The sequence below is a fragment of the Micrasema longulum genome, unplaced genomic scaffold (assembly GCF_059751315.1).
Source record: "Micrasema longulum isolate JH-2025_06_02 unplaced genomic scaffold, ASM5975131v1 h1tg002064l, whole genome shotgun sequence".
In the NCBI taxonomy this organism is placed as follows: domain Eukaryota; kingdom Metazoa; phylum Arthropoda; class Insecta; order Trichoptera; family Brachycentridae; genus Micrasema; species Micrasema longulum.
Window position 1 is genome coordinate 1 of NW_028279231.1, and position 122,266 is coordinate 122,266.

At 32.5% G+C, this 122,266-nt stretch overlaps 1 protein-coding gene and 1 long non-coding RNA gene across 2 annotated transcripts; both read right to left on the bottom strand.

Annotated features, from left to right (window-relative positions):
* Positions 1-2,411: 2,411 nt before the first annotated feature.
* Positions 2,412-88,840, bottom strand: LOC148273136 (uncharacterized). Its single transcript, XR_015824683.1, has 3 exons — positions 88,714-88,840; positions 63,528-63,588; positions 2,412-2,524 (listed from the first exon to the last, which is right to left on the bottom strand). It is a non-coding gene; the product is annotated as an uncharacterized LOC148273136 (long non-coding RNA).
* Positions 88,841-102,824: 13,984 nt separating this feature from the next.
* LOC148273137 (retinol dehydrogenase 14-like) lies at positions 102,825-118,088 on the bottom strand. Its single transcript, XM_088239081.1, has 4 exons — positions 117,858-118,088; positions 114,631-114,867; positions 109,025-109,097; positions 102,825-105,417 (listed from the first exon to the last, which is right to left on the bottom strand). The coding sequence occupies exons 1-4, from the start codon at positions 118,085-118,087 to the stop codon at positions 105,247-105,249; spliced, it is 711 nt and encodes a 236-aa protein (XP_088095207.1). The 5' UTR covers position 118,088; the 3' UTR covers positions 102,825-105,246.
* Positions 118,089-122,266: the final 4,178 nt, after the last annotated feature.

Here is a 122,266-nt window from a genome sequence, read left to right on the forward strand (position 1 = left end):
TCTGAATGGCTTGATTTACCTGAATGACTTTATTTGTAAATGACTCCCTAGGGAGGAAATCCAGCCGTCTGAAACATTCGGACATACTCAAAACTTATTGAACAAATAATTCCTTTAGCACACCCCGAATAAAAAATATTTTATACCCACGGGAGTTAACTCAGGTCTAAAAGGGTTTATATCAAAATTTAAAATGACATTGCAACTGGCCTATAATTTTCATCGGCTGGTTTATGTTTCCCACATTACAACTGTGTTTTAAACATTTAGTATTCTGTCTATGTTTGAATATGCATTGTTCATCAATTCATCCACCAGTTAGTTTTTTTTAAGTTAAATAGCTGATACCTTTTTGACGCGGGTGAGATCGTCTGACTTAATTATTTCACCTATGTACGTACTAGGCACGCGTGCTGAATTTTTATAGATCTTCTTGGACCAGTTGGTTTAATCAAAAATATTTAAAGTATGCCCAAATGTTTTAAAGAAACTTTTCTTCAAAAAACCTCTTAGGGTTTACGATAAAGTAATGATTTGTGGAGTTTTCTGACATTTAGGAATACATAAATTCTAAAGGTTAAAACCAAAATTATTTTGTAAGAGCTGAATAATCTATTTTTGAAAGGAATTAACTTCAAAATGTCAGCAATGAAAATCCCTCCTCACATCGAAACCGTTTTAAAGACCGAAGGTATTCTCATCGGTTTCGCTATTGTGTACCAACTGTGTATCAACTTTTTGTCAATACTATATTATTTATTTATCAAGGAAATCATATAGTCTTTATATAAAACAAGGTACAAAAGAACAATTAAAACAAGTAAGACCAATAACAGATTTCACACTAATTTATTACGTATGCAGGAGGAGAGGGGAAAAAATTGAATTCTAAAAAAGTTAAAAATATGAATAATTAAATAAATTTACATAAAAGGGATAAGACGTTTTTGGACTGATATTTTTAAAATTCTGTTGCTTGTTATTTGTATATGTGTGTATTTGAATTGTTTTTCACCATAATCATCATTCTTTTTTCGCACCTAACGGTGCAAAGGGCACTACATTATATTTACAAATATTTTAATTTGAGGACTATTTTCAACGAGTTGTAAATAACTCACGATAAGAACATGGGAATCAAGTTAGGATAGAGTGGGATTCGAACCACGGACCTTTGGCCGTGAGTCCGAGACACTAGCCACGGGACCACAACCCGATTCATATGTAAATATGTTAATATATATTTTAATTTACTGTTTTCTCCATGTCAATTATCATGGCCTTAGAACGGGCACAGCCTAAAAAGATTTTGATTATTTTACATAAACACAATAATTTTAATTTATTTTTAAATTAAAATTTTTAATTTTTGTGTTCTCACCGGGAATCGAACCCGGAACCATCCGTGCGTGAGTCAAGTTTCTTGACCACTACTCCACGGAGGCCACCAATGTTTTGAGTATGTCCAAATGCTTGCAGACTTGCTGGTTTTTCTCCCTAGAGAGTTGTGCATATTTAATTTGTTGCAACAGAGAGGAAAACATTTTTAAAAAGGGAATATGGGAGTCTAGGCAGGGCTTATGACCTGTCATTGGCTAGTTTAAGTGATCACTTAACATACTGTGTAAAATTCACAATTCTGCCTATGTTTGAACATCCACATTTCGTCAACTCTTCCGTCTGTTGACTTTTGTGAAGTAAAAGAGCTGAAGCTTTGGACATACTAAAAAAAATTGTTGAATTAACTAACCGGTAAAGGAAGCAGTATAAAAATTGGAAAATTGTTTTCAGGCGTTGCCTGGTAGGTGAATTGGTTCAGCCGGATGAATCTCACCTGCGTGATAAAGGTTTCAGCTCTTTTACTTCACAAACGTCAACAGATGGAAGAGTTGAGGAAATGTGGATGTTCAAACATAGGCAGATTGGTGAATGTTACACAGTGTGTAAAGTGGCCACTTAAACCAGCCAATGACAGGTCATAAGTCCTATAAATGTCTAGACTCCCATATTCCCTTCCCAAAAATGTTTTCCCTCTTTGTTGTAACAAATTTAACAATAATAATTTATTAGAAATGAAATGTTAACGTTTTAAACTATATCTAATTATAAAAGAAATTTACGTTTTGTGTAAAGACTATTTTATTTATTTATTATTAATGTAATATTTCAAAGTTTATTTTATTAATTCTGATTTTGATTTATTTTTACTATTGTTATCTTCGGTGTTAGAAAGTTAAAGTCTACTTAACACAATTTCAAGATAAATATATTTTATAAAACCTTTTACAAAACAAATCAAGGTACGAATAACTCGCAATTATAAAAATAAATCAAAACAGATAATTAAAAAAAAAAAAAAATTATGAATATATTATGCAAAAAGTATCTCAATTGAAATGAAGAATGACTCACCGACAAACTCGGCTAGGAGTGCTCTCCACATGACGTTGTTTTTGGCTGTCAATTCTGTTGATTCCCAATTTCTCCTGGAACTTCCCCATCTTCACAACTTGCACAGATTACCCTGAAAGAAATAAAAACCAAAAATTAAAAATTTGAATCAAATCCAAAGTTAAAGTAATTATTTTATTAATTTTAAGCGAGCAGCTTTAAATCTGATATGCTTAAATCTATTTTAGCGTAAGTTAGTAGTTAGCGCATTTTAACTTTTCAGAAACAAATCTGGTCCGTTTTTTGACCCATTGAAACTACACACTGAGATCAGATCTTGTGGCAGCTTATTCCAATCATTTACGACCCTATTGCTCATAAAATGCTTCCGTGGATTTAGAATAAATTTCGTTTTCTCCAGCCTGAGACTGTGGCATCAAAAGACGAGTATCTTGTTTAAATTTTAGATCATGGGATCTAAATTAGGCAGCTATGGTTACTGCTGAGTATCTCCATTGGGTCACCCCTTTCTCGCCGTTTCTGCAGCGTTGTGAAACCGAGAGTTTCCAGTCTCTCCGCGTATGGAAGCCGCCTTTAGGCTCGGCGACAACTTTGCAGCTCGTCTTTGGACGCTTTCCACCAAGTTGATAATAATAATAATAATGTTTGGATAATTATATGGCGCCATTTTTGTAAAAATCACCTCAAGGGCGCTGTACGGTAAATAAATATCCCAGCACGTCTTGCAGCTACAGAGCGCCATGGACGGTTGGAATCTAGTTCCTCGTCTCCAATTATGATATATTACAGTTATGATATATAGGAGCTAGATAACAGCACGTCTTGCAGCTACAGAGCGCATGGACAGTAAGAAATCTAGCCCCTATTTACATTTTATTTTCAAACATTTAATTTGACAATGAAGTTTTGGGTTTAAGTGATATTTTAAAAAAAACGAAATTAAAAGCAAATTTCTAAAAATAGAAGTTAGATTACAACAAGTCTTGCAGCTACTGAGCGCATGGAGGTTGAAATTTTAGACCCCATTTACTAAATTTAGATATTTGATAGTTGATAACATTTACATAATATGATAAAAATAAAATGATATCTAGCATCACAAAAAGTATTGCAGCTACAAAACGCATCGACAAATGAATTTCAACAATATAAAAATGATTTTAAAAAGTTAACAATAAAAAATAATAAAAAACACAATAATAATACATACATTGAGCAAAGAACTAGTAAGTATGGCAATTAAGTGAACATGTAACAGCACAAAAAGTAAAATGTAAAAAACTAAACAAAGATAGCATCCCTTAACTTATTATTAAAGTTAAAATTATGATGTACGAAGCCTATGTCAAAAGTAAATTGCTACCTACCCTCCCCCTCCCTTTTCCCTCCTTTTCCGATTGTTAATCCTTTTGAAATATTAGCTTCATAAGTCATTAACCTCGGTGGTGGCGTAGTGAAGCATGTGTCTAACCTGCATGTCGATTTTATATTTTTGCAAATCTACTATGGTGAAGGTGTGTAGTGGTATTTGCATGTTGGTGTAGTGTTGTTGTCCTGACGAAGAGACGGGTTACGTCTCGAAAACCGGTGGACAGATAAGTCGGTGAGTGGTTTTATACAAATTTTATTAACATAATAATTAAAATGCTGGACCACAAAGTAAATGCTTTGAATATTAATAATAGTCTTCTTTGTTTATTCTTAAATGTAAAAACATTTAAAAAAAGTATATTTGTTAAGTGTCCTCGGCACGGGTAACCCCAGTGAGGTCACATTATTTGATTATTGTTTATAGTTTGTAAGAGTAAAATATGAATAAATAAATAAATAAAAAAGTTGCTTTTAATGCGCGATTAAAAAAAAATGGCGTTTTAAGGTGTAAAACCGTGTGATTTCTTACTTTTTATCAAATTACAACTAATGATTCATTACATTGTGTTCAGACAATCTACAGACCGCTCATGATAACCCAAAAAAGCATACAAAAAATAATATTTATATGTCCTCCTTCCTGTTCATCGGATTTATTGTTTAAAGAGGCCAAAGTATTTTCAGTTAGACAAATCTATTATAAGTCATGTCTGATCAACTTTTGGACCACATGTAGTAAACAAAGAACACAACAGGAAATAATAACAAGATATTCCTCTAAAGTAAATTACTACGTACCAAAAAGTAAAACAACTTTGGCTAAGAGACGTTTCTCTGTGGTAGGTCCAAGAATTTTTAATTTACTAGATCAGGTAACAAAGAAATCTGAGTCATTTTCGAAATTCAAATCTGGTTTGAGTAACTGGTTCGCTCGAACGGGAATTGATTTCTGCGATCAAATGTGGACTAACTGGTAAATGATTAATATGTATTTACAAATGTAAAATGTAATAATGTAAAAAGCATCAATGATGTGTATAAGCCTAATATATATGTAAGTATAAAATTTAGACATTCATAAAGGAATGAAGCAGGGATGTGTTATGTCACCATGGCTGTTCAACGTGTATATCGATAAATGCATGAAAGGACCTGAAAGGCTTAAGAATGGGAGCAAAAATGGGTGATTTAAAAGTCAATTGTCTTTTGTATGCTGACGATGCTGTACTCCTTGCTAATAACAAAGAGGAACTGCAATTCTTGGTAACAAATTTCTACGATGTATGCAAGAGAAGCGATTTGCTGATGAATGTCGATAAATCGAATGTGATGGTTTTTGAAAGAAATGAAAGTATGACTAAACGTGAAATCACTGTGAATGGAGTTATACTAAAACAAGTAGAGGAATTTCTGTATCTGGGAAGTATGTTCACTAGGGATGGAATGACTGAGAAAGATATTGAAAGGAGGGTGAGTGCCGGGAACAGAGTGAACGGTGCACTTAAATCGACCTTGGCAAATAAATGCTTGTCACAAGAGGCAAAATTGGCAGTTCACAGCGGAGTCCTGGTCCCATCCCTGATGTATGGAAGCGAAGTATGGACTTGGAAAAACAGGGATGAAAGTAGGCTGAATGCTGTCGAAAAGCGATCTCTCAGGCGAATGTGTGGTAAAACTATGTACGATAGATGCACAAATGTTAAGATCCGTACATTATGTAAGGCTGAGACAAGCATTATCGACAAAATCAAGAAAGGAGCTCTGCGCCGGTTTGGACATGTAGAACGTAGGACATGTAGGACAGCGAGAGAACGGCTAAGAATATTTACAATGCGAATGTTGATGGATGCAGAAATAGAGGAAGACCGAGAAAGACATGGCATGACCAAATCCAACAAATATTTAAAGATGGACATGTCAAAAGTCGGAATAATCGGCGCGCGTGCATGAGAAGATTTATGAATGTAGAGGAAGCGAGATCTGTATGCAAAGATAGAGTGTTGTGGCGTTCTATCCTCTCTGCCTACCCTTACGGGGAAACGGCGTGATGGTTTGTTTGTTTGTTTGTATAAAATATAATATAAATATGTATGTGAGAATATATGTGTGTGAATGTATGGTTATGAATGTGCCCCGACTCAACACGGATTTTCCAGCGAGTCGGAGCAAGTTCACAGACATGGGTCGTTCCTGATTGTGTCGCTGTAAACCGTGTCTCTGTCATTAAAAGATGTATGTTTAGTGTAATTAATAAATAAATAAATAAAAATCCCTTTTATGCGTATTTACATGCTTAGAAAACCCGCTTTGGGCAAAATTGTATTAAATTTATGACAGTCCGATTTGCAAGTAAAGTATTGCCATTATAATAAAGACTGGCATAATGTGGTAGCCTACTTGCGCCAAGGTTGTTGCACCAGCCATGTACAAACTTATCAAGGTGTCATCATAATATCGACATTAGATGAATAACAAGTTCTTTCGACTTATGCATGATTTACATATAAATATATATTCTTTTTATATATTTTTTTATTTATTAATAAACAAATTAAAATACAATATTACAACTAAATACTATTTTTTACAATAATCAAATACATATATTTACATATTACAACAGAGATGAAGAACATTTAAGAAAAGGTAATATAGAAGTCTAGGCATCTACGGTAGGGTAAAGGTTTCAGCTCTTTAACTTCACAAACATCAACAGATGAAAGAATTGAAGGAATATAGATGTTCAAATATAGGCAGAATGGTAAATGTTACACATTGTGTAAAGTGGCCAGTTAAACCAGCCATTGACAGGTCATAAGCCCTGTAGATGCCTAGACTTCTATATTACCTTTTCTTAAATGTTCTTCATCTCTGTTGTAATATGTTAATATAAACAGCTCCCCAGGGAGTTGAATCCAGTCCTTGTCTACAAAAATTTGGACAAACTCAAAATATTGTTGATAAATTACCTGGTCCATGAAGAAGTATAGAAATTGAAAAAATAACATTTTCAGGCGTTGCCTAGTATGTAGGTGAAATAATTCAATTATATGAATTTCACCCGCATAAATAAAGGTTTCGGCTCTTTAACTTCATAAACATCAACAGATAAAAGCATTGAAGGAATATAGATGTTCAAATATAGGCAGAATGGTGAATGTTACACAGTGTGTAAAGTGGCCAGTTAAACCAGCCATTGACAGGTCATAAGCCCTCTAGATGCCTAGACTTCTATATTACTTTCTCTTAAATGTTCTTCATCTCTGTTGTAATATATTAATATAAACAACTCCCCAGGGAGTTGAATCCAGTCCTTGTCTACAAAAATTTGGACAAACTCAAAATATTGTTGACATATATTTACATTAACGTTTCCCATTACGTAATTGAAATAAACAATTCTTGTGTACATAATGGGGAGTGACGTCTTACAATAGTTTATTTTATTTGAATCAATAATATTTTTAAAATAACATACATAAATTACAAAAAAGATATTAACGATGTTTTCAATCAGTGTTACGCATAGAAAAATTATGGATGTATTTTTTACTTCTTTCTTAAATATATTGTATTCCTGACTGAACTTTGTATTATCTTTGTTCATTTCATTAAAGAAAAATATTCCTCTGTAAGTATAATGATGTTGTGCAGTAGTTGTTTTTAATTAAGGAATGAAGATATTACCACCTGTTCTAGGTCGCGTACTTACGTTTTGAGACCTAGAACTACTACTATTTATTTTATCTTTATGTATTTGAAGCAAACAATTCTTTTTATATAGCAATTTTATATCTAAAACCTTAATTTTTTTTAATAATTGAACAGTGGGAAAAGTAGACGGTTTCTTCAAAACAACTTTTATAATTAATTTTTGTATTTTTTCAACTGGTAAAATATTGTCTTTAAAAGCACCACCCCATCCGATTATTCCGTACTGTAATATGGATGGGCGAATGCAAAGTAAATTGATTTTAATTTTTCGATGGTTAATATATTCCTTAATCTAATAAATACATATTTAAGTTTTCTCATTGTATTTACAATATTATTTATTTGCTCCTTCCATTTTATATTTTTATCAATTATAATTCCTAAATGACTGAATGTAAGATTGTAGTAAATGGAGATAGTTTGAAACAGGTCGAAGAATTTGTATATCTGGGTAGTATGTTTACTAGAGATGGAAATATGGACAAGGATATTGAAAGGAGGGTTAGTGCCGGTAACAGAGTTAATGGTGCCTTAAAGTCTGTCGTAGGAAATAAGTGTCTATCGCAAGAGGCTAAATTAGCAGTTCATAATGGAGTTCTGGTACCAACCCTAATGTATGGAACCGAAGCATGGAGTTGGAAAAAAAGGGACGAAAGAAGACTGAATGCTGTTGAAATGCGATCCCTCAGGCGAATGTGCGGAAAAACAATGTATGATAGGTGCCCTAATGTCGAAATTAGAGCAGAATGCAAGGCTGAGTTAAGCATTATCGACAAAATTAAGAAAGGTCTTTTGCGATGGTTCGGTCATGTGGAGCGAATGAATGATGAAAGAACGGCTAAAAAGATTTATGATGCGAATGTGTCTGGTTGTAGAAGTCGAGGAAGGCCGAATAAGACATGGCATGATCAAGTACAACAAATTCTTGAAAGTGGTCATGTGAAAAGTCGGAATAATCGACGTGCGTGCATGAGAAGATGTATGAATGTGAAGGAAGCAAAGGAAGTGTGCCAGGACAGAGTGGTGTGGCGTTCTATCCTCTCTGCCTACCCCTCCGGGGAAATGGCGTGATGGTTAGTTAGTTAGTTAGTTATAATTCCTAAATATTTAATGCTATTTTTTTCAGTAACTTGAAGGCAATTATCATTATGAAACTGATATCCTTCATTGCATTTTGTTGTGTGTATTCAAATATTTATAGGAGGTATAATTTGGTGTGTATATTTTTTGTATTGCTGTTGTTTTTCTTAATAAACAAAATAAAATAAAATATTTTTTTTTTTTTTAAATATAGCAATCTTAGCTAAACTGGCAGTGCATAACGGAGTTTTACTCTCGACACGTATGTATGGAAGTGAAACATGGAACTGGCAGAGGACGGATGAAAGCCGAGTGAACGCGGTTGAAATGCAATCTCTTAGACGGATGTGTGGGAAATCAATGTATGACAGGGCTACGAATTATGAAATCATGCGAGAGTGTAAATCTGAGTCAATTATAATTCGGCCGGATGAACCTCACCCACGTGATCAAGGTTTTTAGATCTTTTACTTCGCAAAATTCAACAGATGGATGAGTTGAGGAAGTGTGGATGTTCAAACATGGGTAAAATGGTAAATGTTACACACTGTGTAAAGTAGCCACTTAAACCAGTCAATGACAGGTCATTCGCCCTGTAAATGCCTCGACTTATAATTCATCGATCTACCAGGGTTGCATTCGAGGAGAATGCATTTGCAAAAAAATGGAAAGAAAAAAACTTGTTTTTTGGAAAGAAAAAAAGTTGTTTTTTGGATATAAAAAAAGTTTGTTTTTAAATGTTTACAAACAGCATTTGTTTTTTGTGGATCTCAATCAGATTCTTTCCTTAAATTCCTTATAATTTCTGTCCATTTGTTTCTTTTTATTGGATTTTTGGTAACACTAAAATAATATTAAATTCAATACATTTAAAAAAATCGTATTCCTACATAAGTACACCCCTTTGTTGGTGAGACGACCGGAGTTTGACGTTTGCAAAAAGAATGCCATATTTAAAAAAACATTTTTTTTATGTTTTGGAATTCAACCATAAACAAGTACCTAGGTACCTACTTAAATGAAATATTTTAATATCATCAATTTTAAGTTTTGGAATTTAATCACAAACAAGTAGTTAGGTACCTAGTTATCAATGAAAAGTATTTTTCAAGCTAATAGCAGGGAAGCCAACGTTCGGGCAGGACAACGTCTGACGGGTCCGCTAGTTATCTATATAATATACTATATTATTACTTACAAATAAGAAATTTTTCAAAACTTTTTATCTTATTTAAATTAATCTGTTCAATACTGTTTATAAATTTAATGAATGCAGGCAATATTATATTGCGCCTAGATTATATAATTACTTGTTGATTGAATATGTATGTGAGAAATAGAGGCCCGGGACATAAGCAGAGGCCTTCCAAACATATATAGACTATACAGGGACATTTAATAAGGTTACAAGTCATTAGGTATGGAGACAGTAAAACACTATTTAAATAAAATAATAAATAATATGGCTAAGCAACCTTTAGTAAACATAATATTCGATCAATGAACAGGTGAGAAATGCAACACGCATAGTTCCTAAATTAATTGTAAGATCATAGAATTAACAATAGTCCAGAAACCGCATACGCACATCAAACAGAAGGCGACTCAACTAATCATAAATGAGTAGGTTTAGAATGACCCAAATAGAACAAGATACTTTTGAAAGGCAAGTCCGCGCAGCAAATATCGGTGAAATTATTACCATATACTTCTACTACTACTACTACCATCACGCCATTTCCCCGTAGGGGTAGGCAGAGAGAATGGACCGCCACACACGTCTATCCTGGCATACACTCCTAGCCTCTTCCACATTCATACATCTTGTCATACATGCCCTTCGGTTCTGTCTGCTTTTGACATGACCAGACTTAAGATTTTGGTTTATCTGATCATGCCACGTCTTCCTTGGTCGTCCTCGTCTAACGTTGCCGTTCATTTTTGCCATATATACTTGTTTTACCATTCTCTCGTCGTCCATTCGTTCTACGTGACCAAACCATATCAGAGACCCTTTCTTAATCTTATCAATTATACTTGTCTCAGATTTACACTCTCGCCTGATTTCATCATTCGGAACCCTGTCATACATTGATTTCCCACACATTCGTCTAAGAGATCGCATTTCAACCGCGTTCACTCGGCTTTCATCCTTCCTCTGCCAGTTCCATGTTTCACTTCCATACATAAGTGTTGGGACTAAAACTCCGTTGTGCACTGCCAGTTTAGCTTCGATTGACATATTTTTATTAGAAATTACTGTGCTTAGTGCTCCGTTCATTTTGTTGCCCGCATTCACTCTTCTTTCAACATCTTTTTCTACTCTTCCATCTCTTGAAAACATGCTTCCCAGGTACACAAATTCTTCTTAAAATTGTGTTTTAATTAGACTGCGCAATTTTAACCATAGAATGAAGAATAGTCCAGAAACCGCATACGCACATCAAACAGAAGGCGACTCAACTACTCATAAATGAGTAGGTTTACGTTTTGACCCATTAGTTTCTTTCCAGACGTCGCTCGGTACGCAACTCCTGATTCGAAATTAACCATGCCATGTTTTTTTCAATTTTTAATTTACTTAATTTTTTGTACATAATGTTATTTGTACATTGGCAGACTTATTACCAAATGGCAATTTCTCCCAACCAACCTATAAAATAATAGTTTTAATTTTATAATTCAAGTTTCAAAATATATTCAATAGAACAAAAAATTAAAAAGATAAAGATATATACAAATAGAAATAAACGTATTCAAAACTATTACTCAATGGGAAAAAAGAAAAAAGAGGAAAAAGGAAAGGAGGAGAGATTAAGGAAGAGAAAGGAGATGTTTTTTCAGACGTGATTTAAATAGAGATAATGTAGTAACTAACATCTTTGATGGTGGATGGGAGATGATTCCACAGTCGAGCCGCATGGACACTATATGAGTTAGAGAAGAAAGAGGAATTGTGGATGGGTATTAAGAGAGTGCCTTGAGAATTAGAACAAAGAGGTAAACCATGAACTGATAAGCGTTGAAATTTTTCACGCAGGTATATAGGAGCGTTGTGTGTTTTTGTGTCCTTTTAAAGCGTAGAAATACTGCTAGGATCTTAAAGAAACAGGATGCAATCACATTTCATGTGTAATTATCAAACGAATGTGTTTGTCACAAATGCATTACGTAAAAATTAAATTATTTTTCCATCTGCCAGATTGTTGAAGAAACAAAATGGAAATTTCGTTAGTGTTGCCAGGGTAGTAAAAATGTTTACCCTACTTTGCTCATATAATAAGAGAAATAATGAAAATTGGACCTCGGATTAAACAACGCCGTGGTGGACATTTGACCAACATTATCTTAAAAACATAAAATATTATTTAACATGATATAAAAATATCCGTTTTATGTTAAATAAAATTTGTTTTATATTTGATGTTCAAAGTTTATTAATTCAATTACTTTTATTAAATGACCCTTTACTTATTTACTCTGTTTTGTCAATCAATGTTTCCGAGTGCACAATAAAATGTTTGAAAAATCAAAAAAAATGTTTTTTTACCTTACATTTGTGTTATGGTTATATTCTTCGCGATCTGGCAATATTACTCGGTGACTTCAAGTAAGCGCGGCGAAAGTGTGTCTAAGTAGGGGAATTATTGGATACAGTCCGATGTATTCAAATATGATTGTACGCTTCTTCTGGACTATTCTTAATTCTATGGGTAAGATATTAGAATCACCACTTCGTATCATTCCAACAGAAGCAATATTACCTACTGATGATTGAGCTCCTAATTACGTATGTAGCAGCGGTGAATTGTCTAAATAATCGATTATGCACAGCTTACTATTTTATTAGACTTTGGATAATAACGTTTTATAGTAACCATGTTTATGGGGCAATAAATTATTGCTATTTATTATAAATCACCACAAAAATATTTGTTTATGTTTTAAGCATTATTTTGTGAAATTTCAACAGGGATAGAGAATACTTTAAATAAGGTAATACGGAAGTCTGGGCATTTACACGGCTTATGACCTGTCATTAACTGGTTTAAGTGGCCACTTTACACACTGTGTAACATTCACCATTTTGCCTATGTTTGAACATCCATATTTATTCAACTCTTCCATTTGTTGATTTTAGTGAAGTTAAAGGGCTGAAACCTTTATTGTAGTGAAGAGTCTTTTGTCTACAAACATTTGGACAAAATCAAATATTGTAATGAAACCTACTGGTCCAAGAAGAAGTTTAAAAATTGGAAAATTGTTTTCAGGCGTTGCCTAGTCTGTGAAATAATTCAGCCTGATGAATCTCTTCACTACAATAAAGGTTTCAGATCATTAACTTTACTAAAATCAACAAATGGAAGAGTTGAAGACATATGGATGTTTAAACATAGACAAAATGATGAATGTTACAAAGTGTGTAAAGTGGCCACTTAAACCAGCTAATGACAGGTCATTAGCCCTGTAAATGCCTAGACTTCCATATTCCCTTATTTAAGGTTTTCTCCACCCCTGTTGTAATTATTTAATCTTAATGACTCCCGAGGGATTAAAATCCAGTATTTTGTCTACAAACATTTGGACAAACTCAAATATTGTAATGAATTTTGTAGGTAAACATTTTAACTAATGTTAGTAAATAATATTAAAATATCGAGTAATTTATTAATATTGTTTATAACATATATTACTACGGGGCCACAACCCCATATTTCGGGTTGTGGCCCCGTGGTAGTATTGTGGACTCACGGGCTAAAGGTCCTAGGTTCGAATCCCACTCTACCACAATTTGATATCCATTTTTCCAGCACAAGTTATTTACGACTTTTAGGCAATGGTCTGAAAATTCAAATATTTGAGTAAATAATAGAAACTCAAGTATTTCTTTCTTTTAAAAAAAATAAAATAGTAATAATAATAATCTCTCAGGCGAATGTGTGGTAAAACGATGTATGATAGGTGCACAAATGTCGAGATCCGTGAAGTGTGTAAGGCTGAGACACGCATTATCGACAGAATCAAGAAAGGGGTGCTGCGTTGGTTTGGACATGGAGAGCGAATGGACGGCAAAAGAACGGCTAAAAGGATCTACGATGCGAATGTTGACGGATGCAGAAAACGAGGAAGACCGAGAAAGACATGGCACGATCAAGTCCATTAAATACTTGAAGATGGACATGTCAAAAGTAGGAATAATCGGCGTGCGTGCTTGAGAAGATGTATGAATGTAGAGGAAGCGAGGTCTGTATGCCAAGATGGAGTGTTATGGCGTTCTATCTTCTCTGCCTACCCCTACGGGGAAACAGCGTGATCGTTTGTTTGTTTGTTTTTTTTTTTAAACAAAAAATATCAAAAAGAATCGATGCATAAAAAAATATTTATACAATTATTTTAATTTCGAATTTTTATTATTTATTCCAATATTCAAATCAAGATGTGGCAGAGCGGGTTTAAAACTTCGTGCCATTGACACAATGAGCCATGTTACCACAGGACAACAAAAATACTCTATTTAATACTTTTTTTTGGTATTTATCATAATATATATAAGGTTTATTGACACGAGTATTTTTAAATATTTTAAATTCTTAGAAATTTACTTTTCAGCCAAAACTTGGCTAAAATCCAAGATCAGTGTTTAAATCAAAGCAGGGACATTTATATTTGACAAATATTGAGAAATTTCTCTCTAACAATAATTAATTTCAGCAAACGAAATTTGTTATATACTGTTGATAAAACATATGTTTACAACATGTAAGATATAGTCGTTTTCTGTGTCCTGTAGCTCAATCACAAATAACTATCGACGTGCTTTAGAACATGCTAAGCATTTAAGCGATCACAGTGAACAATAATTAACATTACAATATTTGAGTTTGTCGAAATGTTCGTAGACAAAAGACTGGATTACACCCCCCGGGAGTCATTAAGATTAACAATGAACTGAACTGCATTTATTAACGCTGTTAATAATGAACATGCTTAAGTTATCGCACCATAAGTCAACGCTCGTGTCTGTTTGATTTTTGTTTTCCTCGTAAATAAATACAATTTATTGACAAAAATCGGCGTTTACTATAAAAAATAATACAATATACTGCATTTGTAAAATAGTAAGGATAATCTAATACAAAATAGTAAAAATTAAATTACAATTACTATGGCGACTGCTTTTCTGGACATTTGGCTTGCCAACCACCGCCGCCGGCTAAATGCAATAAAAAGCATGATAAATAATAAATAAATAAATAAAAATAGCAGTTTTGGAATATTTTCCATATTTACACCGGTGAAATTCAAATATGTGATTGCGCAGCAAGATTATGCGTTGCGAAACCTCAATATTTTGACATTTAACACTTTGTATCCCGGAGCCGTATAAACACGTGGGACCGGGACACAACGCGTGGTTATAATTACGTGTTTACACGGCTTCGGGATGCAAAGCACAAAAAAAGAGTGAGACGCTGTATATGTGCGAATATTGCAATGTGGCTCTCCATAACGGCCAATGTTGGCAAACTATCATACAATGACTTATTAAATTGTATCAATTGATTAAAACCAATGTTTTCATAATTATGACACTTTAAGAAACCCTTCACAAAGCATGAAATTGCACAAAAATGGGCCGGGCACACGGTAAATTTTATGTGTATTCGGCCGCTCTCAAAGTGTTAATATGAGGTGTTCACGGATGTTCCATTGTGATCGCGAAAACGATAAACAACCATGGTGAGAAATTGTTATTACGTCGCTTAATTAGCACGCCGATAGTTATTTGCGATTGAGCTACAGGCGAATGAAAAATACAATTCTGTGTGTGAACAGAACCCCGATCGAGTGTTTTTTTTACTCATGGCTTTTCGCATGTAAAAATCAGACTAAAATCGAGTGGAGATAATGCACGACGACCGCTAGGTGACGACACCGCTCTTTAGGGAAACCGTAGCTTTATTGATTTGTGCCCGCTGATTGTTACAAAAAGTCACAGTGTCACTTTTTGTCACCGTGTCAAGTGCTATGGAGATATATGAGAGTGCGCTCACTGTGGCGACATGACAATACGGTGGCAAAAAGTTCCAGCGTGACTGTCACCCACCCCGTACATTGCTATGGGAGTGCGCTCACTAGAAATTTTTTGTCACTGCCGGCAGACGCCTACCAAACAAACGTGTGATGTGAATTTTTCAGTTATATTTAAGATTAACACATTTTAGACAAGATAATATTGAAGTCTAGGAATTTACAGGTTTTATGACATGTCATTAGCTGGTTTAAGTGGCCACTTTACACACTGTAAAACATCCACCATCCTACCCATATTTGAACATCGATATTCCTTCAACCCTTTCATTTGTTGATGTTTGTGAAGTTAAAGAGCTGAAACTTTTATTTATGCGGTCAAGATTTAAGATGGCTGCTTCTCTGCAAGAATATAATGTTGACAACGAATTGTTCATAGAAGACATAGAGAAAATGCCAGCTTTGTTTACAAAAAAATTAAAGGAATTCTCTGATATGTATTTGAAAATGAAATTGTGGAACGAGATTTCCATTTAATTATTTCAAAACTGTTTATTGACATACGAAAATAATTTTAAAACTTGAGAGGATATTGACGTAATTCAGAATACAGGGAGTAAAATGTTCCTTTTAATAATCGTTAATTATATATGGGATGTATCCAGTGGTTTTTCTTTCGTTTAATTTTCCTTCTGCGTAATTCAAGAGCGCAAATCACTGCGACCTCTTCGAAATCTATCGCTAAATGAACATTTTGTCACCAGTAGTGAGGAGTGAGCGCACCCACAGTGACACAACATGACAGTGTCAAAAAGTCAGTCAGCGGTATCTGTTAGTGCGTGTTTTCATCAACCTGTGGCGCCAGTGTCGACCGTTGACGTCACAAATGGTGAAGATACATATATATAACGTACATTATATACGTTTTTTATAGTTTATCTCCCCCATAGGAACCGCGCCCTGCCTTGTTAGTGCGGGGAAATTATGTTCTGGGAAATGGCCGCTGGGTAACCAACGCCCCTAAAACTAGTTTATATTTATTTTATTATTACATTTGGCTTCGTGGCTTTTATTAGAAACAAGTAATAAACATAATGGTTGATTTTGCTAAATAAAAAATTCGAAAAACCCAGTAGAAAAACCAAATAGAAAAATTAAATAGAAAAACCAAATAACTGCCCAGAAAGTCAGAGATAAAAGTACTAAAGGCAATCGCAGGGAAACCCAAAAGAGGCAGAATCTAAAGTCAAGAAGTAACACGGGTTTGCTATACCCAGTGCATAGAAAATAGATTATGGAGAGATTACGTCAATAATTTCATTAATAGACAGCTCCGAAATTCCCAATACTGCCTACAAAATCCCGGCCGTTTGCTGTCTGCCCGGAAGACCACCGAGGAAGGGGAAGAACAGCTGAAATTCAAAGTCTCAGGAGTTAGCTTTTAGCTGATACTAAATTAATCGATCTTAACCGAGACGAAGAAGAAGATTAACCTTTCAAAATTTAATGACATGAAATAAAATAGCGATAAAACAGTACTTGAAAGTAAACAGTGTGTAAAAAGAGCAAAGTAAAATAATGAAATAAACGGCAAAAGAAATGACATTATGGTTAAGTGTGGTTAATTATGACAATGAGACTTAATCATGTGCAAAATCTTTTCAAATTTTTTTATCGGTATTTTTAGTATGTGATATTTCGCTATTGTGAATGGAAAATTGAAAGGGTGTTTGCCAATAAGAACGAAGAGGTAAACTATTGTCGAGGGCAACTAAATATTTGCTAAACGTAAAGCTGTTGGTAAGGCAATGACGCGTACACGTATATTAGTTATACTTCAGTGATTTTTAATGTTAACTTTTTGTTAACTATTTTGAACCGCATTAGACTATCATATTTGGAGAAACTTAGATATAAGGTGTGTCTAAAAGGCGGGCCCGGGAAGAACGAAATAAACTTTCTATAGACCAGCGACAAAACCCATAGATTTCTGTTCAAGAACTATAATTAATATGCCAAAGTTGTCTATAGCCAGCTAACTGCTGGATCACTATCTTACATTAAATTTAATGGTGAGATTCTTAATTATACCCACATATAAAATTCCCGTATAAGAAAATCATCATTGTCGTTCCCTTTCCGCACCTAACGGTGCATAGGGCACTGCATTGGTACACCAATCGCAGTGTATCTTATTTATTTACACACTTCATATAATATATACACACATGGAATTAAGAATAGTCCAGAAGGAGCGTAGAATCATATTTGAATACATCGGACTGTGTCCAATAATTCCCCTACTTAGACACACTTTCGCCGCGCGCGTACTTGAAGTCACCGAGTTATATTGCCAGATCGCGAAGAATATAACCATAACACAAATGTAAGGTAAAAAAAAAAACAATTTGGTAATTTTTCTAAAAAAATTTTGTGCACTCGGAAACATTGATTGACGCAACAGAGTAAATAAGTAAAGGGTCATTTAATAAGAGTAATCGAATTAATGAACTTTGAACTTAAAATATAAAACAAATTTTATTTAACATAAAACGGATATTTTTCTATCATTTTTTTTTTGGTAAAAAGACATATTTGCGTTCTTATAATTTACGCAAATATTTATTTTTGAGGGCCATTTTCAACGAGTTGTAAAAAACTCACTATTAGAAAATGGAAATCAAGTTGGGGTAGAGTGGGATTCGAACCACGGATCTTTGATCCGTGAGTCTGAGACACTAGCCACGTGACCACGACCCGATTCTAAATGTTAAATAATATTTTATGTTTTAAAGATTTTATGATTTTATTTATTATTTTATGTTTTAAGAATTATTTCACCTACATACCAGGCAACGTCTGAAAAATATATATTTTTTTCATTTCTATACTTCTTGGACCAGGTGGATTAATCAACAATATTTTGAGTTTGTCTAAATTTTTGTAAACAAAGACTGGATTAAACTCCCCGGGGAGCTGTTAATATTAACATATTACAACAGAGACGAAGAGCATTTAAGAGAAGGTTAAATAGAAGTGTAGGCACTTACAGGGCTTCTGACTTTTAATTTGTTAAAAAAATTAAGGAACTTCACAAACAAACAAACGATCACGCCGTTTCCATGTAGGAATAGACAAAAAGGATAGAACGCAAATTTACTCTGTATTTGCATGCAAACCTGGCTTCCTTTATTCATACACCTTCTCATGCACGCACGCCGATTATTCCGACTTTTGATTGTCCATACTCAGGTATTTATTGATTTTTATCATGCCATGTCTTTTTCGGTCTTCCTCGTTTTCTGCATCCATCAAAATTCGCATTGTTAATCCTGTTAGGCGTTTTTTCGCGGTTCATTTGTGCCTAACCAACGCAGGACGCCTTTCTTGAATTTGTCGTAATACTTGTTTTACTCAGACTTTTTTTTTTAAAATTCAATTAAAAATTGTACAGCAAACTCGCTGTAAACACGAGCATCTTTATTCATATGTGATGTTGTTTAAAAAATGCATATTTTGTTCAAATTGATCCATTATCTTTGTTGAGAACTTAGTTTCTATACAGTAATAATATATAACTCCGCAATCATAAAAGAATTTGCGCCCAAGATTCTCAGAAATTATTTGGAGGAAAAACTCACGTTCTTAGAAATATGCTGGAATATGGAATTACCAGATTTTTTATTGCGTACTTCAGCTATCAATCAAAGCGGCCATTATTCTATTTTTTTTTTTTTATAAATAACAATATTTTGAGTTTTCCAATTGTTTGTAGATAAAAGACTGGATCACACCCCCTAGGGAGTCATTACGATTTTAAAAATACAACAGAGATGGAGATCATTTTAGAGAAGGAAATATGGATGTTTAAGCATTTACAGGGCTCATGGCCTATCATTAGCTGGGTTAAATGACCACTTTACTCACTGTATAACACTTACAATTTTGCCTATGTTTAAACATCCATGTTTCTTCGATTTTCCATCTGTTTGTTTTTTGTATTATGATTATGGATAACTTATATAGCGCCACTTTCGTAATACAATACCTCAAGGGCGCTTTACGAAGTGATTATATAAAGATATCAATTTAATTTTAACTTTTTAATTTAAGAAAAATAATTAACTTTGTCACCAAATGCTAAGAATTTATTCAAATGATTTAGAGAACAAGTGGGTTTCAAGTTTCTTCCGAAACATCGCTTCCCTCTCACAGTTTCGGACCTCTGCTGGGAGAGCATTCCATGCCGCAGGGCTTGCGACCGCAAATGCGCGTTTGTCGAATTTAGTGCGCTGTTTGCGTAGAGGTATAATAACTTTTCCTTTCGACGTAGATGTAGCTGATCTAAGCGTAAGACGTCTGTCAGCTAGTTTATCTGGAATGCAGAGTTCCCTTGGAAATTCTGGAGCAGAGTTGTGCAGTGACTTATACATAAGCCAACAGAGTTTGTATTTCACCCTCTGCGGAAAACGTAGCCAGTGCAATTCCCGAAGTAGTGGGGTGATATGACTGAACTTAGAGATTCCAAAAATAAGTCTCGCTGCGGCATTCAATACAGCCTGTAGGCGAGTTATTTTATTCATTGGTAGACCTGCGTGGATACCATTACAATAATCGACTCTAGACACTATAAACGGTTTTAGTGAAGTAAAAGAGCTGAAACCTTTACTGTTGCGAAGAGATTTATTTGATCAAATTATTTGACATACTAGGCAACGCCTAAAAATAATTGTCCAATTTTTAAACATCTTCTTGTACCAGTTAAGAGTTTTAAAAACGAATTCGAAATAATGTATTTTGAACTATTCTATACAAACTAATATTTGTTATCTAAGACATCAAACAATCCATTATAACGTCACAAAATGCTTAAATTGTACGGAAATAGCACATACTATGAATTCCGATAAAAATATATGAAATGGATTTAGAATAATTCATTGTATTTTCAAAATCAATATGGATGTTGTGGAGAAAACTTTTTACACGAAATTTTTTTTTTAATACGTCGCTAGGAAAACGCGACATGTTTGACCTTGGTAGTTGTGACGTAAATATTCGTGATAATGTTCTAAAAATTTTCAATGGCCAGGAACAAATATACATGAATCGTGACGTATTAGGGGCGTGGCCAATGGAATGCCCGTTTTGCGGGAATTCAAAATTACAAAATTTAAAAATATTTTTTATGCTAATATTTTTTTACTGGACAGTATTTCATCATCATTATTCCCTCTCCACACCTAATGGTACATAGGGCACTGCATTGGTATACCAATCGCAGTGTATCTTGATCATATGTTTTTTGTTGCATGAAGGTAAGACGATTAGTCTTACGCTTCAGGTACCAGTCCAGGGACTATGAAATATTCGAGCGTGAAAACACCCTTTTAAAAAAATATTTTAAATCAACCATGTCGGGAATCGAACCTGAGACCTCTTGAATGGTAGGTAAACGCGCTGACCATTACACCACGAGGCCGACACCATAGGCCGATATTACTTTAAAAATGTTTTTAAAAAGTGATATTTTTCTATTATCCAGCAATATTACAATTTACGACATTGGCTCTTATAGATCCAAACCACAGAACAAACAATATACGCAATATGCTATAAATTGTAATGGAATTTAATTAAAAAATACAGTTTACAGATATTATATATTCCTATGTAAATTTAAAATGAGAAAAATGTACTGTTCACATTTCAATTACTCTCGTACAAAGATAATGCCTGCATGCTGTCGCTGATTTTATTATTGAATAGATTATTATTTAAGTTTGATATATAACTCGCATTGGCTTTAATAATGTTATTATGTAAATTGCAAATTAAATTAATGTATAATTGTTTGGCCGCATCAGTGTTTACGTCTGCTAAGTAAAATAATTTGGGGCGTTGAGTACATTTAAGGGGTACATGAAAATTAATTAAGCTAAGTAAATTAGGGCAGTCAGTAATGCCATATAAAAGTCACGTACGACTCGTTAAAATTACTCCAAGGGCCCCGATTACAAAAAAAAATTGAGAGGATAGATAAGCGCTGTCAGGGAATTTCGATGAGCAGATATGAGGCCCTCAGTATCAAAGATGGCCAAACGACCCCATGCCTATTTTCGAGAAAATTTCAAAAATCTTTACTATGTATTTATTAAATACATTTATAATTTATTTTGAAGATATATGGGATTTGTATTAAATAAACAAGTTAGATTGTTCTTAGAATTTTGACACGGAACCTATATCTTATATCTTCTATTATATTTGTGATAATTTTACGCCGTTTTTTTACGCCGGTGTCTCTCGGAACGGAACCCCGGCGTAAAACGACGTTTACCTGTATTTAATATGCATTTGGCCGCTATGATACTATTTTTAGCATTTGGCCATCTAATATATATGTATAGTTTATTAGATGTGTATAATAAAAATATGTCGATCGAAGCTAAACTGGCAGTGCACAACGAAGTTTTAGTCCCAACACTTATTGTATGGAAGTGAAACATGGAACTGGCAGAGGAAGGATGAAAGCCGAGTGAACGCGGTTAAAATGCGATCTCTTTGACGAATGTGTGGGAAATCAATTTATGACAGGGTTACGAATGATGAAATCAGGCGAGAGTGTGAAGCTGACACAAGTATAATTGATAAGATTAAGAAAGGGTCTCTGAGATGGTTTGGTCACGTAGAACGAATGGACGACGAAAGAATGGTAAAACAAGTATATATGGCGAAAATGAACGACAACGTTAGACGAGGACGACCAAGGAAGACGTGGCATGATCAGATAAACCAAAATTTTAAGTCTGGTCATGTCAAAAGCAGACAGAACAGAAGGGCATGTATGACAAGATGTATGTATGTGGAAGAGGCTAGGATTGTATGCCAGGATAGACGTGTGTGGCGGTCCATTCTCTCTGCCTACCCCTACGGGGAAATGGCGTGACGGTTGTAGTAGTAGTAGGCCATCTTTCAAACTGAGGGCCTCATATACGAAGATCGTTTTCTGTCACTTTCTCCAAACGCCTCCCTGATACTGTGCGAAAAAGACAACTGCGCGTTGGAACGCTTCGCTGTGCCGTTTTCCGCACCCCAAAACAGAACCGATTTAGTTAAGATTGAGTATCGTAATTTTCTTTTACGATACCTTTTCCGTTTTTCTTATAAATTATTTATCATATTTGTATACGTCCGAAGACGGCAGATGAATTTGTGTACTTTTATGGGTTTTTGGATGGTCCTAGTTCCATAAGGAACATCTCCAATTTCCAAGAACAACAACAAACCATCACGCCGTTTCTCCGTAAGGGTAGGCAGAGAGGAAATAACGCCACATTACTCTATCTTTGCATACAGATCTCGTTTCTTCTACATTTATACATTTACTGTCTTATATTTAACTTAAAGATTCTTCTCATCGTTTCTTTAAATCCCTTAAAATAAATATGTGTATTTTTATGTTTTTCCTTTTTTTTTTAAAATGTTATTACTATTTTATTTTATTTTTACATCTGAGCATGTTTTTCATTCTTTATTTCCATTCTTAATTTTTAATTACTCTTACAAATTTTCTTCATTTTTAATATTATTTCCATTTGTAAATACTCACTACAAACTACAAACCTTAAAATATCTTTTTTTCACTTAAATTTTAATTTTTAAACAACTTTCATTTATGTTTTCTTTTTCCTTCTCTTTTTTATACTTTCATAATTAACCTTACATAAAATTGCTTTTTAATATGGAAACTTCACTGGTCCATCAGAATTAAGTCTAATTGTGTAAAATATTAAACTTTGTAACTGTACTGTATGTTTCCTGAATAAAAGAATATTAAAAAAAAAAATAAAAAATCATCTAATGCACGCGCGCCGATTATTCCGACTTTTGACATGTCCATCTTCAAGTATTTGTTGGATTTGGTCATGCCATGTCTTTCTCGGTCTACCTCTATTTCTGCATCCATCAACATTCGCATTGTAAATATTCTTAGCCGTTCTTTCGCATATAGGCAGAACTTTTCAAATATAGGCAGAATGGTGAATGTTACACAGTGTGTAAAGTGGCCACTTAAACCAGCCATTGACAGGTCATAAGCCCTGTAGATGACTGGACTTCTATATTACCTTCTCTTAAATGTTCTTCATCTCTGTTGTCATATGTTTCTCATTGAAGTTAAATTGCCATTGTAATCGGGGTTTTAGATTAAAATATTTAAGCAAATGAACGCAAATCTATCTTTAAAAGAAACATGAATACACATATATTTTTCAGTAATTTTATGACGAGTAGTGCGGCTCTGTTTAATTTTAGTTACTAGTATAATATATCATGATATAATACAGTGGTTATAATTTAAAATTTGTCACCGTTGGTGATTCTGAGCGCGTGTGTATTATGATACATAATTATATTTTTTACAATAATGCTTTTGTTAATAGGGTGTTGGCTACTTTATTACTTAAAAATAATTAGTTGCGTTTTTAGAAAAATTTCCTGTGCTTTTATCACGCAAAATACCCGAGTAAAAAAATACAAATGAGTTTTTAAAAATATGCAAATTACATCAATGAATGCATTACTCAACAATCAACATTACGTATCATACATTAACAATAATTTTATTTTATTTTATTTGGGAAATCGACAGTTCTACAAACATATTTTTAGCAAACAAACAGATATAGTGTATAAACTCAGAACTAATAACAGATTTCCACATAGTATACAAAGTTAGTAAAGAAAAACATAAAAAACATAAAAATAAACAACGAAACTCTTAAAGATCTAGAACATGTGACTTACCTAGGACTCACAATGGACAGACAATTAAAATGGACTTAACACATAGACGGACTCACTAAAGTAATGGCATCACTACATAGCCTCTTCTACAAAATTAAAGATTATATACCAAGAAAGGAAAAAAATTATGATGTACGAAGCCTATGTCAAAAGTAAATTGAGTTACACGATCGCCTTAATCGACAGATCGACATAACAAGAATACAAAGACAACAAAATAAAATTCTAAAACTAACATACAACCTACCCTACCTGACCTCTACGAATGAACTGTACAAAAAAACACACCAGTTTGACATAAACTACTTGACTAAAATTGAGACCTTAAAAATTGTGCACAAAATAACACTGGGAAACATACAAGACGACGACATAATATTAGTCGAAAATGCTGCCATACACAAATATAACACCAGTCAAAAATACTACATAATGGACTTAAACACTACAACGACCTACCTTACTACTTGAAAACTTTTACTGGAGACAAATTTAAAATCAATCTGAAAAAGCACATGATGACTGAACTAACTAGACTAGACGAGACATAAAATGACTAGACAATATTAAATTTCTAATGCAACCCTAACAAGTTTTTTAAAATTGTAAATAAATAAAAAAATATATATATTACATATCAAATAAATACATACAATTTATACATTTAAAAATGTTATTTTCATGTACTCAATAACCAAATAATTTTTTAATATTTATTTTAAGAACATTAAGTTACTGTAAATTGGGCGGGATTAGGACAAGAATGCTTGAAGAGAGGATAAGGAGGGGAGGGGAGATGTACATATTTATTATTATAATGTCTACTAAGTTACGCATTATGCATTTTTAGTGTTAATTTTAAATCTGACAGACTTATGTTTGTGTAATCTATATTTTAAAATTTTGTTTTGTACATTGAAAAAGTCCTACGAAAAAAAGCATTTTTAACATACGATGTTTATTGTTTTAATAATAATCATGGCTTATTGACAAAAATAACCATTTCTTAATTTATTTATTTAGTTATTTACATACACGCCCAATGGGCATTTTTAAGGACATATTTATCCTTGGAAAATTATTATTAAGGAAAGTAGAAGACACAATGGTATACAGGGTGTTCATTAAACCCGGTCACATCTAAAACTACGATGATCAGTATGAGCAAGAAGACATATTAGCATATTAAAATAAATTTTTAGAACGAATAAAATTGAAAAAAATATTACTTAAAAAAAAGCTAATTGTTTCTGACTTCTGCAAGAGAGAAGCTACGAGGGGTAGGGGGAGTCTGATACGCTAAAAACGCGCGGCCGCGCTCCCCTCGCTTCTCTTCTGAAGAAGTTAGCAACCATTTGTTTTGTTTAGTATTTTATTTTTTTAAAGTTTGCGTGTTCTAAATATGCTTATATGTCTTCTTGCCCATACTGATGATCGTGGTTTCGGATGTGACAGGGTTTAAAGAACACCCTGTATAGTAGACTCGGTGGGGGTGGAAGCGGGAGAGAGGTGTTAATAATTGAATTTGATTCCCAATCTATGCACAACCCTCTTTCCTCTATCGTTCTTGCAACTACATATTATTTATTTTTTTCATCTATTGATAGATTTAACATGCCCCTTAATTTATTTAAAATAAGTCTCATTCTATCTGGCTGCCATACGCTCTCACTTGCTTTTTAATGATGTTCACGCTTTCACACACCTGAACACTTACTCCTACAGATACACACACCCTCACCTCTAGACTTCCTCTCATCCACCCTTTTGTTGTACCAATAAGAAATGGATAGTGGAGGTGGGTTGCGCACGGATCGATGAGTGGATCAAAAAATAGGTAAAATGTGTGTACTGTTTATGAAATTGTTTCGATTGGTTTATGTAAATTGGTTATGTTTTTTATGATTATTTTTGTTTTTTATTGTTTATTACGTTAATGATAATTAGGTTAATTGGATTAATTACGTTTTTTTTATTGTTATTATTATGTTAACTTTGTTAAATAGCTAATCTTAGGCATGTATCACATTTTGTAAAATGTTTCCTTCAGCACGGGACACCCCAGTGAGGGAACATTATTCTGTATTTAATAACAAATAAATAATTTAATATGTATGATTTTAATTTAAAAACTTCGCTGGTCTGTCTTGAACCTTATCTTTATTATTTATTATACAAATAAAACACGAGTGATACTTTAATCCACAAATTTGGAATATCCAGTGACCGGTTTCATCGCTTTCGCGACATCTTCGAGACTGGTATCTTTATTAAAGAGTTAAATGTATTTATATAGAACAGAGGCAAGGATAGATAATTTAAAGTTTTATGTAAGTAAATTCAATAAAGTTATTTTTATCTTAAGGATCATTATCAACAAATTTTCTTTGGGTTAACTAATGGATTCATATAATGCTATTTTAATGAGTTTAAGTATTTTATTTTATTTTTGGTGTCCCATCCTTCGTGAGTGTGGTTTTGTACATAATGATTTCTGAAAAACAAAGGGTAAAAAGTCGTTAGTAAAATTATATTACAATTATACCCATTATACCTCTGTTTTGTATAAATACATTTAACTCTTTAATAAAGATACCAGTCTCGAAGATGTCGCGAAAGCGATGAAACCGGTCACTGAATATTCTAAATTTGTGGATTAAAGTATCACTCGTGTTTTATTTATATAATAAATTACAATGAACTTCCATCAAGAATTTTCACTTACAAACTTAAATATTTTTATCTTTATTACGTCATTAAATCATTGTTGACTGCATGTTTCTGTAAAATAAATAAATATTTGTCTGCTGTGAAAATTCCAGCCGTTAGTAAATAAACAAAATAAATAAAAAACCGTTACAAAACTTTCGCCAAAAGCAATGATTGCAAAAAATTAGTCATTTCGGCTACTGAAAAGGAAGCAGCGGTTTTTAATCAAATCAACCAAACGAGATAAACTAACCGCAGTTTGTTAAATTCCACCATACGACGAAATACGATTTTCATTGTAATTAGGACACTGTAGCAAGTTTAGTAAAAGTCGCCATTTCTGAGAAATCTCAAGGGCAACGTGCGCGGGAAATCTGACAGATAAAATGGCGGGAAATGTGACAGATAAAATGGCGCGAAACTATAAATAAACGTCAGCGCGCTGCGCAATTATATTCGATTCGGAAATATGAAATAAAATGATAATTATATAGTTGTTTTTTTCCCCACCTTCGCACTGTATTTTACATAGAATAATTAACTTTATTTTAAAAATCAATCGGTGAGTCGATTCTAAACATATACAAAGAATGACGAATATTGATTGTCACAGATGGAATGACTTTTTAAAAAGAGAATATTCTGGAAGTTTAAAAGACGTATGACCCATCAATGGTTGGATTTGGATATCACCTAATACAATGTGTAATATTTACCAGTCTGGCTGTGTTAGAACTTTTATATATCGACAACTCTTTCATTTGCTGGTTTTTGGGAAGTAAACGCTCAAACCTTTATCGCTGTCAGCTGTTATTTATTTCACCCCAACTTGAAAAAATCACATTAAAATATTTAGTTCTCACCGGAAATTGAAATCGGAACCTTCCGTGCCTGAGTTAAGCGTCTTAGCCATCACACCACGGAGGTGTTACCTGTTTACGAAAATTTGGACATACTCAAAATATCATCATCATCTCTACCCGCAGCCAGTGGTGAAAAGGGCACTGCATTTGTTATTAAGTCTTAATTCAAAATACATCGAAGTTACGCAAACTTCAATTAAATAGGCGTCCCATATAAATAAAAAAACAATAAAATACAATTTGAAAATTTGGTCTTTCGAGCCGGATTTTAACTGGCGATTTTGTTCTCCCTTTCAAAAGCTTTTAATCTTGTTTATACGTCAAATTAATAGGTGTCCGCACTAACCACTCCTATTAAACTTCTGTCCTACAAAATTTTATTTACGTTAGAGAATTCCTAAAAATAAAGATGATGTAACTGTTGCTCAGGGCTATTCGGTTTTCAAGAGAAGTCTATGACCTATCGTAATCTCACCCACGAATAATAATATCGATATATAACTAGTATTTCATTTCGATAATACGGCATCTTACATTTAAAGAAAATAAAAATAAACGCGTATGCATTTTTTTCGTGTTATTTAGGTCCACTTAAACCAGCCAATGATAAGTCATAAGCCCTGTAAATGCCTAGACTTCCATATACCCTTCTTAAAAATGTTTTCCTTCTCTGTTGCAACAAATTAAATATGCATCCGTGTTGCAATTCGTTAATCTAATGACTCCCAGGGAGGTGAAATAAAGCCGTTTTTCTACAACTATTACAAACTCAAAATATTAAAATAAAAATATGTTTTTCTACGTGTAAATGGTATCATTCGTTTAAGCCTATTGTAAATAAATTATTAAAACTGAATTTTATTTTTTCAATTTCTATACTTCTTTATGGACCAGGTGGATTTATCAACAATATTTTGAGTTTGTCCAAATTTTTTAGACAAGGGCTGGATTCAACTCCCTGGGGAGCTGTAAGTATTAACGTATTACAACAGAGATGAAGAACATTTCATAGAAGGTAATATAGAAGTCAAGGCATCTACAGGGCTTATGACCTGTCAGTGGCTGGTTTAAGTGGCCACTTTACACGCTGTGTAACATTCACCATTATGCCCATATTTTAACATCTTTATCCCTTCAATTCTTTCATCTGTTGATGTTTGTGAAGTTAAAGAGCTGAAACCTTTATTTATGCGGGTGAGATTCGTGTAAAGAATTGTTTTACCTGCATACTCGGTAACGCCTGAAATTTTTTTTTTTTCATTTCCACACTTCTTCATGGACCAGGTTCTATATTACTTTCTCTCAGGGTTCTTCATTTCTGTTGTAATATGTGAATACTAACAGCTCCCCAGGGAGTTAAATCCAGTCCTTGTCTACGAAAATTTAGACAAACTCAAAATATTGTTGATAAATCCACCTGGGTCTTGAAGAAGTACAGAAATTGAAAAAATAAAATAAATTGCCTAGTATGTACGTGAAATAATTCAATTACACGATTTTCACCCGCATAAATAAAGGTTTCAGCTCTTTAACTTCACAAACATCAACAGATGAAAGAATTGAAGGGATATAGATTTTCGAATATGGGCAAAACAATGAATGTTACACAGTGTTTAAAGTGGCCACTTAAACCAGCCAATGACAGGTAGATGCCTATACTTCTATATTACATTCTCTGAAATGTTCTTTATCTCTGTTGTAATATGTTAAGTGAATAAAAGACTGTCCATTAAAAAAATGTTTAACAGTAAATTAAGTTATGTAGATGACATAGGTTGTATTCGTAGACGGCCAAGAGACAGATTAATGTGCAAAATTGAACTCATTTAAGACAAAGAACACATAAAAACAATGAGCAAAAAACGATAACAGGTTTAGTAACTGTATGTTCAACTCAAGACGAACTCGTGATTCGAGTTTAATGGCTCTTTACGGAAAACCCCACAGCGAAATAATTACACACATATGTACATGTCCATTTATGGGGATCGGGGTGTATGGGAAGAATTGGGTGTCATTATTGACAGCCAACTTGAATGGACAAACCATATGGAAAAAATGTGAACAAACTAAGATATCGTTCTATTATTTAAAGATAAGACATGGAAGGGAACATATGAAAAATCTGAAAAATATCTGAATGTAGTAAAGGCATGGCTAGATACTAATTACTTAACTCTTAATAAATCTAAAACTAACATTATTCCTATTCAAATCAGTTCTAGAACCTATTCACAAAATGCTTATAATTGTCTTCAAAGTGCTCATTGTAATTGCCCAATACTAGATAGGACAGACAATGTTCAATTCTTAGGAGTTATTATTGATATAAATTTAAAGTGGAAACAGCAGATTGAAAATATTACTAATAAACTTAAAAGACTAACGTGTATATTCAAAACAATTTGAAATATAATTAATGTACAGGAACTTTTAACGTAAAACGGATACACAAAATAAGAGTACGCATTGTTTTTTATTTGTGTTATTTTACTGTGACAATTATTACTATAATTTATTGATATACATAAAAAAAAACTTATTACTACTACAAGACTTTATTAATAATCTAGTAAAATTATATTCGATTGCATAAATTGCATCTATCTTAAATAAATTTTTATTAAAATTATTTTTATGTAAATTCTAACAAACTGCTTTAACAACATATAATGAAAACTAAATTTTGGTCTTTATAAAAATTTTAAATTTTTCTTTTGTGACTATTGGTGTTCACATATAATTGGCGAAAGATGTTTAGTGTTATTATTTTTTATTTTATAAATTTTATTTATATTGTGATATCTTTTACTGTTTGTGAACTGAAAATAAATAAATAAATCACAGGTCATAAGCCCTGTTTTCTCCTCTCTGTTGCAATAAATTTAAATATGAACAACTCCCTAGGGAGAAAATCCAGCCAGTCTGCAAGCATTTGGACATACTCAAAACATTGTTGAATAAAATAATATGTTCAATACATAATGACACAACATATTATAGTACATCACAGTTTTACTAGGGCTGACTGTTTTCTGCAAAATGTAAATCTTAGGTTGTGCGATCAGCCAGACTTTCAAAATCATTAAAACTGGTCAAATACGTAATTAAATTCATTTTTGTTTTATACAAAAAATGTATTAATTGTTTATCATTTGTCAATGTAAAAAAAACATTCCAACTGTTTTATTGAGTTTTTTTTTCCCATTATAAAAAAAATAAAAATCATTATTTTCACTTTTATAAAGGTCACATTTGACCTCACTGAGGTTACCCGTGCCGAAGAAACTTAACAATATACTTTTTAAAATATTTTTACTTATAAACCATTGCCACCACTCCAAATATAAATATAAATATTAACGAAACGCGCCCAGCGCCCACAATGAGCCAAGAAACTAGCCGATTACTTCAGCTTTTTTTTTCCATACAAATAAGAGTACCATATTTTGAACATCTAAAACCCAGTTGTGGAATTTTTCTCCAAGAGCAAACTTGCAGATTACACAAATTATTTAAAGATTCTCGATTTGGAAAACAGTATTTAAAACATTATTTCTAAAGGACTATTTTTCTTTGAAATGATACTTTTGACATAATATGACTCGCAACACATGTGGCGCTTGACGCGGCCGTTTTTGTTTCTTGTTATTAATTTCTAGAACAAATCGGTTAGTTGACATTTCAATCGTAATGAGAATACCTGATACTGACTGAATTAACTGCGCTATAGTTTATAAACTTTTCTATAAGTTATGTGTTAAATTAATAAATAATATTATAGCTACACAATATATTTTACCACGAAGTTACGTCGTTTGAGTTAATTTCATAGATGAGAGTTGTTGTATCACACAGAACGACAGAAAAAATGGCAATTTATAGTATACTAGCGGACCCGTCAGACGTTGTCCTACCCGAACGTTGGCTGCTATTAGCTTGGAAAAAGACTTCATTGATAAGTAGGTACCTTACTACTTGTTTGTGATTAAATTCCAAAACTTAAAATTGATAATATTTCATTTAAGTAGGTACCTAGGTACTTGTTTATGGTTAAATTCCAAAACAAAAAATAAATATTTTTGCAAACGTCAAACTCCGGTCGTCTTACCAACAAAGGGGTGTACTTATGTAGGAATGCGATTTTTAAAAACATATTGAATTTAATATTATTTTAGTGTTACCAAAAATCCAATAAAAAGAAACAAATGGGTAGAAATTATAAGGAATTTAAGGAAAATATCTGATTGAGATCCACAAAAAACAAATGCTGTTTGTAAACATTCAAAAACAAACTTTTTTATTTATAAAAAAACAACATTTTTCCATTTTTTTGCGAATGCATTCTCATCGAATACAATCCTGGTAGATCGATGAATTAAACATTTATGCTCCTTACTTATTTTTTACACATTTGATTGAAGATTTTATTATCTACGAACAAGCACAAGCAAAGATCTATGTTTCTCTGAAAACCGCACTTATATCGGTTAAGCCGTTTAGGAGGAGTACGGTGACATCAAATGTACAGAGGAATTATATATATAAAGATATCACTCACATTATATTATGTACCTCCTATGTAGGTACAAATATATGATATTTTTTTATAGCTTACCTGTAAATAAAATCACCGTACGCTACTGGTATACAGTTCGGAATACGCGCCCCAGCCCCATACGTATAATTTTGCACTTAGCTGAGAGCATTAACTCCTTTTTTTTATTCTGATTGATTACTTCTGACCGCCTTGCACTGATACAAAACAGGTTACCAAAAGTTTATCTTAAAATCTTCAAGCCATTGTCCGACCAGCGCGCACTGCGTATAACGTCAATTCTACGTTCCGTCATCTATGGCGACTGCTTTTCTAGATATTTGGCTTGCCAACCGCCGGCTAAATGCAACTAATAGCATTATTAATAATAAATAAATAAATAAAAATAGCAGTTTTCGGAATATTTTCCATATTTACACCGGATAAATTCAAATATACGATTGCGCAGCAGGATTATACGTCGCGAAACGTAAATATTTGCACATTTAATCTTGGGTGTTCACGGATGACGCATTGTGATCGCGAATACGAAAAAAAACCATTGTGAGAAATTGTTATTTCGTCGCTTATTAGCACGTCGATAGTTATTTGTGATTGAGCTAAAGGGCTCATTCGTCCTTAGAATCGAATGCGACATCCGCAATTTGGCGAGTGACAGCATTTTTGAACCACCCATACGAGTGAAGTCGATTGAAAACCAGTCGACTTTATCTCGAGTGGCCCAAAGCACTCGACATTGAAATCGAATGAGACATCGAAACTTCAGCTGTCAAACTTCCTTCGCGTAAACCGCTCGCCATTCATGTTTGAATGACGGGAATTTTTATTGCAGTGTAACTTTAAATTTACAACATTGATAAATCTTATGATTTTGGTGTATCAACAGATGGGCAACAATATAACAGTACTTATTTTTAATCGCTTATCAAATGAAGTTTCACTAGAAACATGATTTAAAAATGATTAATCGAAATGCGTATTTCAGAGATATATCAAATGATATGCTTTTATAATCCGTTGAAAGAATATGAAATATTTTTTTTATTTATTCCGGATATTTTTTATAGCGCCATCCAAACGGGTCGAGAGTTTCAAATACCTGTAGCTTAATCACAAATAACTATCTGTTAAAATTAATTAAAATTTATTTCAACAAAGAGGGAAAACATTTTTGAGAAGGGAATATGGAAGTATAGGCATTTACAAAACTTATGACCTGTCATTGGCTGGTTTAAATGGCCATTTTACACACTGTGTAACTTCCCCATTTTGTCTATGCTTGAACATCTGTATTTCTTCAATTCTTCCATCGGTTGATTTTAGTAAAGTTCACAATGAACAATAATGAACATGCTTAAGTTATCGCAGTCATAAGTTTACGCGTGTGTAATCTCTAAGTCAACGCTCGAGTCGGTATATTTTTTATTTTCCTCGTAAATAAATACAGTTCACTGGCGAAAAATCGGCGTTTACTATAAAAAATAATACAATATATTGCATTTGCAAAATAGTAAGGAGTATCTTATACAAAAAAGTGAAAATATAATTACAATTACTATGGCGGCTGCTTTTCTTGACATTTGGCTTGCCAACCGCCGGCTAAATGTAATGAATAGCATGATACATAATAAAAAAATTAATAAAAATAACAGTTTTGGAATATTTTCCATATTTACACTAGTGAAATTCAAATATGTGATTGCGCAGCAGGATTATACGTCGCGAAACGTAAATATTTTGACATTTTATATTAGGTGTTCACGGGTGTTGCATTGTGATCGCGAATACGATAAACAACCACGGTGAGAAATTGTTATCACGTCGCTTTTTAGCACGTCGATAGTTATTTGTGATTGCGCTACAGGTATTTGAAACTATCAAACCTTTCGAAGACTCGGTTTGACAGTCAGGGGATTTTGGGCATCGAGGCATGAGGTGTTTATACCTTGATTACCCAATAAAATATAAGTAGGCCCTCTACAAACCTGGATTTAATTTTAAGTGGCCAAGTTATGCCGAGTTAAGTAGCACTAAGCATATTTGTCATTTGAGTGCGCTTAATTTCGGTTGACACCCGAAAAAGATAAGAAAAAAATGTACGGTAAAAAATAATGTACGTAAGTGTATTTGATTTGTGAATCGCACAAGAGAATGTACCTTCATTTTATCTTATTTACTTAGCCCGATAAAAATACGCTTTTAACGTAAGGCCGATCTTAACTCTTAAAATGCTGTGCTATAAAATTCCTTTACACACGGAGATGTAACAGCGGGTTACCACAAGCAAAAGACGGAATATTCTGATGTTCAGACATTAAAAAAAACAGACACAGTTAAAAAATTACTTTTCCGTAATAACAAACCGACTGATAGAATTAATTCCTTATTTTGTTTTCGTCTCTTTCACACAAACACCGGACTATCGGCGTGATAACAATTTCTCACCGTGGTTGTTTATCGTATTCGCGATCGCAATGTAACATCCGTGAACACCTTATATTAAATGTCAAAATATTTACGCTTCACGACGTATAATCCTGCTGCGCAATCACATATTTGAATTTCACCAGTGTGAATATGGAAAATATTCCAAAACTGCTATTTTTATACATTGCATTTAGCCAGCGGTTGGCAAGCCAAATGTCAAGAAAAGCAGCCGCTATAGTAATTGTAATTTAATTTTCACTTTTTTGCCATAGATACTCCTTACTATTTAGCAAACGCAATATATTGCTATATTTTTTTACATTAAACGCTGATTTTTCGCCAGTGAACTGTATTTATTTACGAGGAAAACAAAAAACAAACCGACACGAGCGTTGACTTAGAGATTACACACGCGTTGACTTATGACTGCGATAACTGCATGTTCATCATTGTTCATTGTGATCGCTCAAATGCTTAGCATGTTTTTAAGCACGTCGATAGTTATTTGCGATGGAGCTACTGGGAGTATATGTTACGGAAAATGGCAGCTTTCAAAAAGGACTTGGAATAGCAGGTGCCACATTCAACAGTATGAAAGCTGTGTGATGATTGGATATTTACTCAGTGAAAACCGAATGCCGCCTATATAACGCCTGCACAACACCTGTTTTTCTCTGCGGAAGCGAATCGTGGCACCTCGCTAGGGCCCACAACAGCGAAATACTAAAAAAAAAAAGAGTTTTGAGAATAGGTGTCTCAGAAGAATCTCGGGTGTGCGGTGGTTTGACTTTGTGCGGAATGAAGTAATAAGAGAACGGACGCAGGGAAATCCAGTGAAAACTGTCACCAAGGGGAGGCGATACGGTTGGCTTGGCCATGTGCTGCGGATGCCTCCTGAGAGCCTCACTACGCTTGCCTACTTTACGAGGCATCAGGTTCTCGACGTCCTAGATAAATTTACCTGGTCCATGAAGAAATATAGAAATTAAAAACAAATTTTCAGGCGTTGCCTAGTATGCAGGTAAAATAATTCAAACAGATGAATCTCACCCGCATAAATAAAGGTTTTACTCGTATTGTGTCCATGTTTACTACAATTTTTTTTTAAAAGTTTTAGTTCTTCGTCTACAATTACATCAGTGGCTAATTTATGAATAAATTTTATGGAGAATTCAGTTATATTTAGTTGCTTAGTTTGTTTGAAGAGTTCTTTAGTTGCTGTTAGATAAGGCAGGTCACATACTAACTTCAAAATTTTATTTTGCTGTCTTTATAGTCTGTTTATGTAATTTTGGTTTCCTGTTCCCCAAAGTTGTTGCATATAATATATTTTAGATATTACATAGGCTTTATATAGAAGAAAAGACTCCATAATGTTACTTTTTTGCCAATTAAATTATTGATGTGAGTTGTGTCTTTTACTTAATGTTACTTTGTAGATAAAATTGAAGATAAATTTTAACTCCCCATCAGAATACGTACCCTGATAAGAAGTATGTACGTATATTTGGATTTCTGATGGCTACATACGTAATATATTATTTGTTTATAAAAGCTATCAATTTAGGGGAGATTACGCGTGTGTCAATGCTTTCACTGTCTTCAAAAAATATTTTTTCTTGACATAAATATTCTAAATACGTAAAATCAAATTCGCTCTTCGGAGAATTTGACTTTCAAGTTACCGACATTTTGAATTGAATCGTTTTTTCACTTTTAATCACCAACAATATTACAATACATAAATAAAAGTTTAAAATACAAGGTGACTAGAACTGAACCCGCCATAGCAAATTTACACATAGGGGAGGTCATTTGCTTATTATTGGATCTTTCTTTCCCTGGCTAAAGTTTTATAGGTTGGGAGATATATAATTTTTTTTACTTCATTGAGATTTTCCCAAAATTTGACCCTTTTTTTTCATTATTTTAGTATTTTTTTATTATTTGTTGGTAGTCATAAACATTTGTGATTAAAATACGTCAAAACATCCCTCAAAATAGGGTTTCAAAATAAGATATTATGCTTAAAAAAATACTTTAAAAAATACTTTACGATAATATTCAACCTGAAATAAAAACCTGCGGTGTTTCGATAATTATTCATTCAACTCGAAGTTAGTTCTTTGGTTCGTCACCACTTTTTTTAAAAAGCGTAATATCTTATTTTTTAACCCTAGTTTGAGAGAAGTTCTGACGTATTTTTTTATTTTTTTCATTTATTTTATTTAGTTCTATGTTAACATAGTCTAATATATATTTATAACACAATATTTACATCTATACTTATTCTAACATTATTTATCACTAGTATACACTTTTTATCCTAATTTATAATATTAACTGTTTCATATGTACATTTTCATTAATTATATTCACTATTTACACTATATTCTACCTAATATTGTTCACATGTATACTTTTTACATTTAATTTTAAATATATTTACATTTATTTCATTTTTATGCTTTCTGGCATTTCTTCAAATAGTTGTATTCCCTTGTACATAAGGCAGTTCTGGGACATTGCTTTTGATTTCTTTTCCAGTCTTATATTTTTAGATCCTCTTGTTGCATAGTTTCTATGAAAGAACTCATTATTTTTTAGTTTATTTTGAAAATATCTCGGAACTATTCCTTTAATAATTTTGTTTATTTCATTAGCAACATTGAATTTGATTCTTTGATCAATTGTCATGATATCTAGAAGTTGAATCATTTTCTTAACTTTGTTCGTCTCCTACATTTTAATCACAAATGTTTGTGACTACGAAAAAATAATTTAAAAAAATACTAAAATAATGAAAAAAAATAAAGGTCTGAATGCTTGAAGGTCAACTTTTGGAAAAACCTCAATAAAGTATATAAATTGACATATCTCCCAAACTATAAAACTTTAACTAAGGAAAGAAAGTCCAATAATTAGCAAATGACCTCCTTTATGTGAAAATTTGCTATGGCAAGTTTAGTTCCAGTCACCCTGTATATTATTGGGTGTTAACATAAGTTGTGTCGTTTTTTCTTCAATTTTAAAAATGAGGACCAAAAGTCAAAAACAATGGTAAACGTCTGTCGAAAGAAAATTTTTGCACTAAAAGTTGTTATGTTTGCTTTTACGTTACACGTATTATTTTATTTGATTACAAGTCTTCAAAATGGAATGTCAAGTAGACGAAAGTCAGCATTTTTGACACCTCTTTCTGTTCTCGTTTAATCGAGAGAATAAAGCTACTAACTTGGCTGTAACTACATTCAGAAGCATTTCTGATCTGTCTTTTCTCGTAATGAAACGGATAGTGGTTTGGCCGGATACCGGATATTTGGCAAGCTCCTAAGCCGGATAGCCGGATAGCCGGATATCCGGTCCATTTTTTAAAATCGCAAATACATGTTAAAATAAAAAAATATTACTCTTGAAAGACTGTGGTAAATAATTCCTTTCCGCGTGGTGATGTAACATCGTATTACTACAAGCAAAAGACGGAATATTCTAAAGGTCAGACATTTAAAGAAAAAAAAAACATGGCTATGTACTTAACAAATTACAACAGGGATGGAGAATACCTTTAATAAGGGAATATGGAAGTTTAGGCATTTACAGGGCTTATGACCTGTCATTGGCTGGTTAAGGTGGCCACTTTACACACTGTGTAACATTCACCATTGTCCCTATGTTTGAACATCCATATTTCTTCAATTCTTCCATTTGTTGATTTTAGTGAAGTTAAAGAGCTAAAACCAATATTGTTGTGAAGAGATTCATCTGAATAAATTATTTCACATACTAGGCAACGCCTGAAAACAATTTTTTTAAATTTTTAAACTTTTTCTTGGACCAGTTGGTTTCATTACAATATTTAAGTTTGTCCAAATGTTCGTAGACAAAAGACTGGATTTCACCCCCTCGGGAGTCATTAAGATTAACAAATTATAACAGAGATGGAAAATACCTTATTGCCCTCCTCCATTGCATACCTCCATACCTGTTGTAATTTGTTAATCTTAATGACTCCCGAGGGGCTGAAATCCAGTATTTTGTCTACGAACATTTGGACAAACTCAAATATTGTAATGGATATATACTGTTTAAAAAATCCTTTTCGTCAATTGTTTAAATAAACATATAATTTAGCCTTGTTATAGCAAAATAAATTAAAAATAATAAATACACCGCTTATCTAACATGCGTGCGTCACCATCAATAAACGACTGTATCTGTCAAACAACACCGGCCCCAGAACAGCGTCTCTGTCTTCCTTGTTATGGGTTCTATCGTCGTGTTTTCTCTTATACAGATTTATTTTTGTATTGGCGGACATTTGTTCTTCGCGCAGTAAGGATAAATATTTTTTGTACTTAAATCCAGCATAGATGATTTTCCAAATGCTTGAGTTTACTGTTTACCATATTGATGTGCCATATATATGTTTTTTAATTTTTTTTTTAAATTTTCTAATCCTATATTTGTGGTACACTCATGTGTCTGTGTCAACTAATTGCTCGTCCCATCTCAACACAGGACTTTTAGTCCCATGGAGTTGGGACTTCTTGTCTCAAATAATACGTCTACGCTCTACGTCGTTCACTATGGCAAAGACACTTAAAATCCTTTACTGTACATTAGTGCGAAGCAACTTAGAATATGCATCACAAATATGGAATCCTATGTACAATGTGCAGATATCACGCATTGAAAATATTCAAAAAAAATTCGTAAAGTTCATGTGTTTCCGGTTGAAACTTGAGTTTAAATCTGACCAGTATATTCATATATGTAAAAAACATCACCTACTGCCTCTGCAAAAACGTCGTGAAATAGCGGATATAATTTGTTTACTTAAAATTGCCTCTGGTTCAATTGACTGTCCTGAACTGCTTTGCAAACTTTCTATCAATGTTCCTTCCAAAGTTTTAAGAAATAACCCTCTTCTTCACATACCTCTTGTTTCATCTAATTATAGGCAAAATTCATATTTATGGCGAACTTTTAATAATTTTAATGTAATTAATAAATCATTTAACATAGATTTATTTGAAAATAATCTTAATAACGTGCGGCGTTTGCTTTCGAAAGAACTCGTAGTATTTTTTTCTTTTCTTTTAAATTTACATTTAATTACTATTCATTTTATGTTCGAGAATCTTTTTTAACTTACTGTGATGCTACTTGTGAAAACCTGTAATTGGCTTATTTGTTATTTGTTTTGTTATATAAATATGATATAATTATAGCTGTTGGTTATCCAAATAAATAAAAATAAAATAAATTAATTAATAATGTACGATAAACTTATGTATGTAAATAAATAAATAGTTGTATAAATTTTACTTTCCAAATCCGGTGTGAAAATGTCCATTTGAAGATAACGAAAAATACAACTTAATCACTTAAAAATAAAAATAATATAAATTATAATAAAAAATAAGAGGGTTATATTGAGTCTTGTTTCGAATGTAGAATAGTAAGACATTACAGCTACACAAGATATAATAAATAAATAAATAAAATGTCTTCGGGCGGTACCTTCGATCAACATTAGATTGTATTATTGACAGTATCGACATTTCAAAACAAATTTATCGAATTGAAAAGACATTTGTCACACGAAATTCTAATATTATTACAGCTGAATACTGTCGGTTGTTCGTCGTGTTAGATATACATTCATAATGAACGTTTAACTCCCTTTTAATAAATATAAATTGGTATGAAACATTGAGTATCAGGTAACAAATGGTTGACGTCACAGCATTATAAAGTAACAATATTTTGAGTTTGTCCAAACGTTGGTACATAAAGACATGGCGCCCCTAAGAGAGAGGGTAATATTATACGTAAATGTTTAAAATAGCAAAGGCAATTTTGTTTTATTCAGAAAAAAACATTTCATACACAATTAAAAAGATCAGTGGTTTTTAAATATCAAACTTAGTTTTAAAAAAAAATTGTATCGTATTATTGTATCGCTACGATTTTTTTTAATTATGTATTTTTTTAATATTTCCGCGCGTGACTTTTTTATATTATGATTTTTTTAGTTTTTTTTTTTATAATATACATAAGAGGTAAAACAGATCAATAAAAAAATAACGAATAATTACATAGCAATGAAATACATATTAATAGTAAAAATAGCAAACAAAAAATCCCACAAAGGCATGGCCTGTTCGTGGGTATACAAGAAATGATTATGATTTTTTTGCTCCTATAATAAATTAAACGTTGCTTCGACGAGTTGCTCTGTTTATTGGGTTGGCATCCCGGAAACTGGAAATCTATCACAACTCTTTCACTGGATGATTAAGAAGAACTTTGTTATGGACTCAGTATTGATGTAGACATTTTTAACTGCACGTTGCATTTATACAGACAATTTCTTCATGGGGTCGATTATTTGGGATAGTTGCTGAATGTGCATCTTGAGTGGTTTATGCTATGTATATGTGCCGCATGTAATGTATATGTGTGTGTATGTTTTATATGTGCGTGCATGTGTGTGCGTGGATGGCTCGGAGTGTACATTCGGTATTTTTATTTATTTTAATTTATTACCTCCATGGAAAACGCAAATGTCAACAATTATTCTTTTCTCACTTGAAATTCTTTTTTTTTTTGTCACATTTAATGTTTATATCTTTTGCATAATTTATGAAAACTTAATTGGTCTTTTTATGTTAAAATTTTTTGTTTTTAATACTTATTATATATGACTGTATGTTTTCTGAATAAAATAAAAAAAATGAAACTTGTGACGTCATTTTAAATAGTTAATTTTTATTTATTTTAGAGAAACTTGGCAGTAAGTAAAATTAGATGCTTTAAATTTTAACGCGTATAACGAATTACTCAAGTTACGGTAGGCGAATGTGTTTTATTTTTTATTTAACTTTTTGTACATAATTTTATTTGCACATTGGCGGGCTTATTGCCAAATGGCAATTTCTTCCAAACAACCAATAAAATAAAAGTTTTATTTTTATATTTCAAGTTACAGAACATATTCAATAGAGAAAAAAAGATTAAAAAGCTAAAAGTATATTAAAATAGAAATAAATGTATTTGTTTATAAATTACCTTAAATCAAAACTATTAATCGATGGGAAAAGGGAAAAAGGAGGAAAGAGGAAAAAGGAAAGGAGGAGTGATTAAGGAAGAGAAAGGAGATGTTTTTTCAGACGTGATTTAAACAGAGATAATGTAGTAACATCTTTGATGGTGGGTGGGAGATGATTCCACAGTCGAGCCGCATGGACACTATATGAGTTAGAGAAGAAAGAGGAATTGTGGATCGGTATTAAGAGAGTGCCTTGAGAATTAGAACGAAGAGGTAAACCATGAACTGATAAGCGTTGAAAATTTTCACGCAGGTATATAGGAGCGTTAGGACTATGAAGTACATTGAACAGAAGTGAGATGGAGTGATAGTCTCTCCGCTGTCTAATTTTGAGCCATTTCAGTTGCCTACGATAATCAGAAATGTGGTCATATTTCCTAAGACCAAAAATGTACCTAATGCATGTATTCTGAAGTCGTTCAAGTTTATCGAGTTGCTCACAGCTTAAATCAGTCATGGAAACATCAGCGCGATCTAGAATGGGTAGTAGTAATGCTTGTACAAGGATGCATTTAGTATTAATGGGTAAGAATTTTTGCAACCTTCTAAGTGAGTGTAGTCTGAAAAATATTTTGCGGCTCAATTCATTAGTATGAGCTCGCCAGCAGAGATGTTCATCCATTTGTACTCCTAGATTTTTTTTTTGTGTGTTGTGTTAACCAATAGGAGGCACAATAATCTCCACTCGAATTATTTTATTCATTTTTTTTTACCAGAATGTGTCTATTTTAGATTCTGGTTCTATTTCACACACTGAATTGAGTAATAAGAACGAAAAATACGCTTACCATGATGGATAATCCAAAAAACACAGTAATTTTTTAAAAAGTTCACTTATGTAAGCTAAAAACCACAAAAAACACCACCAAATTTAATAAACTAATAGATTATGTTATTACACGTTATCTTTTCATTAAACCGAATGATTTTCTACTTCAAACTGACAGAAACGTATTAAAAATTACTTGGCCAATAATTCCCTTTTATATGTAGTAGATAAGAAGCATCGATATGTCAAAAACCAAATAAGATTTTATATTTGATTAATTTTTACTGAAAAATATTAATCTTTGCGATAGGCTGGCACCGGTGGATGATATCAAATTAAAGGAATGTTTACTTATTATACTTCCCCAATCAAAAGTGTAAATATTAACAAATTTGTATTTTTTATTGTTTCGGAATTTACTTTGTGAAAAAACATTTTTAATTTATTTAAAATGAAACACTTTGTAGTCATTGGTAATGGGGGGAATTTCCTAGTCAATAAGACTCAAAACTCTATATTGCTCAACTGTTCGCCCTCTTCTAGAATATGCCTCCGTTGTCTGGTTTCCATTCTATGTCAATCGCATAAATCCGAGTACCTAATAGAAAACTCCAAAATTGATGTAGTTAAGTCTATCAGAGATTTAAGAGTTGTTTTGGACTATAAACTGACATAAAACGAGCATATAGATAATACAGTAAATAAATCACTGAAATTACTTGCCTTCATTAACAGAATATCCTCTGATTTTACTAATGTCCGTACAATCAAAACTCTTTATTGCTCAACTGTTTGCCCTCTTCTAGAATATGCCTCCGTGGTCTGGTCTCCATTCTATGTCAATCGCATAAATCCGAGTACCGAATAGAAAACTTCAAAATTGATGTAGTTAAGTCTATCAGAAATTTAAGAGTTGTTTTGGACTATAAACTGACATAAAACGAGCATATAGATAATACAGTAAATAAATCACTGAAATTACTTGCCTTCATTAACAGAATATCCTCTGATTTTACTAATGTCCGTACAATCAAAACTCTTTATTGCTCAACTGGTTGCCCTCTTCTAGAATATGCCTCCGTGGTCTGGTCTCCATTCTATGTCAATCGCATAAATCACATTGAATCAGTCCAACATCCCTCGCTTCGAAAAGTAGCGTGGATGCTTGGACTAGAAAGAGGTAATTATTCTTATGCTGAAATAGAGTCAATGTTTAATATTTCTAGTCTACAAAAACGTAGAACTAATATTGACTCCATATATATGTTCGGCATACTAAATGGTATAGTCGATGTTCCATCATTACTGGTACAAGTAAAACTCAATATTCCGACTCGTAGGTTGAGAAAAAATTAAGTACTGTTCATCGATCAGCATATACCAAACTATGGCCTTAATTCTCCAATGACCCGTCTTTGTCATATTGTTAACTCGAGACAAGATCTGGACTTTTTTTGTTTCGGTTTACAACGATTTGAACGAGCACTAAATAAATAGTCCAGATCTTGTCTCGATGTCCCTTATGTTTATCAATGCTTCTTTCCTTTTTTTATGTTTTAAACTATTCTTTTATTGTAATATTTAAAACCCTATAAATTGTATACATGAACAATGTTCGTTAATAAATAAATAAATAAGACTCCTCAAGAATGTACGAACTTCCTAAAATCCATAAGGACAAAGTACCAATTAGGCCAGTCGTATTGTACGAGTATGTAAGCGCACCAAATTATGAATTATACAAAAATCTTAATGATTAAATCAACATTTAAAAAAATATTCCAGCCAAAACATGGTATTAGAACACTATTTTGGCATTTTACAAATAAAGTCAAAGATTTATATATCCCATATAATGCCAAAATAGTTTCCTTTGATGTTATAAATTTCTTTACGAATGTCCCTGTAGAAGATGCAAAAAATGTTATTATGTTAAATGTTATTATAAACAGCTCTTACGTGATTCGATATAAGTGATAATCTTGTACAAGAAATGACTAGAATTTAATATGTCTGGAGTTGTCCAGTCTGTGTTGACAGAACTATTTTGAATTCAATGAAAAATTCTACAATCAGCGGGTTGGACTCCCAATGGGTTCACCATTGTCTCCAATCTTAGCGGATATATTTTTAAATGATCTAGAAGATAAGTTATTAAATTCTAGACATCCTCTTATAAAAGCATGTGTATTTAATGGTGCAGATTTGTTGATGACATCTTTTGTGTTTTCTTGGGAACTAATAGGCAGTTGGATTCCTTCCTTACCCCATGTTAATACACTTCACAAAAACATCAAATTTACTTTGGAAAATAATAATAAAGATAATCGCCTTAATTTTCTAGATCTATCTATGAAAATCATTAATAATAAATTGGATTTTAGTATTTACCGTAAACCTACACACATGGACACTGTAATAAATGCACAAATGATTACTAAATTGACTGGTCGACGTTAAAAAAACCAAATTTAAATTCCTAAGAACACAGTTTTACATAAAAGTTTCTAAGCTAAATATGTATGTTGCAATAATAATTCACAATGCATAAGCGGCCCATTTTTTTAAAATATGCAAATATGTATTTACTGTCCGGAACTACTCTACTACAAGAAATGTAATTACTATTAAAAAATAGGAATCAAGTTCTGGTAGAGATTGATTGGACCTATAATTCATAAGTCCTTGCAACTGTTTCTTATGTCGCTAAATCAAATAGGTATGCAAAAATACGAATTTTGTTGATTATTTAAAATGCTAAAAAAACAATATATGGTCGACATCAATTTCGACCACCCATATATAATAAGATTTTACTGTAGATAAAAATATAGTAGATTACTTAAAAATATAAATCATTATTTTTTAAATCTCGGTCCAATCGATTAGATAAAAAAAAGATATTTTTTATCGATACGATATAAATCGTTCGCTTAAAATATTACTTATTAAAGTGTCCGACTACATTTTCCATATAAATGTTTTGTAAAAACATTACTTATCTGTGTCCGGGCGGATTAAATACAGTCCTGTGTGTGCAATAGAACCGGAATCCTGGCCAAGTGCTTTCGACTAGATGGCTACTCTCAGGAAAAATAATTGAATGAGGAATCGAGTGGAGAAAAGTCCGCCTCGTACCGAGTGGTTGGTGCGTTCGCCTACCGGATTTCCCGTCCCGGATTTAATTTCTGGGGTGGTCGATTTGAAATATTGTTTAAAAAGGTGGTTCTACACTACAATATTTCATGTTTTTGGACCTGCACCGGAAGCGAAAGTCTGATCACCTTACTTCATAATAATAATTTCGGTTTCTGCTCCTCTTTACCCAGAACCCTCAGATTAGCCGACAATCCCAGTTGAATGAAATGAGTGGATTATCAGAATATGAAGAAGTCAGATGGAGGAGGTCCTCAGAATAAGAATTTGATGGTGCCTTTAGGAAGCAATGCTCATTTTTCATTAATTAATTTATTTTATTTTTATTATCTGTTATTCTCCTTAAAATTAGTTTTTGAAATTGAAATTGTTATTTGACAACTTTTTTTTAATTTATGATTTTATTTCATTTCATTTTATTTATTAAGTTTGGTATTTTATATCTTTGTTTCTAATTTAGAAAATTTCATTACATATTTTATTTTTGTAATTATTTTTTTTTTATAATATTGTAATATTCTTCTCATAGAATTAAAAATAGTCCAGAATTAGCGTAAAATCATATTTGAATACATCAGACTGTGTCCAATAATTCCCCTACTATACCCCACTTTCGCCGCGCGCATTCGTGATGTCGCCGCGTAATGTTGCACGATGGAAAAAAAATAAATTATTACACAAATATAAGATTAAAAAAAGCAATTTGTTAATTTTTCTAAAATTTTATTGTGCACGTGGAAATATTGATTGACACAACATAAAAGACAAGTAAAGGGTCATTTAATAAGAGTTATTGAATACTTGAACTTTAAACTTAAAATATAAAACATATTTTATTAGACATAAAACGGATATTTTTATATCGTGTTAAATAATATTTGATGTTTTGAAGATAATGTCGGTCAAATGTCCGCCACAGAGTTGTTTAATCCGAGGTCCAATTTGTATTTCTCTTATAAGATGAGCAAAGTAGGGTTAAAAAAATTACTATCCAGGCAATACTAACGAAATTTCAATTTTGTTTCTTCGACAATCTGACAGATAGAAAAACAATTCAATGTTTAAGTAATGCATCTGCTACTTAAACATTCGTTTGCCAATTACACATGAAATGTGATACCACCCTGTTTCTTTAAGATCCTATCAGTATTCTACACTTTTAAAGGACACAACACGGCATAGTTGAATTCAAATCAGGAGTTGCGTACTGAGCGACGTCTACAAAGAAACTGAAGGGTCAAAACGTAAACCTACTAATTGAACATAGTTATGCAAAAAGCATCCAGTCAACAATTTAGAAAAAATGATATATTAGTGTTATCGGACGCAGATATCGATACCATTTTCAAATAGTAATTAATACAGTTTTTTGTATGAAAGCGGTTTGGTTGTTTTCAGCAGAACATAGAATAGACCTTACTGCACCCAAAAACATCAATTTATCATATTTGCTAAATTATGGACTGGCTGCTTTCTGCATAACTACGTTCATTTAAGCCTCTCTTCTAATAATTTATTCATAAGCTGGTTCAAAAATATAAATGTCAATGTTTTCTTTTCCGGGTAAACTTTTTACTGGCTTTCGTATTTATTCTTAATTAAATTATTTAACTTCAATTTAATAATTTCAACTCTAAATCTACTTTTTTTTCTATTTCAAATTTTCCACTTATTCATATTTAAAAACAGAATGTAACTTTCAATTTTAATTTTATTTATTTATAAATTCATCTACACCTTAGATTTCATAATGTATTCTAGATTTAGTATACCCACCCCACGCACAGGCCATGCCTATGTGGGATTTTTTTGTTTTTGTAAAAAAGTGATATATTATACAATACGTGTACAAAAAAATTGTAAAAAAATAAATATTAGTAATTCATTAGCGTGCGATTATTCTGGATAAACAATGCTAATGCTATTGATGCCATCACCAATAGTAAAGTTAGTTACCAGGAAGTAATCTTCCGAATCATATTACCACGGCAATTATCTTAATCCACCCATAATTATTAATCATACATGTCACATTATCCACTATTATTCTGGGAATAATGATTACATTATAAGATTTACAACTTGTTTACAAAAATCCGTAATGTTCAAGTCGTGAGTCATGGAAAAACGTTCATTCATGAATCAGTCAATTATTGAAATGTGTGGTACTGCACTGAAGCCTTCTAGAAAACTATGATTTTATTTATTTACTTATAATGAAGAATGACTAGACAGGTGCCACCGTTTTGTAGCAACAATTCACGGACAGTGTATACTTGTAATGCCGCATTAAATATACTTCATGAACTTGGCAATAGTTATAAACAAATAATAATATAATTACTAAATGTATCAGGCTCGAAAGATCATGAAGGGTTGAATTTAGGCAACATTTCAGTGAATTTATCCGTCTCGAAGGACCCAATGAAAATAAAATATAATAATTAGACCTTTCGTAAATAAATAAATAAATAACAAATAACGGAAAAATTATAAAATTGTTATCAATTATATTTCGCTTTCTTGGTTTTTCTGCCCAAAAGATCAAAGCAAATAAATGCTCTAAGCAATTTGTAATGGTCCATAAATATAATCCAACATTTTTTATAGTCACATTACGTTTTTACTATCAGCTGGTCATTTTATGTACCATTTGATAGTCAAATAAAACAATATTTATCAAAGAAAACAATGTTTACAAAGTCGACGTAACAGCAGATTGATGTTACGAGACATAATAATCGCAGGATAATTAATTTAATTATTGATACTCCATAAATATAGTATTTTTATGTGTGAATATTCCAAATATTTACACGTAGCCTAAAATTTTTACAAAACTTTGTATTTTTTTCGTACGAAAGTGACAAATATTTCGATTTGATTTTATCACTGAATAAGAAAAATTAAAGATCTTTTAAATTTATTCAAAATTGTAAATTCAGTATGGGATTGCCCTGAACTATTATCTCTCATCAACTTCAGGGTGCCTGGAAGAATGACTAGACAGGTGCCACCGTTTTGTGGCAACAATTCACGGACAGTGTATACTTGTAATGGCGTATTAAACAGACTTCATGAACTCGGCAATAGATATTCCCACGTATCGAATATATTTCGTGCAGTGTATTGTTCCTATAGAACAAACCTTTTGAACTTTTTCAAATATGGTGAATGGTAATTATATTTATTTATTTATACATTTCATAATATTTACAATTTTTTGTTCACTTTGCCCAGGTGTGTGAAACAGTACTTTATGATTTTCTTGTTTTATTTTATTATTTAATTTGTTTTTTTACATTTATTGTTTAAACTTTATCCTGAATATGTTGTATTATTTTTAGGTTTATTTTTTTTTATCTATCATGGGTAAAGGAAAATGTTTGTTTTTTTTTATATTAATAATATTAATATTATATTTTTTTGCAAAAGGCAGATTTGCCGTTTATGTTAATAAAATAAAATAAGTAGTTTATCACACATTTTTGAGACATAAGTCCCAACTCCATGGACTAAAAGTCCTGTGTTGAGTTAGGACGAGCAATTAGTTGACACAGACATACGAGTATATCACCACAAATATTATATTGGATCAGAGACCTAATTATAAAGTTGAAAAAATATATATATGGCACATCAATATGGTAAACAGTAAACTCAAACATTCGGAAAATCATCAAGGAGTTTCCCACTCAAATCCCTCCCACTAAGGAAAATCAGTCCGTAACTCCTCTCTTGAAAATAGTTTTTGTCCTTGAGATCTTACTACGCTCCTCCAAAAAATTAAACACTCTCGGTGCTATAAAGGAGAGATGTCTCTGAGCAAAAGTCGTTAAAAAATATATACTATTTCCATATCCACTCCCAGCTGTGCATAAGGCACTGCATTGGAACTACAATAGGGAAATATCACGATTTTTTATCAATTTAAAATTAATAAATTTGTTTTTTATTTCGTTTTTTTTAAATATCCCTTAAACTTTTAACTTAATTGTAAAATAAAAAAATAAAAAAAATGTCAATAGGGGCTAGATTTCTTACTGTCTTTGCGCTCTGTAGCTGCAAGACGTGCTGTAATCTAGCTCCTATGTATCATAATTGTAATATAGCATAATTGGAGACGAGGAACAAGAATCCCAACCGTCCATGCGCTCTGTAGCTGCAAGACGTGCTGGGATATTTATTTGCTGTACAGCGCTCTTGAGGTGATTTTCACAAAAATGGCGGTACATAAATTATCCAAATATATATATATATATATTTATAATAAGGGTCTCTGAAATACTGTATAGTATTTTGTACGTATTGGTAGCATATAAAATATTTTTATCATCACCATTATCGTTCCATGTCCGCTCCCAAAATGGAGCATATGGTGTCCACGAAGATCAGCCTTAAGAAGAAGCTCTAGAAGTTTCGAAAAGGTTCATTCTGACACGGTGTTTGTTCAATCTGCAGTGCCCTGGGCGGGCTCCAGTGATAACCCTCACTTGATTTTGGCTCAGCTTTATCAGGTCAAAAGCAAAACTTTGCCAGTATCCTTTTATCAGCTTCTTCGCATGGCGCTAACCAGGTACTTTTTGCCAGAGCATTACGCTCTTCTTCCTGACCCATGACCTAAGCTCATTACAAGGAGCACATTTAGTCAATAATATATAATTACATTGCAAAAGTACCACTTAATCAGTATAATGTACGTCAGAACAGAGTATATTTTACCGATCCTATATTTAATTTATTGAACTAATTCGCATGTATATCTAAATGGTCGGTGGTCACGACAACATATCTTCTCATTAGAGTCGATCCAATTAGCCTTAATTGTTAGAGTGATCCAGGGTAAAATGTTCGCTGAAATAATAGTGAATTACTATTGCCATTAGACCAATCTCCCGTAGGGGTAGGTGGAGAGGGTGGAACGCCCCACACATCCATCCTAAAGTAATGATTGTAATAATAGCGTTTTCATATACACCAAAACCTCTTTGAACTAAGGGAATATGTTTCACACAGAACCGTGTAAAAAATGTATTCTAAATTCTAATATAAAAATCAATTCGGTATTTCAAACTATGTAAAAATGTTTTCTAAATTTCCTTATATAAAAATCGATTCGGGATTCACACAGAACCGTGTAAAAAGTGTATTCCTTATTTCCTTATATAAAAATCGATTCGGGATTCACACAGAACCGTGTAAAAAGTGTATTCTTTATTTCCTTATATAAAAATCGATTCGGGATTTCAAATCACATATTATAAAATGACATCGAAATACTTTAAAAAATCGCATTTATTGGTTATATTATTCAATTAGGTCGGTACATTATCCTCCGCACCATCGCATTTTTTTTATTTTAAGGAAAAACCCGCTAAGCCTTTATTTAGAGGCTTGTCAGCAGGTGGCATAGAGGGAATATGGAAGGGGGTAATGAAATATACAAATATACACCACAACACCCAGACCAATTGAGAAAAAAATCTTTCTTGGGTTTTTTTTCTAGCAACTGGTGAGAATCGAACCCGCGACGCCATTTTCACAGTTAGCCGTCTAATCTACTGCACCACGGCGTCTGTCATAATAACTTTTTTAGTAAATTATTTTATTGCATAACATTATAATTCCTGTATATAATATAATTCACATAATTACTAAACATCATTTCCTTTTTTTTTAAAGTTTTTTTATTTTATTTTAACAAATAAATAACATACATAATTGTATCATTCTCGCAAAGCTGAGGCTTGTCTGCGGATTAAATTACTTTTTTTTTAATTTATGAAAGGTAAATACATAGTTTAATAATAAATTAAGAATATAATATATTTATGTGCACGCTTAAGTTCCACTTGCTGTTTTTAATAAGTTTTTGCTATTTTTTAAGAATGTATTTAGGTTTTTTCCTCGTGATTTTCAACAGGTATTAAATTAAACAGTTTTTGTACTACACTCCCCATTGCAATAGGCCTTAATTATACATTCCTACCTGTTCTCTTTTTTTAAAGTGTTATTAGAGCAACCCCTAAAATTAAGTTTCAAAATTTCAAAAAATTACAGACATTCTTCACAGAGTAGATAAAAATTACAGGGTGCCCCAGAGAAAATTTTAAAAATCATTATTTACCGTAGTGAATACTCAAGGAAAACTCTCCATGTCAGAATTCTTGTTTGTTGGCAAATCAAGATTTAAGTTTTCGCGCAATTACTAACAAATAGTTTTGCTATTTAGTACACGCTTGGTTTTAAGTTTTTTTTGCTTTACGTATACAAAGGATTATCAACGTATTGTGTTTCTTTCAACCTACCCAAACCGTTCAGTTTGAGAAAATTACAAGTACATGGACATATTCTAGGTAACCTAAATAATTTTAAACAAAATTTGAAACAAAAAATAACTAAAAATCTACCTACCTAATAATAAAAATCTAATCTACCAAACTTTGAAGAGATGAAAGGGGATAGGAAGAAAAGAAGAAGGAGAAGGAACAACTCAAACATTTAGATATTGTCATTTTCAATCTTGATTTAAATGTAAACTAACGTGGGGCGTCTCTTACATAAGTGGGTATATTATTCCACAATCAAGCAGCTACTATTGTGAAAAAGGCCGCAATAAAATTAGAGCGGCAATGGGTTTTAAAAGAGTTCTCTCGTTACCAGAACGAAGAGATAGTCCATGTTGTGATAAAGGTTGGAAGAGTTCTCTCAGACGAACATGCGAAGTGAGATTATTCAAAATATTGTGAAGAATAGTACAAAGATTAATTATTAAAGTAATTTTAAAGAAACCCTTAACATTCAATATGAAAATTCTACATAAATTATTTAAAGTTAATACAGTAGACAATATTTATAAAATAAATTCCCTTATACAAATTTATAAAGAAGAAAAAATAAAAGAATTTGAGGTGAATAAGTCACTCAGATACCAAAATAATATTAAAATCCCTAAATTCCACACAAGTCATGGTCAAAATGGCATTGTCTTCAAAGGTGTCAAAAATCACAATAATCTCCCCAATGAACTAAAATCTATTAAAACTAAAATATCAATAAATAAATTCAAAGTAAATTTGAAGAAATTTTTTGAACGGCATTCTGTTTTCATTAGTATGAATGTATTACTATTTTCTGGTTTTCTTTTTATATCTTATAAGTTTTTATATTTTTTTCATGTACTCATATATTCAAAATTATATAAATTCTAATAAATAAATAACTATAACAGTGTAAGTCACTCTCCGAGCACAAGATTTAGTCTCTTTTTTAGAGAGTTACAGTTATAACATTTACTAGATGTATAAAAGTAGATTTGTATGAAATACATTAATTTTTAGAAAATAAGTGACTGAATGCGAATGTTTCTTCTATGCCTGAGCCAGTGTAGTTGCGTGCGGTATTTGGTTATGAGGTCAGATTAGCGAATATTGAAAATATAACATGTACAAACATTCTGCAATTGTTCCAACATATCGCCGTTAAACGTACCCGAGTTTAGAAAATGGCCGCGTGTGTTTAAATACAAGTACAGTTGATTTTTTTGCATTGTATGTCATTTTGCGTCGTTTCATATTTTTCGCAAATATTGAGCAGCAATCGCATGCTATTAATAGATGCGGTCAATAATACCAAATCATCTGCATAATTAATATTGTTAGCTCAGGCGCCGTTTAAATGACATCCGAATTTGGCTGAATTGAGAAGCACGGCTAGATCATCCATATAAATGAGAATTACCTTAGATTCAAAACTTGTGTTTGATAATAACTTTAAACAACACTTTTGTACGCAGTTATTTGAAGTTTGCATCCGTTGTGTGGAGCCCACAATACATAACAAACATGGAAAGGATTGAAAATGTTCAAAGAAAATTTTTCAAATACCTAGATTATAAAAACAATAAAACCCTTTGTACTTACAGCCAATCTGCCAAACAAAATGGATTTTTTACCCTTGAAAATAGACTCACTATATCTGAATTATGCTATTTACATAAATTATTAAATAATAAAGTAGACTCTTTTACCCTAATCTCCAAAATTAATCTCAATGTCCCCTTTCGCGTGACAAGAAATAAGTATTTATTCCATCTGCCAGTCTGTAGCACTAACTATGCACAACAATCTTTCCTCTATCGTTCATGGTCTAACTATATTTTTTTTTTCATCTATTGATATATTTTACATACCCCTTAATTTATTTAAAAATAAATTAAGACTTATTGTGTCTTGCTGCGATATGATCCCACTTACTATTGAATGATGCACACTCCTGAACACTTACTCCCACAATAATACACACAAACACTCATCTACATTTACTCTCATATAAATACACATAAACACATCCTTTTGTTGTAACACAATTTAATAATATGTGTAATTTTTACTTAGAAACTTTGCTGGTCTGTCTTTAAACTGAACTTTAAAAAAAATGTTATTAAATCATTGTCGACTGTTTGTTTCTTTAAAATAAATAAATAATGTCAAAGACTTTAATTCACTTAAAGTAATAAATATTTTGTATGTAACACTAGTCTACTAACGTAGTCAGTTAGAATATAATTCCACTGTTTGGTCTCCTCAGTATAAATTACACATTAGGAACATAGAGAAAATTCAAAAAAAGTATTTGAGATTCGTAAATTTTAAATTAAATATTCCCTTTTATAACATAAATTACACGTGTCTATTAGACACTTTAAATTTAATTTTATTAGAAGATCGTAGAAAAATAAATGACTTTTTTTAATGTTTAATTTTAAATTCGGAGCTCGATTGTTGTGGACTCCTGAATCTTATTAACTTCAAAATACTGAATCGAGTCACTAGAAGTACGGAGTTGTTTGCAACTACGAGTACATACGTGGATACTAACTATGCACGACACTCTCCGATTCCGCGTTAACATTCCTTAGCCAACAAATTTACTTGTGATATAGAGATTTTTGACAAAACAATTATTCATTTTAAAACGTTTTTTAATGCACAGTTTAAAACTAATTATTTATGTAATGAAACTTTTTTTTTCATACATTTTTTTCTCTGTTTTTGATGTGTATTATTATTATCCTTTCTGAAATTAACGTATCAAATATTTTTGTGTACCATCTTATATATACTTACTGTAAACCAATTTTAATTATTTGTTTTTAACATTAATTTGTTAATATAATTTTTTTATGCGTATTTTTTTTTTTTTCAATTCATTACAATTTGCTTTTTAATTCAATCATTTTTGTTTTATCCATATTTTTTTCTTTTTTACTATGTAAAGTTTCACTTATTATTTTGCAAAGCAGTGTGCTTTTTATTGTTTCTACATGTATACAAAAAGCGTTGTTTATTTTTAAATTTATTACTTACTATGTTTGTACACTTACCTGTATATTTTTTGTAAATGTCCCTTGGGCGTATTGTAAAATTAAATAAATGAATAAATAAAATAAATATTCACATAACTCACATCAAAAAAAAATCATTAAAAATGTTGGGATTTATAGAAGTAAAATGGAATACGGATGAACTTACAATAGGCAAAATGGTGAATGTTACACAGTGTGTAAAGTGGCCACTTAAACCAGCCAATGACAGGTCATAAGCCCTGTAAATGCCTAGACTTCCATATTCCCTTATTTAAGGTACTCTCCATCCCTGTTGTAATATTTTAATCTTAATGACTCCCGAGGGGGTGAAATCCAGTATTTTGTCTACGAACATTTGGACAAACCCAAATATTGTAATGAAACCAACTGGTCCAAGAAAAAGTTGGAAAATTGTTTTCAGGCGTTGCCTAGTATGTGAAATAATTCAGACAGATGAATCTCTTCACGACAATAAAGGTTTCAGGTCCTTAACTTCACTTAAATCAACAAATGGAAGAATTGAAGAAATATGGATGTTAAAACATAGGCAAAATGGTGAATGTTACACAATGTGTAAAGTGGCCACTCAAACCAGCCAATGACAGGTCATAAGCCCTGTAAATGCCTAGACTTCCATATTTCCTTATTTAAGGTACTCTCCATCCCTGCTGTAATTTGTTAATCTTAATGACTCCCGAGGGGGTGAAATCCAGTCTTTAGTCTACGAACATTTGGACAAACTCAAATATTGTAATGAAACCAACTGGTTCAAGAAAAAGTTTAAAAATTTGAAAATTGTTTTCAGGCGTTGCCTAGTATGTGAAATAATTCAGTCAGATGAATCTCTTTACGACAATAAAGGTTTCAGCTCCTTAACTTCACTTAAATCAACAAATGGAAGAATTGAAGAAATATGGATGTTAAAACATAGGCAAAATGGTGAATGTTACACAATGTGTAAAGTGGCCACTTAAACCAGCCAATGACAGGTCATAAGCCCTGTAAATGCCTGTATGTGTATAATGTATTATTTTCATTGTTTGTAAACCAAATAAGTAAACAAATAAAGATAAATTAAAGAGTGCAGGAGACAGACAGCTTCCTTGCCTGACTCCACATTTCAGATAAAATGGCGAAGATGTAGTATCTCCCCATTTTATGACATTTACCTGTTGTGGGTAACACGTGACAAGTTGCCTAGTTATTAATAACACAGGACGGAATTCCTCTCTTTCCCATTTTAAATACATATAACACAATATTTTATGATTTACGAGGTCGAACGCTTTACTCAGATCCTGAAAGGTGACTTAAAAGACAGCCAGTGACATGTCTTGAGCCCTATAAATGTCTTCTTCCTCTTTTTCTTCAGCCTTATTCTCTCCACTGCTGGATGGCGGCCTCTTCCAAACGTCTCCTTTCCTTCCTATCACCCGCTTTCATCATCCACGTTTTACCGGCAATAGAGGCAATGTCGTCGACCCATCATTTCTGTGGCGTTCCAACACTTATTTTGTTTGCCCGTGGTCTCCACTTTTTATTCTGGGTGTCCACCTGCCATCAAGTGTCCTGCCCACTGTCATTTTAATTTCGCTGCACGATCCATGATATCTACGACTCCGGTTCGGCGCCTTATTTCTTCATTTCTTACTCTGTCTCTTAGACATACATTGAGCATCTGTCTTTCCGTGGATCGTTGCGTGCATTTTAATTTCTGGCTACTTTTTTGTGTTATAGACATGGTTTCTAGTCCGCATGTTGTCACCGGCAATATGCACGATTCATATACTATTCTAAACTTCCATATTTCCTTTTGTAAAATGTCCTCCGTCTCTGTTGTGATGTGTTTAGTAACCGACCGAAACAAGATTTTCAGCCGAAACAGAAACTTATTAAAACAAGTTTAAAGTGACTTCTAAACGCCTAAAATTTGACGTTTTTATTGTTAAACCTTTCAAGTTCATTGAACGTGCGCAATGAAAAAAAGGTATAAATTCAATGAGTTAATTTGTTTATTTTTAGCGTTTTTTGGTTCGTTGTTTTATTATACATATTTCTGATTAACATGTAACAGTTCTTTAGTGTACGCTTAAGGAACTTTAACTTGTTAATTTCAAAGGAATTACATAAATACGACAGATCTTAGAAATATGATTTGGTAATTATTTGTTTCAAATAAATGTAAAAGCTTCATGGGCGTGGAAAATAAATTAAACAAAATTTCAAAAATGTGTAAATACGCGGTGCGCCAAAATAAGTTTTCACAATCAAACAAGCCATATTTGAGGCAGTAGGCCTCCTATCGTTTCGCAGTTCAAATATTTATCTAGAATTATTGTTTAGCTTACGTAAAGTGATAGTGACTGTGTATGTATGTTACTGAACTAACGTTGTTGACGGAAGTATTTCGCACTGGAATGGTTTGTATAAACACAATTTTAATTTAGACCATTGTAGATTTAGGTATGGAATCAGCTTGAAAGAATTTCAACTGAAACCGTTATAATCATTCTATATTTCTATTGTAGTATAAAAATTCAACTTTTTTTAATTGGACACAAGTTGTTCAATGAATAGGCGTACAGAATCAAAACCATTTTAAAACTATAGTTCAGTGGCTAAGTAAATTTTACATTGGATTTTGGATATGTTTTCAAAATACTTAATACTATAAGTGATGTCTCATCTCTATTGCAATTAATTTCTACTTTTGTTCCCAACCGTGTCACCAGAAGTCAAAATCTACTATTTATCAAGGCTTCTAAGAGCAACTTATGTTTGTATGCCCCGATGTCCAGAATGTGTAGATTATTCAACAGGGTAGTTTCACAAATTGGGAATACCTCGAGTATAGAGGGAATACCTAAAGTCCGCACCTAGAGTATTCCTCTGTTATCTGGTCTCCGTATTATGATGTTCACATCAAGAATATTGAATCAGTACAACATCAATTTTAGAATGCTCAGGGTAAAACGCCGTCGGACTGTTCTTCATTAACACGTATTCCTGTATTTTCTCCATGGATTATGGCACTATAGTAGTGATTTTTACATGATTTTGATTTGATGTAGATGACCACTATATCACGAGGCAGACATTTCAAAAATACAAAAAATTTAAAAATCAAAGCGCCGATAATACGATACATAAAAATATGTTTTTGGCTTAGTTTAATAGTCTTTTAACAAATAAATAAAAAACTACTGATCTTCATCATTGAAGATAACTGTTAGCTCCCCATTGTAATCGGGGCACTGGGATTATGAAATATTCTCGTGTAAAAAAAATGTATAACTAATAAATAAATATGATGTGCCAACCCAACATTCGATTAATTAGAGTTGCCGATAAAAGGCTCAATTCTGTTTTTTTACTAGCCAATATTACGAGTTCGATAAAAACAAGTTGGTACACACTTAGCAGATAAAATACTAATTCACTCGCTGTCGGTCATAGATAAACATTATACCTACGTGACATGTACACAATGAAAGTAAAGTTGAGCAAGAACACATTATACAGGTTGGTCTGTTTTTTTTTTCCAATTAAAAAGAACAAAAATACACTAAATTAAACAATAATGTATTCTCCTTAGAAGAAACATTCACATTCTATCACTTCTTCACAATATTTTAAATAATCCCACTTCGCCTGTTTATCTGAGAGAGCTCATCCAACCTCTTTCACAACACGGACTATCCCTTCGTTCTAGTAACGAGAGAACCCTTTTAATACCCAGTCATCGCTCTAATTTTCTTTCCTCCTCTTTCACAGTAGTACCCGCTCGATTGTGGAATAATCTACCCACTAATGTTAGATACGCCCCGCCCCTTCTTTATTTACATTTAAGGCAAGATTGAAATGTCACAATCTAAATATTTAAATTGTTCCTTTATCCTTCTTATTTTCTTCCCATCCCCTCTCCTCTCTTCATAGTATAGTGTTAATTTTTTTTTTTGCATATTTTTATTTTTGTTAATCTATGCTTTTAATTTTTGTATAAAATTGTAAGATTCAATATGTCCATGTATTTATAATTTTCTCAAACTGAACGGTTTGGGTAGGTAGGAAGGAATTGCCTTAAGGCAATATGCCCGCCCTTATATGTATATTTATTGTATATGTTTATAAAGTGTCAAATAAATAAATAATAATAATGTATTCTCGTTCATTATTTTACAACTAATTTCTCAATAAAAAAATACAACAGAGATGACGAACATTTTAGAGAAGGGAACATGGAAGTCCAGGCATTTACAGGGCTTATGACCTGTTATTGGCTGGTTTAATTGGCCACTTTATACACTGTGTAACAGAGAAATAAATTGGAGCATGTATAATATACTCGGTTCACTAAGTCCTTAAAATATAGCTTGATTAGAATGACAGCTGTCAAACTTATTTCATTAGTGATGGGAAATTTTAGAGAAATTAACAGATTACTTTTTTTTACCTTACATTTGTGTTATGATTTTTTTTCCCATCAAGCGACATTACCCGGCGACTTCGCGAATGCACGCGGCGAAAGTAAGGCGGAGTGGGGGAATTATTGGACACAGTCCGATGTATTCAAATATGATTCTACGCTCCTTCTGGACTATTCTTAATTCTATGGATATAAACCTCAAATATGTATTCTGACATTGACGAGCGACGTTTTTAGTGAAACTTCATTTGATAATGGATTAAAAATCAGAAGCTATATTATTGCACATTCGTTGATACGCCATCATCATAACATTGATCAGTGTCGTAAATTTTAAGTTAAAATACAACAAATATACCTACTCGTCATTCAAACAAGTTTGACAGCTGAAGTTACGATGTCGCATTCGACTGTCAATGTCGAGTGCTTTGTGGCACTCGAAATAAAGTCGATTGGTTTTCGATCGACTGCATTCGTATGGGTGGTTCAAGAATGCTGTCACTCGTCGAGTTACGGAAGTCGCATACGATTCTAAAGACGAACGAGTCCAGCATAAGGCCCCACATATATCGCCTCTAATGTCTAACATAATATTGTAAATCGTCAGTTCTTGTTCCCTCAAAACTCAAACCGCCATAGTCAAAGAAGAAATCAAGTGTTGGAGATTCCATTTTGTAAAACAACACGTGGACAGAGGCATGCAAATGTCCTTGCCCCTAAACTGTCTAACTCCTACTTCAACTCTTAAAAGACTGTGGTAAATAATATCTTTGCACGCGGCAATGTAACATCCTGTTACCGCTAGTAAATAACGGAATATTCTAAAATTCGGACAATTGAAAACAATAAAAAACATAGAAACAGACTCTTTAATAATTCCTTTTCCATAATTTATGCAAATAAACATATAATGTAGTCCTGTTATTAATAATGGGAATAATTGAATTGAAATAATTGAAATATTCGATTATTAAAAAGATCGATACATTTCGAAATGCTTACAACTAATCGAGTTCACTCGTACTAATCCGAAAAACAATCGAGATATCTCGAGTGAATTCATTCGAAATGGTTTTCCGAGACAATCGAGGCATGAATTCGGACTTGACATTTCGAGACAATCTATTTTTTACCCCCCCACCCAACAGTCAGCTATGTTTTTTTTTGCCGTTTTCTTACATTTTAGGGTAAAAAAAAACGATTTATTCGATGTTTGAATTCGATTATTTGCATGTCTCGAATGCTTGTATTTCGATTATCTAAATATATCGATTATTCCCATTATTAAAATCAAAATAAATTAAAAATCATAAATACGCCGCTCGTGTTACGCGCGCGCGTCCCCTATCACCGTCATCAACCGACTGAATAATAATTCTGTTTAACACAATACCCGCAATATAACAGCGACTCTGTCTTCCTTGTTATGAGTTATATGTTCGTGCTCTCTCTTATACAGATGTGTTGCTGAATTAGTAGACATTCATTCTTCGCGTAGCGAGGATAAATATTTTTTGTATTAACATCCGGCATAGTTTTACACATTTTACTTTCTAAATCCGGTGTAAAAATGACAATTTCAAGATTACAAAAAACACGAGTTCATCATTTAAAAAACTAAGAGAGATTTATCAAGTCTTGTGTCCTATTTCGACTAGTGTGACATCACAGACACACAAGAGTTAAAGACACAACGAAAAATGATCATTTGAGCCTCTCTTTTTCAAAACTTTTTATTTACTTTCGCATTTATTCTTAATTAAATTATTTAACTTTAATTTCATAATATTTGCTCTATTTTTTATTTATTCTACTAATTATTTTCCACTTACTCATATTTATAAAAAAAACTGGAATGTAACTTTCAATTTTTATTTTATATGTTTTATTTTGTTAACATATTACAACAGAAATGAAGAACATTTAAGAGAAGGTAAAATGGAAGTCTAGACATCTACAGGGCTTATGACCCGTCAATGGCTGGTTTAAGTGGCCACTAGTACACACTGTATAACATTCACCATTCTGCCTATATTTGAACATCTATATTCCTTCAATTCTTTCATCTGTTGATGTTTGTGAAGTTGAAGAGCTGAAACCTTTATTTATGCGGGTGAGACTCATCCAATTGAATTATTTCATCTACATACTAGGCAACGCCTGAAAATATTATTTTTTCAATTTCTATACTTCTTCATGGACCAGGTAATTTATCAACAATATTTCACACATAACTAACATCAAAAATAAATCATTAAAAATGTTGGGATTTATACATAGAACGACGAAACCATCTCAAAACCATCAATCTTCTATAGAATTATACAACTCTCTAGTAAAAAGTAAAATGGAATACGGATCAACCATTTGGAATCCACATTACAATAGGCAGAATGGTTAATGTTACACAGTGTGTAAAGTGGCCACTTAAACCAGCCATTGACGAGTCATAAGCCCTGTAGATGCCTAGACTTCCATATTATCTTCTCTTAAATGTTCTTTATCTCTGTTGTAATATGTTAATATAAACAGCTCCCCAGGGAGTTGAATCCAGTCCCTGTCTACAAAAATTTGGACAAACTAAAAATATTATTTTATTATGTGTTTATAAATGCATCTGCACCTTAGATTTCATCCTGTATTCTAGATTCAGTATACCCACCCCACGCACAGGCCATGCCTATGTGGGATTTTTTGTTTTATAAATAAAGTGATATATCGTGTAATAAAAAATGTAACAAATGTAAACAAAAAAATAAAAAAATAAATACAATACACAATCTTGTGAGTACTTTTTATAAGTTATCTTTTATTTTGCCTAAAATCACTCTTAAAATTATTTATTTTTCTTTAGTAGAATCAATAATAAGATATGGTATAAAGTCGTGGGGACATTCGACTAAAACTAATATTAAAATGATCCAGGGTCTACAGTATTCTATGGTAAAGCGAATTGTACCTGCAGAGATTTACGAACAAAGAAGTAATAATGATCTCCTGTACAAAACAATCAAAACTCTGCCTGTTCGAGGACTACTGTGGCTTTGCATCATTTTGGAACAATTTGATAGTAATGCATTCAAGTTTCCTCTCAAACAAAAACATAATACACGCTTCACGTCTAATGATGGCTTGGTAGTACCAAAAGTATGTAATAAATATGGAAATAGAACTCTCAAATATTTGGTACCTAGAATTTTTAATTTATTACCAAAAGAACTTAAATTTAACTCACATTGTAACAAGAGCAAAATAAGAGAGTGGCTACTCGATCAAGAGTTTATATATGAATAGTAGCTTAAGTGTAAGTATTTTAATTTTTCATATATTTTCTTGTATTTAAAAAATAAATTTAAATATTATTATTTGTATAAACATGTTTATTCTGATCTTTCCGGCTGTTAACTTTTATCTGTTTTTCGTTGTTTTTATAAATGTAAATAATATTATTAAGTCAGTATAAATATAATCTTCACCAACAAGCTACAAAAAGTGGCTTGGTGGGATTTTAGTTTTAGTAAAAATATAACAAGTGAATTTTTTTTTTTTTAATTGTAAAAATGTATAATTATGCTATTAAATAATTTTAAAAAAATCAAGAAAAAATTAATAAAAAAAGTTTTTTCAAACATAAACAGAATTATGAATAATCACAGTATGTGAATTAATCACCTTGAAACGCTTTTCAATTTTTAGTTTAAAATAAAAAAGAGTAACATACCTCTATTGAACTGAAGAGATGATTATTGTTGCTGTATTGGCGACAGCAATTTTTTTCGTTTCTGAAACAAAAACTGACATTAAAATAAATTCAAATTAACATATTATAACAGAGATGAAGAACATTTAAATGAACGTAATATAGAAGTCTAGGCATCTACAGGGCTTATGACCTGTCAATGGCTGGTTTAAGTGGCCACTTTACACACTGTGTAACATTCACCATTCTGCCTATATTTGAACGTGCGCTGTTTGCGTAGAGGTATAATAACTTTTCCTTCCGACGTCGATGTAGCTGATCTAAGCGTAAGACGTCCGTCAGCTAGTTCTTTTGGAATGCAGAGTTCCCTTAGATATTCTGGAGCAGAGTTATGCAGTGACTTATACATTAGCCAACAGAGTTTGTATTCCACCCTCTGTGGAAAACGTAGCCAGTGCAATTCCCGAAGTAGTATAAATTGGTTATGTTTTTTATGAATATTTTTGTTTTTTATTGTTTATTATGTAAATTAAAAGTAGGTCAATTGGATTAATTACGTTTTTTTATTGTTATTATTATGTTAACTTTGTTAAATAGCTAATCTTAGGCATGTTTCACATTTTGCAAAATGTTTCCCTCGGCACGGGACACCCCAGTGAGGGACCATATTCTGTATAAAAAAAGAATACAAACAATGTAAAAGTATAAATAAATAAATAAATAAGTTTTTATTCACTTTTATTTATTCAATACAACTAGATTTGTGGAGGCATTTGTACGACTTTTGCTGTGAGACATCTCTCATTTATCGCCCCGAGAGTGTTCAATATTTTGGAAGAGCGTGTTAAGTTCTCGAGGGCAAAAACTATTTTCAAGAGAGGAGTTAAGGACTGGATTCTCCTTAGTGGGAGGGATTTGAGTGGGAAACTCCTTGATGATTTTCCGACTGTTTGAGTTTACTGTTTACCATGTTCATGTGCCATATATCGTGGGCATACAAGAGAAATTGACCAAGTGACAAAATCAATAATGCTCAGGGGGCCATTTTAGTGTTTTTCTAGAGTTCAATTGCTTCTCAAAGATTAGATTTTTCAAGTCGGTGGTTGGTAATTTTACATTACATGAACGGTACTTTCAACTTTATTGTAGAATATAAACTAATTTAAAAACATTATTACTTTTATAAAAAAATGAAATACTTAGTAAATTTTACCTGTAAAATTTATCGTGAAATTTTGCAGATAATCGGTTTGTTTCGTTCATTGAGGGAGGTGGTTTTTTTTTGTGGTACACAGAAAACAAAATAAATGAAAGAGAGCAAAAAATTTAACTGTTACTTGGTCAATTCTTTTTATTTTAAATTTACTAATAAAAGTGACAATGTGGGTTGATCAGTTTTACTTGTCATAAATCTGTGAGCTTCTATCACATATTTTAAAAACTATTTTTTTTGGAGTGTCGGATTGATTTGGCATTTTATCGTCAAGCATTATGCTAATACGATGTTAAAAAGTCAATAATCTCAATTTCTTCATTTTTGCAAATGGTCACTTTTACTTGTATAACCACGATATACAGGGTGTTCATTAAACCCTGTCACATCCGAAACCACGATGATCAGTATGAGCAAGAAGACATATTGGCACATTAAAATATTTTTTTAGAACGAATAAAAGTTTAAAAAATAAAATACCAAAAAAACCAAATGGTTGTTTACTTCTGCATGGGGAGAAACGAGGAGGAGGGAGGGAGAGTCTGATACTGCGCCTCAGTTCTCCCTTGCAGAAGTAAGCAACCATTTATTTTTTTAAATATTCTATTTTTTTTCAATTTCTTTGTTCTAAATATTTTTTTAAATATGCTAATATGTCTTCTTGCCCATACTGATCATCGTGGTTTCGGATGTGACAGGGTTTAGAGAACACCTGTATATATGTATTTTTTTATAAAATTATTTTTAATGTTCTGATCCTATATTTGTGTCGATATACTCACGTTTCTGTGTCAACTAATTGCTAGTCCCATCTCAACACAGGACTTTTAGTCCCATGGAGTTGGGACTTATGTCTCAAATAATGTATAATAAACTTATGTATGTAAATAAATAAATAAATTAACCCTTCCATCAGCAAATTTATATATTTTTTAAACCTACTAGGATTTTATTTTTTCAGTTTTGACGATTCGTATTGGGAACTTTTATAATTGGTAAACATATTATTTATATTCTTATTTTATTATTTATTTATTTGACGGACTTATGCAGTCCATTTTTACGATGGTAAATACAATTTCTTATAATAAATACAGCCACTAATAAAATAAAATACAACTAAATAAAATTAAAGCCAGGAAAAAAAAAACAAAATTACTACCTCAAGACAAGATCCGGTCTATCTTAGTGAATTTTTAAAACTATAAAGACTTACACCAAAAAAGTCCAGATCTTGTCTCGAGTTTACAATACGACACAATCGGGGCATTGGTGCATGCGAGCCATAGTTTGTGCTGTGTTGATCGAGGAACAGCACATTATTATTTCGCAACCGGAGGATCGGAACATCGAATGCCACTTCCAATGTTCCAGTAACGATGGTACATCAATTAAGCCATTCAGCAAATTAAACATAAATATGTTATTTCTACGTTTTTGTAGACTTGAGATTTTTAACATTGACATTGATTACTATGTACCATTCGGTGCGGAAAAGGAATGAAGATGAATGATGATGATCCGGCCGAATAACGAATATTTAAAAAATAACAGAATAGGCCGAATATCATATCGTGGCCAAACGTTAGTGGCATCTCTAGTAAATACAGTGTTTGATACATATATTACTGGATTTTGAAGGTTAGCGAAAGAAATGAGATGCGTTTATTCATTATTCTTATTTAATATATTTATTTGTTCCGTGTCCGGAGATATACAGAATACAGTTGCATGTAAATTAACACCGGACGGAGAGGGCTGCTCGCAAGTAAAACTCTTGAAAAAGAAATTCACGTCACAATAGGTGTTCGGGCCAAAACTAAATTTATCAATATTTCGTTTATAAATACTATATTTTGTAAAGAACGCATTCAAATCACTAACAACTTTGTTCCAAGGATTTGGCGGGTTAAAATAATGCTTTACAAAGAACGCTTTATTGGTTAATTTTGTATACCGACTAGTAATTTTGGATGTTGTTGCTCTGCTTTGCAATATGTTCATTTCTTTCAAAAGTGTCGTACATATATCGTGAATTATTGTTTTATGCCCTTTTAAATGTTTTCTACTGAAGTTGAGATATTTATTTTACTGTGTATACTTTGCACCCTTGTATATTTTATGTAATATTTCAAAGAACCGGGCATTTGTCCTTCACTTAAGTATTAAGATCCTAGTTTAGTTTATTGCTGTTTGTCCTAGGATGTCACATATAATTTAATTTGTTGAGGAAGAGAAATCTTGTAATTGTTTGAAAAGGTCTCAGAAATATTTTGTTTAGAAATACTTGCTTACCGTGTCCCCTCCAGGCCAACTAGACTCTCTGATATTTTCTATATTCGTAAATTTAAAACTAATCATCGGAAACATTCTACAATCCCTCGTATATGTGAAACATTTAACAAAAAATTTAATAGTCTTGATATATTTAACACTCCATACAATATGTACAGAAGAGAATTAATGGGCTTGATTCATGCTCTTCATTCATAATTCGTTTAATCAATAAATCAAATGCAATTTTCCACTCTCACTTTCCTTCAATCATCCTTTACCACTCCTTATCAATTTCCTTCTTTTCCTTTCCACTATCTCCTTGTTTTGTCCATATTTATCTTATTTTAATATATAGTATATTTATTATTTATATAGTTTAAACTTCAAGCCGTCGTCGCTTTATTACAGTATTATTTAGTGAATACATATAATTGGATGGCAGGCCCTACTATGTTTACATTTTATATATATATATTTTTTTAAATATTCATTTAACCTGTACATCTGTTTGTATTCGAAATAAATAAATAAATAAATAAAATATCAGTATTATTGTAGTAGAATGCAATTGAAATAGGTTTTGGAAAGCTTGTGAGAGAGTAACAAGCTTTAGTCTTCATCTTGGAGTCTGCAAGTGCGCTGCTGACGGAAAGTCAGACCGTAGCAGGCGAGGAGTGAACGCATCTTTGAGTGTTACGTGTATTAGGTACATGTGTTTACCTACGTAATCTTTTAAAGAAACTGCGGTTGTCTGTGGCAATAATTATTATTTCTGTGACATTGATTAGTGAGCCTCTAGAGACGATGACGGAAGGTCCTAAGTGACAGGCGAGGCATTCTTGAGTGTTACCATTTACGAGTGTGAGGGTGTGATTGCCCTGTGGTTTTATTTGAGCTGATTTGTTTGTTTAATGACTTTGTGCCCGCTCAACTTTTTCAAACTGTTTTTAATTGTGATTTATGTGACATTGCGGAATTTGAAGAAACTGTGTCGTTTTCCTCGTTCGCATGTCACCCGAGATTGGCGAGACCGTCGAAGCGAGAACCCTGCACCAGCTGGCGTGAACAATAGGGTATTTTCACAAATCGGGAATAACGTTAAAAATACAGGGTGTTCATTAAACCCTGTCACATCCGAAACCACGATGATCAGTACGAGCAACAAGACATATTGGCACATTAAATATTTTTTTTAGAACGAATAAATTTTTTAAAAATAAAATATCAAAAAAAGCAAATGGTTGCTTACTAGGGAAGAAACGAGGAGGGGGAGGGGGGAGTCTGATACTGCACCGCACTCCCCTCACTTCTCCATGCAGAAGTGAGCAACCATTTGTTTTTTAAATATTTAATTTTTAAAAATTTCTTGGTTCTAAATATTTTTTTTAATATGCTAATATGTATTCTTGCCCATACTGATCATTATGGTTTCGGATGTGACAGGGTTTAAAGAACATCCTGTATCATGTATACTCAGAGTGGATTTTAACGATTAATTTTATATTAATTAATTTGGTTCGCAAATAATTAATCAATTTTGATAATTACTTTTATAAAAATACTGGAGTTAAAATCTTATATACAAATAATAAAGGTTTAAAAGTAAATACTATGGAAGTATTTCACATAAGGAAATCTTTAAAAAATAATGTTCCTTTGATCAATGATCAAACAATCTTTCAATATAGCCTGTTATACGACGTTCTATTGTAATGGTCACCTTAAAACTATTAAACTCAAGCTCCTCCTTCCACCCCCTCTCCTTTTTTTCAACTATTTCTCTAACGATATAAAATATTTCATAATCTAATCGGTGCATGTTTTTTCTAATCAGTGCATGTGCTTATTAAAATGCATGTCGTATAGGTTTTTATATTTTTGTGCAACAACTATGGTGAAGGTGTATAGTGGGTTTTGCATGTTAATTTGATTGATGTCCCGACGAAGAGACGGGTAATCACGACTTTAACAAACTCAATATGTTGTTATCTTAATATAACTGAGATGAAGATCATTTCAGAGAAGGAAATACGGAAGTCTAGGCATTTACAGGTCAAATTCGCCGGCATTGGCATTCAACATGGCCCTTGTAATATCAAACATTTTGCTTATTTTTAAACATTTACATTTCTTTAATTTTCCATTTGTTGAATTTAGCGAAGTTTCTAACTGGTCCAAAAAGAAGTATAAAAATCCAAAACTTGTTTTCAGACATTGCTTAGTATGCGAAATAATTCAATCAGGTGAATCTCTTCACAACAATAAGGGTTTCAGCTCTTTAACCAGCTGTTTTGAAGAGCGGTTAACAATTTATTGTTAACAGCCGTATCTCATATTTAAATTACCTCCATAACGTGACTAATTTGTAAAAATTGACATATATATTGCCATAAGTTACAGATGTTGATACTTATTCATAAAAAAACAGGTGTCAAGCTATGCTTTGCAATTCATAGTCTAAAGTTTGTGTAATTAGTACGTGGAATAAAAAAAACATGCTTATTAGGAAATATCCATCAACAGCTGTGTTTTACCAAATTTTAAAATGAGCACCAAAAGAAAAAAAGGTTTTGGTCATACGTCATTCGAAAGAAAATTATCTAAATCGAACTTTTCCCCTTTTCCAATTGTTCAAAGAAGCTAAAATTTTGAAAATAAGACAAATACATTGCTTTCCATGTTAAAAATATACATTTAAGAACCAAAATGTATTTACAAGTAGTTCAAATAGATCAAGTCTAAGAAGGAATCGCGTGCTAGAAATACCACATTGTAAAAAGACATGCAAATTTTAAATGCCCAAAAATTTTTAATCCTTTTTTACTGATAATATTTCGGTAATTTTTTTATTTTATTTATTTACTAATTTTAAAGAAACAAACAGTCGACAATGATTTAATAAAAAAAATTTTTAAATACAGTTTAAAGGCAGACCAGCAAAGTTTCTAAATAAAAATCATACATATTATTAAATTGCGTTACAACAAAAGGATGCGTTTATCTGTATTTGTATGAGAGTAAGTGTAGATGTGTGTTTATGTGTATTAGTGTGGGAGTAAGTGTTCAGGAGTGTGCATCATTAAATAGTAAGTGGGATCGTATCGCAGCCAGAAATAATAAGTGTTAATTTATTTTTAAATAAATCAAGGGGTATGTAAAATATATTAATAGATGAAAAAAAAAACATTATTATTAGAGCAAGAACGATAGAAGAAAGAGTGTTGTGCATAGTTAGTGCTACAGACTGTCAGATGGAATAAATAAAAATACTTTATTATTTACCAATAATATAACCCAAACTTTCAAAATTTCCCTTCTTTTAAAAAACACGCACTATCCTGGATTCAAACTAAAGATATTAACTCTTTTTTGTGATATATAAATGTTGTTGCTTTTTAAGGAATATTGGTATGATTTTTTGTATTTTTTATTTCCTTTTTTAATTGTTAAAAAATAAAAAAGTACCTCCTAATCTTTTATAGAATATTTTTTTTCTCTTTATTGTATTATACACTAATATTATACCTTTTTATTTATTATAGGAGCAAAAAGTTCATAAACATTTCTTGAATACCCACGAACAGGCTATGACTTTGTGGGATTTTTTTTGTTTACTATTTTTTTATTTATTTACAATTTTAAATAACCCGTTAGGGTTACATTAGAAATTTAATATTGTCTAGTCATTTTATGTCTCGTCTAGTCTAGTTAGTTCAGTCATCGTGTGCTTTTTCAGATTGATTTTAAATTTGTCTCCAGTAAAAGTTTTCAAGTAGTAAGGTAGGTCGTTGTAGTGTTTTTGACTGTCCTGTGTTTGTCTTTGCTTTTTCAATATGATAGTGTTGTTGTTGTCTGGTGTTATATTTGTGTATGTCAGCATTTTTGACTAATATTATGTCGTCGTCTTGTATGTTTCCCAGTGTTATTTTGTGCACAATTTTTAAGGTCTCAATTTTAGTCAAGTAGTTTATGTCAAACTGGTGTGTTTTTTTGTACAGTTCAGTCGTAGAGGTCAGGTATTATTAACAATAGTTTGAGTTTGTCCAAATTTTTTTATACAAGAACTGGATTAAATCCTCTTGGGAGTTATCAATAAATATTATACGTAGGTGAAATAAATCAGTCAGAATCTCACCCGCATCAATGAAGGTTTCAACTCTTTAACTTCACAAAGATCAGCAGATAGTGAAATTGAAGAAATACTGATGTCCAAACATAGGCAGAATGGTAAATGTACACTGTATGCAAAGTGGCTACTTAAACAAGCCAATGACAGGTCTTAAGCCCTGTAAATTGCTAGATTGATATATACCCTTCTATAACAAAAATCAACTTAGGGCGCTGTACAGCGTATGGACATTCTTGCTGTTAATATGTATTTATTTATTTATTAACGGACATTGTCCATGTATACAATTTATAAGGTTTAAATATTACAATAAAAGAATAGTTTAAAACATTACAAAAAAAGAAAGAAGCATTGACAAACATAAGGGACATCGAGACAAGATCTGGACTATTTATTTAGTGCTCGTTTAAATCGTTGTAAACTTAAACCAAAAAAGTCCAGATCTTGTCTTGAGTTAACAATACGACAAAGACGGGTCATTTGAGAATTTAGGCCATAGTTTGTTCTATGCTGATCGATGAACAGTACTTTAGATTGAATTTTACTTGTCCCAGTAATGATGGAACATCGATTATACCATTTAGTATGCTGAACATATATATGGAGTCAATATTAGTTCTACGTTTTTGTAGACTAGAAATATTTAACATTGACTCTATTTCAGCATAAGAATAATTATCTCTCTCTAGATTATTATGTATTTCATTTCTATTTAATTATTCTTCGTTTTTTTAATACTCTGTTTAACTTTCTATGTATATTGTAAAAAAAACTAAAAAAATATACTAAAAAATTAAAAAATTAATATAAAAAATCTAAAATATATTGTGCTTCCTTTTGTCGTACCTTTATGATTTTATTTGATGGCAAACCTTCAAAATGGAATGTCATGGAAGCGTAGTAACATGAAGTTTGGAAACTGCTGATCTAACTGACTCTTACTTGTAAACTCATTTCACATATATCGTGCCAATCCACCCGCCCGGTAAAATTAGGGTGGGTAGATACTTATTTATTATTTTCTTTTTTCGTTACATATCTTAAAACTTTGTATCCCGGAGCCGTGTAAACACGTAATTATATAACCACGCGTTGTGTCCCGGTCCCGTGTTTTCACGTGGTTTACCAGCTGTCTAAAAAAGTGCATTTTATTGACATCTAGTGCCTTTTTAAAAATATTTGTATAATAAAAAAAGTTTTTTCAATAAACATAAGAGGTAAAACAGAGTATAAAAAAAATAAAGGATAATTACATAGCAATGAAATACATATTAATAGTAAAAATAGTAAACAAAAAATCCCACAAAAGCATGGCCAGTTCGTGGGTATACAAGAAAATTTAAATGAATTTTTGCTCCGATAATAAATAGACAGTTATTATTTTTGTGTAACATAAGAAAGAGAAAAAAAATATTATGTAAAAGATTATACGGTATTTTTTTTTATAGTATAATTAAAAAAGGAAATACAAAATATTTTTGAAAAAACATTAAAATATTCCTTAGCAACAAAATATATCATAGAAAAAAAAAGAGTTCATATCTTTAGTTTGTATCCAGGATAGTGCGTGTTTTTCAAAAGAAGGAAAATTTTGAAAGTTTGGAATCAATGAAATATTATCAATATAAAAAGAATTAAAAAAATTTGGGCCTATAAAATATGCATGTCTCTGCGCGAGCCTCGTTTTACAATGTGGTATTTCTAACACACGATTCCTTCTTTTTATTAGTACTATTTCGCTACTGGTAAACTACAGGAAAACACGGGACCGGGACACAACGCGTGGTTATTATAATCACGTGTTTACACGGTTCCGGGATACAAATAACAAAAAAAGGGGTGAGACCCTTTATATGTGCGAACATAGCAATGTGGCTCTCCAAAAAGGCCAATGTTGGCAAAACTATCATTAAAAAAATGACATTAAATTATTTCAAATAAATATGAGAAGTTTCAATTGATTTAACTCAGTATTTTTATAATTGTGACACTTTTAAGAAACCCTTCACAAAGCATGAAATTTCACAAAAATGGGCCGGGCACAGGGTAAATTCTCTGGGCATTCGGCCGGTGCTCAAAGTGTTAAGTTTCAACACGCGAGGGAAAATTTTTCTAAATTAGTCGGCCTAACGATTTTGCAAAGCTTACCGTTATATTTGACTGTCGATAATAATGAAACCACCACCACCTTCTATATATTCCTACAAAAAATAGCTATAAAGAGCGCCCTGCGCCCACCCCGTTCTCAATGAATCTAGCCGATTACCTCAGCTTATTACTCCATACAAAAAGTACACTATATTTTATATCTTTAACGCAGTCGCGGTGTTTTAGTATTTTAACAAGCTTGCAGATTACAAATATTATTTGAAGATTCTCTATTTGGAAACTAGTATTTCAAACATTATTTCCGAAGGACTATTTTTCTTTGATCGGATACCGTTGACATATTATGTATCACATCGGATATGAGGCGTTTGCAGTGGCCGTTTTTGGCTTTATTCATTTAAAAATGAAACGTCTAGTGCTTAGTGTTGACGTTTAAATCATAATATAAATATCTGCTGAATGTCATTGTGTATTTTTTAAATAAACTTTTGTACCATTTTTGTATCAAAATTGTGTACAACAAAGCTACATATCTTGCGAAGTTAATAATGATTTTTGTTTGAGTTGATTTTCACAAAACCACATTGAGAGGAGACCCTTAAGCCCACCATCCGCCCGCAGCTGTTAATAGAGTCCTGGGAGACTCTCTGTCAGCTGCGCATAGAGGTAAGTTATTATAAATATTCCTAAGGAATACAAACTCTATGCAGATTAAGGAGGGGGGAGGAGGACGCATGGACAGAGGCCAACACGTCGTCCCCACCCCTCAGGATCCCCTCAATGCCTCTGTTTTTTTTTTATTAAAAAAATATGTTCACAAACAATTTACATAAATAAACGTATCTAAATATACAAAAACATTTTCTTAAAACTATAGTAACATTACAAACATAACTTACACAAAACATAAGTAAAAACACGGATATTTACAATAAGAGAACGACTTTGGATAAAGAAGGACTCCCTGTGTGGTCAGAGGCAGAGGATCTGAATACCACCCCCGTAAGGGGAGGACAAAACAAAAAAACGTGTGCGTTCCGCTCGGAAGGAAGCACAGTCCCAACTGAATTCCTACAGGAACAGTTGCCTGCCCCACCATATTTTACCCACCTAGGCGTCCGCGTCACAAAACCGCGTCACAAAACCACAGAAAAAAATATCATACTTCTTATATCTTCGTAGGTACAAATTAATGAACATTTTTTGTAGATTACCTATAAAAAATCACCACTCGCCACACTGGTTCGTGCGTTCACATGCCATGTGAATTAATAAAAAAAGTCATTTTTGAAAATAATTATTATACGATAAAAGTCAATCCACCCTATGGTTTTTAAGATTTTTTTCAGTGGTGTGAAAACGGCCATACACGTTATGTTATAACTATTGAAAATCTTCAGCTATTCGTGTGGTTTTTCCTTCAATAAAAGTAACCTTGTAATTTTTTCATACATTCGTTTTTATTCAATGATTTGGCTTGACATTTTTCATGCAAATATTGAATTCTGAAGCCTAATTCTGAACTATCATAGAAATACATGAATAATTAAAAACACATTTGAAAAATCAATGGGCCAATTATGATCATAATTATGTAAGCATATGCATGAGATACCAGCAAACTGCCTTTATTTTACATAGGCATCTTAAAAATGTCGAGCAAATTATTAGTCATAATCTTACGTGATTCTAGATTCCATGGATTATTCATTAGTTTATAATGAAGATGTAGTGGTTAAGACGCTCGACTCACACGCGGAAGGTTCTGCTCTGTTCTGGTTCTGGTGCTCACAGGCTATGCCTTTGTAGAATTATTTTTTTTATCATTTTATTTTTAAATTATACTATTCTGACCCGACAGACGTTGTCCTGCCCGAACGTTGGCTTACCTGCTATTAGCTTTGGAAAAGACTTTTAATCGATAAATAGGTATTGAATTTAATTAGGTACCCAGGTACTTGTTTATGGTTGAATTTCAAAACAAAAAATACTTAATTTTCAAAAATGGAATTCGTGTTGCAAATTTCAAACTCTTCTGTCAGGCTCTCACCAACACGGGTGCACTTTATTCGTGAATTCGAATTTCAAAAATGTATTGAATGTCAGTTAATATTATTTTAGTATTACTAAAAATCCAGTAAAAATAAAAAAATGGGAAGAAATTATAAGGAATGTATCGAAGTAATCTGATTGAGATCCATAAAAAGCGAAAGTTGTTTGTAAACATCCATTAACATTTTTTTTTTAAACGCAAAAAAACAATATCTTTCTTTCCTTTCTTTGTATTTACATTTTCGAATGCAACCCCGGTAGGTCGATGAATAAAACATTTATGTTCCTAACTTTTTTTACATATTCGATTGAAGATTTTAATATCTACGAACACTCACAGCGCAAAGATCTACATTTCTCTGAAAACCGCACGTAAATCGGTCAAGCCGTTTAGGAGGAGTTCAGTGACATCACACGTACAGAAGAATTATATATATGAAGATTACGCACTATACATATTTACCGTTGACGTGTCCCTATAGTTTTTCTTTTTTGATTTTTTAAAAAAAATATTATAGAAACTACGTCCATCCAAAAATCCAAATACAAATATGATAAATAATTTTGAAAAACAAAAAATGCGCCGACACAGAAAATTTCATTTTGATACCCTTTTAAAAAAAAACCTCAAATTGATTCGGTTCAAGGGTGCGGAAAACGGGACAACAAAACGTCGATTTTATTTTATTTTTATTCATTTAAAATTAATTTATAAACACGGATTATTGCATTCATTTAACTAAACAATTGTTCATTTTTCATTTCATACTCAGTTGTCGATGATAACATTTTTAACATATTTTGAAAAGGTTGTCTGTGTCATTGGTTTAGTTTTGTCTGGTAGTTTATTGTACAATGATTTTTCGGTGTTTTTTCGTATTTTTTTTATTTGTTAATAGACTATTAAACCAAGCCAAATTTTTATTTTTTATGTATCGGTTATCAGCGCTATGATTTTTTAAAGTTTTATATTTCTGAAAAAACTCCGCGTGTGAAGTCAGAGATTCTTCTCTGCCAGTTCTCACGATAATCAAACCGGATATTCTTCACAGCTCTCATATCATGGGTTGGTTCATATGAATCAGAAATGCCGTTCAAAGTAGTGCGTTATTTTTCAATATTTTTTTTTTCGTACACTTTCAAGAAACTTTGCCGCAAATTTTAATGCTCTTATTTTTACCGCACGCAAGAAAACATTTTTTGTATCCAATTTCCTGACTGAAGTTTATTATTTCAGTCCCTGGTTTGTTAGTCTCGGCTGCCTTGTCTCGTTTTAGAATGATGTATATGATATTGTTCTGATATTCTCGTATTGTGTCCATGTTTATTACGGTATTTTTCAACTTTAAGTTCTTTGTCTACAATGACATCAGTGGCTAATTTGTGAATAAATTTTAAATAGCATAATGAGTTCGACGTGCAGTTGTCCTTTTCTCACAGTTCCTGGGAGGCATTTCAGAGAGAGCGACAGAAAAACAATGTTCCAATACCTATTCATCAATATTGTCTGGCACCGTGTATTATTTTTTGTACCACTGCTCTCGAAAATGAAATCCTGTTCGGTGGTCTGAAACTGAATTTATTGTAAAATAAATTATATTACAAATGGTCTTAACAAAACTAAAAAAAAAACCTTAAAAAAATAATACACGAGTACATAAATTATAAAATGTTTTTTTTTATATAGACGATGATAGTTTAATTATTAAAAGGTATTCTTCAGTACCTATTTTTGACTTCAAAAATAATTAACATATTACAACAGATATTAATAACATTTTAGAGAAGGAAATGTAGAAGTCTAGGCATCTACACGGCTTATGGCCTGTCACTGGCTGGTTTAAATGGCCACTTTACACACTGTGTAACATTCACTATTTTCATTATATTTGAACATCTATAGCCCTTCCAATACTTTCATCTGTTAATGTTTGTGAAGAAAGCGTAATATCTTATTTTGAACCCAAGTCGAAGGGAATTTCTGTCGTATTCCGACGTATTTTAAACACAGATGTTTATGACTACCTACAAATAATAATAAAATACTAAAATAATTTGCCATTGTATATAAATTTAATTAATCGTGATGTAACGGAAAAGCAAACCCAGTATGTATATTATGTGGCTCTGTCTGTTAAGGTTTAGTGATTCCAAAGATAAGCAACACACATAAGAAAAGAACTTTTAAATATGTGGTTCCAGTTGTGTTCAATTTGTTACCAAACAATCTTAGAAATGGCACTACCAAAAGTGACAAGGGCAAAATAAGAGACTGGCTATTCGATCAGGAGTTTATATATTTAAAAATGGAATATTTGTAAATATAGATATATATAAAACAGAATTTATAATTATGTAATAATCTCATGGATATTTATGTGTGTATATGTATGTTCATATGAATGGATGTGTATATATGTGTATAAATGTATGTATGGTTATGTATGTGTGCATGTACGGGTATATATATATATATATAGATATGGATATAGATATAGATATAGATCTAGATATAGATATGGATATGGATATGGATATCGATATGGATATCGATATGGATATCGATATGGATATGGATATGGATATGGATATGGATATGGATATGGATATGGATATGGATATGGATATGGATATGGATATGGATATGGATATGGATATGGATATGGATATGGATATGGATATGGATATGGATATCGATATCGATATCGATATGGATATGGATATGGATATGGATATGGATATGGATATGGATATGGATATGGATATGGATATGGATATGGATATGGATATGGAAATGGAAATGGAAATGGAAATGGAAATGGAAATGGAAATGGAAATGGAAATGGAAATGGAAATGGAAATGGAAATGGAAATGGAAATGGAAATGGAAATGGAAATGGAAATGGAAATGGAAATGGAAATGGAAATGGAAATGGAAATGGAAATGGAAATGGAAATGGAAATGGAAATGGAAATGGAAATGGAAATGGAAATGGAAATGGAAATGGAAATGGAAATGGAAATGGAAATGGAAATGGAAATGGAAATAAAAATGGAAATGGAAATGGAAATGGATATAGATATGTAAAGAAATAATGTCTTTAATGAAATGCCTTGTGCCTATTAAACATGTACACACTTCTGTTTTAAATTTCGGTACTCCGTTTTTGTATTTATTTTTTATCTTATAATTACGACATCAATGACTTATTTTTGACTTTTTTTCACATTTTTCTAAATATTTTTTGAAAACATAAATTATATGTACTTTTTTTCGCTCCTTATATTTAAGTTAGTAGTAATTATTATTATACAACTATGTAGTGTTATCATATTATGTTTTCGTGTAAAGGATCTTCACCGACAAGCCATATTAATTGGCTCGGTGAGTCCTGTAGAAAATAATCATAATTTTAAAAATGTTTTAAAAAATAATAAAAATGTAATTTTATATGTAAATAATAAAGAAAAATAAAATAATTTATTTTTAAATATCTCGTAGAGCAGAAAACTTCCTTTCGAATGACGTATTACCTTCACTATTTGGTTTTACTTTTCGTGCTCATTTACAAATTTAAAAAAAAAAGACACAAATTATGTTAACACCATATACTCGTATTTGATAGACCACATAGGCGCTCTGTGAAGGCCCCTTTTTAAAGGTTTGCACTTTAATTTTATTTCATCGATAAAACTTTTAATGCTTTGCGTTAGATTTTAAATCCATAACATCATGTAAATTTATTAATATTGATAAATTGCCGTAAATCTTCAACACCCATAATAAATAAATATGAAAAATACTTCATTTGATATTAATTTAAATCCCACACAAGACATTTCCATGACTGCTTAATGTACGCAACCTGGGTGGGTACGTATTCTAATGGGAAGTTAAAATATATCTTCAATTTCATCCACAAAGTAAAATTACGCTCTTGTCGGCCTCGTGGTGTAATGGTCAGCGCATTTGCCTACCATGCAAATCTTCTGAACACATCCTGTGGTCTTGTCCCTTTCCCCTTCTCCATGATTACCGAATGGAGCTTCTCGCTACTATCCGTGGCCCTGTTATAGGTCCTGTCGGATATACAGATCTAGTAGCTTCTAAAAAGAATTTCGAGGCTTTTAAAAATTTTTGTAATCATTTCGGCGAATTGATCATATCCAATCAATTTAATCCCAGTTAGTGAAGAATTCTCTTCCCTCTCTTCTCAATCCAATGAAGTACATATTATGTACTTCTGGATTACTTTCTTTCAGCACAAAGATGCTAAGGCTACCAGATTTCAGAGAGCTCCTTCGGGCAGCTTTTCTCGTATGACAACGAGCAAATTTTCCGTGTATGTGGGCACCGCCAAGGAGAATTATGTCCTCAGATGCGGTGTGCGGTATGTGGTGGGTAAGCTACCATGCAAGGGGTCTCGGGTTCGATTCCCGACATGGTTGATAAGAAATATTATTTAAAAAGGTGTTTTTACACTAGAATATTTCATAGTCCCTGGACTGGTACCTGAAGCGTAAGACTGATCACCTTACCTTCGTGTAACAAAAATGATCAAGATACGCTACGATTGGTGTACCAATGCAGTGCCCTATGAACCATTAGGTACGGAAAGGGAATGATGATGATGAAAATTAAGTTTTCGGTGTCAAAAATAAAATATGTTTACATTAACATATTACAACAGAGATGAATAACATTTAAGAGAAGGTAATATAGAAGTCTAGGCATCAACAGGGCTTATGACCTGTCATTGGCTGGTTTTAGTGGCCACTTTAAACACTGTGTAACATTCACCATTTACCGTCTCTTAAACGTTCTTCATCTCTGTTGTAATATATTAATATAAACAGCTCCCCAGGGAGTTGAATCCAGTCCTTGTCTACAAAAATTTGGACAAACTCAAAATATTGTTGATAAATCCACCTGGTCCACGAAGACGTATAGAAATTGAAAAAATAAGATTTTCAGGCGTTGCCTAGTAATACGTGAAATAATTCAATTAGATGAATCTCCCCCGCATAAATAAAGGTTTCAGCTCTTTAACTTCACAAACATCCACAGATGAAAGAATTGAAGGAATATGGATGTTCGAATATGGGCAGAATGGTGAATGTTACACAGTGTGTAAGTGGGCACCTAAACCAGCCAATGACTGGTCATAAGCCCTGTAGATGCCTAGACTTCTATATTACCTTCTCTTAAATGTTCTTCATCTCTGTCGTAATATGTTAATATAAACATCTCCCCAGGGAGTTGAATCCAGTCCTTGTCTACAAAAATTTGGACAAACTCAAAATATTGTGAATATTAACAAATTACAACAGAGATGGAGAATACCTTAAATAAGGGATTCTGAAACCTTTATTGTTGTGAAGAGATTAATCTGACTGAATTTTTTTACATACTAGGCAACGCTTGAAAATAATTTTCCAATTTTTAAACTTCTTCTTGGACCAGTTGGTTTCATTACAATATTTGAGTTTGTCCAAATGTTTGTAGACAAAAGACTGGATTTCACCCCCTCGGGAGTCATTAAGATTAAAACATTACAACAGGGGTGGAGAATACCTTAAATAAGGGAATATGGAAGGGTTTAGTTTCAGCTCTTTAACTTCACTAAAATCAACAAATGGAAGAATTGAAGAAATATAGATGTTCAAACATAGGTAAAATGGTGAATGTTCGAACGACTTCAGAATACATGCATAAGGTACATTTTTGGTCTTAGGAAATATGACCACATTTCTGATTATCGTAGGCAACTGAAATGGCTCAAAATTAGACAGCGGAGAGACTATCACTCCCTCTCACTTCTGTTCAATGTACTTCATAGTCCTAACGCTCCTATATACCTGTGTGAAAAATTTCAACGCTTATCAGTTCATGGTTTACCTCTTCGTTCTCATTCTTAAGGCACTCTCTTAATACCCATACACAATTCCTCTTTCTTCTCTAACTCATATAGTCTCCATGCGGCTCGACTGTGGAATCATCTCCCATCCACCATCAAAGATGTTACTACATTATCTCTGTTTAAATCACGTCTGAAGAAACATCTCCTTTCTCTTCCTTAATCTCTCCTCCTTTCCTTTTTCCTCTTTCCGCTTTTTTCCTTTTTCCCATTGAGTAATAGTTTTGATTTAAGGTAATTTATAAACAAATACGTTTATTTCTATTTATATATTTTTTTCACTTTTTAATCTTTTTTTTTCTATTGAATATGTTCTGTAACTTGAATTATAAAAATAAAACTTTTATTTTATTGGTTGGTTGGAAGAAATTGCCATTTGGCAATAAGCCCGCCAACGTACAAATAACATTATGTACAAAAAGTTAAATAAATAAATAAATAAAAATGTTACACAGTGTGTAAAGTGGCCACTTAAACCAGCCAATGACAGGTCATAAGCCCAGTAAATGCCTAGACTTCCATAATCCCTTATTTAAGGTATTCTCCATCCCTGTTGTAATAATTTGTTAATCTTAATGACTCCCGAGAGGGTGAAATCCAGTCTTTTGTCTACAAACATTTGGACAAACTCAAATATTGTATTGTCAATATGTTTACATTTAAAAAAATCTAAACATGTTCAATTACCGGCTACCGACGAAGATACTTTGAATTTTCATACAAATACACACAGTTTCGTACATAAATATCTATGTTAGTTTGTAAAATGTTTTACCCAAATGAATTCGTTATAGGAAATAATAACCGTTAATTTTAAATTATTCATATTTTTACTCTGAATAATGATATTTTTTCTGATACTCCAGATCGAACCATCCGAAGGAACTGATAAAAATGTACTCGCAAAGTTTTGCTTTTGACCTAATAAAGCTCAGCCTCATCAAGTGAGGATTATCACTAAAGCCCGCCCAGGGCACTGCAGATTGAACAAACACCGCGCTAGAATGAACCTTCCCGAAACTTCTAGATGTAATAATAATAATATTAGGCCATTTTGGTGAAAAATCACCTCAAGGGCGCTTTACAATGAGGAACTTCAGCCCTACGGGAAATTGGATACAAAAAATGTTTTCTTACGCGGGGTAAAAATTAGAGCATTAAATTGTACGGCAAAGTTTCTTGAAAATGAACAGAAAACATAATAATAAATATTTTGATAAAAACGCACTACTTTAAATGACGTCACTGGTTCATGTGAATCAACCTATAATCTAAGAGCCATGGAAGATTTCCGGTCTACTTGTCGCTTCTGGACCAATGGGAAGAACTGAATGAGAATAAGCGGAAATGAACCTCTGACGTTGCACGCGGAGTTATTTCAGAAATACAAAACTTTGAAAAATCGTAGCGCCGATAATACGATATATAAAAATTAAAAAAAAAAAAAATTGACTTAGTTTAACAGTCTATTAACAAATAAAAAATTCCAAAAAAAACACTGAACTTCCTCATTGTATACTTAAACTTTCATTCTAACTAAACTAAAGTGATATATTATATTTTCCGAGGGTATGATAAACCAAAGATGTAAGATTTTAGTTGGGATCTGAACTGACTGGGAATGTCGATGGTTCGTAAGTTTGAAGGCAATTGGTTCCAGGCAGAGGGTCCGGCAACGGCAAAAACACGATCTCCAAATTTAGAGTTTGGAGAGCGCCGGATTTCGACAAGTTTTTCTATTCCTGAATCAAATGCCGAGTTAAATTTAAGTTCTTTTGGTAACAAATTAAAAATTCTAGGTACCAAATATTTGAAAGTTCTATTTCCATATTTATTACATACTTTTGGTACTACCAAGATATCATTAGACGTGAAGCGTGTATTATGGTTATGTTTGAGAGGAAACTTGAATGTATTATGGGCCTGATATTAGATATGGCGGCCTCCGTGGTGTAGTGGTCAAGACGCTTGACTCACATACGGAAGGTTCCGGGTTCGATTCCCGGTGAGAACTCAAAAATTAAATGTGATTTTTCTCAAGCCTGGGTGTTCTGTGATGTAATTCACCACTGTGATTGGGCCTCCTGGCCTGTTGTGGTGCAAAAATAAAATAAATAATAAAATAAAATAAATATACATTATTTCAATATGTTGCGTTTGTCCAAACATTTGTAGACAAAAGACTGAATTTTACCCTCTAGTCTTTAAGCAAATTATAACAGAGGTAGAGAACATTTTAGAGAAGGGCATATTGGAAGTCTAGGCATTTACAGGGTTTATGACCTGTCATTGGCTGGTTTAAGCGGCCACTTTACACACTGCATAACATTCACCAATTCGATGTGAATATGAAGAAATATGGATGTTTGAACATCCATATTTCTTCAGTTTTTTCCATCTGTTGATTTTAGTGGAGTTTTTTTTATATTCATTTGATTATTAAAATTTATACAAAAATATACAATATATACATCGCGCCAAACAATAAAAAAGCTTATCGGCACATAAATTTAAAGAGCTGAAACCTTTATATTAACATAAGCGTAAGACTAATTATCTTAAAACAAAAGGTAATTGAAATATTACCGTTCTTTAAGATAATAGAAATATTGTTTGATTATAATATTATAATGGATAACCGCAAACAAATGTTTATCGCGGGAGGCAAAACTAGCAGTTTACAATTCTCAATGGAGTTCTAGTGCCAACTCTAATGTATGAGAGCGAAGTATGGAATTGGAAAAATAATTTATTTATTTTATTAGGTAAACAAACAGTATGTACACATATATTGCCAATTTCTTTGTATATAAGTGTAAGAAACTCATGCACACACCAAAAAAATTCTTTACACTTAATACAATAATTTAAATTATGTTCAATATAATAAATGTAAAAGAAACGAAATGAAAAAATACTTGTATAATAATAATGTTAAATGTCTGCTTCTCTCAAAATTTCTATAATTTTTGACCTAAATTGACATACATTATCACAAAAAATATCAGCCTCGGTAAATATATTGTTAAATTGGTCGCATATTCTAGGTATTGTAGATTGTTTAAAATAGTTTGTTGACGCGTTTTCAATGTAAAACAAAAGATTTTGTCTTGTCGGTCTAGATGGCACACGGAATGGAAGTCTTTCTAGTAGGTTAGGAGAATTAATGTTATTATTTATACATTTGAATAAAAATAACTGGCCCAACATTATTCTTCGATTTTTAAGAGAGTTTATTCCATGGTACTGCATACTTTTAGCATGATTAGAAAAGTTAATGTTTAACCGGTAGTCGACCTGCTTAAAAAAAATTTGTTGGACCCTTTCTAGTCTATTAATACTTACAATTATAGTAAGGTGACCAAATAGGAGTACAGTATTCTAGCTGGGGACGAACAAATGTTTTGTAGAGTTTTTCATATGTCTCTGCATGTTTAAAAGGTTTTGATACTCGCATAATAAGTCCGACCATTTTATATGTTTTTTTTCAGGACTGATTCAATATGAATATTAAACATTAGTTTCGTATTAATAATAACACCTAAGTCGCGAATTTGACTATTTGTTATAGAGATCGGGGTATTATTAAAAGAGTAAGGAAAGCTGATTGTTGTTTGTTTGCGCGAAATACAAAATGAATGACATTTACTAATATTTTATTCCAGTAAATTTTTATTACAATACTGAAAAAGTCTGTCAAAATCTTCTTGCATTTTTGCACAGTCAGTGTGAGATTTAATGTAATTTGAGATTTAATTCAATTAAATTAAAAATAATGATGCAAGTAGGTTAAATGCTGTCGAAATGCAATCCCTCAGGCAAATGAGTGGTAAAACGATGTATGGCAGGGGTGCACAAATGTCGAGATCCGTGAACAATGTAAAGCTGAGACATAGGAGCTCTGCGCTGGTTTGGACATGTGGAGCGAACGGACAGCGAAAGAACGGCTAAAAATATTTACAATGCGAATGTTTATGGATGCTAAAATAGACGAAGACCGAGAAAGACATGCCATGACCGAATCATGAGAAGATGTATGAATGTAGAGGAAGCGAGATGTGTATGTAAAGATAGAGTGGTGTGGCGTTCTATAGTCTCTGCCTACCCCTTCGGGGAAACGGCATGATGGTTTGTTTGTTAGAATTATTTTACCTAGAGCATTCAATATACAACTCACAGTTCAAAACTGATAGATGTGTTTCTTACCAAAAGATGTGTCCGCCTACTGCTTTTGTCAAAGTTTCTAGTGCTAAAAGTTTTTTGGCTAGACACATGTAGCAATTCTTATTATATTGTGTTTTATTAACCAATGGTCATTTACTGGTGCTTCATGCATGTGAAATTGCATGTAAAATACCTTCAAATTGTATGTTTCTTTGTTGAATTCCTTATAAAACAATATGCCGCATATTATTATAGTAATACTTTTTTTTAACTGGTTCATAGTATTTCGAATACCAAATTATAATTTTTTATCGATAATTCAATAATTGGTAATATTTAATTTTCAAATTAATTTTATGTAATTTATCTTTTTCAGACATTCTTAATTTGTTAGGTAATAATATTGTTTAAAATGCTTACAATTATGCTTACATGGTATGGACCTTTAATTGTATTTGTAACTAATATGTAAAAGGCACTAAGTGCCGTTTATTTCAATAAAAAAAATATATACAGGGTGGTCTTTAAACCCTGTCACATCCGAAACCACGATGATCAGTATGGGCAAGAAGACATATTAGCATATTTAAAACGCAGAATTTAAAAAAAAAAAAATATTTTTAAAAAAAATGGTTGCTTACTTCTGCAGGTCTCTCTCCCCTCCCCTCTCCTCGCTTCTCCCTTGCAGAAGTAAGCAACCATTTGTTTTTTTTAAATATTATTTTTGTAAATTTTATTCATTATAAAAATTTATTTTAATGTGCCAATATGTCTTCTTGGTCATACTGATAAATGTTGTTTCGGATGTGACAGGATTCAAAAAACACCCTGTATACTACAATATATTGATATCATTTTAAAAACTGTGGAATTTTTTTATTTTTACTACTACTACTACTACCATCACGCCATTTCCCCGTAGGGGTAGGCAGAGAGAATGGACCGCCACACACGTCTATCCTGGCATACACTCCTAGCCTCTTCCACATTCATACATCTTGTCATACATGCCCTTCGGTTCTGTCTGCTTTTGACATGACCAGACTTAAGATTTTGGTTTATCTGATCATGCCACGTCTTCCTTGGTCGTCCTCGTCTAACGTTGCCGTTCATTTTTGCCATATATACTTGTTTTACCATTCTCTCGTCGTCCATTCGTTCTACGTGACCAAACCATCTCAGAGACCCTTTCTTAATCTTATCAATTATACTTGTCTCAGATTTACACTCTCGCCTGATTTCATCATTCGTAACCCTGTCATACATTGATTTCCCACACATTCGTCTAAGAGATCGCATTTCAACCGCGTTCACTCGGCTTTCATCCTTCCTCTGCCAGTTCCATATTTCACTTGCATACATAGGTGTTGGGACTTAAACTCCGTTGTGCACTGCCAGTTTAGCTTCGATTGACATATTTTTATTGGAAATTAGTGTGCTTAGTGCTCCGTTCATTTTGTTGCCCGCATTCACTCTTCTTTCAACATCTTGATCTTTATATAATATAATAATAGTGATAATATGTTGTTAATATATGAGATTTTTTTATTTTAATTTTATTTATTTAATTTCACAATGCGCCCAATGGTCATTTACAAAAATAGTACATGCAAAACAACAAAATAGTACGTACAACAACAAAAAAATTTTTTTTTTTTTGAAAGACATGTTTGAAACCGAAAAAGTATACAGCGATGCAAAATCAAACGTGAAACTTTGCGAAATAAAAAAAGAGAAAAATTTGGATATAATTTAACATTAATAGTTAGGTATAAAAATATGCATAAAAAAAATAAAATAATGAAAAAATTAAAAAGCAAATTTTAAATATATATTTATCATCATTCCCTTTCCGCACCTAAGGGTGCATAGGGCAGTACTTTGGTACAATAATTGCAGCGTATGTTGATTATCTTTGTTACATGAAGGTAAGATGATCAGTCTTACGCTTCAGGTACCAGCGTGGGGACCTTATGTGGAAACACCCTTTTAAATAAATATTTCATATCGACCATGTCAGGAATCGAACCCCAGACCTCTCTCATGGTAGGCAAACGCGCTGACTATTATACAAAACAAAAAAAAAAACAAAAAAAATGGTAATGACAAAAAAATATTTAAGATAAATAAAAAATAAAAAATTACAGTAAGTGTATAAGATAATAATATACATGGTTCACATATTAAAAATAATTGAAAAAATCATCTTAAATAGAGTATAATATCATATTTAATTAAAAAAAAAAAACAAAAAAAATGGTAATGACAAAAAAATATTTAAGATAAATAAAAAATAAAAAATTACAGTAAGTGTATAAGATAATAATATACATGGTTCACATATTAAAAATAATTGAAAAAATCATCTTAAATAGAGTATAATATCATATTTAATTATTCAGATCAAAAACAGAGAAAAAATTGCATGAAAAAGAAAATTTTAAACCGACTTTAATAATTGGCTTTCAACAATATGTATAACTGTGTATATTGTTTTTGTATTATTTAATAGAATTGTATGGGACACTGTTATGTTTCATGTACATATGTTTATGTATAAGTTTATAAAAGGCATTTGTGCCGTGTACGCTAATAGAAATACAATTTTAAAATACATGATAGTTCAAAGATTAATTATTAAACTAATTTTAAAGAAACCCTCAAAATTCAATACGGAAATACCAAATAAATTAGTTAACGTTCATACAGAAGACACTATACTATTTATAAATTCCATTATACAAATTTATAAAGAAGAATAAATAAAAGAATTTGAGATGAATAAGTCACTCAGGTACCAAAATAATATTAAAATCCCTAAATTCCACACAAGTCATGGTCAAAATAGTTTTGTCTTCAAAGTTGACAAAAATTATAATAATGTCCCCAATGAACTAAAAACTCTTAAAAAAAATGTATCAATAAATACATTCAAAGAAAATTTAAAGATTTTTTAAAAACAAGTGTAAAAACTGCATTCAATTTTAATTAGTATGAATGTGTTATTATTTTCTGTTTTTCCTATTATATCGTATAAGTTTTTTCTATCATGTACTCGTATTTTCAAAATTTATAAATTCTATTAAATTATTAACTATAACAGTGAAAGTCACTCTCCGAGCACAAGAGTTAGTCTCTTATTTGGAGAGTTACAGTTATAACATTTACTAGATGTATAAAAGTAGATTTGTATTGAATAAAAAAAACATGTACCATTTATGAAATATATTGATATTGATTAATTATATAAAATTGATTCTGCCGCGTCTGTTTCATCCTGCTTCGGGCTTACATTCTACATTCAAGTCCATTTTTTTAATTCAACCATAGAAAAAATTGACAAACCTTTTGAAGCGTTCCACAGAAGGTTTTCGTCGCTACTTATTGTGTATTGTACGCCAACAGTTTTCACCTTTTCACAGAACAAACAAATAAACCCACGCACGCGACGACGGACCGCAGTTGACTGAAACTGTAGCCGGCCATTCGCGGCATTTTATAGTACCGAGGGGGCAGGTCCAGCCCACAATTTTCTAAATTCTAATCCATATTCAAATTAGACTTTTTCAAAGGTCATCATCATCATCAATCCCTTTCCGCACGTAATGTTGCATAGGGCACTGCATTGGTACACAAATCGGGCGTATCTTGATCATTTTTGTTACATGAAGGTAAGACGATCAGTGTTACGTTTCAAGTGCCAGTCCAGGGGCTATAAAGTTTTCTAGGGTAAAAACTACTTTTTATATAAATATTTCGAATCTCTAATAATTCTACTCAACGATAATGGGTATCCTATTGATTAAGAAATTATGAATACTGTCCATGCGATGATATTTCTTCAGAGTATCGAACATCTGTTATTTCAGTGCCCATTTTTCAGTTTGCAACGCCATAATCTTGAAGCAGAATGCAGGAAAGATGTAATATCCTAAACAGATATCCACACTGTAGTTAAAAGTAGTTATCACGCGCCATTGTTCTTGAACTTTGCAACAGTGGTGATTGGATTCATAAAGGTAATAAAACCAATATCAGTCAAATGTCCCATTTCCAAGACAAACAAAAATGATTTTTCCGAGTACCTTAGCCTTGTACATGACACGTAAGGCTACTAAATACAGGAGTCCATTTATATATTTAAAATAGGTATCCTCTTAAAATGTAATTAAGACACATTTTATATATTTGATTTTTTCAAAAGTAAAATGAGACAAATTAATAACAATGAGAGATGAAAAAAGAGAAAAAAGTCTTTGCATTTATAGGGCTCATTACCTGTCATTGGCTGATTCAAATAGCCACATTTCACAATGTGTAGCATTCAACATTAGGCCTATGTTTGAGCATCCATATTTCTTCAATTCTTTCATTCATGTTGTTTTTGCACATGAGTTTAAAAACACATTTTCAAATTAATATTTTATTGATATGCATATTTTTCGGAGCTATTGTTAGTTGGATTCGTTTGCAATCATTTTCAGGGTTTTTTTTTTTTTTTTTTAATATGTGTTTAGCTACCAGTAATTTGTACCGTGTCGCAGTCGGCAATAGGCACATTCCGTGTCATTTTTGTAGAGTGTAGTGCCATATATTTTTCCGACAAAGCTCACGGTTTACCCTGAAGATGGCTCCTGCAATGGTAGCCGAAAAGTCAAAACAAGTAATTCAAATAGATCAAGTCAAAGAATGAATCGTGTGTTAGAAATAGCACATTGTAAAACGAGGCTCGCACAGAGACATGCATATTTTATAGGCCCAAAATTTTTAAATTATTTTTTTACTGTTAATAATTAATTGATTACAAACTTTCAAAATTTCCCTTCTTTTAAAAAACACGCACTATCCTGGATTCAAACTAAAGATACGAACTTTTTTTCTATGAGTTATTTTGTTGCCCTTTAATAATAAGGAATATTTTTGTGTTTTTTTAAATATTTTTTATTTCTATTTTTAATTACTATAAAAATAATACCATATTATCTGTTACAGAATATTTTATTTTTTCTTTCTTATGTTACACAAAAATATTATAACTGTCCATTTTTTATTATAGGATCAAAAATTCATTAACATTTTCTTGTATACCCACGCACAGGCCATGCCTTTGTGGGATTTTTGTTTACTATTTTTACTATTAATATGTATTTCATTGCTTTGTAATTATGCTTTATTTTTTAAATACTCTGTTTTATCACTTTTGTTTATTGTAAAAAAACAAATAAAAATAAATTTAAAAAATTAAATAATCCAACTTACACGGGGTCACTTAAAAAAAAAATATTGATAACTGTGACAGTAAAAACTTACACACCCATTTAAATATTTCAGACTATCGCAATTTTTATATTACTATTACTATTTTTTATATTACCAGTGACGTTACAGCGTTACAAGTACAAAATGTGCTCCTCTTAACGAACTTAGGTCATGGGCCAGGAAGCAGAGCGTTATGCTCTGGCAAAAAGTATCTGGCACCATGCGAAGGAAATTATAAAAGGGTACTCGGAAAGGTTTGCCATCGACCTAATTAAAGCTCAGCCTCGTCAAGTGAGGGTTATCACTGGAGCCCGCCCGGGGCACTGCAGATTGAACAAACACCGCGCTAGAACGAACCTTGCCGAAACTTCTAGATGTAGGTTCTGCGGTGCAGATGAGGAAACACCCATACACGTTCCATGTGAATGTGATGCTTTACATCATAAAAGGAGCCTCATCCTCGGGGGACCTCTGGTTATACCTGATGATGTTAAAGAGCTTGTCCCCTAAACTTTTTCCCTCTCTGTTGAAATAAATTTAAATACGAACAACTCCCTAGGGAGGAAATCCAGCCAGTCTGCAAGCATTTGGACATAATCAAACATTGTTGAATTACTACCTGGTAAAAGAAGAAGTATAAAAATTGGAAAATTGTTTCCAGGCGTTGCCTAGTAGGTGATTTGGTTCAGCCGGATGAATCTCACCCACGTGATAAAGGTTTCAGCTCTTTTACTTCACAAAAGTCAACAGATGGAAGAGTTGGGGAAATGTGGATGTTCAAACATGGGCAGAATGGTGAATGTTACACAGTGTGTAAAGTGGCCACTCAAACCAGCCAATGACAGGTCATAAGCCCTGTAAATGCCTAGACTTCCATATTCCCTTCTCGAAAACTTTTTCCCTCTCTGTTGAAATAAATTTAAGCTCGCCCCCTACTTAATACTTTACGAATCTGGGCTTGGAGGGGGAGATTTAGCAAAATGAAAACTCTCGCCTTCCACACAGTAGCCAGGCTCTTTATAGACCTGGGCGCGGAGGGCGAGAACTATTCACGGGGACCCGTCACGATAGATATTCACAGGTCGCAGTGACGTCAGGAACTTGAATGGCACTGACCCCCACCTCAAAGAATAAGAATAAGACGCTACAAGTACTATTCGGCGAGTTCTACTGATTGGTGAGTTCTGCTGATTGGCGAGTTAGCTGCTAGGAAACTGGAAATGTATTACAACAACTGCCTTGGGTTTTTTCGAAACAACTTGTGACGTAGTTCATTTTTATTGTAACCAATATTATTATTATTTTCATACATTTTCGAGATACTTCGCCGTTCAATTAAATACTCTAATTTTTATCGCGTCGCGTGTAAGAAAACATATTTTATATCCAATTTACTTCCTCATTGTAAAACTGCGAAACTTTTATTATTTTATATTTATTCATTTACATAAACACTTAACATACTATTTTTATTCCCTTATACTTGTTTTTTATTTTTTACTATATCAAATTGCATTGTAGTATTGGCAAATACGCATTTCATATCTACATATTTTATTTCTTCTTTTTTCGCGATAATATATGCGTGCTTGTTTATTAATTTAACTTAAAAATGTCTTTCTTGCTTACCGTAACACTTTATTTATTGTTTGCTTTACAGAATTTATTTCATAAGCTTATATCTTTGCATTTTTGTTTATATGCTTACAGTTTTTTTGTTCAATTTTAGAAAATCAGTGGCATATGAACATACTTTAGGTATATTGTAAAACAAAAATTAACTAAATATTTATTTATTTTATTTTATTTGAAATATTTTTAATTGATTTGAAAAAATATGCTGCTGAGATATTTAGATAAAAAAAAATGTAATGTTTTTAAAAGTTTTTATTAGTTCTTAACACTTTGTATCCCGGAGCCGTGTAAACACGTGATTATATAACCATGCGCTGTGTCCCGGTCCCGTGTTTTCACGTGGTTTACCAGCTGTCTAAAAAAGTGCATTTTATTGACATCTAGTGACTTTTATTAGTATTTTTTTGCTGCTGGTAAACCACATGAAAACACGGGACCGGGACACAACGCATGGTTATTATACTCACGTATTTAACGGCTACGGGATACAAAGCACAAAAAAAGGAGTGAGGCCCTGTATATGTGCGAACATTGCAACGCGCAATGTGGCTCTCCATAAAGGCCAATGTTGGCAAAACCATTATACAAAAATTTGTTATGAACTAACTTAATAAATCATAAATAAATATTGGTAAATATTAATTATTGCTTATAATAAAGACAAAAATAGTTTGTTAAATAATTTAGGTGTTTACTAATTAAAATGCAATTCTTGTTCTTCAGTTTACGTTGGGAGAACGTGAATTTTCGATGTTCGTAAAGAACATAAGAGGTATCTTCACAATAATAATATCTCTCAATTCGCACATCAATCAATCATTTGAAATCATGACTTTCATAAAAATACAGGAGTTAAAATCTTACATACAAATAATAAAGGGTTAAAAGTAAATAATATGGAAATACTTTACATTAAGAAAACTTAAAAATAATGTTCCTTTGATGGCCAATTAAACAATGTTCCATTGTAATGCTTACCCTATACCTATTAATCTCACGCCCCTCCCCTCACCCCCTCCCTTTTAAAAAAAACTATTTCTCCCGCAACTTGAAATATTTTCATAACCTAATCAGTGCATGTTAGGGGTCTATTAAAATGCATGTCGTGTTGGTTTTATATTTTTGTGCAACAACTATGGTGAAGGCGTATGGTGGGTTTTGCGTGTTGGTTTAATTGGTGTCCTGACGAAGAGACGGGTACATCTCGAAACCACTAGACATAGAAACAAATGGGGCTTGAAGTCTTAATATTTCCCCTATAAACCATAAACACAATTACCCCCTCTATCCTTTTCGACACCCACTAATCTGTTCATTGTTTCTTTTACATATTTTGTATGTTTAGTTATAACTACTAATGCTACTACCATCAAGCCATTTCCCCGTAGGTGTACGCAGAGAGAATGGACCGCCACACGCGTCTATCCTGGCGTACATTCATAGCTTCTTTCACATTCATACATCTTGACCTTCGGTTCTGTCAGCTTTTGACATGCTCAGACTTAAGATTTTGGTTTTTCTGATCGTGCCACGTCTTCCTTGGTCGTCCTCGTCTCACGTTACCGTTCATTTTCGCCATATATACTTGTTTTTATATAGCCTTAAAGACGGCAACATGTAGTGGCCGAAACGCCCGAAACTAGTCGGTTGGGTGAATAAAAAGTGGTTCATCAAACAAAGTTATTTTATTTATACGTTTAAAATAAAGTTTTATTTGCTCATGTTTTTATAATCACTACATGTTTTAACACCATTTTTTATTTTTTGTATTATGAATTACCAAAAATTAAAAATAAGCTTAGTGTTTGTCAAAATTTTCAGATTTGCGAAATGTTCCGTTGCTAAAAAACTTGGTGAAATCCAGGTCTAACATATTTGAGCTATGAGTATATATAAACTTATTAAACGATAAAATTATTTTTTTTTTAAATCGATGCAGTTTATTTTCAAATACACGATTCTAAATGACTCTTGGATTTATTTTCAGCATGAAGGAGTGTTACGGTTAACCCAAAACCAAAATGGATTTTTGTTTTTATTGAGCTCATCAAGCTGAACTCTTCAAAGAAATATTTAGGAAAATTCGGTTAACCGCAACCTTCAAATACGCGATAAAGAAAAATTATTTAATTCGAGTTTCATCGTCAAATTATTTAACGACTTGAGTGGATTACAATAATTTAATAGATTTCTAAAATGAGGATAGGATAGGAGTGCTAGGCACATTTTTTTATGCGGGGCGGAAGTATGAAATAGTATTTTATTTTATTTTATTTTATTTGGGAAATCAACAGTTCTACATACATATTTTTAGTAAACAAACAGATATAGTGTATAAACTCAGAACTAATAACAGATTTCCACATAGTATACAAAGTTAGTAAAGAAAATATATTACATATCAAATAAATACATACAATTTATACATATAAAAATGTTATTTTCATGTACTCAATAATCAAAGATTTTTTAATATTTATTTTAAGAACATTAAGTTACTGTAAATTGGGCTTGATAAGGACAAGAATGCTTGAAGAGAGTATAAGGAGGGGAGGGGAGATGTACATATTTATTATTATAATGTCTACTAAGTTACATAATACATTTTTAGTGTAAATTTTAAATCTGACAGAGTGATGTTTGTGTAATCTATATTTTTAAATTTTGTATTGTACATTGAAAAAGTGCTACGAAAAAGAGCATTTTTAACATACGATGTTTTACTTATTGGTACATGAAACAGGTGGTACCGTCTACAAATCCTGGCTGGCACATGTGTTGTTATTAAACCAAGCAGCTCTGTACAGTCAACCATTCCTGTCATAATTTTGTAAAGCAGTAGTTGGTTCGCACACACTCTGCGGTATTGTAGAGAAATGATTCCATGGAAGGTGGAGGCAGTGAGAGTAGACACATAAGAAATACCGGTTTTGTATTTAAGGTACTTTATAAACTTGTTTTAAATATATTCTATTATACTTATATACATAGCATACTGGGGATTCCATATCTGAGAGGCGTATTCCAAATGGCTTCAGTATGCAGTATCATTCCCGAAATACGGAGTTAGTTGGGTATAAAATAATATCACATACTTGGTAAACAAAAATAAGTGCTTGACAAGTAAAATTGCAAGGATATATCCTTAGCAGGTTTTTTTTATTTTTTATTTTGTCTTTAAATAGTACAAACATAATAAATGAATGTTCTAATATTAACTTATATCTAATTATTATTAAAACATATACTAATTATTAACATTTTTCAAACGATATATGTACACTTAAAAAGAAAACTTCTATAAAGCTAACACGAAAATTTATCTGCCAAACACATGTTTTTTTAATAAAATAATATGTTTTTGCTCTTTTATTTCCAATGGTATTTCCTTATAATATAATTGTGTAGCTCGGTGCATCAATGAGTTCTGTGTACTTGTTTTCCTACGAAACGGTAGTCTTACTTCATGTTTATTTCTTGTTTTACGTTTATTATGTTTATTTTTTTTCTTCTTTACTAGATACAAAGACATCTGTTTCTAAGCTACATGTATATTTTAAAAATATAATGTATTATAATAATAATGATATGATAATATTAAAATTAAAATTATGAAATTACAAAAATTAGGAAATTATAAAAATTAAGAAATGACAATAATTAAGAAATAACAAAAAATAAGAAATAACATAAATTAGAAAATTACAAAAATTAATAAATTACAAAAAATACAAAAGTTGAGAAATTACAAAAATTAGAAAATCATAAAAATTACAAAATTTAAGAAATTACTAAAATTACGAAATAAAAAAAGTCAAGAAATTACAAAAATTCATAGATTACAAAAAAATACAAAAGTTAAGAAATTACAAAAATTAGAAATTTACAAAAATTAAGAAATTACAAAAGTTAAGAAATTACTAAAATTAGAAAATTACCAAAATTACGAAAGTCGAGAAATTACCAAAAATAATTTATTACAAAAATTCAACAATCAAGAAATTACAATAATTAATAAAAAAAGAGAAAAAGAAGAATTTACAAAAATTAATAAATTTAAAAAATTAAGAAATTACAAAAATTAAGAAATTATAAAAATTACAAAAATAAAACTAAAAAAAAACTGAATAAAAAATAAGCAAATCTTCCTTGCTATAGATTGATGTGGTCTGTTCTCTAAACTGTCGTTCTTCATTAGTTAGTTAGATTCCTAGCTCTCTTTTCATGTTTTGGGAGGCCGTCCACGAGGACAAGTCGCGTGAGGCTGATAATGCAATTAATCAAATAACAACCTTTATTTTAAAAAAGTACAACTAGATTTAAAGGAAAATTAAAAAATAAACAGAAAAGTAAAAAAATATTCTCGAAGGCAGCGTTAAATTGTAAGGACCTCTTCCGGCTGACTTCTTCCGATTTTAAGGAGCCACCCTTTTCATTCAACGGGGAAGTTCAATGCTACGGGAAAGTGGATATGAAAAATGACATTCACATTCAACCCTCTAACTTTGCAAAATCAACAAGAGGACGAATTGAAGAAATATGGGAGCTAAAACCTAGGCAGAATGGTGACCGTTATACGGTATGTTAGATGGCAACTTAAAAAAGGCAATGACAGGTCATCGACCCTGTAAATGCCTAGACTTGCATATTACCTTCTCTATCATGTTATGCATCTCGACTGTACCATAATAATAGTATGTCTTGGTTGTGAATCATTTAAAATTCCATTTTCGTAACTGTGGGTTAATTTTTCGTTTTTCTTAGAAAGTTAACCACAGCAAGTAAAATGGCCGCCGAATTCAAATGAATTATTAATCGACATCTTTCTCGATAAATCAGATTGTGGTTCTGTGGTAGTGTTGCAGACTCGGAACTGAGCGGAACAGAGGTGCGAGGTTCGCTCCCCGCTCTTGGATTTTTACCCGAGAGCGGCCTTCGAGTCGAAAACACTCGTCCAGGGTTCTGGTTCTAATTTACACACAACTGTATTCTTCATCCGCCTGGACACGGAATAAGGAATTTCAGAGGTTTGTCATATTTCTTTTATTAATTAAAAAAAAAAAAACACCAACAAACCATAACGCCGTTTCCCCGTAGGGATAGGCAGAGAGGATAGAACGCCCTATCACTCTGTCTTTGCATACAGACCTCGCTTCATCTACATTCATACATCTTCTCACGCACGCACGCCGATCATTCCTACTGTTGACATGTCCATCTTCAAGTATTTGATGGACTTGATCGTGCTATGTCTCTCTCGGTCTTCCTCGTTTTTTGCATCCATCAACATTCGCATCGTAGATCCTTTTAGCCGTTTTTTCGCTGTCCATTCGCTCTACATGTCCAAACCAACGCAGCACCCCTTTTTTGATTCTGTCGATAATGCGTGCGTGATAATGTCTTTATGCGTATAAAAAAACATAAGCGCTATGATTTTTTTAAGTTTTGTTATTTTGAAATTACTCCGCATGTGACGTCACAAGTTCTCTTCGAATACTGCTGCTTGGTGAGTTGGCTCCCCGTAAACCTTAAATCTATCACAATACTCTATTATTGGTTGATTCGGAAGAACTAGTGCCTGAGATATTTTTCATACATTATTTAGAAACTTCGCAGAAAAATTAAATTGTCTAATTTTTACCGCGCGTAAGAAAACATTATTTGTATCCAATTTCCCGTATGGATGAACTTCCTCATTGCTTTACCTCAAATTGATTACAATTTTCTGACACAATTATTTAATAAATGCTGTAAATTTATTGCGAAATTGAAATAGTTAATTTGCTAATTAACTCGCTCATTCTGTCAATTTATTTAAAATAAATATTAACATATTACAACAGAGATGAAGAACATTTAAGAGAAGGTAAAATGGTAGTCTAGACATCTACAGGGCTTATGACCCGTCAATGGCTGGTTTAAGTGGCCACATTACACACTGTGTAACATTCACCATTCCGCCCATATTTGAACATCTACATTACTTCAATTCTTTCATCTGTTGATGTTTGTGAAGTTAAAGAGCTGAAACCTTTATTTATGCGGGTGAGATTCATCTAATTGAATTATTTCACCTACATACTAGGCAACGCCTGAAATTTTATTTTTTTCAATTTCTATACTTCTTCATGGACCAGGTGGATTTATCAACAATATTTTGAGTTTGTCCAAATTTTTGTAGACAAGGACTGGATTCAACTCCCTGGGGAGCTGTTTATATTAACACATTACAACAGAGATGAAGAACATTTAAGAAAAGGTAATATAGAAGTCTAGGCATCTACAGGGCTTATGACCTGTCAATGGCTGGTTTAAGTGGCCACTTTACACACTGTGTAACATTCACCATTCTGCCTATATTTGAATGTTACACAGTGTGTAAAGTGGCCACTTAAACCAGTCATCGACAGGTCATAAGCCCTTTAGATGCCTAGACTTCTATATTACCTTTTCTTAAATGTTGTTTGGACGGACTCAAAATATTGTTGGTAAAATAAATATATTGATTTTTTTATATTCAGGTACAATAAGGAACTTCAGTCATACGGAAAATTAAATACAAAAAATTATTTCTTACGTGCGGTAAAAATTAGAGCATTTTTTTTTATCTGTTTTGATTTTTTTTACAATATACATAAGAGGAAAAACAGAGTATTAAAAAAATAAAGAATAATTAAATAGCAATGAAATACATATTAATAGTAAACAAAAAATCCCACAAAGGCATGGCCTGTTCGTGGGTATACAAGAAATGTTAATGAATTTTTGCTCCTATAATAAATAGACAGGTATAGTATTTTTGTGTTATATAAGAAAGAGAAAAGAAAATACCCTGTAAAAGATTAGAAGGTACTTTTAAAAAAAAACTATTTTGGTTTTAAATTAAATGTCCAGCTCACGTCAAAATATGCCGGGTGATTAAAGAATGACTGAATTCGCGTTTGGTATCATTTATTTATGCTTTATTAAGTTAGTTCATAACATCTTAAGAACTAATATAAACTTTCAATAACATTACATTTTTTCTTTTAATTTTTTAAAAACATATTCTCTCAAATTAATTTTAAATATTTCGATCTTTTATATCTCCTTTATTCCTTCAAGTAACTCATTATACAGCTTCAATCCCTTGTACAATGAGTTTTGAGATTCTGTTTTTCTTCTCATTGGTAATCTTATCTATTTTTATTCCTTGTTTCATATGTATGACATTATTGGTTAAATTGTATAATTGTTTTTTTTTATTCATCCCCTTAATTACTTTATGCATAAAAAAATATTTAATTATTTAATTTGGTATGGGTTAAGTGTCATAATTTTAGAGGGCTCGGGGATAATCGCGCTCTAACTTTTTTTTATTAACACGAATGCTCGTATTTTCTTCCTGGATTATAGCACTAGAGAATTGATTTTTGCACAATTTTGATTTGAGCACGACGAGGACTCTTAGCCAATCATATGAGGAGATAAAACGAAAAACTAATACTTATTACGAATGTATATATAGCTCTCTCCGCCTTTGAGTCATCTGTCAAACTAATGTGAGGCAATTTTCCCGCCCAAATAATATCAATCGAACATTTTTCTACATCGCGACAATCTACAAAACTTTTGTTACAAACAAAAAACAGTAGGACTGAATCATTAAAAGCTTGTAACGAATTCCAACAGATGTCTCTTCTGGTACATAATGAGAAAATTTCTTGTTTTTTATTTATTTGTTAATAGACCTTAAACCAGACTAAATTTTTTTTTATAAAGGTGTTCTTTAAACCTTGTCACATCCGAAACCACGATGATCAGTACGGGCAAGAAGACATATTAGCATATTTAAAAAAAATATTTTGAACAAAGAAAACTTTTAAAAATAAAATACTTAAAAGAACAAATGGTTGCTTACTTCTGCAGGGGAGAAGTGAGGGGAGCGCGGCCGCGCAGTGTCAGCGCACCAGACTCCCCCTCCCTCCTCGTTGTTTCTCCCTGCAGAAGTAAGCAACCATTTGCTTTTTTTGATGATTTATTTTTAAAAATTTGATTCGTTCTTTTGAAATATTTTAATGTGCCAATATGTCTTTTTGCTCATACAGATCATCATGGTTTCGGATGTGACAGGGTTTAATGAACACCCTGTATATCGTCAGCGCTATTATTTTTTTACGCTATAATGGAGTAATGGTCAGCTCGAATGCCTACCATGCAAGAGGTCTCGGGTTCGATTCACGACATGGTTGATAATATGAAATACTTATTTAAAGGGGTGTTTTTACACTAGAACATTTCCTAGTCCCCGGACTGGTACCTGAAGCATAAGACTGATCATCTTACCTCCATGTAACAAAAATGATCAAGATACGCAGCGATTGGTGTACCAATGCAGTGCCCTATGCACCATTAGGTGTGGAAAAGGAATGACGATGATGATTATTTTTTAAAGTTTTGTAGAAATAACTCCGCGTGTGACGTCAGAGATTCTCTTCTGCTTATTCTCGATCAGTTCCTCCCATTCGTCCATTGACCACAAGCAAACCGGAAATCTTCCATAACTCTCTTACCATCGGTTGATTCATACGAACCAGAGACGTTATTCAAAATAGTTCGTTTTTTTAAAATATATATATATATTTATTTATTTTTGTACATTTTCAGGAAACTTTGACATACAATTTGATTCTCCAATTTTTACCACGCGCAAGAAAACATTTATTGTATCCAATTTCCTGTAGGGCTGAAGTTCCTCACTATCCGTCTGCGTAAATGCCTATTAATCTATTTAATATCTTTTTTTTTTTTTTTATAGGAAAAGAAATATTTGCGTTCTTATGATTTACCCAAATATTTAATTTTGAGGGCCATTTTCAACGAGTTGTAAATAACTCACTATTAGAAAATGGAATCAAGTTGGGGTAAAGTGGGATTCGAACCACAGACCTTTGGTCCGTGAGTCCGAGACACTAGCCACAGGACCACAACCCAATCTAAAATCTATCTTTTTATTAGAAAAAACAACAAAAATATGTAAATGAATAAGTGTAAAACCAAAAACACAATAAATATCAGAGAACATTTTAAATAGTCGGGAGAAAACACAATACAAGAATAACAAGAAAAGGGAATTTTTAGCATTCACTTCTGCTCACAATGAGGAAGTACAGTGGTTTCTTTTATTTGTCAACCGTTCCCTTCTCATCTCGCGGTGCCTTGTCAGGTTCTCCCGACATTGGCGATCACTATACTGAAAGTATCTCGGTCCTGCGTTACTCTCGTATTCCGCAGCCGGGACAACTGCTTATTGGATGAACTCGCCATATTTATTCCTGGGAAAAGATGACCAGAGTGTTTTCTCGCTGCCTTCTTTGGTTGATTTTTCTGTCGGGGCTACCTTCTCTTAGCTGGTTGGTTCTGGTTTGGAGGCGCCAGAAACTCGCCTTTCCTCCTCTCGTTATCTTCTGTGATCATACCGTTATGAGTGTGATCCCATTGCCCGGGGTTCGCGATGCGGACGCTAACGAGTTGGACTAGTCAGTAGTGTTACCGGCGGAATGCAACTAGGCGTTTGCAGCATTTTATAGAATCACACCTTCCATCAAGATGTGACTCACTGAGACAGTTTGAACCCTTCCCTTACTGTGCCAAAAACTTCCTCGCGCTACGGTGCTGTGTTATGACTACACGTGCAAAAAATGACAGATTTGAAATGGGAAAAATGGAATATTTTTTTAACATTGAAGTCAAGAGCAAGAAAAAAATCCAAGAAAGATTTTTTTCTCAATTGGTCTGGGTGTTGTAGTGTATTTTTCATAACCTCCTTCCATATCCCCTCTATCCTACCTGCTGACAAGCCTCTAAATAGAGGCTTAGTGGGTTAATCCTTTTAAAGAAAAGTGATAATATTTTGATCTAATTTTTAAAACCTAAAAAAGGCATTCGTTTTTGTTTGCAGTCGCAGCGAAAGAGCCGCTCCTAGCAAAATCCGGAGAGCTACTACCAGGAAACTTGAATTAACTGGCTAACTGGCATCTGTCAGAAGTACAGGAGTACTCGCATCATACAAAAGTTAAATAATCAGTACTTTATTTTGACCTAATCGTACACATTGCTTTTTGTGCAAGCCACTATCCTCAGTTGAGTAAACTCCCAAGAGTTTAAAGCTTTCAACTTTCTCGATCCTCTGCCACAAATGCCTTAATTTATAAATAACAAACAATTATATGCAAAAAGATTTTATTTTCACAATTAAATAGAATTTAAAAAGTTCATAACCACGAGGGTTTATATTACATTATATAAATAACTACACATAAACATGACACATTGAAAATGTCAACGGTTGGTCCATATTAATATTGAGTCACTCGTACAAGAGACACCACAAATGTCGCAGACGCGAACAACTGTGTGGTGTGTGGGTTTGTGTGTTGCGTTGCGTTGCGTGTATGCCGCGTATCTATTTATTTATACTTTATTAAGTTAGTTCATAACATCGTAAGAACTAATATAAGCTTTTAATAACATTACAATTTTCTATCAAAAGTACTTAAGAGCATATATTTCAATGCTTTCTGTTTCTTTTATTTCTTCAGGTAACTCATTGTACAGCTTCAATCCTTTTTACAATGAGTTTTGTGGCTGTTTTTCTCCTCATTGGTATTCTTATCTTTTTTTATCCCTAGTTTCATATGTATGACATTGTTGGTTAAATTTAATTCTATTTCTTGTAGGATTTATCACCTTGATTATTTCATGTACAAAAATGGCTACATTATATTCTATTTGTTGCTTTACTGCGAGCGAGCTAATTTATTCGTGCATTCTTAATGATTTGTGAATGATTTAACGGGCTGATACATTTGTGCCCACTGATCACATAATAATTATCCCATTCACCAAACCAAAAAGTAATTTTGCCACCAATGTTTTTTTTTGCAATCTGTAATATATTCCTTCTTTATTTACATTTAAATCAAGATTGAAATGTCACTTTCTAAATGTTTGAGTTGTTCTTTTTTCCTACATCTTTCCTCCCATCACCTCTCCTCTCCTCTCTTCATAGTATAGTGTAAATTTTTAGATAATTTTTGTATAAAATTATAATATGTGCATGTGCTTGTAATTTTCTCAAACATAACTTGCCTTAAGGTAATATATGCCCTTATATGTATGCGGAATTCATAGTCCATAATCGATAACACACACGTGCTAATACAATTCACCTGAAATAGTGCAATGACTCCAAGAAGCTATGTCATCATTTTCTATAGAATCCAATACAACATACTATGCAACTCTAACAGTATTTCACATAAAGACAAGATCGTCATCCTGCAGTACATTCATATCGTCCCTACCATGGCCAAATGAACAACAAAGGAACGTGGCCTATAAAGAGACACAGGACGCAGTCAACGCCCAGTTCGGCCAGTTCAGTCCAGATCGACGCAGTCACTCAGTTCCAGCATGTAGTTTAAGTGCAGTCTCTTTAACCCATCATCGCTGTAATATAACACTGACGCAACACTATTTATTTGCCATGTAATAAATACGCACTAAACAGCAACCTCGTGTCCTCTGTTAATCTCCAACTGGGGTAGGAGCACCCTGACGTTTCATGAACACATAGAGACAATCAGTGGTAATGCATTGAAGATGTTGGGATTCGTTCTGCGTACTGCCAGGGTTTTTGAAAATACCCGCATACTGAGATCTCTTTACAACTCCTTGGTGCGAAGTAGACTCGAGAGTGGCTCGATGATTTGGAGGCCACATGAACTGAAGTACTCTCCTATGATAGAGAAAATCCAAAAGAAGTTTCTGAGATATCTCTACATGAGAAAATGTGGGTATTATCCTCGGCTCTACCCGACCGAGTTTCTCCAGGGTATGCTCGGCTACAACAGTTTAGAGACTAGAGGGAATGTGTATTTGACTACACATTTTTATCGATTGTTGTGCGGTATGATTGATAATTCTGAGATTATGATGAACATTTCTGCCTGTTAGAAGGGCTATCACTATGCTGAACAACATCGCTCTGGATATTGATCTGTTCCATGTATCCGAAGGGGTTTTCCGAAGCAGGATTCTCCTACTACTTTGACATGAGTCTCGTTCATGTATTTTTTCTTTTTTATAATGTTATACATGTACATGTGTACGTATTGAATATATGTTTGTAATGTATATGTTATATTTAAATAAATGAATTTTGTCACAAGAGGCAAAATTGGCAGTTCACAACGGAGTCCTGGTCCCATCCCTGATGTATGGGAGCGAAGTATGGACTTGGAAAAACAGGGATGAAAGTAAGCTGAATGCTGTCGAAATGCGATCTCTCAGGCGAATGTGTGGTAAAACTATGTACGATAGATGCACAAATGTTGAGATCCGTACATTATGTAAGGCTGAGACAAGCATTATCGACAAAATCAAGAAAGGAGCTCTGCGCTGGTTTGGACATGTAGAACGAATGGACAGCGAGAGAACGGCTAAGAATATTTACAATGCGAATGTTGATGGATGCAGAAATAGAGGAAGACCGAGAAAGACATGGCATGACCAAATCCAACAAATACTTAAAGATGGACATGTCAAAAGTCGGAATAATCGGCGCGCGTGCATGAGAAGATGTATGAATGTAGAGGAAGCGAGATCTGTATGCAAAGATAGAGTGTTGTGGCGTTCTATCCTCTCTGCCTACCCTTACGGGGAAACGGCGTGATGGTTTGTTGTTGTTGTTGAATTGAAGAACCCTCAGCAACCAAAATCCTACATGTATATTAACTGCATATGTTTATAAAGTGTTAAATAAATCAAATTATAATTTCGCTGTATGACAGTGAAGGAATACAGTGTTAGTTCCGAATTGGGACCCCGGCCACATATCCCAGATCCATCTATTATTCACACATAATAATATGTACACATTGATGTCCATAAAGCGTAGACACTGCATTAATTTATTTGGAAATTTCTAGCAATGCATCAGTATCAGGCAGCGTGAGAATCGATCATATTCTCACTGGCCACCCACAATTTCTGTTCTATTTCTTTATCATACTTTATCTTTTGTATTTCGGTCTCTTTGCAATTAGCGTAAAACGTCCCAGACTTTCCTCTTAAACTCGGTTCAGTAGCGCAGTATACACTCGTTTGGGCACCCTGTAACAAAACAACAAATTGACGTATGCAACAATAGAGATGGACAGCATGCTTTAACGGGGAATATGGATATGCATTTACAGAGGCATCATAAGCCTAGCAATAGCCAAAGTGTGTATTGTGCCATTCACAAATTAAATAATAATGTTTTTCCTTTCTTTTTTAATATTAAGTTCACAGATTGTTTGAATGTTTTTATTTTCTTCTTTAATATTAAGTTCACAGATTGTTTAAATGTTTTCTTTCCTTTTTTAATATTAAGTTCATTGATTGTTAAAATTTGTTAAAATTTTTATTGTTTAAATGTATACTATGTATTGTTACAAGAAATGTACTATTTTTTTTATGTACCGTCCCAAATGAGTTTTCTCGTACAACTCCTGGGAATATAATATCATGATATTCATGTCTTATATGTTTTATTAATAAATAAAAAAATAAAAGAAATATGGCATCATGGTGCGAGGAGATAGCGTGAAATGATTATGGAACTTCATGAGGCTTCAAAAAGGATTGGTTTGGAAATGAATATTCATAAAATAAAGATTATGAGTCCAACAGGACGAGACATTTTTATTAACAATAATAAAATCGAAGTGGTTGATGAATACATATATCTAGGACATAAATTCAAACTTGGTAAAGATAACCAGACAGCGGAGTTACCAAGAAGAATAGGGCTAAGTTGGGCTGGTTTCGGCAAACTTAAATATATTTTTGAAAATAAAGAAGTCTCTATATGCTTAAAAAGACAAGTACATGAATCGTGCATATTGCCGGTGACAACATACAGACTAAAAACCATGTCTGTAACACAAAAAAGTAGCCAGAAATTAAAATGCACGTAACGATCCATGGAAAGACAGATGCTCGGTGTATGTTTAGACATCAAACAGTCCCTTAGGGGACAGAGTAAGAAATGAAGAAATAAGGCGCCGAACCGGAGTCGTGGATATCATGGATCGGGCAGCGAAATTGAAATGGCAGTGGGCAGGACACTTGGCGAGACAAAATGATGGCAGGTGGACACCCAGAATAATAAAGTGGAGACCATGGGCAAACAAAAGAAGTGTTGGAAGGCCACAGAAGAGATGGGTCGACGACATTGCCTCGTGGATGATGAAAGCGGCTGATAGGAAGAAATGGAGACGTTTGGAAGAGGCCGCCATCCAGCAGTGGAGAGAATAAGGTTGAAAAAGAAGAAGCGTGGGGAGCAGCGGGCGTGACAGCACTTCATCCAATTAATATTCCACAGTCAATTTTAAAGTCCTCTTGAGTGTGCCCATCCCTACACCCACAGAAGGGGTATAACCGAGGTTTAATGACAATGGTTCTGAGACATTGTTCCAATTTATGACGGTACTGGATGTTAGACATTTTTTTTAAAAAGAGTCATTGACACATTTCTGGTCATGCGGTTACAAGAGGAGATCCCAGCAGAATTTGAAGTAATATATTTGTAATTGGAATTATTTAATACCAAAAACCCATACAACTTTCATCCAGAGAAATTTCTCTTTTGTGGCCCCGAAAGTGTTCACTGGTCCTGGATGAACATATTAAGTTCACCAAACCGAAAGCCATTTTCGGGAGAAGTGTACAAGTTTGGATTTTGTCTGCAGGAAGAGACCATTGCAGGAGACTGCTGCGAGATATTGCATAGATTTATAATATATAGTACAGGGTGTGGCAACTAACTTTGCTGATTTGAAAGGTTAAAAAAAAGTATTTTCATCATCATTTTATCTCCGTACCTAATGGTGCATAGGGCACTGCATCGGTACACCAATCGCAGCATATCTTGATCTTTTTTGTTACATGAAGGTAGATGATCAGTCTTACGCTTCAGGTACCAGTCCAGGTACTATGAAATATTCTAGTGTAAAAACACCCTTTCAAATCAATATTTCATATCAACCATGTCGGGAATCGAACCCGAGACCTCTTGCATGGCAGGCAAACACGCTGACCACTGCACCACGATGCTGACGATTATTGTTCTAGTATTGTCTTTCTGAGCACTGAAAATCAATATAATGTTACGCAGAGGACTCAGAATAAGGGACGATATCGAGATGTGGCAGATATACAAAGATTCAACAAATGTTGACGGTACTAAACATGCTTTTCGTACAGCAAAGAGTCATTTTAAATACATTAGTGTTAATATTTCAATTAAAAAATAAATTATTGCCCGAATACATGTTTAGTGATGTTCAGCGTAATGGCGAAATTCATCGCTATCCTACGAGGGCAGGTGAAGGTTTCAGACTCCCCAAAACAAGAATCCAGGCAACTCGAAACTGTATCATGGATCAACAATACTGAGATAGACCAGTGGCTCAATCACAAATAACTATCGACGTGCTTAAAAACATGCAAAGCATTTGAGCGATCTCAATTAACAATAATAAACATGCTCAAGTTATCACAGTCATAAGTCAACGCATGTGTAATCTCTAAGTCAACGCTCGTGTCGGTTTGTTTTTTGTTTTCCTCGTAAATGAATACAGTTTATTGGCGAAAAATCGGCGTTTACCATAGTAAATTATACAATATATTGCATTTGCAAAATAGTAATGAGTATCGAATACAAAAAAAGTGAAAATTAAATTACAATTACTATGGCGACTGGTTTTTTTGACATTTGGCTTGCCAACCGCCGGCTAAATGCAATAAACAGCATGATAAATAATAAATGCATAAATAAAAATAGCAGTTTTGAAATATTTTCCATATTTACACCGGTGGAATTCAAATATGTGATTGCGCTGCAGGATTATTCGTCGCGAAACGTAAGTATTTTGACATTTAATATTATGTTCCATTGTGATCGCGAATACGATAAACAACCATAGTGAGAAATTGTTATCACGTCGCTTATTAGCACGTAGATAGTTATTTGTGATTGAGCTACAGATCTTGTCTCGAGGTAGTAATTATTATTGAATTTTTTGTCCTAGCTTTAATTTTATTTAATTGTATTTTTTTTTTTTTATTGTTTATTCAGAAAAACAACAGCAATACAAAAAAATACACACAACATTATAAAAAAACATAAAATAAAGCCAAATCAGTTTTCCACATAAATACAATTATGAAAATGCAGTTCAGTTAGATATTAATACATGTAGATGTGTATGTCAGCGAGCTTTTTGTGTGTGGGGATGCGTGGGTAAGCGAGTGGAGTGTGGTTTTGGTAGGAATGTGAATATGTGGGTTTATGGACAGGGTGAGTGTGTGTTTGTTTGATATGAGTGAATAGAAACATCTTAAATTTATAATGTAAAAACATGTTTTTTATAAAGAAACAAGAGTTTTTTTCAAATAATAGTTTTTTAACTCTTATTTTAAAAGTGGGTTTACTGCAGTTAAATATATCTATGCTATTGAAAAATACATTATGACTACGCGCCAAGCGAATCAGAGGAGAGTTCTGTGCATAGTTGGTGCGAACTGTTGGTACATGGAAACGAGATAGATTCGTGAGACGGGTGCGGGCCAGTATTTTATTTTAATTGTACCTGTATATATGTGTTATAAAGAAATATATTTACCATTGTTAAAAGGACTTAACAAGTCGGTAAATAAATAAATAATATCTTACCTGTTTAGCTGATCTCATAACAAAGAAGAATATCGGGGCGAGGAAAACATAGTGATACCAGCGTAAATTGTGCCTGCAATAAAAAATAATCAATTAATCTATTATATAAATAAAAGACGAGTGATACGTTAATCCACAAATTTGGAATATCCGGTGACCGGTTTCATCGCTTTCGCGACATCTTCGAGACTGGTATCTTTATTAAAAAGTTCAATGTATTTATACAAAACAGGTAAGGATAGATAATTCAAAGTTATATGAAAGTAAATTAAATAAAGTTATTTTTATCTTAAGGATCATTATCAACATTTTTTCTTTGGGTTAACTAATGAGTTGATATAATGCTATTTTGATGAGTTTAAGTTTTAGTAATGAGTTGATAAAATAGCATTATATCAACTCATTAGTTAACTCGAAGAAAACAACACCAATAAGTAAAACATTGTATGTTAAAAATGCTTTTTTTCGTGGGACTTTTTCAGTGTACAATACAAAATTTAAAGACATAGACTACACAAACATAACTCTGTAAGATTTAAAATTTACGCTAAAAACGCATTATGTAACTTAGTAGACATTATAATAATAAATATGTACATCTCTCTTCCCCTCCTTATCCTCTCTTCAAGCATCCTTGTCTTAATCCCGCCCAATTTACAATAACTTACTGTTCTTTAATAATAAAAAATACAAAATTTAAAAATATAGATTACACAAACATCACTCTGTCAGATTTAAAATTTACACTAAAAATGTATTATGTAACTTAGTAGACATTATAATAATAAATATGTACATCTCCCCTCCCCTCCTTATCCTCTCTTCAAGCATTTTTGTCCTTATCCCGCCCAATTTACAGTAACTTAATGTTCTTAAAATAAATATTTAAAAAATCTTTGATTATTGAGTACATGAAAATAACATTTTTATGTATAAACTTATATGTATTTATTTAATATGTAATATATTTTCTTCACTAACTTTGTATACTTTGTGGAAATCTGTTATTGGTTCTGAGTTTATACACTATGTCTGTTTGTTTACTATAAATATGTATGTAGATCTGTTGGTTTCCCAAATAAAATAAAATATGTTTCACTGCCTATTTCAGAAACTTCCTAAAATGAATAGACGGACCATTCCACTTTTGATTCCGCATGATATAATAGATAATAATAAATTTGGACAATTTTTATAGCGCCATTTTCGTGAGTAATCACTTCAAGGGGGATGTACATTATACTTAAATATATCAACAATATTTTGAGTTTGTCCAAATTTTTGTAGACAAGGACTGGATTCAACTCCCTGGGGAGCTGTTTATATTAACATTTTACAACAGAGATGAAGAACATTCAAGAGAAGGTAATATAGAAGTCTAGGCATCTACAGGGCTTATGATCTGTCAATGGCTGGTTTAAGTGGCCACTTTACACACTGTGTAACATTCACCATTCTGCCTATATTTGAACATCTATATTCCTTCAATTCTTTCATCTGTTGATGTTTGTGAAGTTAAAGAGCTGAAACCTTTATTTATGCGGGTGAGATTCATATAATTGAATTATTTCACCTACATACTAGGCAACGCCTGAAAATATTATTTTTTCAATTTCTATACTTCTTCATGATATAATAAAAAGTTTTACAAAGTAAAAAAAAACAATAATAACAAAGGTATGCAAGAAAAAACAGTAAGCATATAAACAAAAAATGCAAAGATATAAGCTTGTGAAATAAATTCTGTAAAGCAAACAATAAATAAAGTGCTACGGTAAGCAAGAAAGACATTTTTAAGTTAAATGAATAAACAAGCAAGCATATATTATCACAAAAAAATAAGAAATAAAAATCTCTCTTCAATCCGTGCCTCATGTCTGAGGATGGTGATTACGCCTGACTCCAGGCATGGCTCGTCTGTGGACAGTCTCCCTCCATCTGGAACGGTCTTGTGCTCTTCTATAGGCATTCGTCAGTGATGATTCTGATAACTCAGTGACTGTACCGCTCCATCTTGTCGGTTGACGTCCACGCGACCTTGTCCCTTCGACACTTCCCAGGAGAATAGTTTTCTCCAAACTATCAGAGTCTCCCCTGGAAATATGCCCAGAGAACTGCAGGATTCTTGTCTCGCACATGGATATCAGTCTTTCTCCTATGTCCAGTTCCTGGAGAACAGATGCATTCGTACGTCTGGCCGTCCACGGAATCCGCAGCACTCGCCGCCAACACCACACCTCGAAAGCTTCGATTTTTTTCTTTTCAGAAATAAAAATATGTATCTATGAAATGCGTATTTGCTAATACTACAATGCAATTTGATATAATAGTAAAAAATAAAAAACAAGTTTAAGGTACCGTAAAACGGGGTTAAATTGCATCACTTTTTAATAACTTTTCAGCTATAATGATTTTTTTCATCGAGGAGATGAGTAGTGTTTTTGACAATAAATGTCATGGTTATATAATATATTTCCTTTACTTTTTTGTGGTCATAAGTATATTTTGTAGTTTCATATACAAGCTATAATTTTTTGAAAAATGATGCAAAGTAAGCCCTAGGGCGGGGTGACATTGCATCACTTTTTTTTTCCTTCAGTATCTTAATAGATTCCACATGGACATGGAAATATTAATATTAATATTTTTTGGTAAATTTAGTAAGAAATACTGGTATTATCAAATACATGACAAAATTCAACATACGAAATCACTTTACTCACCTTAGAATGATACACACTGTTGAAGATGTGATAAGAATTACCTATAGAAATTATTCATAAAAACTGCACAACCAACCCAAACCGCTAATCGCTCAGTACTAAAGTACCATATTGAATGGAAAATTACCTTAGGTAAGAGTGAAAAGTGACATCCATTGAATATTTGGAGAAACAATGAGTTATTGTTAGTAGCAATGACAACAGGTGTCTCTAAAAACTTTTTTTTTTTGATGCAATGTTACCCTTGATAGTGCAATTTAACCCCGTTTTACGGTAATAAAAAAAAACAAGTAAGTATTTTTTAATTTATGGAATTGAATTGTCAATAATAGTTTGTCGAGCAGCTACAAATAAACTTGATATTGTGGGCTTATAAGATAGCAAAGAATTTGACAGAATGCTGCAAAATGTGCAATTAGCGCAGGACAGATACATGTGCTTTCGCTGTAGTAATCGCCAACGTCGGGGGGACCCGGCAAGGCACTAGAAGAAGAAGAAGAAGAACTAGATGTCTCGCGCCCCGTGAGACAAACAGCGTGTATTATGTTACCGCGCCATACTTGTACACAATGTTTGCTAGAAGCTGGCGGACATGACCTGCGACATTAAAATGATGTGACGTGGACCACCCACCACCATTCCCTTTCCGCACATAATGGTGCATGGGGCACTGCATCGGTACACCAATCGCAGCGTATCTTGATCATTTTTGTTGCATGAAGGTAAGATGATCAGTCTTACGCTTCAGGTATATTTTAGTGTGAAAACACCCTTTTAAATAAATGTTTCACATCAACCATGTTGGGAATCGAACCCGAGACCTCTTGCATGGTAGGTAAATGCGCTGACCATTACACCACGAGGCCGACATGGACAGCGAGCCGTTTTGAATGTACTCTTTTTTTAACCCAAAAATTACGAGTAAAATCTTGTTTTCTATGCATTGATAGTTTTATCATTAGAATCGTAAAAATCCAGTTGAATATATTTTAAATGTTATTTCCGATCTGTGAAAATACCTTATTTAATTAAATTCAGACTAGTTATTTAAGACTAATAATTTCTAAAGCATAAAAGATAAAAAATATTTGAAATTTTTAAATAATCCCTTCAGTACATTTTGGACACAAAACATTTTTTTATATCCAAACAAACCATCACGCCGTTTCTCCGTAAGGGTAGGCAGAGAGGATAGAATGCCACATCGCTCTATCTTTGCATACAGGTCTGCTTCCTCTACATTCTCACATCTTCTCATGCACGTGCACCGATTATTCCGACTTTTACCATGTTTATCTTCAAGTATTTGTTGAATTTGGTCATGCCATATCTTTCTCGGTCTTCGTCTATTTGCATCCATCAACATTCGCATTATAAATATTTTTAGTCATTCTATCATTGTCCATTCGCTCTACGTGTCCAAACCAGCGCACAGCTCCTGTCTTGATTTTGTCGATAATGCTTATCTCAGCCTTACATAATGTAGGGATCTCAACATTTGTGCATCTATCGCTGTAAACGTTGTAAACAATTCACCAGTCTTAAAGATGCCTACTTAGGTGAAAGCGCTTGTTGGTCAAAATAATAAAAAGTAAAACTAAACCAAGAAGTTTCATACAAACAAACTATCACGCCGTTTCCCCGTAGGGGTAGGCAGAAAGGATAGAACGCCATATCACTATATCTTGGTACACATACCTCGCTTCCTCTACATTCATACATCTTCTCATGCATGCACGCCGATTATTCCTACTTTTGACATGTCCATCTTCAAGTATTTGATGGACTTGATTGTGCCATGTCTTTCTCGGCCTTCCTCGTTTTCTGCATCCATCAACATTCGCATCGTAGATCCTTTTAGCCGTTCTTTGGTTGTCCATTCGCTCTATATGTCCAAACCAACGCAGCACCCCTTTCTTGATTCTGTCGATAATGCATATCTCAGCCTTACACAGTTTACGGATCTCGACATTTGTGCACCTATCATACATAGTTTTACCACACATTTGCCTGAGAGATCGCATTTCAACAGCATTTAGCCTACTTTCATCCCAGTTTTCCAAGTCCATACTTTGCTCCGATACATCAGAGTCAGGACCAGGACTCCATTGTGAGCCACTAATTTTGCGTCTTGCAACAAACATTTATTTGCCAAGGTTGATTTAAGTGCACCATTCACTCTGTTCACCCTCCTTTCAATATCGTTCTCAGTCATTCATTCACACAAATTCTTCTACCATGTGTTACCACATTTATTTATATTATTTATTTATGTATTTCAGTTTTAAAATGTACAGAGTTTCTTTGTTTCAGGTCCCGACTAGCTAGGAAATTCCTGTGTTTAGGAAGAACCTTATTTTTTACCTGTGTTTTTTTTTATTTCATTAAATAATGCTCAATAAATTCAAAGAATAATATTAACATTTAAAAAAATCAATATAAATATAAATTAGGAAACATGCAGGTAATAACAATAAAAATTGAATCATAAAAGCAAATTAGAAAATATGCCATTAATAGTATAAAAATGAGACATAATTATTATAAATTGGAAAACATACCGATAATAATAAAAAATGAAGCATAAATACACATTATAAAATATAACATTAGTAATAAAGAAATTAAACAAAAATATAAATTGGAAAACATACCAATAATAATAAAAAATTGAAGCATAAATATAAATTTAAAAATACATAGATAATAATTAAAAATTGAAGAACAAAAATAAATTAAACATTAAGTCATACTTTCATTTTTTTTCAAAAACCATCACATTCGACTTATGGCCAAAGGAATTTATTAAGCTGTGAATCAGTTAATTAAGGATTGGAAATCGCACCTCACCAGAAAAATAAAATAAATAACTACAATGGATACCTGAATAAGTTTGTGTACGTAAATCCAGGACATAAAATAAACACGTCGATTCCTTTATCCTTGGTCTTCTCGGCCAAAGCTTTACCGAAGTAGATATTCATGAGTTTAGAATTGGAATAGGCAGGGTCTTCTCGCAACTTTCTATTTTTCTGCAACTCATCGATCTTCTTCGTAAGATTGAGATCTTCTAAATCTATTTTCCCATCTTTGTACAGCTGCGATGACACTATCACAACCCTAAAAAAAATAAGTTTATTAATATAATTATTCTTCTAAATCAAAGGCCCATGCGGCGTTACTTTTTTACTCAAATAATGCAAAAGGTCCATTTTCAGCATGATTTCTTCCAGCATGAGCTTTCACTTGGTGTTTCATGGGGTATTTCTTTCTTCCTTATTCGACATTAAGCTAGAAACATGGTAATTCAAAACAACAAGCCGGAAAGTTTGAAAGTCGTATTTTTTTTTACCAATATGTAACAAATTATGCAACCGTGCACGTGTGAAAATATTAAAAATATTGAGCAGTATGTTTATTTAGGTTTAACTATAGATTGTAATTTTAAATGGGATGTACATATTAGAAAATTGTGCAAGCGATTAAGAGCAATAAGTAATAGAATGTACATATTAAAATATTATGTCCCTGTTAATACTTTACGAATTATTGACTTATCTCTCTCGGAATCAATTATACCATACGCCATAACTTCCTGGGGGTTATCAAGTGAAACTAATATTCATTTTATTCAAACCTTGCAAAATTCTATGATCAAATTGCTACTACATAAAGATGTATACCGCCAGAGACACAATATTTCAATATCATTAATGTATAAATCTGTAAATAAATTATCTGTTAGGGCTCTACTTTGGTACAAATTAATTTGTCAGCATGCGTCGCACTCCGAGTATAAACTCAAGTTGGTACATGATTACAACACCAGGTTTACTAGTATGGAAGGGCTAGCTGTTCCTAGATACTGCAATAAATATGGCAAAAGGACACTGCAATACAGTATACCTAAAATATTTAACATGTTACCAAACAATATTAAAAATACTGAGTTAAATACAGGAGTGCGACATTTGCTCAAATTATGGTTATTAGAAAAAAGTTTTTTGTATTAGTGATGGTTTTTAATTTTTCATAATGTAATCTGTAATTGTTTTTCAAGTAAAATTATTGTTAATGTAGGTTAAGTGTAAATAATCAATGTAATTTATAAGAATCTGCTGACGAGTTGTATGTATGCAACTCAGCAGGACTTAAATTTAAGAATATTTTGTGAATATTTTTGAAAAATAATTTTTTTTTTAAATAAAAAAATTACAACAGGGATGGAAAATACCTTAAAGAAGTGAATATGGAAGTCTAGGCATTTACAGGGCTTATGACATGTCATTGCCTGGTTTTTTTTACAATATACATAAGAGGTGAAACAGAGTATTCAAAAAATAAATGATAATTACAGAGCAATGAAATACATATTAACAGTAATAATAGTAAACAAAAAAATCCCACTAAGGCATGGCCTGTTTGTGGGTCTACAAGATATGTTTATGAATTTTTGCTCCTATAATAAATAGACAGTTATAATATTTTTGTTTAACAAAAGAAAGAGAAAAGAAAATATTCTGTAAAAGATTATAAGGTATTTTCTTTTTTCATAGTAATTAAAAAAGGAAATAAAAAATATAAAAAAACATTAAAATATTCCTTATTATTAAAGGGCAACAAAATATATCATAGAAAAAAAGAGTTCAAGTAGTCACTTTACATACTGCGTAACATTCCCCATTTTGCCTATGTTTGAACATCCATGTTTCTTCAATTCTTCCATTTGTTGATTTTAGAGAAGTTAAAGAGCTGAAACCTTTATCGTTGTGAAGAGATTCATCTGACTGAATTATTTCACATACTAGGCAATGCCTGAATAAAATTTTCCAATTTTTAAATTTTTTCTTGGACCAGTTGGTTTTATTACAATATTCGAGTTTGTCCAAATGCTTGTAGACAAAATACTGGATTTCACTCCCTCGGGAGTCATTAAGATAAACAAATTACAACAGGGATGAAGAATACCTTAAAGAAGGGAATATAGAAGTCTAGGCATTTATAGGGCTTATGACCTGTCATTGGCTGGTGTAAGTGATCACTTTATGTGTTGATGCTTTTTAGTAGGTACATATCCGCCCACGCAGGAATTCAATATTCAATCATAATAAAAATAATATTCTCTCTCATCATCATTCCCTTTCCGCACCTAATAGTGCATAGGGCACTGCAGTGGTACACCAATCGCAGCGTATCTTGATCATTAGTTTTGTTACATGAAGGTAAGATGATCAGTCTTACGGTTCATGTACCAGTCCAGGGACTACGAAATATTCTGGTGTGAAATCACCCTTTTAAAAAAATATTTCATTTCATAGCACAGAAAAGGTTAAAAATCACAATGACATGATGACCACACCAGACGAGACTTAGCATAACTTAACATGTTACATGTTTATACAGACATCTACTGAAGAAATATTCCACAAATCACAAGTTATGACACCAAAACAATTATACGCTAAAACAATACACACTTACAGATTCAAAAACTACTCTTACTCAAATGAAAGACATAACCCCTACAATACATCACATACAAATATTACAATCACTAGATCCTCAACACAAAGACAACTTAAACAAATACAAATTAATACCACTTTCGGACAAGGGGATTTTGAGTATTATTCAATTAAAATCTATAACCTACTTCCACTGTCTATTAAAACAATTAGTAACGAGAAAATGTTCAAAAAGGCTATAAAAAAATGGGTAGTGGAGCTGGGTAGAAGTAAAATGGATTGTCTTATTCGCCCAAACCAATATTGAATCAACTGCTTCACAAATGTATAGCTTATGTTAGGTTCTTGTTATTTTCATTGTGCATTTTGTAATATAAATAATATAGATGTACATTGTACATATATACGTAGTTTTTAAAACAGTCTGAATATTTTGTTAATTATCTCTGTTTATTAAGTTTGTCTTTTTTGTTTATTCTCAAATGTAAAAACATTTCAAAAAAGTATATTGTCAAGTGTCCTCGGCACGGGTAACATTATTTTTATTATTGTTTATAGTTTGTAAGAATGAAATATGAATAAATAAATATAACCCTGATGGGTTTTTAAAATTATAAATATAGATTTTAAAACATTATAATTTACCTGCTGGGTGCAGCCGCCTCCAATCTATCGATCAGCAAGTTAGTCAACAAGAACGGAGCCAAATGATTTACTCCGAAATTGATTTCGAAGCCGTCTTTAGTCTTTTCGCCCCCAACAGTGGGTACAGCAACGCCAGCATTGTTGATAAGGACATCTATCTTGTTAAATCCTTCTTTAGCGACCTCCACAAAGGATTTGATGGACTCCAGTGAAGAAAGGTCGACATGCATCGCAATCTGAAAAAAATATTAGAGAAAATATTACCACAGAAAAAAATACCCCAATAAAAGAGAGCAAAAATTAAATTCGCGTAATATCGTCTATTCCTAATATCCTAAATGCCAATTTTTAAAATACTTTATTCTCTGTGAAATTCCCATCCTTTCTGTAAAATTAAATACAGGTAAATGTCGTTTGACACCGGGGTTCCATTCCGAGAGATACCGGCGTAAATAAAAAAAAATCGGAGTAAAATGATCACAAATATAATAGAAGATATAAAATTAGATTCCGTGTCAAAATTCTAAGAACAAACGAATATGTTTAGTAAATACGTTGTCATATCCTATATATATTCAAAATAAATTATAAATGTATTTAATAAATACAGTTTAACTGCGTTTACAAAATAAATAATAATCTCTTGATATAAATAGTGATTTTTTAATAATAAATACTAACTCACCAAGTATGGACTTGGAAAAACAGGGATGAAAGTAGGCTGAATGCTGTCGAAATGCGATCTCTCAGGCGAATGTGCGGTAAAACTATGTACGATAGATGCACAAATGTTGAGATCCGTACATTATGTAAGGCTGAGACAAGCATTATCGACAAAATCAAGAAAGGAGCTCTGCGCTGGTTTGGACATGTAGAACGAATGGACAGCGAGAGAACGGCTAAGAATATTTACAATGCGAATGTTGATGGATGCAGAAATAGAGGAAGACCGAGAAAGACATGGCATGACCAAATCCAACAAATACTTGAAGATGGACATGTCAAAAGTCGGAATAATCGGCGCGCGTGCATGAGAAGATGTATGAATGTAGAGGAAGCGAGATCTGTATGCAAATATAGAGTGTTGTGGCGTTCTATCCTCTCTGCCTACCCTTACGGGGAAACGGCGTGATGGTTTGTTTGGTTGTTTGTTAGAACTCACCAGTTCGTCGGTACTAAATTAATACTAAATTAAATTCTCAGACATTTTTAAAAAAGCATCCAATTGCATTTGCTTTAATTGTTGCTTCCTTTCTTGCAGAATCATAGCATAAACTACAAATATTTAATTATTCCTTTTATTTTAATAATAATAAATTAGAAAATATAATCGTACCTTTTTATTTTTCTTAAAAACAAAACGAAAACTAACTCAGAAACAATTTCACACATACAATGGGCTGCTCGCGTACACGGTAATATAATAAAACAAAGTGTAAACGTGCGCTTGCTATTAGAATCGGGGCGCCTACTACTGCCGTCTGGTGTCGGCCGAACTGAACTGACGTAAATCGAACCGGCGCAAAACGACGTTTACCTGTACTTTTTACGCTAATAAAATAAACATAAAACAACTTTGTTTATAAGTGTGGGGTTCGTAGTCCATGATCGATGACACACACACGCGCTAAATAATTTCACCTGAAATTATAGTGCGACGGCCGATGAAGCAAGTCTGCGTTTTCTATAGAATCCAATACAACATATTATGCAAACGCCATATTATCCAATACATATAGTATGCATAACGATGCCATATTATCCAATACACATATTATGCATAACGAAGAAAGCAAAGTCCTGCAGTACATTCCCCCAATGGATAAATGAAGGACAAAGGAACGTGGCCTGTAAAGAGACCACAGGGCGTGGTAACGCCCAGTCAGTCAGTCAGCATCAGCCAGCCAGTCATTCAGTCAGTCAGTGAGTTCTAGTGCAGCCAATTCAACACCTCATCACCCTAACATTTAATTAATTATTTATTCACCATGTAATAAATACGCATTAAACAGCAACCTCATATCTTCTGTCAATCTCTAACTGGGATAGGAGCTCTAACCCTCAACATCTCAATTCTACATAAGCACTTTTTTTCCCACCGACGGGTTTCAAAGCTACACAAGCTTGAATGAATCTTATTCTATTTTATTTTAACAGCGATTACTAAATATTACCTAATAAATAATATACATCGAAACATATGGAGCCAATAAGTCAAGGTTTTTTGTCATGTTGGTCTTGTAAAGTGAGATGGATACGATCTTTAAAACTAGACGGGAGTGGACTAAAGGAAATATTGTTTATTTGGTTATTTATTCTGTTTTTCCTATTTTGAATCGCTTTTTTAATTTCTATGATTTGAAGTTGCCTAGTTTTAATATTATGTTTTTAATATGAAGAACTTTTAATCCAGTGTCTTTATTAAAATTATGATTACTTTCTATCAGATGGTTTGCGAAATCAGAAAAATTATCATTATTTAGGCACCTTAAGTGTTCCTTTACTCTAATATTAAAGTTTCTTTTAGTTTTTCCAATGTAGATAGAATCACAATCATTCCAATTTAATTGGTATATCCCAGATTTATAATATTTATGGACTTTGTCTTTGTGATTTTTTAACAACGTCCCTTTATTATTAATTGTGTAGAAAGCCTGTTTAATGTTTGATGGTAGGGAATTAGATAATCGTTTAGAAAAATTGTAATTATTTATGAAAAGTTAAAAAAGTAACAAACTTAGTGCTTAAAAAAGAAACAAAAAAGAAAAGAAAAAGTATTTTTTAGTTGGTCGTGCAGTTCAGTAGGACTGAAATTTTCCTTTTTATTTGTAAAATATTTGCTATTTTTGAATGCAAGCTAGTGTAGGAATAACGTATATATTTATAATAATACGTCAGTCATTGTAGGTTAGAGTGGGCCGATATTTTTTTTTCCGAATTTTTAAATGAAAGGGGTCTAAAAAGTTGCCTTTTGGATTACTCGAAGTGCTAAAAATATTTTTTTAAATATCCGATACTACTTTTGGCCCTCGACCAGAGCTTGAAATTTTCAAAAAAGTCGATTTTTTGCGGAAAATCGGCTGTCATTTCGTATTTAAGGAAGAATATAAGTCCAATTAAATTTCATAATGTGCATTACACCTTAAGAAATAAGCATCTAAGGGCGTGAGTTGCACTTTGTTTTGTAATTAATGGGTAGCGTTGTTTTAATGAGCCATTGTTTTCGTCAGCGCTCAACGGAATCAGTTCCGCGGAGTGTAAACTTTTTGCATTTCGGTAGTTTTAAAACGTGTTCGAATTTTTAATGTGATTTAGTTATATCTTTACTTAAAAAAAATATCGATATAGATAATTAACAAAATGTGCAGACAGTGATTAATTTCAAACCTCTTATTTGTTTAAATCATTTTTACGTTTAATGTGATCCAAAATGCAACTTTATAGACCTGTTTCACGTTGATGTCTAAAAAAATAAAAAAAACTTCATACATCGTCGGCCCACTCTAAAGTAGGTACCTTACCCAAATGTTTTTTATTTAAAATTCATAAAAATATAAATATTTGCATATTATTTATTAGGATACCTAACACTCAAAATTCCTGATAACCGGTTTTTGTTTGAAGATTGAAGAGTGTTTCAACACTCTGCGTCATTATAATATTGAACGTGAAAAGGCCGATGGAGTTTAGCCATATTTTTTATTTTTCAGGAAGCGGATTTTTTTACACCACAACAGGCCAAAAGACCCATCATGGTGATGAATCATAGTACAGAACACCCACGAAAAAATCACATTTTATATTATTTTGCGAACTCACCGGGAATTGAACCCAGAACCCTCCGTGCACGAGACTAGTGCTTCGCCATTACACCACAGGGCCTGCCAAACAAATATTTGAATTCCTATTATTTCTTTATTCTTTTACATACATACAAAATTACATCATTATTATTCCGCACCTATCTTGATCATTTTTGTTACATGAATGAATGTAAGATGATCAGTATTACGCTTCAGGTGCCAGTCCGGGGACTATGAAATTAATATTCTAGTGTAAAAACACTCTTTTAAAAAAATATTTCATCTCGAGAATCGAACCCGAGACCTCTTGCATGGTAGACAAATGCGCCGAGGCGGACATCATTAAATATTTTCATTATTTTTATAATTCCATTTCCTAAACGTCATGAATAACGAATAACCTGCGCTGGAAAAATTGAAATCAAGTTAATAATAGTGTAGCGAGAGATTTTTTTGGAAAATATATGTAAATCAAAAAACGTAGTACTTTATATAATTGGTACACATATTATTTATGTTTTTATGTATATCATTGCTTTATATTTGTTTTATTATACTATATTATTTAAGTTTAAGTAACATGTATTCTTGGCACATATATATACA

Coding starts and splice junctions, on each gene's coding strand:
- LOC148273137 (XM_088239081.1), bottom strand. CDS start 118,087: ATGCATGTCGACCTTTCTTCACTGGAGTCCATCAAATCCTTTGTGGAG. Junction 109,098..114,630: donor ACGTACACAAACTTATTCAG/GTATCCATTGTA, acceptor TTTTTATTGCAG/GCACAATTTACGCTGGTATC. Junction 105,418..109,024: donor TTATGAGATCAGCTAAACAG/GTAAGATATTAT, acceptor GTTTTGTTACAG/GGTGCCCAAACGAGTGTATA.